This window comes from Zingiber officinale, chromosome 4B, assembly GCF_018446385.1.
Source record: "Zingiber officinale cultivar Zhangliang chromosome 4B, Zo_v1.1, whole genome shotgun sequence".
Taxonomy (NCBI): Eukaryota; Viridiplantae; Streptophyta; class Magnoliopsida; order Zingiberales; family Zingiberaceae; genus Zingiber; species Zingiber officinale.
In genome coordinates, this window is record NC_055993.1 from 13,297,026 (window position 1) to 13,441,204 (window position 144,179).

A 144,179-nucleotide genomic window follows, 5' to 3' on the forward strand; every position below is an offset into this window, starting at 1 on the left:
CCCAGCTCTGCCGCTCCTGACCCATGAGTACTTGCTGGCCCTCGACCGTAAGCCTGTAGATCGGGCTGTCTCTACATAGCTCTGCCGCTCCTGACCTATACCCTTGTCTTTCGACTACTTTGCCTCCTTGATCAACCAGTCCGCCTGGCCTCTGACTACCCCACATGCTTGCCTTTGACCGCCCCGTCAGCTTGACCATTGACTGCCGCGTCACCTTGACTATTGACCGCCACGTCCTCTTGACTTTTGACCGCTACATGGCCTTGACCCTTCTCACCCTTTCCCATTGGGCCCCTCCATTGTCAACCGTATCACAAGCCTCCCTCATAAGTCTAGTCGAAGGAGGACGATAGTCTGACTGACTAGACCTCAGCACATCTTTGTGACTTCAGCATATCTCTGTGTTTCTACCTCAGCATATCTCTGTGACCTCAGCATATCTCCGCGCGCTCTGCTTCCTGCCCCACGCGCCAACCTTTGTGTCGCGTCGCCTGGGATACCATGCCTCCTTTATTGCATCGCCAGTCGCTTGGGGCGCCGTTCCCACGCAATTGCTTCGACTTGGCCACCCGCCTTCTTTATAAAGAGCCTCACGGTCACTCCTTTACTCTATCCTTCTTCATTCCTGCTCTCCTACTTGCTTTCTTTTGCTAACCCACGTTCTGCCAGCTTCCTCCCCCCGAGATGCATTCTCCTTCCTCTGACGAAGTTGATCAACCGCCCTCCCAAATGCAGATAAATCAACTCACCTCGCTACTTGTCGCGAGAGAACGCGAACTGGAGCGCGTGTCCCAGGATCGGGATCGCCAGATGGCTACCCTGCATTCCATGGAAGCTCAGTATCGTCTGGCGAAGCACTGCGTGCATGCGGAGAAGGTGAGGAAAGAGGAATGTCAGGCTAGCCTGCAACATCAACGCAGCCTCCAAAAACGTTTGCAGCGAGAGCATGAGACGGAGTTATCCCTTCTCCGCACGTGCCTTAACGTCAAGCAAGACACGATCGCCCAGCAACAAGCAGTCATCGACTCCTTACATACGGAGCTGGCTCGGGCTTTGAACGCCCCTGAGTCTCCAGATAACTCTTCACGTGGCAGTGCTCATTCTCCATGACCAATCCCTTCCCCGAGTTAAAGCTGGTCTGGGTGATAATTGTCTCAGTGGCTCCTTTCCCGCAAGACGTTCCCGCTTGTAGCCTTAGCTGTATCACCTACTTATTGAATTGTGTCGCTGTATTTGTCTGTCTGTCCTTTTCCGGCATAGTCTTTCCTGCTCAATTTCCATCTAGCAAGCATTCTTAAAAACTGACCCATATGTAAGAGACAAGAGTTGCTTCATGATTCCTTTTCATGTATGAATTTTGGATAATAAAACCGACATAGTGCTTGAGACTTAAAACTGTAATGAACGTGCAAAACCTGATTTCGTAGTTAATATTGACGCTCTAGGAGTAGGGTAGATGGCCTCCCGCATCCCTTGCCCTGCGTATTTGCTGCATATTTGCAATTTTGCGTAAAATAAAGCCAGATGTAGCTGACCTGATTATTGAAAATGCTCCGCTCAATGTGAGGCATATTCCTCTGAAAGGTAGTCAGGTGTGGGCGCCGAGCTCACTTATGGTTTTCGCAGGGGAGTTGATTTTTGATCTCCGCGTGGGGGCCGACCTGAAAGGTCGTTGGGCGTGAGGACAGAGCTCACTTTTGATTCTCGCATGGGAGCCGACCTGAAAGGTCGTTGGGCGTGAGAACAGAGCTCACTTATAACTCGCACTGAGGCGAGAGTCTGGGACTACCGACCTAAAAGGTCGTTGGGCGTGAGCACAGGGCTCACTTATAATTCTCGCATGGGAGCCGACCTGAAAGGTCGTTGGGCGTGAGGACAGAGCTCACTTATAACTCGCACTGAGGCGAGAGTCTGGGACTACCGACCTAAAAGGCCGTTGGGCGTGAGCACAGGGCTCACTTATAATTCTCGCATGGGAGCCGACCTGAAAGGTCGTTGGGCGTGAGAGCAGAGCTCACTTATAACTCGCACTGAGGCGAGAGTCTAGGACTGTCGACCTAAAAGGTCGTTGGGTGTGAGCACGGACTCACTTATAATTCTCGCATGGGAGCCGACATGAAGGTCGTTGGGCGTGAGCAGAGCTCACTTATAACTCGCCCGAGGCGAGTCTGGGACTACCGACCTAAAAGGTCGTTGGGCGTGAGCACAGGGCTCACTTATAATTCTCGCATGGGAGCCGACCTGAAAGGTCGTTGGGCGTGAGAGCAGAGCTCACTTATAACTCGCACTGAGGCGAGAGTCTGGGACTACCGACCTAAAAGGCCGTTGGGCGTGAGCACAGGGCTCACTTATAATTCTCGCATGAGAGCCGACCTGAAAGGTCGTTGGGCGTGAGAACAAAGCTCACTTATAACTCGCACTGAGGCGAGAGTCTGGGACCACCGACCTAAAAGGCCGTTGGGCGTGAGCACAGGGCTCACTTATAATTCGCATGGGGCACCTGAAAGTCGTTGGGCGTGAGAGCGAGCTCACTTATAACTCGTGACCGAGGCGAGTCTGGGACTACCGACCTAAAGGCCGTTGGGCGTGAGCACGTGGCTCACTTATAACTCGCATGGGAGCCGACCTGAAGGTCATTGGGCGTGAGAGCGAGCTCACTTATAACTCGCGAGGCGAGTGGGACTACCGACCTAAAAGGTCGTTGGGCGTGAGCACAGGGCTCACTTATAATTCTCGCATGGGAGCCGACCTGAAAGGTCGTTGGGCGTGAGAACAGAGCTCACTTATAACTCGCACTGAGGCGAGAGTCTGGGACTACCGACCTAAAAGGCCGTTGGGCGTGAGCACAGGGCTCACTTATAATTCTCGCATGGGAGCCGACCTGAAAAGTCGTTGGGCGTGAGAGCAGAGCTCACTTATAACTCGCACTAAGGCGAGAGTATGGGACTACCGACCTAAAAGGCCGTTGGGCGTGAGTACAGGACTCACTTATAACTCGCATTGAGGTGAGAGTCTGGGATACTCCGGTCCGAGACCGGTGGCTATGGCGCTGGTCCGAGGCCAGTAATGATACTCCGGTCCGAGACCGGTGGCGATGGCGCTGGTCCGAGACCAGTAAGAACTCCACACTGCAATGGCATAGATGCATGGCTCTTCTTCGCCTTCATTTGTCTCACCCATGCCGACCTGATCGATTTGGTTGATCTGGTCGTTATTGTTGGCCTTGCGCGTCGCATTTCTTCCTGCAATGGCGCTGTGCACAATATAGAATTAAGAATAGAGGAGGGAGCGTAGAGACCTTACTCAACCCCTGGGCCACAGTGCCCTTGCAGCTTATGATGAACCCCCGGCTCCCACGATACGCCCGACTAGCTGCCCAGATCAGGGGCTGTCTACGCAGGGCTACTCGCCCGCTTGATACTCCTCTGATCTGACATCCACTTCTGCTGACCTACCTTGCCTCAGTCGCGACCCTTTTGAATTGCCCGGCTTCTGCAGCGTCATGAAACTTCTCGCCTAGCCACGAAGAATGCTTCTTTTTTTTTTTGAGGCCACGCCCCTTCATGATTACCTTGTCTTATCGATCCTTAATGCGCTTCTTCTCGCGATGACACCTGTCTAACGCCTTTACTGTGCACGCCCCCTGATGCCAGCCTCTGACCCCCCTTTTTGTACCTTCGGCGCTTATTTCCATCCGACGGCTTTGAGGTGCGTTACCCAAAAAGATACTCGGCTCGACCCTCGAGGTTTCCTAGGAATGAATGGGCTTTATAAACCCTAAAGGCAGTCCGCTTTCCTTACTTCGACGCTTCGTTATCCTCCTCTCGTTCCCGACCGTTTCTGGCAGTGCAACTACTCGTTCTCCTGCTTGTGCCCGACCTGTGACCCCTCTCGTCTTCCTTCCCCTCGCCTGCTTACTCCTCGTGATCATGGATGGTAAGGAACTTTCCTGGTATTCCTGTTACATCTCTGATTTAGACCATCACGACCTGTCTTCATTGCAATCCAATCTGAGGCTAGGCGCCGCATATGAGCTTCGTCTTCCCTCGCCAGATGAGCATCCTTCTTCTCCTCCCGAAGGGTTTATCACTGTTTTTAGGGACCAAATCTTAGGTGGTCTTCGCTTTTCTTTGCATCCTTTTTTCTCCGAGTTGAGTTAGTATTGCGATATTGGTATCTCTCAGTTTGCCCCCAATGTATTCCGAGCTGTCTGCGGAACCATCATCTTGTGCCGCATTTACCAAATCCCCTTGACCGCTAGACTATTCCATCACTTCTATTCCTTCCGGCGAGCCGAAGCAGGGGTATTCAACGTTCAGGCCAAGCCGGGCCATAAGTTTTTTGATGACCTACCTTCTTCCAATAAAGGCTGGAGGTCTCGCTTTTTCTTCCTCAAGCCCCCCGTCCCCTTAGCCGGGCCTTCCCAATGGCGTCCCCTCCTCGCTTCGGACTTCCCTTCGCATGTCCATGAACCTGCCTGCTCCGCGGCTGTGGACAAGCTGAAAGGTGTTGTTGTTCGCCTGTCTGTGTTGATTCTAGAAGGCATTCTGCACGCTTTTGGCCTTAGTCCTGTCTCCACCGAAATTAGAGCTCCTTTTGGTAAGTTGTTATCTTTTTGTATACCGCTCTTCGCTAACTGAGGTGCTTTTTCTTCTTATTCTTGTAGTGGCTGCCATCCTCCGTTCCTTCGCCAGTCAGGAGACGCCCTCGGTGGCCGTTCTGCAAGCTCTGAATGAGGAGCTAACACAGGGTCCACCTTCTGATCCCGCCGTCGCCGCCGGTCCGCAACTTTCGGAACCCCGGACTTCTGATGCGGAGGACGCCCCGATGCTTATTGAGCCACCTGCTCTCAACCCTGCAAACCCAGCCCTACCCCGCGTCTCTGATCAACCTATGGCTGAGCCATCGCCTGCAGGACAAGTGCCTTCTCTCCCTCCAACTATGAAGCAGCGCCTGACACGCAAGGGCAAAAGGACGGCCCCAGTCGCCGCAACTTCTCCTCCACCTCCTCGCCGTCAACGCGTAGTGAGCATCTCTTCCCCCACCAGGTCCTCGGACACGAGCTCGACCCAGGAGACAAGCGGGGCCCGAGAGAAGGCCTCTGATCCGGAGGTGGTAGACCCACCATCGGACCTGACCGCTCCGCTGCCAATTCAGAGTATATTACCTGCCCCGCCTTTGTCCTCTGGCGATCAACCCTTGGGCTCGCCAACTCGCTCAACTTCTCCTCCTCTCGTGCCTATGAGCTCAGCCGTGCCGACTCTTGAACTGTCATCTGCGGACCTAGCCTTTGAGGCTTCTTGGAGGCTTCCCTCAGAGACCGACCCGACTTACACATCCGCTGCCGACCTATCTCCTATTTTTGGTAGGGTCGATTTCTTTGGGGACTTGGCTACCTCCTGGCAATCAGCCAATCGGAAGTTCTGGGAGAGCAGTTCCCCTTTGGAGGAGTTCGATCAAGTTGCTCGCTCCTTGGTAGCGGTAAGCTCTTTCTCTTCTTCTTCCTGGTGTCCATGTGTTTCCGTAACCTTCTCTCCCTTCTTCCGGCTACTGGCAGACCTGCTCCGCTAGTCTGAGCGCCGTGCAACGAGCGGCCGAGCTTCAGCGAGAGAACGCGGCGCTCAAGGCACGTCTTCAGGAACTAGAGCACCCTGCAGCTCCCTCAGCTCCTCTTGAGCCTTCTCTTGGAAGCTTGGATGCTTATCTGCGTGCCGCCGGGGAGTCGGCGGCCTCTGCTCGGGCCATTTCCCATGCTGCCTTCACCAAACTTCAACAGTTGGAGGCAGCTTTGAAGACGAGTGAGTCTTCCATGGCTTCTGAAGCGGATCGTCATCAAGCGACAGTTTCTGAGCTGAAAGCCAAAGAGGCAGAGCTGCTCTCCCAATCAGAGGAGCTGACGCTGCTACGGCAAGGTCAGGAGCTCTTGCAAATGGGGTTGGCCGATGCCCAGGCCCTGGCTAGTGCTGCCGCTAGCCGGGAAGCGACCATGCGGGCTCAGTGGGAAGCTTGCCAAGCCACTCTCCAATCCTTGCAAGCGGAGTTGTCGAAGGCTCAGGAAGCGATGTCTCAAGGCCAGAGCGATTTGTCCGTGGCCCGCGCCGAAGCTGAGGAGAACCGGAACAGTTTGGAGGCGTACCGGGCTGACGAATCAGAGCGGCTAAAAGCGTACAGACTGGCCTACGTTCGCTCTTCCTTCTTCCTCCATAAGCTGGGACGCTGGATGGTCTTGTTGCTCTGTCATGGGGCCGCTGGTGGGGTCAGACAGGCCTTTGAGCAGGGTTTCCTACGCTCGACACCTCCTGCCACCTTCTTGGACACCGCTCGCCTGACCAGGGAATTGCCGCAGGACACCTTCCCTTCTTTCGAAGCGGATGAGGGACTTTTCCTTTTGGAGGCTCCTCCCCCTGCGGCCGATCCAGCTCCCGGGGATATCTCTGCCCAGGCCCCTCCTGTTATTGCACCTGCTGCATCCGCTGATCCTGCGTCTCCCGGCATAGTGCCAGCCGACCCCGGGCTCCTTCCGCTGGCCTCCGTTGATTCTGCGCCTTCTCCCCCGAATGTCGTATGATGAGCGATGTATTGTAATGTTCACCTTTTATGTGTTGATGCTGAACCTTCCGTGATTGTACTTATTCGCGTAGTCCCACTGAACTTTGAATGGTTGTTCTTAGCTTGCTTTTTCTTATTTTGCCTTTGCTACGACGCTCTACTCCCAATAATCGCTTTTATACCGAGCCTGGCGAGGGCCCGTTTTCACCTTTTGTTTTTAGCGCGTGTCCATGCAGCTCGCTGATCTGCTCCACCTTTCTTTCCGACGGCCGCTCCCGCCCACCTTTGTCCTTACGAGGCAATCACCTCATGAGGCGCCTCGTTCTTCGAGCCTTTGCCTTTCCCATGATGCCCTCTGGTTATATTCTCGATGCTCATCATAGAGCGCTCCTTGTCTATTTCCGCCCCTGTATCCACCATCCGTTGTCAATGTATGAGAATATTCTTCCTCCACCATACCTATAAGTATCTTCTTCCTCTCTCCCTTCTGTTATGCTTCGCCATCACCACGGAGCACTCAAACGCCGCCGCCGCCGACTGACTTTCTCCGAGATCACGCCGCGCTCCTTCCTTTTTTCCTAACCCCCTCTCTTCGTCTGTTCCATCTGCCTCCTGAGATAATCTCCCTTGCAATGACCTCTCCTTCTTGGGTTTCCCTGTTGGCGGAGCACTTCCCAGGCGCTTCAACTTTCGCTGAGTTGGATTGGGACGACCTACGGTACACTTACGAAATCCCTATTAGCTTTCACCCCATCATCCCTACGGGTGTGAACTTGTACTTCGATCCCCCGCCTGGTTTTTGTACTTTCTTTACTGAGCAATTTGTATCTGGTCTTCATCTACCCCCGCATCCTTTTCTGTCTGGAGTGTGCCGTTACTTTAAGATCCCCTTAGGTCAGCTAATTCCCAATTCCATAAAGATTTTGTGTGGCTTTGTAATACTCTGCGAAGTTTGTGAGGTTTCCTGGTCTGCTCCCCTCTTTCACTGCTTCTTTGCTCTTGCTCGGCACGCTGATGGTCTTTTTGACTTCCAAGCTCACAGTCATACCGCTTTCTTCTCTCCTCCCAGTGCTAACTGGAGGAAAAAAATTCTTTTTTCTCCAATTTCCTGAAGAAGTGGATTGGCCTCTGTGCTGGCAATCTGCGCTGCCTCTGACTCCGGCGCTGGACGAATTCCACATGGACCTCCCCTATGCTACGGCTGCCACTCGAATGGAGGATTGGCTCTTGAATCTGACCAGACTTCTATCTGAAGACCTACTTTCTTTTTTCAGGCTGAGCCACTCTACCTCTGACACACCGCGTTCCTTAGGTAAGTTCGTGTTGAGTCCCCTTTCCTTCGCTTTCGACCGTTTTCTTTGTGAGAATGACCTTTCATGTTGGTGCCTACAGCGGAGGTTCTGCATCGCGCCTCAGAGGTTCTGCCTCTGCCCCTCGATGATCTGGAAATACTGCGACGCGGTCGGGCAATCTTGGGGAGGAGGCTACTCCCTCATCTTGGATCCGCCTCATTCGGGGCAGCGACCCAGCCTACTCCCAGCCCTGCCTCACACGCCACTTCTCCTTCGCCTGCCGCCTCGAGCCGAGGTCGGGCTCGTGATCAAACTGCTCGCCCGGCCAGACGTGTCTTCCGAGGAGCCTTCCGGGCCTCCAGACGTGGTCGCGCAACTCTTCATCGCGCAGGTCTAAGCTCATCCGGCCGGGGCGCCACAGATAGGGGTGCGGCAGCCTCTTCACAGGGTCAGCCTTGCTCTGATGACTCTGACTCTGATAACCAGCCCCTGCTTCACAGGCGGCGCCGAAGACCAGGTCTGACTTTATTAACGCTTGATTCTGTTCCTTATACTACCATACTGCCCCTTGCTGCCGTCGTGACTGGCTCTGACATCACTTCCCTCTTCATTTTTGTTTTCTTTATCTGGCAACCTCTCCCAACCCCTATAGGGGGCGACCAGCTACGTTCCGCTCTGCTCCTACTACTGCAGAGGGAGACAACCCAGGCGATCATCAAAACCCCGCGCCCACTGAGCCTGTTCCCGAGTCACCTCTCGCTCCTCCTGGTGCTGACGCCGGCCCTTCTCAACCTTCCTTCTCCACCCGCCATCGTTACAGGACCACCATTCCCTCTGAAGCTGCTCTGGCTCGGCGGTTTGACGCCCCTACGAGCCTTCTAATGATGAAAGGCTGCCTCGGCAGTTTGTGGGCAGAGAGCATGGATCAAATGGGTAATGCGCCGCCGTTAGTCCAGATGGATAGGTTCTTGAAGTCCTGGGCCAAAGTACGTATTCCTCACCTTACCCTTGCTATTGCATTGCCTTAACTGAAGGTTATATCTTCCGCCCAGACTCACGCTGAATCTTTGGTGCTGAACCAATCCTTCCACACCCTCCATCATGAAAACAAAGAACTCCGGGAGAGAGTCTCCGAATTAGAGCTGCAACTGGACGACCCTGCCCAAGCCAACTATGCTTTGCGGGCGGCGATTCAAGCCCTAACCAATCAGACCGACCATCAGAAATGGTCCCTGATACAGGTGAAAGATGAGCTCCGAGCCATGAGGGAGGAGAGAACTGCATCTGAGGCGGGTTATCAGCAGCAACTAGCCCACCAAGCTCAAGAGATACAGTCCAAAGATACCCTTCTGCAGGAGAGGGGCGAGAAATTGGAGGTTCAGGCAGCTCAACTGGAGACTCAAGCAGCTGAACTGAGGGCTCTGAAAGCAGAACTATCCTAGTCCAGAGCGGCTTTGTCGGGAGTATCCACCGCCTTGGCCGTCTATCAAGAAGGAGAGGAGGACCGCTGCCTGCGAAGTCGAATGTCCTATCTGACCTCTTCCGAATTCTTATCCCAAGCTGGGGCACGCTTCTCTGCGACCATACCATACACGGCGGCTGGGGTTATCCGTCAGCTGCACGCGCAAGGCTTCTTGAGCTCCATCCCCCCCGCAGACTTCTTGGATCGCCATCAAATCATTCAAGGCTTTCCAGATGATATTTTTGCTCCTTTTAAATGATCTGTACCAACTGCTTAAACCGATGAAATTTTTACATGTACATACGTATCTTTGAATTTTGGCTTGACTACCACGCTATCTCTAGCCCCCTCGGCCGACCTGGCTTACAGCAACAGGGTTGGCATCCCTCACACTCGATAGGGTCGTAGGTAGTTAGCACTCCAAGGTCTGTCTAGCTTCCTTCCTTGAGCGTCTTGCAAATAATAGGTCCCCGACGCCAACTTCTTGACGACTTTGTAAGGTCCGTCCCATTGAGGCGCCAACTTTATCACTTCCCCCAAGGGTTTCACCTGCTTCCAGACCAGGTCACCTTCTCCGAAGAAACGAGGGATCACCCTTCTATTATAGCTCTGTCTCATCCTCTGTCTATAGGCTTCCAGCCTGGCAGCTGTTTGCTCACGAATTTCGCTGATGAAATCTAGTTCGGCCAGCCGTCGTTCCGTGTTTCCCTCGTCGTACATCATTCTCCTGACGGATGGTATCCCGACCTCCAGAGGTACCACTGCTTCATTGCCATATACCAAGTGGAAAGGTGTCAGACCTGTGCTCTCTCGGGGTGTCTTACGGTAAGCCCACAAAATGCTCGACAGCTCGTCCACCCAACTGTCCCCCGCATGATCCAGCTTGACTTTGAGCCCTCGCACTATTTCCCGATTGACCACCTCTGTTTGACCATTGCTCTGAGGATGAGCCACCGAAGTGAAGGCCTGAGTTATGCCGAACCCCTTGCACCAATTTTGTATTTTGCGTCCTTGAAATTGTCTGCCATTGTCCGACACCAATTTGTGAGGTAAGCCGAATCTGCAAAAGATATTCTTCCATAAGAATTGGATCACCGCATCTTCAGTGATTTTGGCCAGAGCTTCCGCTTCCACCCACTTGGAGAAGTAATCTACTGCTACCAGCAAAAAACGTCTTTGCCCCGTAGCCATCGGGAAAGGTCCTACGATATCCATACCCCACTGGTCAAAAGGGCAAGACACTATGGAAGTTCTCAGCAGCTCTGTAGGTAGGTGCGTCAGGTTCTGGTACCTTTGGCATGACAAACAAGTATTCATCAGCTTCTGTGCGTCCCTCTGCAAGGTAGGCCAGAAATACCCGGCTAATAGCACCTTCCGAGCCAGCGTTCTCCCACCTGCGTGGTTGCCATAGCATCCCAAATGTATCTCCCGCAAGGCCTGATCCGCTTCCTCCATATTCAAGCACTTGAGCAGAGGTCTGGAGAAAGACCTTTTGTATAGTTGATCCCCAATAATAACATAAGAATGAGCCTGTCTCCTGAGCATACGTGCCTCTTCTAGGTTGGCGGGTACAATTCCCTGTTGGAGGAAACTCATTACGGGCGCCCTCCAATCAATAACTCCTCCCAGGTTATTTTGCAGATCGATCTGAGCTATAAGGAAGGTCTGCGCTATAGGTCTATCAAGTACCCAAGTAGTCAGGGAGCTGACCATTTTAGCTAGTTCATCTGCCCTTTCATTTTCCAACCTGGGAATCTTGGTGACTGTGACTTCTTTAAAATCTTTCCTCATCTTCTCATAGGCTTCCTTGTAAACTTGCATCTTTTCGTTGTTTGCTTCAAAATGTCCAGTCACCTGCTGAGTTACTAACTGTGAATCCGAGTATATTACGACTCGGCTTGCCCCCACATGCCGTGCAGCTTGCAAACCTGCTAATAGGGCTTCATACTCTGCCTCATTGTTGGTAGCTCTGAAATTTAGCCGTACAGCTAACTGCATAATGTCTCCCTGCGGAGATATTAGAAGTGCACCTACACCACTTCCCCGTTGGGTAGCTGATCCGTCTACATAAATTTTCCAGACCTCCTCCGAGTCTGCTTGATAAACTTCTGTCAAGAAATCCGCCAGAGCCTGTGCTTTGATCGCGGTTCGGGGCTGATACTGTATATCATATTCCCCTAGCTCGGTCGCCCATTTGATAAGCCGACCCGCTACCTCCACCTTGGTGAGAGCTCGGCCCATTGTACTGTTTGTCAGGACAGTGATGGGATGCGCCAAAAAATACGGTCGGAGGCGCCGAGCCATTAGAACAAGTCCGTAAACCAACTTTTCCAGGGCCGTGTACCGAGACTCAGCCCCTTCAATAGATGACTGAAAAAATACACTGGCCGTTGTACACTGTCCTGTTCTTTAACCAGCACGGCCCCCACGGCCTCGGGGGTGGCTGACAAGTAGACCCAAAGGGGCTCTCCCACAACAGGCTTGAACAGCGATGGCAAGGACTCCAGGTATTGCTTTAGCTCCTCAAAGTCCTGTGTGCATTCTTCCATCCACTGAAACTTGGCTGCTTTCCTGAGCACTTTGAAGAAGGGTACCGCTCGATCTGTAGATCTGGAGATGAATCGGGACAGTGCTGTTATCCTGCCGACCAGCTTCTGTGTTTCCTTCAGATTCTGAGGGATCTGCATGTTCCGAAGTGCTTGAACCTTCTCAGGGTTGGCTTCTATCCCTCGTTCAGTCACCAGGTAGCCCAGGAACTTCCCTCCTTTGGCCCCGAACAGACATTTCAGGGGATTCAGCTTTACCCCGTATTGCCTCAGAGTCTCACAGGTTTCTTCTACATCTTTTATCAGACTGGACGCCAAGGGGGACTTGATCAGGATGTCATCAACATAGACCTCTACGTTCTGCCCGATCTGACTCCGAAAGACTTTGTCCATCATCCTTTGGTAGGTAGCCCCAGCGTTCCTGAGCCCAAACGGCATGACAGTATAGCAGAAAGTACCATCAGCTGTTATGAAACTAACCTTCTCCTGATCCTCCTTAGCCAGGGGTATCTGATGGTATCCCTGGTAAGCGTCCATCATGCATATCCTCTCACAGCCAGCTGTTGAATCCACCACCTGATCGATTCGCGGGAGAGGATAACAGTCTTTGGGGGTGGCCCTGTTGAGGTCGCGAAAGTCTATGCACACCCTCCATTTGTTGTTGGGCTTCTTCACCAATACAACGTTAGAAAGCCAGGACGGGAATTGCACCTCTCGAACATGTCCTGCCTTCCTGAGTTGATCCACTTCAGCCCGGATAATCTTATTCTGGTCGGCGGAGAAGTTTCTCTTCTTCTGCTTGACTGGCTTGGCCTCGGGTATAGTATGCAGCTTGTGCTCAGCTACTTCTTGTTTGACCCCGGGCAGCTCTTCCGGTGACCAAGCAAAAACGTCCCTATTGCGGATCAGACACTGTATCAGCTCCAACTTGAGTTCCGGTGGTAAGTCACTGACAATGCGAGTGATGCTCTCTACTCTATCCGCATGCAGCCAAATTTCTTCCCAAGGGATAGGCTCCTAGGCAATAGGCAGAGGCTCCTCTTGGATAGCGTGTACTCCCCCATCCTGCGTCCTCCGGCTCTTGCGCGCCTCCACACGGACCATGTCAATGTAGCAGCTACGGGATACCTTCTGCTCTCCCTTGACTTCCCCGACCTGCTCGCCGACCGAAAACTTGATCTTTTGGTGAAAAGTGGAAATGACAGCCCGGAACTCATGCAGAGCTGGCCTTCCCAGGATGACGTTGTAGGAGGAAGGCGCATCTACCACTATAAAGGTACTCCTCCGGGTGCGCACCAGTGGCTCAGTGCCCATGGAGATGGCCAGCTTCATCTGTTCCATGGGCTTGACTTCGTTGCCTGTGAACCCGTACAAAGAAGTGGTTACGGGTTGGAGCTCAGCGGCGTCAATCTGCATCTCCTCGAACGCAGCTCTGAATAAAATGTTGACCGAGCTCCCGGTATCCACAAAGACCCGAGCCACTAGGCTGTTAGCAATAACGGCCTTGATTGTGAGGGCGTCATCGTGGGGCAGTTCCAGACCCTCCAAATCTTGTGGCCCAAAGCTAATGACAGGGCCAGATGCCTGCTCGTGGCTGCATCCTTACGGGCTCGGCCTGAGTCCCCGTCAGTGGGCCCTCCTGAAATCATACCGATCTCTTGTACAGCAGCGTTGCCCCGGTTCTCCAGCTCTCCGACATCTCTTCGGTCTTCCCCGAGGCCAGCTGGGTTAGCTGGGCCGGCTAGGTCGGGCCGGGTCTGCCGAGCACGCCCAGCTGCAGCCCGTTCTTCTTCTATTCTCTGTATTTGGGGCGCCAACTCCGGAGGAGGCAAGCCCTGCTCCGCAGCTCACCTGGAGTCACGGGCGAATTGGAAGCAGTTACTGAGATCGTGCATCCTGGACCGATGATATGTGCAATATAGTGCTCCCCTTGGTCCAGGCCTGGGCGCGTGTATGACAGCGACTCACGGAGCTGGCCTAACTCCTTGAGCGGGCTGAGGGGCAGGCCTGGGTTGAACGTGCTGGAAGGGCTGAGCTGGCTGTGGTGCTCTCCTTTCAGGTCGGTTGCCAGGAGTCACCGTCTTTTCAGCCTTCCGCCTAGCGGCCTGAGCTTCCTCCACCTTGATGTAGCAAGAAGCTTTCTCCACCATATCATCAAAACTCCAGGCGGGGTTCTTGATGAGGTCCCTAAAGAACTCCCCTTCTCGCAATCCGTGGGAGAAGGCGCTCATCAATATTTCTGAGGTGGCGGAGGGGACGTCATTGGCCACCTGACTGAACCGGTTGATGTAGCTTCGCAAGGGCTCGGTCGAATCCTGCTTGAGAGCAAAAAGACAGTGGTCGGTTTTTTGATACTTACGGCTACTGGCGAAACGGCGTAGGAAGGCCGTTTTGAAATCCATGAAGCGATTGATGGACTCTGGGGACAACCCATCGAACCACTTCTGTGTCGAATCGGACAGGGTGTGTAGGAATACTCGGCATTTGACAGCATCGCTGTATTGATACAAGATAGCCGCGTTCTTGAACTTTCGCAGGTGCTCTTCCGGATCCTTGCTCCCATCGTATTCTCCAATGTTCGGGGCTCGGTAACCCCTATGCAATCTTTCCCTCAGGATCTGAGCCGAGAAAGGTACCTTGTCGTTCGGATCTTCAGGCAGATCTCTGGCAGAGGCTATAGCTTTTCCCTTTCCTGCATCCTGGGGTGGATGTAGAGAGCTCTCTGCCACCGACGCCTGTGGCTCCTCCTTCTTTGGACTATGCTCGCGAGGTCCAGGCTGATGATAGTTGCGGCGAGGCTCTCGGAATAAAGTACGAGGGAGTTCTTCCTGCTGCTTCCTCTTTGAGCCCCTGTCGGAGGCAGGAGCTGGTTCTTTAGACACTTCGGGTGCCAAGCGAGGTCGTTAAACCGTTCCTTGTCTTTCAGAGGCGGCTTGCTTCCTGACCTCCTTGAAGAGCTCGTACTCCTCTGCAGTCATGGTGACATTAATCCTCCTGCTGGAACTTCGGCCAGAGTCCTCCATCTTCACGCTTCGGATCAGGCTATTGTGTTTCCCACAGACGGCGCCAAATTTGATCCCGTCCGAAGGCTGAGTCGGATGGAGGCTGGTCGCGGTGGCCTGGTTGTTGGTGGAAAGTCGCAGGTGATCCGACTCCCACGGATGGCTGACGCTGCTGCAGGCTCCTGCGCACACTCAGACAATCTCCCCCTCCACGTTAGAGACCGAAACCCAGGGAAAAAGTCCCCGGATCAGGCCCTCCGACGCTTAAGTCAGGTCCTTTTTCCCCAGAAAGAACAGAGAGAAAAGAGAAAAAACCACTGAAAGTGAAAAGTTGTGGGAAAAGTGACGAGGGAGTGTGTGTGCGTACCTGCGTACGAGGGATCTCTCCCCTTTTTATGCGTCCTCCTCTCCTAGAACCTGCCACCCTGTCAGAAAATGTTAGACGCCGGGCTTTGTCGTGTAGTGCTGGACACCTGTCTCGCTGCTATTGATTGTGAAAGCATCTTCTTGTTTAGGAACCTCCGCCTTTACACATGGATTTTGTCTTATAGTGAGGGACACTTGTCAGGCCGCTATCGGTCATGAGAGCATCTTCTCCTTTAGAAACCTCCGCCTTTGCACATCTCACTGGTATGCGATGATTAACCTTGACGGACAATTGTGATCCTTCCATCCCTGCACAGCTTGGCTCACCCTATTTATCGCGGTCGGCATCTACCCCGCACCCCTCGACCAGATCTCGCCTCTAAGCGTTACTTGTTAGTCGGGCTGACCCTACGCAGCCCTGTCGCTTCTGACCTGTGACTTGTGGCTTGCCCTTCCGGATCTTCGAGTAGCAGACCGGCATACAGAGCCGTCTCCGCACAGCCCTGCTGCTTCCAGCCTTTGATTCGTGGCTTGCGCTTCCGGGCCTTCGAGTCGCAGGCCTGCAGACCGAGCCGTCTGTACCCAGCCCCATTGCTTCCGATCTATGATTGTTTCTTGCGCTTCCGAGCCTTCGAGTCGCAGGCCTGTAAATCGGGCTGTCTCTACCCAGCTCTGCCGCTCCTGCACCATGAGTACTTGCTGGCCCTCGACCGTAATCCCGTAGATCGGGCAGTCTCTACATAGCTCTGCCGCTCCCGACCTATACCCTTGTCTTTCGACTACTTTGCCTCCTTGATCAACCAGTCCGCCTGGCCTCTGACTACCCCACATGCTTGCCTTTGACCGCCCCGTCAGCTTGACCATTGACTGCCGCGTCACCTTGACTATTGACCGCCACGTCCTCTTGACTTTTGACCACTAAATGGCCTTGACCCTTCTCACCCTTTCCCATTGGGTCCCTCCATTGTCAACCGTATCACCCTACCTTGCATTTAAAATGGCTGACAAATGTTCGACGAGCATTTTTTTAAAAAAGATAAGGTTCTCAGTTACGTCGAGGAGAAGCCATCGGAGTGGATGGCCAGTGAAACAATAGGATGGCAGCAGGAATTGAGTCTAGTCATGTTGGAAATGGGGATAGTGGGGATGTGGGAACATGGCCACGTTCCCCACTACTCATAATGGAAAAGTCCATTATGCCCCTGGTTTATTTTCCTATATAAAGGGGGTGCGTCCAAGAGATCATTCGTGGGTTGGAGACGAGAGTAAGCGAGGAGAATATTCAAGGCGGTGGGATTTGGTTTGTGGAATTGCGGAGGGCTTTCTAATCCTGTGATCACTCTTCCGACAGCGAGTTTCACCATTGCCGATTGCGGATCTGCGGGAGATCGCTGTAAGTTTTTACCGCTTTTATTTTATTCGTCTATAATGCATTTAGAATATAGATCTACATTGGTATCAGAGCTGTATTAGTTCTAAATGCATGTACGATCTCCCGTTTGAAATCGATGCCCTCTTATTTACTGCCACTCCGATTAATTTTGTTGCCTGACGTCAAAACCATGGCAAGATCGTGTCCATGTCGCGATATGCTTCAATTGCCGACACAATAGGCCCCAAGGAACACTCAAAGAATTTGTCTCCGATATTGGTCGGTGACTGTATTCATGGCAGCCTCCTGCAGAAGGTTTACGTCATTTGTGGATGCTAAGGGAAATGATACATGGCCGGCGACAACATTTATGTTGGCCGGCGACATGCTTGAGGTGGCCTCTTGCAATTTCTGTATAGTGTTCGTCGCTATGAGGCTGGTTGCAGAGGGGAGGTGATGGGCCATGACCAGCATTCGTCAATGTGTGAGCGGCGTGCGTGGCTTGAGCGTCGTGTGCGACGTGGGCAGTGGCAAAAAAATCGGTGAAGAAAACGTGAAAATGCCGAAGCACAGTGCTTCGTGAGAAAAAGTTTCATTTAAGAAAAATCAAATAAAAAAAACGTGAATTGCTGCATGCAATTAAATAAAAAAAAACGAAACTTTTAGTTTCGTATGTTTTTTTTTTCATGCAAAAAATTTAAGCTTATGTGTTTAAATTTTTTTTTATATGCATGGTGAAATTAATTAAAATTAGGATTATTGGTCCATTTTTTAATTAATTATATGGGTTTAACCTGATTGATCCAATTAGATCAAATTTAGATTGAATCATTAGTTGGTTTAATCAAATAAATTTGATTTAAACCCGAATCAATTTAGGTTGATTAATTGGACTTGAACCAAATATGATCAAATGACCAGATTTGTTCTATTAGGTCAGATTTGATCAAAACAATTAGATTTGTTCTAATTGGTCGGACTTAAACCAATGGGCATTGGTTTGATCAAACGGACCTGAGTTTGATCAATAAGTCTGAAATTGGTAGAAATGGACTTAGAGAAAAAGTAACAGAACATAGGTACAAAAATCCCTGTCCAATTAGATTAGTTCTAATTATGGACAATGGACCAAGTTTAGGATCTGGATCCCTAATCAACCAATCCAATGGGTCTAACCAATTAGATTAGTTCTAATTGTCGACTTAAACTTCTGAAAATCGAGAAGATTTGTTTTTCTTGATTTATTATGTTGGTACTATGCCTGTATAAATTGAAATAAGCCGATTTTGTACTGGTTAGTCAGTTTTGTACTGACTTATTTATTTTCAATTTTTCAGATGGCTAGTCGTGATTTACTACAACATGAGCTTTGGGAGGAGATTAAGGAGCTTGATTTCGACCCTGTTCAAGGACTCAGATGGCTTATTGGTCGACTCGATCGGTTGTTCTGGAAACTCGAGCGAGAAGAATTTCCAGTCGAAGACACACACAGAAGATTTGCACTAATCTATTCACTGCCAGAAAACCTTAGGCAGATAGCATTCCAACTTTGGGATGATTATGATGGACACATCTCATATTCAAATATGTTCAGACAGTTGCTTCATCTCTATTGGGGTCCTGAAGACCCAGAGGAGGATCCAGATGAATCTGAAGAGGATTCAGAAGATCCTGAAGATCCTCCAGAGGAGGATCCAGAAGAATCTGAAGAGCATTCAGAAGATCCTGAAAATCCAGAGGAGGATCAAGATGAATCTGAAGAGGATCTGGGAGAGTGTGTGTGGGATCCAATTGAAAATCTTGAAGCTGTCCTGCCTGTGATTACCCCAAATAAATTTAGGCTGAGAGGGATTATTTTGGCCACTGCACTAGTGTCTATCCTAGTGGGAGTGGTAGTTGTCTATCTAGTTTATTAGAGTTCTGTTATTTTTATTATCGTTTTGTATGAACAATAGTTAGTCCATTTCATTCATGTCAGTTAGTTATATGTTAACAATATGCAGCATAATTTTATGTTAATGATGTGTTCATTTATTTATGTTGTTTGCTTAACATGATGCATGATTAGTTCATGATGTATTAAATGATTAGTTCATTTAATTTAAAAAACATGATATATTAAATGATTAGTTCATTTAATTAAAGAATTCATGATATGATAAATGATTAGTTTATTTGTTGGGATGTATGTAATATAATTAATTAATATTAATTTGATTGGCCATACGGATGATGAGTGAAAACATAGTTGTCACTTGATTTTGTAAACCAACTTAAAGTGATATTAAGTCAATCATAAATTGCATACATATGATATACACTGAATACTAAATAATGTGTTTATTTATGATAGATTATGGCAACCAAAAACATAATAGCTGAACTCAACAAAGGTGAAAAACTTAATGGGGATAACTATAAGATCTGGCACCTCAAGATACAATATGTACTTGAGGAACAAGAAGTTCTAGAGGCTGTAAATCAGGTTATGGAAGTACCTGTAAATGGTCCCACTACACAACACAGACGAGATCTTGATGCCTATAAGGCATGGAAGAAAAAGAACTCCACTGCAAAGGGTATATTGATTAGTTCAATGGTAGACGACCTAGCTTTTGAGAATGAGTCATATCTTACGGCTCATGCTGTCTAGGTAGCTCTTAAATAAAAATACAATGGAGTAAGTCTGAGCAAGCTTCGACAGCTGACAATCAAGTTTGACAGCTACAAAAAGCGTCCAAATGTATCAATGGTTCAACACCTCAGGTAGATGTCGAACATGATTCGGGAGCTTAAAACTGTTGGTCATGAGTTGACTGATGAACAACAGGTTCAAGCAGTTATACGTTCACTTCCAGATTCTTGGGAGACCATGAAGCAGACCTTAACTCATAGTGAGAGTATCAAGACTTTCACTGATGTCTCATGCCATGTAGAATTGGAGGCGGAGAGAGTTGAATCCACAAGGATTTCTGGACAAGCCTATGTGGCTGTTGGTTCTGCTGGATCATATGGATCCAAGAAAAGGAAATGGTTCAAGAAAGGGAAGGGAAAGAAAAGGGAAACTGCTAGTGTGGGACAGGGCCCAATCAAGAAGATAGTCAAGAAGACTGGAAAGAAACCTAAAAACAAGTTGACTTATTTTAACTGTGGCAAAAAGGGCCACTTTGCTCGGGAGTGCACTGAGCCGAAAAAGGTAAATCCAAGTGTGTCTCCTTTTCAAGAGCATTTTGTTGCTAATTCAGTGTTGTTAGCTGATTCTTATCCTTTGTGGATTATAGATTCGGGAGCAACCAACCATGTAGCTCGGGAACGAGTTACATTTGTTGAGTACTGTCAGGTACCAGCTGGCAACAAGTGGATCTATGTGGGAAACAATGCAAGAGTTGAAGTTAAAGGAGTCGGCACTTGCAAACTCAACCTCCGTGGTGGTAGAGTTTTGTTTCTACATGATGTCCTGTATGCTCCTGAAATTCGACGGAATCTTGTTTCCGTTACGTGTCTTCTTGATTTAGGGTATTGTATTAATTTTTACAATCGGTCTGTTGAACTTAAGATTGACTCAGTGTCAATCAGATATGATTTTTTAACAAATGGTTTTATGGTTCTTGATATAGAGCCAGTTGTCAATTATGCAATTGATGGTTGTTTTTCAAACATTACTTTAACTAGTGATGTAGATATAACTGATGAGGTTTGGCATGCTAGATTAGGACACATAGGACAAGAACGTATGAATCGGTTAGCTAGAGAGGGTCTATTGGGCACTCGGGCTAAGATTCAATTGTCTATATGTGAGCATTGTCTTGCTGGAAAAGCAACTAGGAAACCATTTGGTAAGGCTATTAGATCTGAATCAACATTGCAGTTAATTCATTCGGATATTTGTGGTCCAATGAATATGAAGGCTAGACATGGAGCTTCCTATTTCGTTACATTTATTGATGATTTCTCTAGGTTCGGTCATGTGTATTTGATTTCTCACAAATCTGAAGCATTAGATTGCTTCATTAGTTATATGAACGAAGTTGAGAATCAAACGGAACGTAAAGTTAAGGCTTTACACACTGACCGTGGAGGGGAGTATTTGTCTGATATGTTCAAGACAATATGTAACGATAGAGGGATTATTAGACAACTGACAATCCCTGGAACTCCACAGCAAAATGGGGTAGCTGAAAGAAGAAATATGACTCTTCTTGAAATGGTTAGGTCTATGATGGCGCAAGCTAATTTGCCAATCTCCTATTGGGGAGATGCAATATTAACTGCAACCTATATACTTAACAAAGTGCCTTCAAAGTTAGTTCCATCTACCCCATATGAATGTTGGACAGGTAGAAAACCAGATTTGAGTAATCTGAGACCCTGGGGGTCAGCTGCTTATGTTCATGATAGTTCTCACAAGTATGGAAAACTAGGGCCTAGAGGTAAGAAATGTATCTTTATAAGATATCATGAGACCTCCAAAGGTTATGTTTTCATAGGTGAGCAACTAGATGGAACCATCTCCGAAATAAACTCGAGAGATGTGACTTTTCTCGAAATAGAGTTCCCAATCAGAGGTGATGTTGATAAAAAATGTTCCTCTATTTGAGGAGGATGAGATATTATCAACGAGAGAGGTGTCAAAAGGGATACCTGAGTCTAGTCAACCGAGTGGGAGTGATATGCCGAGTCATGAGTTGACTTCTCAACAACCCAACTTACGGAGAAGTGTTCGTAAGATCAAACCTAAGAAGATGTTTGATATTAAGAATGAGGCATTGGTAACACTTCCAATTGACGATGACGAACCTCAATCCATTGAGGAAGCATTGGGATGTAGAGTTAGAGAAAAATGGAAAGCTGTAATGATTGAAGAGATGGAGTCCATGATTCAAAATCATGTTTGGGACTTAGTCGATCTTCCTCCGGGCCGAAGGGCTATTGGGAATAAGTGGATTCTCAAAATAAAGAGGAAAGCAGATGGATCGATTAACATATACAAAGCTCGTTTAGTTGCAAAAGGATATACCCAATTGGAGGGTATTGACTTTGAAGAGACATTTTCTCCCGTAGTAAAATTTATATCAATAAGAGTTATTTTGGCGTTTGTGGCACATTATGACTTAGAATTACATCAAATGGATGTAAAAACCGCTTTCCTTAACGGTGATCTTGACGAAGAAATCTATATGGTTCAACCAGAAGGTTTCATTGCTGAAGGCCAAGAGCAGAAAGTATATAGACTTAGAAAGTCTATATATGGGCTAAAGCAAGCGTCAAGACAATGGAACATAAGATTTAACGAAGTCATTTTATCTTATGGTTTTGAGATGATCAATGAGAATCATTATGTTTTCCTGAAAAGGGAAAAAGGAAAGTATGTCATTTTATCATTATATGTTGATGATATGCTGATAGCTGGAAATGACATAGGATATGTGAATGAAGTCAAGAAGTGGCTGTCATCACAGTTTGATACAACATATATGGGAGAAACTGAATACATCTTAGGAGTGAAGATCATCATAAGAGATCGTCCTAAAAGACTTTTGGGTCTGTCATAAGAGTCTTATATAAATAAGATGTTACATTATTTCAGCATGTCTAATTGCAACATAGAACATACACCTATTGTGAAAGGTACTGTGTTGAGCAAGAGTATGTGTCCTAAACCTCCAGAGGAAATAGCTGAGATGAATAAAAAACCATATGCCAGTGCTATTTGTAGTTTGATGTACACTATGTTGTGTACACGTCCCGATATCAGCTATGTTGTGGGCTTGGTCAGTCGCTTCCAATCAAACCCAGGACCGAGACACTGGAAGGCAGTAAAAAGGATATTCAGATATCTGAAGGCGATAATAGATTATTGTCTCTGTTTTCAAGGATCAGATATGAGTCTGAAAGGTTATTTAGATGCAGATTGGGCTGGAGACCTGGATGATAGAAAATCCAAATCAGGCTATGCATTCTTGCTGAATGGTGGCGCCATCTCCTGGAACAGCAAGAAACAAGCTTGTGTAGCTTTGTCGACTATGGAAGCTGAATATGTGGCATGTTCAGCAACTGTGCAAGAAGCAGTCTGGTTGAGAAGGTTTCTGAAGTATCTGAAAATTGCTGAGGATAGTGGGAGTCCAGTAACTGTCTACTGTGACAGTCAAGCTGCAATAGTTTTTTCCAAGGATCCCAAATATCACAGCAAAGACAAACATATAGAAATTAAATATAATTTTGTAAGAGATATTGTGGCTAAAAGAAAAGTCATCCTTGAGTATATCCCTACACGTGTTATGCTTGCAAATCCTTTTACTAAACCAATGACTAAAGAGTCATTTAAAGAACATGTAAAGTCTTTGAGACTTCGTAGAATGTAACACCATTGAAATAACAATCAGACTTTATGTTTTGATTGTGTTATTTGTCATAATTTATTCAGTGTATATGTTGTATTGGTTACATTCATATAAGATCTCGGTGAGCATGTTGGCAGGTGGAGATTGGTCCACTTACATGGACAATCATCTCTGTTTGTTAAGTACAAATAGGGGTAAGACCGTTACTTATGAAACAGCTTACGTAGTTAAAATTATGAAATTAGAGACAGATTCATAAGTTGAGGTCGCCTTGATAATTGTGTCAAGATGAGATCATTTATGTGTAAATAATGATCTAAGTAAATGAACCCACCATTTACTGAACCTGTTGAAGGCCAGATTAGAATTCATATGTTGAATTACGGATTAGATGTTAAGTATATCTAGATCAAAATCTGTACGATGTTAAATTTGAAGACAACATGCGCTCTTTTTAGTAAAGAGAATAACATCGTAGCATGTGATTCATACCACATGTGCTATTGCGACAATAAAGGTAGTAGGAGAATGAATCCCTGTTTCTCTACTATGTGAGACCTTTGAGATTATATGTTAATCTCAATTTTTTACCTTAGTGACTATTTAGCTGTTTACTTGAAGTTTTAATCAGTGTCTGCTACTTTAGCGTGTATCCTATGGCTATGGAAGATTCGGTCTATGGAGCATAACTAGGAAAGCGACTAGTTAAAATGAACTGATTCTAGCTAAAAAGGAAGATTAAATATATTTACATCTTTTGTTGTTATTCACTGGTCGACCCATTTCTGTTATGTACGGAAATGAATGTGAATATAGGATATGGAACATGCTCTTGACATAATGGTCATTATAAGGGATTAGAGATGTTCATATCGATGTAAATGAAAATTATTTAATCTGGGTAAATAGCAAGACATGGATATCTTCAATATAATGGTTGTGTGTCACTTGAAGATTGGATGGATCCTGGATAAAGGCTATGTGCCACCAGGAAAGAGGCTATGTGCCATAAAGAGTGTGTCTCTAATTTATTTGAGCAGCTAAGCAAAGTGCAACAATTTTATTAGCATTGTTTGCTCAAGGAGCGGCTAAGTCAAGGTGTAACAATCTTCTTAGCAACTATCGCTCAGTGCCCTTGCTGTCGCACGAACCATTTTCTCTAAGTATGGATTGGATGTTCTTATATGGTCTATGTGACCAAACTCTCTAATAGTCTATGTGACTTATTAAGTCTTTGTGACTTACCTGAATGAACTAGTCTTAGTGACTTACCTTGGACGAGTGGGAGATGTTGGAAATGGGGATAGTGGGGATGTGGGAATATGACCACGTTCCCCACTACTCATAATGGAAAAGTCCATTATGCCCCTGGTTTATTTCCCTATATAAAGGGGGTGCATCCAAGAGATCATTCATGGGTTGGAGACGAGAGTAAGCGAGGAGAATATTCAAGGCGGTGGGATTTGGTTTGTGGAATTGCGGAGGGCTTTCCGATCCTGTGATCGCTCTTCCGACAGCGAGTTTCGCCATTGCCGATTGCGGATCTGCGGGAGATCGCTGTAAGTTTTTACCGCTTTTATTTTATTCGTCTATCATGCATTTAGAATATAGATCTACAAGTCAGTCAGTCATGAGCTTCTTTTGACTAGACTTGAAGGGGAGACTTGTGATACATCCCATAGGTCACAAGCGCATAGTGGGTGGCTCCAGGGATAATATGGGGCTAATGATCAAGGTGATGTGACGGTCAAAAGTCAAGAGAATATAGCAGTCAAGACCAAGGAGTATGTATTCGAACTGGCCTAGAGCCGATCAAACTCCAGGGCCTAGCCCCTCATTTTTCATAGGCACAGCTCCCAGTCCATTCCCGGTCAGCCAGGGCTTTGCCCCTCACTTCCCCTAGGCATGACTCCCGGTCGGCCCCAGAGTCGGCTGGAATATCAGACTCAGTCCCTAACTTTTCATGGGCATGGCTCCCAGTTTACTCCCAGTCGGACCCACAAGGCTCAATCCCTCACTTCTCATGGGCATGGCTCCCAGTCTACTCCCATTCAACCCAAGCATCAGTCAGACCCTAAGGTTAGTCCCTCACTTCTCATGGGCACGATTCTCAGTCTACTCCCTGTCGGCCCCAAGCGTCGATCGAACCCCCAGGGCTTAGTCCCTCACTTCTCTTGAGAATGGCTCCCAGTCTACTACCGGTCGACCTCCGCATCGGTTGAACCATCGCCAGGGAACAACTCTGTTAGAGAATCGCAATCACCTGTCAAAGAATAACAACTATTTGTCAGGGAATATTTTGATACTCTGCCACATGCATGCCACGGAACCTTACTCTACCCAATAGAAGTCTATCATACATCCTCTATCATCTGACATACCCTGACACTAGATATTTTTTAATGTCTCATTATGACGGAAGTTATGAGAAGTAGTATAAAAAGAGCTTCTCTCTATTGCCCAAGTACACACGCACATACATGTCTACTACAGTTTTACTATTCATTTTCTTCCTACATTTTTTACGTTATCCTGCTTCTGACTTGATCATTTGAGTGCCTGCACCAGAGATCTTTTCTTTGGTTCTCGGCTTAACGATCCCGTGTGATTCTTCTGTGTTGTATGCGGGCCCACGAGTACTTCCTCCCTTGCTCTTCTCGTAGATCTAAATCTTGCAACACGTCTTTGAGTCCTAGAGCCTAGTCTTCTCTCCGTCAATGTTCTCACTCTCGTCACCAACCCCCTAACTTCTGAACTGGATCACTTGTCAGTATAGTTTCAAAAGAAATATTTTTTTAATTAAAATTAATAAATCTTATTTACACTTAACAATATTTCAAGAAATATAAAATAATTTAATAATTTTATCAATTGAAAAATGTTTATTATCAAAGTTTGAATAAAAAAAATTAATTAGTAACTTTTCAAAAAGTCAAAAAAATATTTTTTATTTAAAAATACATTTTTAAAAAAATTAATATTAATTTTTTTAAAAAAAATTTAAGGCAAATTTTTTTTTTCATTTGGAGTCTCAAAAATGATTGAGACTTCCTTGTTTCTGGAACTTTCATGATTTCCGAAGCCAAGATGCCTCTGTGACTTCTTAAAATTAAATATTATTTTTTAGGAGCATGTAGCAAAATGTACTACTTATATCCTCTATCTCTATGTATGATGAGATTGTTGATATCATTACCACACAATCAATATTGCAATGATTTCTTGTTAGCAACTAAACTCAATGTCCATCACCTATATATAGCGTCATTGTAGCAGTTGTGACAAGATTTACAATCTATTCCTATCAACAAGAATTTAACATACAATTCAATATATTAGGTATGCAATTATCATAATTCTCGTCACCCTAATTCTAAGATTGCATACCATACTTAATATTATCATAATTTATGACATTGTGTACAACAACTTGTACATATAAGCTGCTTATCTGGCTTCAGCAATAACAAGACAAGTTATTTCTCGCCCATTTATTTCTGTAATAATAACTTAAGCACACAAAAATATAAGATATCAAATAGTACATGATCTGCAGCAACTACTGTCATCAAATAGGGATAGGATGAACAAGTAGAGAGAATATATTTTCCTTCATCGTGGTATTAGGCTCTGTGAATGCGTCGACATGCTTGTATATCAATTCGGTAGATCGCGAAGAGTGGAGTGATAGTTCAATTACTTCCCTCGACAATCCAGTTGCATTAAGGAGCTCCTCGTTGATAGTCTTCCATGCATCTTCAACAAAGCCTAGGAGCTTCTCGCATGCAACATCTTTTGATGTTCCATATTCCTTCATATAGCAATCTACCGTTGAGGCAACATGTGCCCTCTTTTGTTCTCGCTTCATCCAAAAAAAAAAAAATCTATCAACCATTTATATATGAACTTGCATATGTTCTAGATTTCCTTTTGGGATTATGAATTATCTCTAAGTTATGGTTACGTTATTGTGTACCTCCTTTGAAGCTATGTCATTAGTGATACGAACAATTATTGCACAAGCTTCTACAATCTTAGGAAAGCTTGCGAACCATTCAAATGCATCCTTTGTGGCCACTGCCTCCTCCATGCCACTCAAAAATGCGCAATAAAACAAGATAAATCCCACACTTATGATTGAAACACGCATGTGCTCTTCTAACTTGGGCACATAATTGTCATCCCTCCATTTGCATTCCGTGATGTAATGTTGTGCTAGAATTTTCCACTGCACATATATATGGTATAATTAACAGATCATAATAAGACCTGTGTGAAAATAAATGCATCCGGGAAGCATAGTCGACATACTTGTTCCTTGAGGTACAATATTCGAAACTTCTCCGCCGGCGCAAGTTCATTTTCTAATTCTTGAAAAATGCTCAACATTTTGAGAAAGAAATCCCTCATGTACTCTGGTAGTCGATCTACTGCATCAGGGCTCCACCTGCATGAATTAAAAATTGGCTAATCTTAAAAAATTTAAACATGATTTCATTGTAGTAGTTACAGTTCACAATAGATGTCAATATGCCTTTGGATTGCATCTGTAAGTAGTAGACTCTCTTCTAGTGTGCTGTAGCTATCATAGATGTCGTCCAAGACAGTACTTAACATAAGTAGCTTAGTCGATATCAGTCGAGCACGAGAACAACTAGGTTCATGACGTATCACCATCGACCAAAAGTACCATTCCACCACTCGTTCTCGAATAAAATTTAGATGCATAATGTCTAAATTCAACTTCTTCCACCACCTGCATGTCAATAAGGTGCCCTATAAAATTGTCAAACTAAACGTACATGAAAATATTTGACTCTTGTAGGACAAGCTTACATGCATGCTTTCTTGATCTCCTTCTGGTGGAGACATTGCAGTATGTTGAAGTCCAATTTTGCAAGCTCAAGTATTGTTTCATTTCGAGTCGGTTCATCTTGGTAAACAGAGATATAGCATCTTGTGAAAAGTCGTTTCGTGTTTCGTTGAATAGGTGTCTTGAGAGTGAGAGACACTAGCTTTGCAAATGTAGGATTTAGATCTTTTAACAAAGATGTAAGGTTGTCCTTAGTAAAAGAAATGGCTTCGTCGAGTATAGTCTCTTTTTTAGTTCCAAGGTAAGCCGCATTATATAAGCTCAGGAGACCCTTAGCATCATCTTTTAGTTCTTCCATAAATTTTCCCTCATTATCCTTGTACTTTTTAAATACATCTGCAAATTAAACAATATGTATATATTATGCACTAAATATATAAATAATCATCTAGCTAGGTCTTTAAATATATAAGAATGTAACATTAATTAAATACCTGAAGAAATGTTGAATCCTTTTTGTCTAAGCAGTCGAAAATGAAGAGCAACCTCATAGAGCCCGTATTTGCTCATGTCAACATCCTTGAGATCGTCTAAAGCTCTGTCTATTTCCTCCGTGAAATGGTAATCAAGTCCAAGAAGTTGAATTGTATCAATTAGATTCATGGTTTGAAGGATGCCAGTCGACACGTTTTGGAACATGCTCCTTACTTCATTCTTGAGTTCTTCAGCTCTTTCATTCATCCATGCCTCAGACTACATCATGGATGTTTGGGGAAATTGATATATTAACTATATATATAGTGAATTATGTATATATTGATCAATTACTGCAATGCAATACTAATTAATATCCGAATGATCCATCATCCAAAGCATTGAAACGATACAAACAAGCTAAGTACTGATGTGTATAGATGGATACCTGTGATTTCTGATTTGTAATAAAGCAGTCACCCCAAAAGCTAGGATCGAAGCCTGCAACCTGACGATCAACAACCACGTCTTCAAAAACCTTGAGTGATGGAGTATCAACAAGCTCCATGACTTGTATATGATTTTGAAAAACCTGAAGAGCCATCTGCGGTTTGTTAGATTATATTTATAGTTGATTTCTAAACTTAAATTTTTATAATGTAGAATTTTTTAATGAGGGTAGTTGGAAGGGAGGGAAATTTTAAAGTTATAAAATAAATGCTCCTATTTTTAAATTTTTTTGAAGGGACACGAGCTTTACCGACTTTAATATATCTATTACATCTTTTTTTATCTGGATTATTATTCAGATTTTTCAGTTTAACGTATAGTTATTCTTACTGATTCAAAGATTATGTAGTGCATATACTATTCTACCAAAATTAAACCAAACTTTCTATTTAAGAGTTGTGGTAAAGAGACATAATGGAAGATACAATAAATCAAATAATATTATTGATTTTAAAAGAAAGAACGTGCCTTTGAATTTTCTCCAAAATTTACTAACGGCCAAAGTTTTCGTTGATAAGTAATCTAGTTTAAACCGACGTCTAGAAAATGAGGATTTTATATATTCTAAACGACACGTCCGAGATACATGCATTAGTCTTAAAAAAATGTGGCTGAGTTATCTGAGATAGAAATAAGGTAAATAAAAAATAATTATTTTTGAATAATTTTATTAATAAAATTAAAAGACTTATTTATATAAATTATTTAACTAATAATAAAAATATTAAATATGATATAATAATAATTGATCATGCCCGTAGGTCGATGAGATGAATGCTGGAGATGTACGCATTCTTGTTGATCGCTTGTGGACTTCTCTCCCGCCTGCAACACAAACAACGTCAGTGCCGAGTCAGGGAAGGGGTCCCGGCGATCATCCTCCAACGCTCAAGTCAGTTTCCGGCAAAACAAGAAACAAGAAGAAAGAACTGTAGGGTAACAGTAGAAATCGCGTGTCAAGCATACCTCCGCGGATACTTGGACCCCCTTTATATAGAGTCCTGGAAGCGCGCGTGCATGCTTCCCAAGACGAGCACGCATCTCAAAGCTTTCCCTGAAAAGATATGTCAGTAAAGTGTTCCTGACACAGTACCTTAATGGACCGAGCATATCTCTGAAGTAACAGTGGAAGCTTCCGTCGTACGATCTTCTGTCTGACGATACTGCCTGTCAGCGGCACTAGCTCTCAAAAGGATATCGAAAGATATCTTGCTGTGTCTATTTCTTGGCCGAGCGGAATAATCGCTCGGCTGGAATTCTGCTATCCCTGCGTTGTTTACTGTCACACCAAGAGAGCCGCTCGGCTGAAAGTCCACTGTCGCGCCGATCGGGATAGTCGCCCTACTGAAAGTCCATTGTCCAAGTGTCGTCCGTTGTTGGGCCGAGCGGGATAGCCACTCGGCCAAAAGCCCACTGTTCACATGCTCGATTGCTGAGCCGAGCGGGATATCCGCTCGACAGGTAGTTCACTGTCAGCATGCTCAGCTGGTATGCTAAACCGAGCGGAGGAGCCGCTCGGCTTGGCTTCTCCGCGTCCCTTGAGCGTCGATTTGATTACTCCCTGTGCCGAGTGTTATTGTGGTTAGCACTAACGATCTAACTCAAGTTTTGATGAATGACAAAATAGGTTAAGTTAGTTTTGTTGTTTTCTAAACACTCTAACCAAGTGTGCAGGAGAAGCCCAGACAGGTCGACATGCTGACCTGATGTCTAGCACGAAGCCTAGCTAGGTCAATGGGCCGACCGGATAGCTGGCACGAAGTCCAAACGGGTCGACAGGCTGATCGGACGTTTGGCACGAAGTCCAACTAGGTCGACGGGCTGACTGGATAGCTGGCCGAAGTCCAGACGGGTCGAAGGGCTAACCGGACGTCTGACAGGTAAGTGAAAGTAAGTCACTGGAGGGGAGTGACTGTGAGGATGCATTCCCGGGAAGAGAACTTAGACGTCTATCCGACTTAGAACCATTTCGGAACTCTAAGTCGAAATTTTGACTAGATTCCGATCTCGAGGAGACGAAATCTAATTAATATTTTATTTAATAATAAACTGTGCTAACACTCTATTTTACAGGATATATATTTCCCTCGGACTAACGTTTTCTTGCAGGTAGAAAACCGCTAGAAAATAGGGTCCGGGCGCCTGGAGGCAAAAATGTATCCTCAACGTCACCTCGCCACATGGAGCGCCCTGGTTGGCTTGACTACGTCATGGTCAGGGCGCCCTGAATGTTCCAGACGCCTCGAACCTCCTATATAAGGAGGGTCAAGGCTGAAGCTCCAACAAGAACTCACAATCTGATCTCTTGTGCTCCTGTGACGCTGCAAAGCTCCGACAACGCGTTGTTCCTCTAGTTTCTTTCTTTATCGGTATTGTTTTATTTTTTCATTAGCATTCTTGTACTTAATTTGTAATCAAACTTTTGAATTGCTAATGAATTATCCATCGAAAGCACCCTTGTGTGCGGGCCTTAGAGTAGGAGTCGACACAGGCTCCGAACCAAGTAAATCGAACTATGTTAGCGTTGTTCTTTCTTTTCGGTTATACATTTTCCGCTGCGTAATCTCTCGATAAAGTTTTAAATCGATATTCACCCCCCCCTCTATTGACTTTCACGATCCAACAAGTGGTATCAGAGCAAGTACCGCTCTGATTTGGTGCAACCACCAATCAGACAAGGGGGTGAAAATTTCTTTCATTTTTTTTCGGCTTTTCAATTTTTCGCATAATTCCAAACTGGTACTATTACCTTTCTGGAAATATTTTTTCATTGCAGTCAATTTAAATTGGTGCAACACCAATTTAGTTCTTTCTATTACTTCTATTTTTTCCCACACTACTAATCCAAGACCAAGTCTTGGGATCTTGCTTGTCTAGTTGCTTTCTTGTGTGCAGGATGTCTCAGATTGAAGGCTTCAGCACGGTACGCCCTCCCCTATTCAACGGGGACTATTTTTAGTACTGGAAGAAAAGAATGGAAGTCTACCTGAAGACGGACTTCGACCAATGGTTCAACGTCACAAAAGCCTACAGAGCACCAGTTGACAACTCCGGAAGTCCACTTGATCCGGAACAGTGGACTCCGGACATGAAGAAGAAAGCATCAACGGAGAACAAAGCAATCAACACGCTACAATGCGGACTGACAAGGGAAGAGCTGAACCGGGTCGGACCGCACCAGAATGCGAAAGAACTTTGGGACAAGTTGATCTACACTACAACAAAAATATTAAAAGACAACGGTTAAAAACCGTTGTCGTAGACCCTTTAAAACCGTTGTAATTGACAGTGTTGTTAAAAGTGGGGGGCTACGACAACGGTTTTAAACCGTTGTCTTTGAATGAAAAGACAACAGTTTTGCAACGGTTTTAAACCGTTGTCTTTAAATGAAAAGACAACGGTTTAAAACCGTTGTTATTTAGAGTATTTTTACTGCAGTTACAATCGATTTTGGGGCTACGACAATGGTTTTTAACCGTTGTCTTTGAGTGTGATAGATAACAATAACAATTTTAAACTGTTGTCTTTTGAATTATTATCTTTTAATACCAATATATCAGATTTCAATTTAAATATATAATAAAGAATCATAATCAAGAAAGAATATTCCCCACATCAATATTCCATTTGCAACTAATGAACAATAGCCAAAAGACTAGAAACTTGTGATGGTGGTTAATGTCATGTAGGATTGCACTTAATTATTGTCAACCCAAATCCCATCACAATCTTCAACTTGTAGGATTTCATTGGAATCCTCTTTCCAGCTTGCTGATTCTTTCATGCCAACTTTTTCCAATATTGTTGATCATTAGTTCCATAATAAATCTAGTCTTCCCCATACCAGCTCCATCAAAAAGTCTAATCTTTCTACCCCTTTGATAAGGCACTAGGAGATCAACAACCTATTGATATTAAAAGAAATGCACTATTATATGTATGAAAAAACTTGTTCTGAAAAAATAATAAACACACATATGTTTTTACAACAGTTACCTGAATAAGTACATCATACAAAAGGTATTAGTTGTGAGATGAGTTATTTGAATGTTTGCATGGCTGCACAAGTAGAAGTCAAATTCAGTAGGATGGCCTATCTTAGAATCGACAAAAGTCCTTGGAATTTCAAGGATGGAAAGCTCCATTGAGAAAACAAGGTTTAAAAAAATATACAAAATAGAATTATCTTGAAAATGATGCATCCATGCTATCAACTAAACTAACTAGGCAATATGTTTTCACTCTTATCAACAAATTAGTGGTCACCGTGATTATTAGCAAACAGTATAGTGTGATGACGTTTTTGGACCACCACAAAAGTCATTGGAGGTTGATAGTTTGGTTCTAGAGAGGCACAAGCATGAAATACAAATGGAATGTTGAGTACAAAAACACTGAAACAAGAATCGTAGTATAAATTCTTAGAAAATTTACTTTTCTGATCGCATCTAGTTCATATAGTAGAACTTGATAGAATTGACCCTCACTCACTCCATCCTTGAATGTACAACTTGCTATATTAATCTAAACAATCAAGTATTTTTTAAGTTTTCTAAAGATTCATACCTGTAGAATATAATCCGTTGAGTCTTTTATCTAGTAGCCTTTTTGAAGGAAATAAGTAGCTCCCTGGATATTGCATGGCAGATGTTCTACTTAGGCAGGTAAATTGGAAAAGAAAACCAACATTCTATTTAAAACTGATTTTAGATTGTATTTCATACTTTATCATGCCACCAATAAGAGTTCCTTGCTGAGAATCTTGCCAGACCTTAAACATATCTTGAATTAATTCTTGACGGGCCTAAGCACAGAACAATCCAGCATATTTTGTCACCTTAAGCCAGTCTTAAGACGCAACAACCTGACAAACCAAATATAATCAAGATAGTAAGGATACATCAAGGCAACTATACATCGATAAGTTGTTGTCCCACCCAAAACAAGTAGTATAATTGTTAAACTGCTGTTATATGGGTATCAAAGATATTTAAAAAGTCATCAATTTGCTAAATCTCATCAGAGTCAACCATACACAAGCATAAATTTAAAGTGAATTGAATCTAATGACATTTTTAATTTATTGGCTAAATACCAATTGACATCAAGCTTCATTATACCAGGACCCTTATCTTTTGGCAAGATTGTTATAGAAAATATACAATATATCTCTGAGGTCCAAAAAATGGTTGGCAAAGAAAAATATAACCTAACCCAACATGAACAGGAAAATTATATCAACCACAATACAAAAAAAATTAATTCACACTTCTGCATGAGTTGCATGTGACAGCTATGAAGACAGACCTGACTTTGGAGCAAAGAAACTTCTTCTTCGTCCATGATGGTTTTCCATTTTTCAACAAGTAGATTTCAACCTTGCATTGCAAAATTGTGGTAGAAAGATTCCAAAATAACCAAGAAGCATAGCAGAAAGAAGATATTACAAAGTTTTCAGAAAAGTCCAGATTACAAACCTCTTGATCACCCAAAAGATCATATATTGTTGGTTCAACAGACTTCCCAAGGTATATGATCTAAACAAAGGCAGTAAAAGTAATGCATCAAAATCTTTGATCAAACAACACTATATTATCATCTGGAAGCTTACTGAATCATGATCACATTCAAGAAAAATGTCATGGACATTTATGAAGTCCGTAGAGCTTGGTCCATTGTAGAAAGTTGCCTTCCGAGACACACTGGTAACTGCGACTGCTTCTTTGTCCACAAACCCGACATCAGGATGGCATGTGAGGCCTGCTATATGAATACATCGGGTAGGGATTATGTCGCAAAGGATGGAACTGCTTCAGCCCTGGAACGTTGGTTCGTTTGGCGGCAACCTGAAACAAAGCATTCATCTTGTTGTTAGAAAAACCAACGTTGCTGTTAATAAGAATTTAAAAGTGTGCTGGTAAGAAAAATACTTGAGATTAAATAGACAAACCTTGATTGGACGACCATGAAGCTCAGACTCATGCAACCAAAAGGCTTCTTGGACTGCCTCAACTTCCAAGAATTCGACATAAGCAAAACCCTTTGGCTGACCGTTTCTGTCAGTGAGAATGGTGACTCTGTTAACAGTACCACACGACTAAAAATGTTGTTGAACCTCTTCAGGGGTGCAAGCATAATCAACCTACAGTTTAATAGAAATATCAACATGAGTATCAATCTAGCAGTGGCTTTCCCCACTCAAGATGTTGCTACTAAATCACTGCTGTTAGAGGTTTCAGAAAATTCTATATGTATAAAACATAACAATCATTGAAAAATAGTTACAGTGTGACTGTTGATGCTAAGAATAAGAAACCAAAATTCTCTAATAGAAGACAACAACCCTATTCAATTCAGAACAAGTATCAAACAAAAAAGATAGCCTTAGCATAGACTATATATTACAAAATTCTAATAAGGTGCAAGTCGAGAATCCTCAGTAACTTGGGCATATGTATATATATATATATATATATATATATTTCAAATAATTCTTTGTTTTAAATAATCTGTTTTCCCTTTTTTTTCTTTGGTAATTTTTTCAAGTATGAGCTAACGGTAACTGGAGTTCAATGTTACTCTGTACAATCTTATAGGACATAACTTTTGTATGGATCTACTATAAAGAATAATTGAAGATGTCTGGTACAAGGACAATAATACCAAATTTTAATCATTGAACCACTTAAATTCAGCTAAACCATAACAATGTTACTACAAATTATCAAACTTCTAATGAGCACAAACACAGTTTTGAGAACTTGAACATTATAGTAGTCACTCTTTGCATGTACCACATTCAAGTAATACGACACCAAAAAAGAAAAAGAGGGAAGGTAAATCAAAGCATTAATATGCCAAATAATACCATAATCTAACATCCACAGCAGCATCATTACAGTTTGAAGTAGTGTATCTAAATAGAGGTCCCTAAGACAACATTTGTAGATATAGGAAAAATATTCAATAACCTGAAAAATAAACATTGTGAATTTAACTAATTTGATTAGTCCATAGAATTATGGATAAATAAGGCTCAAGGGTCCACTAAGAAACAATCCAAGATATAGAAGACAACAATATAAAATTATATGCAAATATCATGTGATGCCCACAGTAAACCAGTAGCAACAATTAGACAACAGAGAACTAGAAAAACTCACATTGTCAACAAATATCGAGTAGGAATCAGCCTCTTCTTTGCTTGATTGATTTGTTGCAGGTCCACTAGGCTCTATATAATGCAGAAGACAATTGGTCCAAGACTTTTCAGAAAAAAAAAAAGAAACAGAAATAAAATCTTAGACCTAGAAAGAAAAACTGGACTACATCATTTAGCCAACCAAAAAAACCAAAATGCAATATAAATACTTCCTTACTGCCATGCTATACTAGAAATATACAATGTTGAGATATATCAGGAAGAAAGTGAATCACGAGTACGAGCACTAGTATAAAGAGGTTTAACACATGGAACTTGAGTCCCACATCAGAGGCCCCAGCAGGGCAATGGTGTCCAAGTTGAGCACTTTGACAACCCCATCTTCTGCCATCAATGCATAGCGCTGGGATCGGACGCCTAGGCCCATGGGCTTGTCTGACAGATCCAACTCCACCCCGAGTGCCAAGGTGAACTCCCTGTTTCCGTCGGAGAGTAGCAAAACCTCGTCCCTAATGTTGAGATCCTTCTTCCAGGCATGCATCATGGAAGCGTCGTTGACCGAGATGTAGGCAATGGTGTCCACGCCTTTGGCATGCAGCTCCCCATCCTTTTCCACAAATCTAGGGAGGTGCTTTTGCGAGCACGTCGGCGTAAAGGCCTCGGGACGGTGAAGAAGATGGCTTTCTTGCTCTTGGTGAGATCAGAGATGGTGACGGTCTGGAGCTCCCCATCGGAGCCGAAGTAGGAGAGGTTGGCATCAGGAAGATTGTCTCCGATGGAGATGGTGGTTGTGACGGCAGGGGCAGAGGCGGAAGAGGTGAAGAGGCGGGGGAAGAGGGAGGACCTACGAGTGTGCAGTCAGAGGTGTAGAGTGGTAGTGGAAACGGAGCGGTGGAAGCGGACCGCAGAAGGGAGGAGGCGGGGCAAAGAAGGGGCGACGAGTTTAGGGCTTGGAGAGGAAAGGAGAAGGGGCTTGGATCGAGAAGGTAAAGGGATGGAATACGACGGCAAAAAATTTCGGGGAGAGGGAAAGGAAAAATGCCGCGGTAAAAAATGGCGAAGGGGGAAAAAGCGGCGAAAGAAGCGCACATAGACAACAGTTTTAAAAAACTGTTGTCATAGCCTTTAAAAACCGTTGTCGTAGCCCCAAAAAAACATAAATAGACAACGATTTTTAAAAACCGTTGTCATAGGCCAAGAAAATTACTAAAAGACAACGGTTTTTGTTAAAACCGTTGTTAAAAGGCAAAAAGACAACGATTTGGTATAAAACCGTTGTCGTTTGAGTGTTGTTAAATGAGGTTTTTCTTGTAGTGCTAGCTGCACGAAGGAACCAGCGATGCTAAGGTAACGAAACGAGATTTGTTATTAAATAGAATGTTTAATATAAAAATGCAGGAAGGAGAAACGGTGAGTCAACTGCATGCGAGGATCAAGGATGTCCTCAACGGACTCCAGCGATAGACCACCAGATGGAAAACCGAGATCTGATAAGGTACGCGTTAAACACATTTCAACGTAATAATTTGTGGGCATCTATCGTGGATGCCTACAAAATTTCTAAAAAACTATCTAAGTTAAAATTAGACGAACTATTTTATGAATTAGAACTACACGAACAGACTAACGCCGAAACCGAGAAAGGTATTGCCCTATTTGTAGGTTCCTCCAAGGAAAGAACAAAGAACAAATCTCAACCCGATGAAGATTCTAACCATGATTCTGAAGATGAGGAGCACCTGATGAACTTGGTAAGGAAAATGTTCACCAAGAGGAAGAAGAGCTTCAACAAGAAGGACCTGCAGAAGATTAACTCTACAACCAAACCAAGGAATGTGACGTGCTTCGGGTGCAACAAAGAGGGCCACTACAAGAACGAGTGCCCGAGATTGAAGAACGACAAACCGAAGATGACCAAAAAAGAAGGCCCTCAAAGCGACGTGGGACGACTCTTCCTCGGACGAATCGAAGGTCGAAGATCAGAAGCACCAGCGTCACCTCGCGCTGATGGCCTGCGAAGCAGAGTTGGAGGACGAATCAAAAGACGGGTCCAAACCCGAATCGAGCCACGAGTCCGTACTCATTTCCGAAGGTTCCGAAGAGGTATACCAAAATTTAAATCGAAAGCTCATTAAAATTATTTCTTGTTTAAATAGGAAATTAGTTAAATTAAAAGATGAAAACAAATTATTCCTTGAGGAAAACCAAAGCCTCAAGGAACAAATTACAAAAAATAATCCAACTCAAGATCTAACACTTGAGGAAGAGAATTTATCACTAAAAATAGAAATTAATAAATTAAAAGAAATGTTAGAAAAATTTATAACAAGATCTAAAAATTTAGATTTAATCTTAAATAATCAAAAAGTAATTTACAACAAAACCAGACTTGGCTATAAGTCAAGTTCAAATAAAACATTTAAATCATTAATAACCCAACATAAACTAACAAGTAAAGCTTGGATTCCGAAAGCGTGTTTAACTACGCAAGTAGGACTTAACCAATACTACATACCTAAAGAAAAAAATATACTATATAAAATCAGATAATTCAAATCAAAAACTTAAATACAAATCTAAATCAACAAATTCAAAATCTAAATATTTTAAGTCACACTAAGACCTAGAATATCATCAAGTAAACTATAATTATAAAAAGAACAGACATAAATCAAGAACTAAGAATTAAAGGCCAATAATTCATGGAGAGACTCCAGAATAGCTGGCACCTCCAAAGCTAACCATCCCGGTAGGGTAACCCAAACTAATCTACCCGGAAAGGTAATTAGGACTAATTAGAAAAGGTTCAAGTTTAACTTAACCCATGGTACTCGTGAAATTTTGGATGACAATACGTTAGGGAAGCTTAGTCTATGCATGTCTAGGAAGATATAACTTCGACTTGGTGCATTTGGCTAAGTGGAACTGACTGAAGCTACCCTTTATGGATCATAACCAATTAGACCAAGGTTTTGTACTAAGTCCAGTGGATGATTATTTGGAAAATCTCGAAGGCATGATTACTCTAACGATGTCCAAGTGACTCACCATAGCCTAGAATGTTATCCAGAGAATGCCTATTTGTTGGACCCAAAGCTAAACCTGAATCTAGCACAAAATTAAACCAACCCCTAAAATTGAATCTAATTCATCTCACAAAATTATAGGATTCCCTTATTGAAAATGTAGATCAGGTGAGATGAGTAAAGACTAAATTAAAATAAATTAAATGAAAATAAATCAAATTAAAATCAAATTAAATTAAAATAAACTAAATTAAAATTAAAATTAAAATAAATTAAATTAAATTAATTAAATTAAATTAATTGAAAATAATAATAATACTTTAAAAATATATATATTTTAAAAATTATTTTAAAAACTTTTAAAAAACCTTTAAAAACTTTAAAAATTATTTTAAAACACTTTTAAAAATCATTTAAAAACTTTAAAAATTATTTTAAACTTTTAAAAATTCTTTTAAAACTTTAAAAATTCTTAAAATAAAATAAAATTGGTGTTGCACCAATTTAGATTAATTGCAATGAGAAAATATTTCCAAAAAGGTAATAGTACCAGTTTGGAATTATGCGAAAAACTGAAAAGCCGAAAGAAAATAAATAAAAAAAATTTCACCCCCTTGTCTGATTGGTGATTGCACCAAATTAGAGCAGTACCTGCTCTGATACCACTTGTTGGATTGTGAAAGTCGATAGAGGGAGGGAGTGAATATCGATTTAAAACTTTATCGAGAGATTACTCAGCGGAAAATGTATAAGAGAAAAGAAAGAACAACGCTAACACAGTTCAATTTACTTAGTTCGAAGCCTGTGTCGACTTCTACTCCAAGGTCCGCACACAAGGGTGCTTTCGATGGGCAATTCACTAGCAATTCGAAAGTTTGATTACAAATTAAGTACAAGAATGCTAATGACAAAATAAAACAATACCGACAAAGAAAGAAACTCGAGGAACAGCGCGTTGTCAAAGCTTTGCAGCATCACAAGAGCACAAGAGATCAGATTGTGAGTTCTTGTTGGAGCTTCAGCCTTGACCCTCCTTATATAGGAGGTTTGGGGCGCCTGGAACCTTCAGGGCGCCCTGACCATGACGTAGCCGAGCCAACCAGGGTGCTCCACGTGGCGAGGTGACGCTGAGGATTAATTTTTGCCTCCGGGCGCTCGGGTACCTCCCGGGCGCCTGGACCCTATTTTCCAGCGGTTTCCTACCTGCAAGAAAATGTTAGTCCAAGACAAATATATATCCTGCAAAATAGAGTGTTAGCACAATTTATCATTAAATAAAATATTAATTAGATTTCGTCCCCTCGAGACTGGAATCTAGTCAAGATCTCGACTTTAGAGTTCCGAAATGGTTCTAAGTCGGATCGGCGCCTAAGTTCCCTTCTGGGGAACGTGCCCTCACAGTCACTCCCCTCCAGTGACTTACCTTCACTTACCTTCCAGAGGTCCGGTCAGCCCTTCGACCCGTCTGGACTTCGTGCCAGCTATCTGGTCAGCCCGTCGACCAAGCTGGACTTTGTGCCAAATGTCTGGTCAGCCTGTCGACCCGTTTGGACTTCGTGCTTGCTATCCGGTCGGCCCGTTGACCTAGCTGGACTTCGTGCTAGCTATTCGGTCGGCTCGTCGACCTAGCTGGGCTTCTCCTACACACTCGATCAGAGTATTAGACAACAACAAAACTAACTTAACCTATTTTGTCATTCATCAAAACTTGAGTTAGACCGTTAGTGCTAATCGCACCAACAGTACAAACCCACAACAGAAAACCATCGTAACGAAAAACATGGGCAGAGTACCAAAAACTCGATATAAAATACACGAGTGCAATAAGTATACATCACAAGTCTGTAGTTCACAAACAAGGAAACATAAGTCCAAAATAGAAAATCATCTCGACACAACGTGGGGACTATCAACTGAAACCTCCTGACGACCTTAATTTGAAATAGAAATAAGTCAACAGAGTGAGTTCAATGAACTCAGCGGGTATTGAGCAAACATGCATAATACGATATAGTTGTCAGTAATAATCATGTAGTACAGTCTTCTGAATAACAATAGGAAATACAAACTGACAATAGAATAAGTTGTACTTACCAGGACCTCCTATCTGGATGTAAGGGTCGTCAGACCAAATACCTAATGTCTCCTGTATGTATGTCAATCATATGCAATCACCAAAAATGAAGCATCCAAATGCAGCAATCACAAGCAATAAATGCAATCCATGCATATGATGCAAATGACATGGTCACCCCTGACGCCAGTCAGCCACCTCACACGCGATGGTGAGGCCGAGTGGATAGGGCTATGACAACTGTGCACTCTGCCATCACTACTCCTGAGTGACCAAATGGACAGAATGCTGTCGAAGTGCACCTATTCTCCTACACCAAACATAGTGGGGGAGCCAAAGTTCTCATCTCCCTGTGTCATAGTCAAGAGGAGGGATCCCTGCCCGCTACCAAGCTACAGTCACACTACCCATGAGCGGACTAATGGAGCCCTGACAGTGCTAGTCTACACACACCCTACCTGATATACCACTAATCCATGAGTGGTTGTGTGTGCAGATCATGTAACAGCCGATGTGCTCAACAACAATGAAGTCGACAATTGCTCAGCATGCAATCATGCAAAATGGTGCATGACACTAAAGCATGTTACTCCTAAAAATACCAGCCTCCTCATAATGTGTACCAAAAGGAAAATCGAGTCCATAACAATGATCTAGATATGCATGCCAAATAGTAAACCTAGGTACACATGCCAAGTAATAAACTAGGTACACATGCCAAGTAATAAACTAGGTACATATGCTAAGTATATCTAGTAGCTAGACATGTATCCGGTAATGCATTGTATGTCACTACATAGGTACACAATGCAAGAATCAAGAGGACATAAGCATAAATACATAACTGATAACATCATGAGCATACTACGGTATCAAGCAGTAAAATACCAAGTCATATATAAACATAATCATTACTACTAGATATAACCTACTACGCATATTAAAATGACAATATCAAAAAATAAGTCAAGGGTATCCGCCTTAAACGAAAATCGTATCAGAAAATCCCTTGTGGAGACACTCATCTCGAATCAAGGTCCTGTGACATATGATATATAGATTTAGCTAATTATATATGAATTAAATAGTTAAATCAAATCCCCAAACCTATTTAAGGAAACCCTAATTGAAATACGATCATTATCCAATCCAACTATTGATTTAATCAGAGTATGAGGACTATATGCTCAACCTATCTCTTAACCATAGATCAACTAATTCTAAACCATTACACACCCAACTCAATCCAACAATATCCAAAACAGAATATGAGATGAAATCTCTACTAATCTGACATTAAGCACATCTTACCCCTTAACCAGATCCAGATCGGATGAATGCTGGATGTAGCTGTGGAGGTGAGTCTGGCAGAGGATGAGGTGATGCCAACACTAGGGCATTGATTTGATAGTAATCAGAGAAGAAGAAGAGTGCCAGGGCAATGTGACATAAACCTCGATCAAGTGGCACTGGTGCAATCGGGCAACGACGTTGCGCAGAGATCCAACATAATTAACCAGCAGCATTGAGCAAAGATCCAACGCTGATGGCCATGGTTCAACCTCGACAAAGGGATCTATGAGACGGAGGCAACAAAACCTAAAGTTCTACTGACGATGACTCCTTGGGTGGTATTAGTTGCTATCCTGTTTGGATCCACAAGCGAGAGAGTCAACACAAGAGATCCAAAGATAAGAAGAGAATCATCAGCTTACACCGATGTGAGGTGTGGCTTGGTGTTATAGCACACGATAATCGGGAAAGCAGGATCGATTGAAGGTCGCGTCAAACGTTGTTGATCCAAACCCTCACAAGGAGTCTATGGTGATCTATGCTGGCAATAAGGGGAAAAAGGGCACACTGATGAAGAGGAGGGAATCAGGATGTCGGCGCTAGGGCAGAGGGAAGGCGGTTGGCGCTCTATGGATGGTGACCGATGTCGTGTTGTGGCGACCGGAGGTGACGCGTTGCACAGGAGGAGAATGTTGGAACCCCAAGGTTGTTTTGGTGTGATCAACAAGTTAAGTTAGGTCCTGTGTACTTTTAACCTTGTGTCTAAGTGTGCAAAAGCTTAGGATCACAGATAGTCGAGCGGAAGACGCAGCTAGCGAGAAGGACGGCAAGTGGTGTGTCCGAGGGATGAGGCTCTGTAGAAGAGTACACCGACGGACGAGAAGGAAGCGTACGATGGTTCCGAGGGATGAGAAATCGGAGCAGAAGACTGCTCGGGGAGCAAGAGAAGCAGCTAGCGAGAAGGTCGGCACGAGGTGAGACCAAGGGACGAAGACTGCGGATGAGTACGCTGGCAGACGAGAAGGAAGCATATGACAATTCTGAGGGACGAGAAGCCGGAGCGGAAGCCTGCTCGAGAAGACTAGAAGTTGGGTTCGGGTGAGCCCTATTCCGGATGGCCGAGATCACCCAAGCGAGCGAACGGAGCTGGAGCAGAAGACCCAGGCTGAAAAGTCAACGATGTTGACTTTCCCCTTCCGGGGCGCCCGGAACTGTCCGGGGCGCCCGGAACTGTCCGGGGCGCCTGGAACTATCCGGGGCGCTCGGACCAAAAATATATCCAGATCTCGGTCAAACCGAGATCTGTGCATTGGGGATAAAATTTTATTCTCCCAGGGCACCTGAAACCGTTCGGGGTGCCCCGACTAAGGCTATAAATACAGCCTTGGTCCAGAAGTTTTTATTCAACTCAAGTAATTCATTTCCAACACTTGTACGCTTCATTTCTAGATTAGCTTCTTTGTTTTTGCGCTTCACTGTTGTAAGAGACTTCTCCGCCTGAAGGAGTATTTAGTGCTACACTTTCCTTGGATTAACAACCTCCCTGGTTATAACCAAGTAAAAATACTCTTGCCTCTTCTTTCTATTTTGTTTAATTAATTTACTTTATGCAAGTGTTATTTTGTTGAAAGTTTGAGAAGAGTTTCGTTTTATTATTTTTCAGGCTATTCAACCCCCCTTCTAGCCGGCCCCAGCAGCCCAACAAGTGGTATCAGAGCCAAGGCGGTTCAGGAGGAGTAACCATCGAACGAAGCAACGAAATCATGGCCGGACCGAGTAGCTACCCGCCGAAGTTCGAAGGGGAATTCGCTAGCTGGAAAAAGCGAATGCAGGTACTTTTTAAAACTGATTTCGATTTATCATTAATTATGGAATTTGGTTTTACAGCACCAGAAGGCAAAGAAAAGTACCAATGGACGAAAAAGGAGCAGGCCGACTACATGTCAAATGACAAGGTAGAATTCCATCTACTGAGCGTTCTCTCACCACAAGAAGTCAATCGGATCGGCAACTACGACTCCGTGAAGGAACTTTGGGAGAAGTTCCTTGAGCTGCACGAAGGAACATCCGAAGCCAAGCTCGCAAACGAGATTTACTCCGCAACCAGCTCACCAGCCTGCGACTTGGGGAAGACGAGATAGTTGCGCATCTGCACTCAAGAATTAAGGAAATCATCACCGGGCTCTCAAATCTCGGAGAAAAGGTAAATAACCGAGATTCGCTAAGGTACGCCCTCAATTCATTTCCTAGAAATACAAAATGGGCATCACTAGTAAATGCCTTTTATATTTCGAAAGATTTAGAAAAAATTATATTAAAAGAACTTTTTTCTACATTTGAAATGCACGAATCAAGATGTGTAGGTGCGAAGGAGCCCAAGAACAACGTCGCCCTCAAAGCATCAAGAGACGAACCTGAGTCGGAATCTTCTCTCGATGACGAGGAAATTATAATGATGGTAAGACGATTCAAGAATCTTTGTAAGTCTAGAAAAACTAACCATCCGTAAGGTAGAAAGAAAAAGACCATCCGCTGTTACCACTGCGACGAAGAAGGGCACGTCAAGGACAACTGGCCCAAGCTAAAGAACAAGGACAAAGATAAAGGTAAGAAGGCTGTTCAAAAACGCAAGGCATTAAAAGCGACGTGGGACGATACGTCGTCCGAATCGGAAGTCGAAGCCTTCTCTGGACTTGCACTAATTGCAAGTCATCAAGACGACGACTGCGAGTCAAGCTCTTCTGAAATGAGCATCGATGAAGGGGGAGCTACGTCGGAAGATAGCAGTAGCTCAGGGGGAGGCACGGACAACGAAATCGACAAGGTAAGTCAGGTATGATCTCTTCCTCCCGATAAACTATTTAAGTTTATTAAATTGTTAACTAAGGATTGCTGTAAATTAGAAAAAGAAATTAAGAATTGAAAAATAATATTAGCTAAATCTTGGCCAATAGAAGAATTCGACAGAATTAAATTAGAAAATAAAAAATTAAAAGTAGAAAATGATAATTTAAAAGTACAAGTAAATAACTTGAAAAACCATGCATGCTCATCTAATACCAGTGTTAGAAAATTTAACAATTTAAATTGATATTTTAGATATCATAAGGGATAAATTAGGAACATTTCAAAAAGATATGTCCCTAAGAAATTTCTAGTTAATCCAGTAGGCTAGAACCTTTATTGGGTTCCAAAGTCATGTTTAAATTGAACTTTTAATCGAATTTAGCACTTTCAGTGAGAAAATTAAACAGTCAGTTTCTTTATGAGGCTTTATCTAAAGAAGTGGTTGTTGCTCCAATAACCAAGAAGGACTAGTGCCTCACCACAACATGAAAGTCAAAATATTGAAATAAAGTGTTTAATTAACTTTCTGATAAAGCATTAAGACTAAACTTTAATAATACTTTAAAAAGTTTTTCGAACATCTTTTTTTGGAAATCTTTCTAAAATATTTTTATACTTAGAAAAAATTTTGTACGTAAAATTTTCACTTAGAAAAATTCTCAAAAATTATTTTTGCCTAAGATAAAATTTATTCTGAAAATTAGAAATTATTACTTAAATTTCTTTTTACTCAGAAAATTTTTACCTAAAGTTTTTGCTTAAAATTCAAAAATTTAAGTTAGAAATTTTTAAAATATTTCTTTTGTAAATTTACTAACTTAGAATTTGTTTAACTTAGAAGTTTTTTTTTTAACTTAGAAACTTTTTGAAAATTATTGAATATTTTTAAGTAAAGTTAAAATAATTTTTCTGAGTTTCAAATTTTTTTTTACACTTAGAGTTTTCTTAGAACTCCAATTTTTTTATGTGATCAAAGGGGGAGAAGGAAAAGTATAAGTCTAGGGGGAGGTAGACCAAATTTAAATTTTCTATCTTTTTGCACTTTATTGCAAAATTAGTTAGTTTATTTTTATGTCTATTTACCCTAACTTAACTTGGGTTGCTCACATCAAAAAGGGGGAGATTGTTGGTAACCCCAAGGTTGTTTTGGTGTGATCAACAAGTTAAATTATGTCCTATGTGTTTTTAACCTTGTGTCTAAGTGTGCAGGAGCTTAGGACGAGCGGAAGACGCAGCTAGCGAGAAGGATGACATGCGGTGCGTCCGAGGGACGAGACGCTGCGGAAGAGTACACCGGCGGATGAGAAGGAAGCGTACGGTGGTTCCGAGTGACGAGAAGTTGGAGCGGAAGACTGCTCAAGGAGCAAGAGACGCAACTAGCAAGAAGGTTGACACGGGGTGCGACCGAGGGATGAAGATTGCGGATGAGTACGCTGGCGGATGAGAAGGAAGCACGCGACGATTCCGAGGGACGAGAAGCCGGAGCGGAAGCCTGCTCGAGAAGACCGGAAGTTGGGTTCGGGTGAGCCCTATTCCGAATGACCGAGATCACCCAAGCGAGCGAACGGGGCCGGAGTAGAAGACCCGGGTTGAAAAAGTCAACGATGTTGGCTTTCCCCATCTGGGGTGCCCGGAACTGTCCGGGGTGCTCGGAACAGTTCGGGCCACTCAGACCAAAAATATATCCAGATCTCGATCAAATCGAGATCTGTGTGTTGGGGAAAAAATTTTATCCCCCCAAGGCGCCTGGAACCCTTCGGGACGCCCCGACCAAGGTTATAAATACAGTCTTGGTCCAGAAGCTTTTAGTCAACTCAAGCAATTCATTTCCAACACTTGTACGCTTCATTTCTAGATTAGCTTCTTTGTTTTTGCGCTTCACTGCTGTAAGATGCTTCTCTGTTTGAAGGAGTATTTAGCGCTACACTTTCCTTGGATTAACAACCTCCCTAGTTATAACCAAATAAAAATCCTCTTGCCTCTTCTTTCTGTTCTGTTTAGTTAATTTACTTTATGCAAGTGTTATTTTGTTGAAAGTTCGAGAAGGGTTTCATTATATTATTTTTCAGGTTATTCAACCCCCCTTCTAGCCGACCCCAGCGGTCGAACAGAGAAGAAGGTCGGCGGGAGCGCACAGGGAGGTCGGATGGTTGTCGGTGTGAGGTGGAGAAGGATGGAAGACAACGACGCAAGGGGTAGGGATGAGTTTTGTACTCGTGGAAGAAGAGGAAGCGAAGCGTCGACAAGTTGGGGGAGACAATCAGGTTCAAGGAAGAGGAGGAGCTCCACGCCGTGAGAGGGAGAGGCAGTGTCGGGTGAGAGGGGAGGGAGATGGCGTGGGTGAAGATGGCTAGGGCACGAGCAAATGAGAGAAAATGAAATATTATAAACTTAGGTATCTCTAATTAAATTTTAGGTTAATTCCTTAATCAACTCCCACTTTTGGATATTCCAAACAAGTTTTTCCCAAGCCTATAAACTCATCTCCTTAAAATACGTCATCCGAGCTCCGAAAATTTTTCAAAAAATCCCTAAAAATTTCCTTATAGTTATCCATCATTTTCGGTATTTTACAATATCAATAGTAAATGATTGTAACGATACTGTCATCAAACATGAATAAGATGAAGAAGTAGAGAAAAGATATCAAATAGTACATTCCACTAGTTGTTTTGCAATATTTTACAGATGAAGTATTATATCATGTTTTCTAAAAAGTAACCTATCATATCTTAGTCCAACACTAAAATTGAATATAAAGCCAGAATGTTTGAGGTCATTTGGCTTTAAATTTTCTCTCTGAATAACATTTGGATACCATTAATATATTTAAAATTTTGTGTGACAATATTTGCATTACATATCTTGTTACAAATATGGTATCTGGAAATTAATTTTTATTTTTTTTAAAAAAAAACATGTGGTGAATTGACAACAACTTATTTTCTATATCTCCATGTATGATAAGATTTCAGATACCTTCACCACACCATTAATAAGACAATGATTTCTTATTAGCATCCAAACTCAACATATTCATCACCTCTATAATGTCATTAAGTATGTAAGAGGATGACATCTTTGTTACAATGGATAATGGATCACTTCCCAACGGTCTCATGATTTACCTCCATATAATCTGGGGACGGATTGTGAAAGAAACTTGAGATGAGTGTAATTATCTTAATTTTGCTACGAAAGCAAGGGATAATGATAGCAAAAGTAGTAGTAATGAGTCTCTTCGGAGACATCCAATAAATTTGGATACAGAAAAGTAGTAGTAATGATAAAATTTACATATCTATAAAAATTACAATTGTCAACAAGAGCTTAACATACAATTCATAATTCTTATTGTCACCATAATTCTTATTGTCACCATAATTCTAAGATTGCATGCCATAATTAATATCATCATAATTTATCACCTTGTATACAACTCGTAAGCAACTTGTATATATGGGCTTATTTGGCTTCAACAATAACAAGAACAAATTATTTCACTCTTTCTCCCCCTTTTATTTCTACGATAATAACTTAGGCACACAACAATATAAGATATCAAATAACGATACTGTCATCAAACAGGAATAGGATGAACAAGTAGAGAAAAGATGATTTCCTTCATCGAAGTGTCAGGTTCTGTGAATCCATCGCCATGCTTGTATATAACTTCTGTACTTCGCGTAAAGTGGAGTAATACTTCAGTTACTTCTCTAGACAATCCAGTTGCAATAAGGAGCTCCTCGTTCATACTCTTCCATGCATCTTCAACAAAGCCTAGGAGCTTCTCACATGCAACATCTTCTGATGTTCCATGTTCCTTCATATAGCAATCTACTGTTGAGGCAACATGTCTCCTCTTTTGTTCTCGCTTCAACCCAAAAAAAGAAAAAGGTGTCTATCAAACATATATAAATTTGCATATGTTCTAGGGTTCCTATTGGGATTATAAATTCCCATACAAAAAAAAAAAAAAACTTAAGTTATGGTTACTATATATATATATATATATATATATACCTCCTTTGAAGCTATGTCATTAGTGATACGGGCAATTGTTCCACAAGCTTCTGCGATCTTTGGTGAGCCTTCGAACCATTCAAATGCTTCCTTTGTGGCCACTGCCTCCTCCATGCCACTCAAAAGTACGCAGGAAAACAAGATAAATCCAACACTTATGATTGAAACACGCATGTGCTCTTCTAACTTGGGCACATACTCGTCATCCCTCCATTGGCACTCCTTGAAGTAAGTTTGAGCTTGAAATTTCCACTACACATAGTTAATTAACAGAGAATAACTAAGACATGGTTATCTATATATATGAAGTGGGAAAAAAATGTAGCCAGGAAGCATAGACATACATGTTCCTTGAGGTACAATATTCGAAACATCTCCTCCGGTGCAAGTTCATTTTCAAATTCCTGAAAAGTGCTCAACATTTTGAGAAAGAAATCCCTTAAGTATTCTGGTAGTTGATCTACTGCATTAGGGCTCCACCTGCATGAATAAAAAATTGGTTACTAATCTTAAAAAAAAAACGTGATTTAATTTTATTGTAGTTATAGATGTCAATCATGCCTTTGGATTGCGTCTGTCAGTAGTCGACTCTCTTCTAGTGTGCTGTAGCTATCATAGAAGTCATCCAAGATAGTAATGAACACAAGTAGCTTAGTCGCAAACACTCGAGCACGAGAACAACTGGGTTCATGACGTATCACCATCAACCAACAGAAAGATTCCACCACCCGGTCTCGAACAAAATTTAGATGCATAATGTCTAAATTCAAATTCTTCCACCACCTGCATGCATGTCAGTGTCATATATAAGTAGGGTGCCTTATATAAAATGGTTTAAATACTCACACGTACATCAAAATATGTGACTCATTTTATACCCAAAGACTTACGTGCATATTTTCTTGAGCTCCTCCTGGTGGAGACGTTGTAATATGTTGAAGTCCAACTTTGCAAGCTCAAGTATTGTTTCATTTAGTGTTGGTTCATCTTGGTAAATAGGGATGTAGCTTCTTGTGAAAATTCGTTTCATGCTGCAAAAGGTTGGAACCGCCAACCCAGCGGCCCCCTCACCTCGGCCCCACAAGTATGAGAGGGAGTAAATCACGGTGAATACGGGACCGGCTATGACATGGTGGTCTTAGGCATTTTAGCACGGACAGATATTGATGTTATCGCATATGCTGCCGCAGACCCTCGACCTCTCGACTCATGCTGCAAGAATCCATGTCATAACCGGTCGATCCCGCCCGTGGGGGCGTGAAAATTCGTTTCATGCTTCGTTGAATAGGTGTCTTGAGAGTGAGAGACACTAGCTTTGCAAATGTTGGATTTAGATCTTTTAACAAAGATGTAAGATTATCTTTAGTAAAAGAAATGGCTTCATGGAGTATAGTCTCTTTTTTAGTTCCAAGGTAAGCCGCATTATATAAGCTCAGGAGACCCTTAGCATCATCTTTTAGTTCTTCCGTAAATTTTCCCTCATCCTTGTACTTTTTAAATACATCTGCATTATATATTATGCACTAAATATATAAATAATCATGTAAAATACCAAAAAAAAAAAAAAAAAGGGGGCAAATAACCATAAGAAAATTTTACGGAATTTTTAAAAATTTTCTGAAAATTTTTCGGATCTCGTATAATGAATATAAGGAGATCAAATATTGGTCCACGGAAAAGCCTATTTAGACTACCCCATTTAAATGAGAAAAAAAATTTGATTTTCCTTTTCCTTTTTATTTTTATCTTCTTTTCTCCCCCGCCAAACCCATGCCCTAAACGCCAAGCCTCTTCTCCTCTCACGCCCTAACCGCTCCTCCCAAACCGGCGCCACCCTCCCTCACGTCACTTCCTCTTCTTCTCCACGAGTACAAAAGCTTCGAACCCGAGCCTTCCCCTTGCGTCGATTCTTTTTCCCCTTCTTTCCCTCTGCCCTAGCCGTCTCCATCATCGTCGTCTCCCTCTCGCCAGATACTAGCCACTGCCGCCCACTTCGGACGATCACCTGGGCGTCGTCACCACTTCGTGTGAGACTCACCAACAACGTAGTGGCCGTCGTAGGAAGTGGTGCGGTCGGCCTGAGCAAGGAGCCCGAGTCCTCTTCATTGTGTCTCCATTGCACTCTCCGATTGCAAGCCACCCGAGCAACCTTCTCTTTCGATTGTCGAGTTCCGTTCGACAGTTGCCCCCTCCGATCCGCTCATCTCCTCGCGCCAAGCAACATTGAGCCGTGCCCTAGATCTCGCCACTTCACCTCTGCAATGGGCGATCTTCAACCAAGGGTAGAGAGTCGTGCCTTAGCCGTCTTCCGCTCGCCACTGGCTACTACCACCACTGATCGGCCGACACCACCCAGAACCCCTTGGCACCTCTTGGCGCAGCTGACGCCTCGCCTCTCTTCACTGCGCTGATTCTGTCAGAGAGGGAAACTGCCGGTTGGGTAAATCCGTTTACTTTTGGGTTCAAGATTCGCAGAGGTTTGCGTTTTGATATCATTATGGGAATGGTATAACTATGAAGAATGCCTGACAGTGGTTCCTAGGTAGTGACGGCAACAAAACTGTGATAGCAGTAACTCCGGCCACAATTTCTAGCAGCTACCCTTCTCCAGCAGTCACTTGGCTGTGAATTTGAGGTAAGAGAATTAAGTTTAGGTTGATAATGCTAGTTGCAAATCCTAATTAGAAGGTGAAATAGTTAGAATTTGTTTAATTCAAGAATTTTAAATATAAAGGAAGGATAATATTATTAAATATGTTTGGAGATTTTTATTTAGCTATATAGCTAAATACATTATGTTTGATATCATAGGACTTTGATTCGAGACGGTGTCTCGACGAGGAATCTATTTTGGATACGATCCTTTTATTGGAGGTGGGTACCTTGACTTATCTATTTTGATATGTCATGTTGATATGCTTAGTAATATTTAACAAATAGTAATATTTATGTTCATTTTTACATCGGTATGTCATTATCTATTACCTGAGCATGCTGTATTTATTTCTTGTTGTTGAATTCATGTTCCTTTGATTATATATGACCTTAAGGTAATGACATACCATGTCTTATTATGTTCAGGACATTGATTTATTTTACCATACCCGACCTATGTACCTAGATCATATTATTTGATCTATATATCTTTGGTACACATTTTGGTAGAGATGGATAGGATCAGGATATTTCCATGCTTAGTGTCATACATCATTTCGCATGATTGCATGCTGTGCGATTGTTGGCTCCATTATTATTGAGCACATCGCCAGTTACATGGATCAGCACACACAACCACTCATGGGTTAGTGGTTTTTATCAGGCAGGGTGTGTTGCAGCAGGTTGCTCTATCAAGGGCTCCGTTGGTACACTCATGGGAAGTGTGACACAGCGTGGTAATAGGATAGGGATCCCTCCTCTGGATTGCCTCAGGGAGATGAGAGCATTGAGCTCCCCCACTTATGATTTGGGGTAAGGAGGACAGGTGTACTCCGACAGTATCCCGTCCACTCGACCACTCATCAGGAGTAGTGATGGCAGAGTGCACGGTTGTCACAACCCTACCCACTCGGTCTCACCATCGTGTGTGAGACGACTGACTGCAGTAGGGGTGACCAGGATATGTCATTGGCATCATACGCATTGATGCTTTTATTGCTTGTGTTTGCTGCACTTTATATGCTGCATATTCGGTGGATGCATATGTTTGACATGTATACAGGATTTATGATACTCTTGGTCTAACGACCTTGTTATCCCTTTACCTAGGTCTTGGTTAGTACAGATACTCCTGCTCACAGTTTTGCATTTTTCATATGATATATATCCAGGAGGCTGTACACATATTTATTATTAGTTGTTATTTTTTACTATGCATGTCGATAGTTACCCGCTGAGGAGTTGACTCACCCCGTTGATATTACTATTTTAGGTTGAGACTGTCCGGAGGATTTCCAGTTGCTAGTCCCCTGTAGATTGCAAGGATGTTTGTTTAGTCTTTTGATTTTTCTTATTATACTATCTAGACTATGTTTTAGACTTGTATCTTTTTGGCACTTGGATCTTGTATGGTCCTTTATTTGTCGATAGAGTTTTATTTGGATATGTTCTGCTACATGTCTACCTGGACAGCAGAAGAGGTGAGTTGATTTTATTTGCGTCATTGTGATTTGAGTTTTATGGGTGTAGTTGAGTAGGAATATGATTTGAGTTTTATGAGTATAATGGAGTAGGATATTTGGGATGATTTTCTTTATCGTTGTTTTAGTGGATTGTGATACTAAACTGCGTGGTATGTTATTATACATATGTTCTGGCCGTGTTGGCTGTGGTATCTGGATTGATGTAGTCAAGTTTCATATTGTCATCCGTACAGGGGACATGCTACCGAAATTTCTTCTGGCAGGGATTCCCCCGGGCGTGACAATTTATTTGGTATCAGAGCCAAGTTTCTGATGCTTGGTATTCGGATTTTGGTTTTGCCTGTTAATCTGATACCAATTTATTTGGTATCAGAGCGGGTTACGATACCTACTTTTCATGTTCTGGATTTGAGAGTTAGCTCAAGTTTGCTAGTTAACTTGGATATTTATTTTTCGGATTTGTACGGGTTTCCGTCGATTTTCTCGTACGGGATTCCGAGGTTATATGTGGGGACTGGACAGCGGAGGAACATCTCCTAACGGCAAATAGGTAAAAAGGTAATTTTATAATTTTTGTTACTTTTGGTAATATCTGAGTTATAACTTAACAGATATGAGGAGATCTACATGGGCAGTATCTGCGAGACGTGGTGTTGGACGACCACGTAAGAGGACTTTGGAATCTCTGGCAATGGACTCGCCAGAGATCCCTACTGGGCTTGAGCCTGTCGATTAGGGGCAGACTCAAGATACTACGGGTGTGCCCGACTCTCAGACTCCGGTGGCTTCGTTAGAGGTACCCACCCATACCGTACACACTGTACCACCCGTCGCAAACCCGATACCTCCACCAACAGAGGCTGCGGCGTACCCGGCACCACTGCCACCTGGACCTACCGTGTACCCGGCACCAGCGGCACCCGCGCCCCTAGTGCCTATAGTGTACCTAGCACCCTCACTAGCGGTACCGATTGCGCCATTTCCGGTACCACCACCTACCGTACCTCCAGCTGTGGCCACTCATATAGATCCTGCAGTACCACCAGTGGTATATGCCCCAGCTTATGCAGCAGCACCGAGAGTACCTCCCCAAGTATATCCAGCGGTACCACCTGTAGCACTAGCTCCAGTGATTTTGCCAGTTCTGGTGACGATCCCTACCTACCTCACTAATATTATCGTGGCACGAGTCCGGATTCTAACATTAGTAGAGTCGATGAAGAGTTGATTCACATTATTCCGTGGAGAGACTGATTCGAGTGTGACCCAGTCCTAGATTGAAACTATGGAGCGGACCTTCTTCTACATGGCTTGCTCCGAGTGGGAGAAAGCGGAGCAAGCTGCTTTCCATCTATGGGATGAGGCCGACACCTGGTGGGATATGCAACGCTCCATTATAAACGAGCAGAATATTACCTGGGCGAGTTTCAGAGAGGCTTTTGAGAGCCGGTATTGTCCACGAGAATATCAGATGACTCGCCGGTAGGATTTTCTAAGTCTGCGGCAAAACAATCGCTCGGTGACAGAGTACAATGCGGAGTTTAATCGGTTGGCCAGGTTTTGTCCAGAATTAGGTGTTGAGGATAGGTCCCGTATGCTTCAGTTTATCTAGGGACTAGATGAGCATCTGCAAGTAAAGCTTGCTAGTTTTGAAAATTCTTCCTATTTAGAGACATTGGAGAGAGCCCTGATGATAGAGTCAGCTTACCAGAGAGCATACCCAGACAAGAAAAAGAAAAAGACGGATTGTACATCTGGACAGATCCAGCAGCCACAGGCTACACAGCAGTAGGGTGGTCGCAATCGGACAGGTCAAGGAACTTCTGTGGCATTTGGTCAGCCTCAGAAATCGAGGCGGTTTTCATTAGGACGTTTCGGGCCTCCTCAGCAGACTCAGAAACAACCCGCCGGTGACATTCATTGCGCTCGGTGTGGGTCCAGAGAGCACACCACATCAACCTGCACCTTAGGACAGTCAGTTTGCTATTATTGCAAACTGCCTGGGCAGATGAGCCGAGATTGTTCGCTGAAGGCTCAGCATATTGCTTCCGGAGTTTCTGGTCATGGAGTTTAGCTCAGTCAGCTAGGGACTCAGCGAGGAGGGCATAGAGCTTAAACTTCGCATCGTCAGCAGAGGATAGCTCCCCCTGCAGCTGCTTCTTGTGGCATGCATGGACAGGAGCACCCAATGCCCTCATAGTACCACAGAGTTCTGTCGTGGGATCTCTATATTAGTTGCAGCCTCAACCCCTAGTCCAGTATTGGCAGCTCCAGCCTCTGGTTCAGTACCAGACGCAGTCACAACCACTACTACAGTATCAGTCGTAGTCCTCTCTTCCACCTCTGACCTCGTATCCAACACCGCCTCAGTGGCCAACTCTTGCCCAGATGCAACCGTCGCTGGCAGCGCTACCACCTCCACCTCCGCCAGAGATTGGACGGATTCATGCAGTCACCATAGAGGATGCGCAATGGGCCGACGGATCCATTTTTCGTGGTACAATTTTCATTTATGCCTTATCTGCTGATATGCTGATAGATACTGGTAGTTTGCATTCTTTTATATCCAGTACCTTTATGAGGGAGATTGGTAGATTACCCACTATTAGACCGTAGCAACTGTCCATCTCTCTACCATCCGGTGATACTTTGGACGTCACCCAGGAGGTCAGAGGTTGTCCGTTAGACTTTGGCGACAAGATACTTACGGTAGATCTTTTAGTACTAGAAATGGTCGAGTTTGATATTATTCTTGGCATGGATTGGCTGTCAGCATATTATGGCATTGTTGATTGTCAGACGAGGGTGGTCACATTCCAGCCTCCGAACCAACCCTCATGGGATTTCACTAGCATTAGAGACAACGACATATCGACTATTTCGCCGATTCAGGCTTAGAAGCTGACGTCACATGGTTGTCAGGGTTTTCTGTTATCTTTGATTAATACTGAAGATGGAAGTAGTTCTCAACTCTCCGATGTTCCAGTAGTCCGAGAGTATCCGGATGTATTTCTAGAGGAGCTACCAGGTTTGCCTCCCAGAAGGCAAGTGGAGTTTGCTATTGAGTTGATTCTGGGAACCACGCCGATATCGAAAGCTCCTTACCGTATGACACCAAAAGAGTTCAACGAACTGAAGGTTCAACTCCTGGAACTTTCAGACCGGGGATTTATACGCCCTAGTGCTTCTCCGTGGGGTTCTTCGGTATTATTTGTCAAGAAAAAAGATGGTACTCTGAGATTGTGCATAGATTATAGACAGCTGAATGCAGTGACCATCAGAAATAAGTACCTCTTACCTCGGATCAAGGATTTATTTGATCAGCTCGGAGGTACATCAGTGTATTCTAAGATTTATCTGCAGTCCGAATATCATCAGTTGAGAGTCAAAGAATCTGATATTCAGAAGACAGCATTCCATACCAGATACGACCATTATGAGTTTTTAGTAATGTCATTTGGGCTTACCAATGCTCCAGCAGTATTTATGGATTTGATGAACCGCGTCTTCCCGGAGTATCTTGATCAGTTTGTTATCATTTTCATCGATGACATATTGGTTTACTCGTGTTCCGAGGAGGAACATGCGCAGCATCTTCACACAGTCTTGGAGATTCTTCGACGACATCAACTATATGCGAAGTTCAGCAAGTGTGCCTTCTGGCTATCTTCAGTCAGTTTTCTGGGTCACGTGGTCTCTAGCCGAGGTATTTCAGTAGACTCTCAGAAGATAGAGGCCGTCACCAGCTGGGAGCAGCCGAAATCAGTACAGGAGATTCGGAGTTTCTTGGGGCTGACAGAATATTACAGACGTTTTGTTGAGGGTTTCTCCCACATAGCTATGCCACTGACACGCCTGACCAGGAAAGGCATGAAGTTCACGTGGTTCGAGGCCTATGGACCAGCTTCCAGGAGCTAAAGCGGAGATTAGTGTCGGCTCCAGTTTTGGTTTTGCTCGCTGGAGAGGATGAATTCGTACTTTACACTGATGTATCTCTTCAGGGTTTGGGCGTTGTTCTGATATAGCATGGCAGAGTAGTCTCCTATGCTTCTCGTCAGTTGAAGGAGCATGAGAAGAACTACCCAGTATGTGATCTGGATCTAGCCACCATCATCTTTGCTTTCAAGATTTGGCGGCATTACCTTTGAGATTCTCACGGATCATAAGAGTCTCAAATATATTTTTATCCAGAAGGAACTTAATCCCTAACAGAGGAGATAGATAGGGTTCCTGAAGGATTACGATTGTACCATTAGCTATCATCCGGGGGAAGCTAATGTGGTTGCCGATGCACTCAGTAGGAAGTCCAGAGGGACTTTGGCTTGCCACCGAGCTTCAGTCACGGACTTGATTCAGGGGTTCTCTGAGTTGGGCCTTGAGGAGCAGGGACAGACATAGCGAGGTGTTTTGGTTACTATGGCTGCTCAGTCGTCGATCAGGATGAGGATCCGAGAGGCCCAGGCCAGTGATCATCATTTTCAGTTCATTGGCAGCCAGATAGCTTTCGGGCAGCAGACAGGGTTCACCCGAGATGATGCGGGTATTATATATTTTCGAGGTCGATTATGCGTACCTCCATCTCACCTGGTCTGTAACGCCCGAAAATTCTCAAAACTATATTAGAAATATCCTAGTATTATAAACCCCTCACCTGCAGTATAAGTAGCTTTTTGTACGATTCTATGTTTTTAAATTAGTTATATGCAGACTTTTCGACACATAGGGTGTATTTAACCCTTCTCGCAGGTTTAGGGATTTAGTTGAGCACCTCTAGATGGGCCAGACACGTTTCCTCCTTTCAGTTGGAGATTCCAGACGTTGTCGGGTGCCTAGAGGTGGTCTCCCTAATAGAGAGGAGAGTTGGAGCACACTAAGTGTTCGATAAAATGCTTAGCTCAGTAAAATGCTACAGTAGACATTTCTAATAGCTCAGTAAATGCAATAGAAGCATTTAAATAGTTTAGTTAGTCTTGCTACAGCTTATATGGGGCTACGGTCTAATGGGTGGGCACCCACAGTCGCCTCTAGGTTCAGATAACCTAGTAAAAGTAAGATAAATTAATTAGCTATGATTCAGTATTTTATTTTCAGTAGGGGCACTGTACATGATTAGATATCCATTGGGTTGGGCTCCCATAGTCGGTCCCTAGGTTTAGATAACCTAGTAAACTCTACTAAATGCGGGACTTGCAAACCCGGGTCTAGCTAGGGATGCGCGCACAGCAAGTACAGTTGCCGAGCCCAAACAGCAGTATGATTACTATTTTCACTTATTATGATAATAGCTTTCAAACTCGTAATCTAGTTATGTGAATATAGTGTTAGCTCAGTTTTAGTTTCAGTTTTAGTTTAGTTCTTCTAGTTGATACCATGAAATAGCTCCATGCTTAGATTTTATTATGCATGCCATGTTTCAGTATTTATGCCATGTAACTTCAGTATGCCATGCTTTAACAAATTCAGTGCATGTTTTTAAATAGCATTTGTTTTAAAAGCATATTGCATCGAATGCATGTTTTAGTGAGGTAGATGGTTTCTTACTAAGCGAAAGCTTATAGATACTTTCTTTTCCTTATACTGCAGATAAAGGTAAAGGAAAGATGGACTAGCGGAGACTGGAGGACAATGCTACGAGGATGTGTGTGGGCAGGAACTTGGAAAGAAGATCTTAGGGAACTCTAGCAAGCTTTGTTTAAACATTAGTACTTTTTAGTGTTTTAGCAATTTGCACTTTAGTATGTTGATAGCTATGAATTAGTTAACCATGCACTCTATTATGCTTAGAACATTGTTCTTTATGATGTTAGAATGTTAGTTGTGGTTGTTAGAGTGTTTCCCAGCCATCTTAGAACATGTAATGTGATTGAGGCACGAAATAGTGCTGAAATCAGGGGTTCTGGTTCGAAATCAGAAACCCGGATCGATCTGATCGATCGAGTTGGGTGTGCCCTTTGGATCGGTCGGTGACCGATCCGATCGTAACAGAGTTAGCGTCTGTTATGGATCGGTCAGCCGACCGATCCGTTGCAGTATCAAGCTCCTGGATCGGTCAGATCGCTGAGGTATCACTGAATCGGTCTATCGACCGATCAGGGTACTCTGGATCGGTCGGTAGACCGATCCACCCTACAGAAGCGATCAAGCTTGTGGATCGGTCGACCGACCGATCCAGGTTTTCTCCGTCTTCGTTTGCATCAATTGGATCGATCCGATTAATCGATTCATGGATCGATTGAAATGTCTGATTACAGCTAGCAGGACATCCGAGAGGCATAGATTATCTTCCCTAGCATGTGTACAACTCCTAGGTACACCTAGAATATTAAGTTCAGATTTTACAGTAATCAGTTTAGTAAAATTTTAATCAATCCAGATTCCCGCAATAGTAATTTAGCACAGCATAATGTAGCGATCGGCCTTACAGCCTAGTCAGTAGAAGGCGGGTCGTTACACGGTCAGAGAAGAGTTACTTCAGGAGGCTCATCGCTCCCGATTTACTATCCACCAAGGCGGGACCCACATGTATCGGGATTTGAGGCGTTCCTATTGGTGGAACGGCATGAAGAAAGATATCGCGGAATTCGTAGCTAGATGTCTTGTTTGTCAACAAGTGAAGGTTGAGCACTAGAGACCTACCAGATTACTTCAGCGGATTCCTATTCCTGACTGGAAATGGGAACACATTACCATGGATTTTGTGGTGGGTTTGCCTAGGACACGACGAGGCCATGACACAATTTGGGAAATCGTTGATCGATTAACCAAATCGGCGCACTTCTTAGCGATCTGGATGATTGATTCCCTGGATCGATTGACAGATTTGTATTGCCGAGAGATCATGAAATTACATGAAGTTCCTTTGAGTATTATTTCGGATAGGGACCCTCGATTCACGTCTCAATTCTGGCAGAGTCTGCAGCAGACCTTGGGCACTCAACTTCATTTCAGTACAGCTTTCCATCCGCAGACTTATGAACAGTCAGAGCGGACCATTCTGACTCTAGAGGACTTGCTAAGGTCTTGTGTATTGGATTTCGGAGGCAGTTGGGAGGACCATTTGCCATTGGTAGAGTTCACCTACAACAACAGCTTTCATTCAGCTATCCAGATGGCACCGTTTGAAGCGTTGTATGGTAGGCCTTGTCAGACACCCACTCTCTGGGAGGAGGTTGGGGAGGTCCAACTCCTAGGGTCTCATAGCGCTCAGCATGAGGCAAAGTTGGTCCGTACTATCACACGGAGGATGTTAGAGGCGCATGATCGTCACAAGAGTTATGTTGATCGGAGACGGAGACCCCTGGAGTTCTCTGCTGACCATATATTTCTACGAGTCACACCCACGAAAGGGGTGAAGAGATTTGGCCTTCGAGGTAAGCTAGCTCCGCGATACATGGACCTTTCTAGATCTTGGAGAGGATTGGAGCGGTAGCTTACCGGCTGGCACTACCACCGTCCTTGGCAGGTGTTCACGGTGTATTCCATGTGTCTATGCTGAGGAGATATATATGTGACCCAGCACATGTGTTGACAGATATCTCAGTTCTCATTCAGCCTGACGTTACTTATGAGGAGGTTCCAGTATGGATCCTGGACCAGAAAGAGCGTCAGTTGCGGAACAAGACTATCCGGCTGGTTAAAGTCGGATGGCAGCATCATTCGGACGAGGAGGCTACCTGGGAGCTCGAGGATACAATCTGAGCTCGATACCCCCACCTTTTTTACTTGAGGTATGTAAGTTATATTTCCGTTCAGCATTTATACTATCTATTTGTTGGAGCAATCCCAATGGTTCATGGGACCATGTGTTTTGGTGTTTGGGCAAAGGGTTTAAGTTAGGTTTACCCTTGTTATTTGATATGTGTACTTGAGTTGTGCAGGACTGCAGGTGACACATGTGACTCAGGTTGACAGCTTCGGGTCCGGTGAAGGATGGAGCATCCGAGGGACCATGGACAAGGCAGCAAGGACAATGGGCGAGGGAAGCGACTTCAAGGCATATGCGAAGGATGACATTGGAGACAAGCCGCGGGCTTGGATGCATCCGAGGGATGAGAGCCAAAGGAAGTAGGCTTGAAGGCAAGAGGTCAAGGCTGCAAAGAAGAGTCAAATGAGTCATGAGGGTACGAGTGCATGAGAGATTGTACTCGGAGTAAAATCTTAGTTTTAGGGTTTTACTGTAGCGGCACTGTAGCAGTTACTGTAGCAGTCGACTGGTGTATGGACCAGTCGACTGATGCACTGTAGCAGATAGCCGTTGAGAGAGCCGTTGGGCTGGCATCAGTCGACTGGTGCAAGGACCAGTCGACTGGTAACGGGCAAATCAGGTTCTGATTTGTTCCAAGCTCTATAAGAAGGAGCTTGGTATGGCCGGCCAAGGTGACGAAATTAGACTTGGTTAAAGCCTAATTAGTAGTCACCAAAGTGCTCAAAGGTTCCCTTGTGTCCAAGTGTTTTTGATGAGTGTTGTGGTGAGGTTTCTCCACCCACAAGGAGGTTAAGCTAGCCGGAGTTTGCCGGGGACTAATCCACCGACGGATTGAGGGATCGTCCACCTTACGGACACGCCGTGGAGTAGGAGCAAGTTATCTCTGAACCACGTAAACGAACGTGTTAGCGGTTTGCATTTCCATTCTTGTATTTGGTGTTTAGCTTTCTATTTGTGTTCGTTTGTATTCCACTGCACTAACATCGTAGGAAGCAAGGATTTGGGGGCGCCGTCCATTCAACCCCCCTTCTAGCCGGCCGCAAGATCCTCCAACAAATGGTATCAAAGCGAGGACGCTCTCCGTTGGACTAACCGCCGAGAAGAGCAAATACAAGAAGATGACCGGCTTGATTGAACCTCTAAAGTTTGAAGGAGGAAGCCTTGGGGACATCACCTATTGGATGATGAAGATGGAGATCTTTTTCGACACGGATTGGGACACCATGATGGTGGTAAATGAACCGTTCGAAGTCCCGAAGGATAAGAAAGGGAAGAAAATCCGACCGCGATATTGGACGGAAGAGCAAACCTCACGGTCAAAGGCAAATTCAAAGGTAATATCGATTTTAATTGATATTTTACCTAATAACTTGATGAGTCGTGTAGGTGACTATGAGAACACCCACGATTTGTGGAGCAAGATAAAGAATGTTCCATGGGAAGAACCTATGTCTACACAAGAGGAAGAAAAATCCGAAGAAACGGATGAAGAAGCTCAAGTAGAGAAGAACCAATCGGATGTGGAGACCAATTCAACCTCAAAAGAAGAAGAGGAAGTGAATTTGGTCACATTTGAGGAAAAGGATGAAGAAAGGTCATCCACAAGTGTGGATGAGGAAGATATAACATCTACATCCTCAAAGGTTGAAGAAGAATCCAAGACAAGTGAAGAAGAAATTTTGGAAGAAGTCAACCTAGTGAGCACCTCCACCGAAGCAAAGTCAAAAGATCACATAGTATGCTTCGTTTGCAATGAGAAGGGACACTACAAGAGTAGGTGTCCATTGGGTAAGAAGAAGGTAACTCCTAAACCCAATCAAGTTATTTTGAATACTAACATGGGTTGTAGGAATAAAGAGGCCCAAAAGAAGGAGAAGAAATGGCACATAGTGTGCTTCACGTGTGGTGAGCGGGGTCATTACCACACCAAATGCCCAAAGAAGAAAGAAATCAAGAAGTTGGCGCATTTGAAGAAATGGGAGAAGAAGAGAAGCAAGAGTCAAGGGGGAGCTTCAAGGGTAAGGGAGGTATACTCTAACTTGAAGGTTAATTCAAATTTAAACTCCTCCATGCATGCTAGGAAAAATAATGTTAATCATTATATGCCCATGCAAAATTTTGGTTTCAAATATCATGATCGGAATATGGTAAATGTAGATCATAACCCTAGGAAAGTTAAATTCTCATTACCTAAGGATAAGAAGGTAATAGAGAACCAAGGCATTAATCCCAAGAAGGGGAGACACATGCCTAGAAAGGGTAGGTCTAGGAATGTCCAAGGTGGACATGTTGACTCTAGGGTTAGGAACCTAGAGAGGGAGAATCAAGCTTTGAAGTCAAAGCTTGATAATTTGGAAAAATTCCTTAAGATATTCACTATTGGATCTAAAGGATTAAATATGGTGTTGGGAACTCAAAGACCCGACAATGATAGATCGGGCTTGGGATACCAATCTAGTCCCTCCAAGGTCAAAAGGAGACCATGTGCTAGGGTGGCACATGATAAGGGCAAGGGAGAGTCATCCAAGGCCAATAAAAAGAAATATGCTAGGGTTGCATATGATTATGGCAAGGATGATGTGTCCAAGGTCAAGAAGATAAGGAGATCTTCTAAGGGACATCATTGTGGTTTGGTCACAATAGATGAGTCACCTAGGGAGGTGACTAAGGTAAAGAGCTCTAGGGGGAGCTCCAAGAGTCAATTTGGGACCCATGGTCAATGGATCTCAGGTGGGTTCTACTTGGGGGTCTAGAGGAGCCATGGAGTGTGCCAAATGGTTTAGAGACGGACTTGAGTCTCAAACCTAGGGACTTGACACACATGGATTATGTTTCATGCAAGAAATATGACATTTGGGGTTATATTGCATGATATTTGGTTTTGAATGTATAGATGTCATATAAACCAATGCTAGGGATGCATTGTGGGTTGGTATGGGCAAATACATCAAGAGGAAGTCAAAACTAGGACTTTAGGTCAAGGTTCAATTGAACCATTTAGCTAGTTTTGGATTTTATGTCAATCTTGGGATTGGTGATAGATACATTTTGTAATGTATTTTTCCCAAGTAGACAATGGTACAATAGACCTCTCCACAAAATTTGGAGATTTTTGGAGGTCTAGGGAATTTCTGGTGCATTTCTGAAGTGGGCCTAAAAAGGCTGATTTTTTTCAGAAATAGGGTACCAGTCGACTGGTACAGATACCAGTTGACTGGTAACAGTATTTTTGAGCACAGAATGTCTCTGTAAGCTCATTTTGTCGATACCAGTCGACTGGTGATGATACCAGTCGACTGGTAACAGTAGATTTCGATCACAGAATGCTTCTGTAAGGTTGTGTCGAAGGGGGCAGTCGACTGGCACTTGGGGCAGTCGACTGATACCAGCTTGAAAGTGCTTTTCAGCACTGTTCTTGACCGTGTCAACTTGTTTAGATGTATGGGATCCAAGGGGTATAAATACATGAGTTTAGGGTCAATTTAGATGACAAGTTTTCAACAATTGGGATATTGTTGGAGAACTTTTTGGATGTTAAGCAAAGGGGGAGAAGTAAGGTTTAATTAGGAAAACCTTAAGTTCCTTTGCGTAGGGGGAGCCTTGGGATAGGTTCTTAAAAAGCCCTGTGAAAAACCTAGCTCAATAGGGAGCATATGTGTAGGGGGAGCCTTGGGATAGGTTCTTAAAAAGCCCTGTGATAAAATCCTAGCTCAATGGGGAGCGTAGGTGTAGGGGGAGCCTTATGATAGGTTTCAATGCATGTTTGCATTTTGTTTCGGCGGTTGCCAAGTGTGTAGCCTTGGCAATGTAAGTCCATTCGGCGGTTGCCAAGTATGTAGCCTTGGCAATGTAAGTCCATTCGGCGATTGCCAAGTGTGTAGCCTTGGCAACGTAAGTCCATTCAGCAGAGTAAGTCCAAGTGTGCAGCCTTGGCATCGTAAGTCCATTGTATTAGCATGTTTATTTGCTATTTGTTTTCCCTAACTTAAACGTATTGCCAAACACCAAAAAGGGGGAGATTGTTGGAGCAATCTCAATGGTTCATGGGACCATGTGTTTTGGTGTTTGGGCAAATGGTTTAAGTTAGGTTTACCCTTGTTATTTGATATGTGTACTTGAGTTGTGCAGGACTGCAGGTGACACATGTGACTCAGGTTGACAGCTTCGGGTCCGGTGAAGGATGGAGCATCCGAGGGACCATGGACAAGGCAGCAAGGACAATGGCCGAGGGAAGCGACTTCGAGGCATACACGAAGGATGACATTGGAGACAAGCCGCGGGCTTGGATGCATCCGAGGGATGAGAGCCAAAGGAAGTAGGCTTGAAGGCAAGAGGTCAAGGCTGCAAAGAAGAGTCAAATGAGTCATGAGGGTACGAGTGCATGAGAGATTGTACTCGGAGTAAAATCTTAGTTTTAGGGTTTTACTGTAGCGGCACTGTAGCAGTTAATGCAGCGCACTGTAGCAGTTACTGCAGCGCACTGTAGCAGTTACTGTAGCGTACTGTAGCAGTCGACTGGTGTATGGACCAGTCGACTGATGCAATGTAGCAGATAGCCATTGAGAGAGCCGTTGGGCTGGCATCAGTCGACTGGTGCAAGGACCAGTCGACTGGTAACATGCAAATCAGGTTCTGATTTGTTCCAAGCTCTATAAGAAGGAGCTTAGTATGGCCGGCCAAGGTGACAAAATTAGACTTGGTTAAAGCCTAATTAGTAGTCACCAAAGTGCTCAAAGGTTCCCTTGTGTCCAAGTGTTTTTGGTGAGTGTTGTGGTGAGGTTTCTCCACCCACAAGGAGGTTGAGCTAGCCGGAGTTTGCCTGGGACTAATCCACCGACGGATTGAGGGATCGTCCACCTTACGGACACGCCGTGGAGTAGGAGCAAGTTATCTCCGAACCACGTAAACGAACGTGTTAGCGGTTTGCATTTCCATTCTTGTATTTGGTGTTTAGCTTTCTATTTGTGTTCGTTTGTATTCCGCTACGCTAACATCGTAGGAAGCAAGGATTTGAGGGCGCCGTCCATTCAACCCCCCTTCTAGCCGGCCGCAAGATCCTCCAACACTATTTACTTTTATTACTTGCTGATCATAGATAACAAGAATGTAAAATATCGAAAAAAGTACAAATAACCATAAGGGAATTTTCTGAATTTTTCGGAGATTGTATGACGAGTTTAAGAGGATCAAATATTGGGCCCCGGGAAAGCCTGTTTAGGCTACCCCATTGAAACGAGGAAAAGATTGGTTTTTCTTTTCCTTTTTATTTTCTTTTTATTTTCTCCCCCGTCGAACCCGTGCCCTAACCACCTCACGCAGAGCCTCTCTTCTTCTCATGCCCTAACCGCTCCTTCTCCCAAACCGACGCTGCCCTCCCTCGCGTCACTTCCTCTTCTTCTCCACGAGTACAAAAGCTTCGAACCAGAGCCTTCCCTTTGCGTTGATTCTTTTTCCCCTTCTTTCTCTTTGCCCTAGCCGTCTCCACCACCGCCGTCTCCCTCTCGCTAGATACTAGGCACTGCTACCGCCCGCTCCGGCCGATCACCTGGGCGTCGTCACCACTTCGTGTGAGACTCACCAACAACGCAGCGCCCGTCATAGGAAGTGGTGCGGTCGGCCTGAGCAAGGAGCCCGAGTCCTCTTCATCGTGTCTCCACTGCACTCTTCGGTTGCAAGACACCCGAGCAACCTTCTCCTTCGATTGTCAAGTTCCATTCGGTAGTTGCCCCCTCCGATCTGTTCATCTCCTTGTACCAAGCAACATTGAGTCATGCCCTAGATCTTGCCGTTGCACCTCTGCACGGGGCGATCTTCAACCAAGGGCAGAGAGTCGTGCCCTAGCCGTCTTCCGCTCGCCACTGGCTACTGCCACCGCTGATCGGCCGACACCGCCCAGAACCCCTCGACACCTCTTGGCGCAGCTGACGCTTCACCTCTCTTCACTGCGCCGATTTTGCCAGAGAGGGAAACTGCCAGTTGGGTAAGTCTGTTTACTTTTGGGTTCAAGATTCGCAGAGGTTCGCATTTTGATATCATTATGGGAATGGTCTAACTGTGAAGAATGCCTAGCAGTGGTTCCTGGGTAGTGACGACAACAAAACTATGATAGCAGTAACTCCGGCCACAATTTCCAGTAGCTACCCTTCTCCAGCAGTCACTTGGCTGTGAGTTTGAGGTAAAAGAATTAAGTTTAGGTTGATAATGCTAGTTGCAAATCCTAATTGGAAGGTGAAATAGTTAGAATTTGTTTAATTCAAAGATTTTAAATATAAAGGAAGGATAAGATTATTAAATAGGTTTGGAGATTTTTTATTTAGCTATATAGCTAAATACATTATGTTTGATATCACAGGACTTTGATTCGAGACGGTGTTTCGACGAGGGATCTATTTTGGATACGATCCTCTTATTGGAGGTGGGTACCTTGACTTATCTATTTTGATATGTCATGTTGATATGTTTAGTAATATTTAACAAATAGTAATATTTATGTTCATTTTTGCATTGGTATGTCATTATCTATTACCTGAGCATGCTGTATTTATTTTCTGCTGTTGCATTCATGTTCCTTTGATTATATATGACCTTAAGGTAATGACATACCATGTCTTATTATATTCAGGACATTGATTTATTTTACCATACCTGACCTATGTACCTAGATCATATTATTTGATCCATATATCTTTGGTACACATTTTGGTAGAGATGGATAGGATCAAGATATTTCCATGCTTAGTGTCATGCATCAGCTCGCATGATTGCATGCTGTGCGATTGTTGGCTCCATTATTATTGAGCATATCATCAGTTACATGGATCTACACACACAACCACTCATGAGTTAGTAGTTTTTATCAGGCAGGGTGTGTTGCAGTAGATTGCTCTGTCAAGGGCTCCGTTGGTCCACTCATTGGTAGTGTGACGCAGCGTGATAGCAGGACAGGGATCCCTCCTCTGGATTGGCTCAAGGAGATGAGAACATTGAACTCCCCCACTTATGATTTGGGGTAAGGAGAATAAGTGTACTTCGACAGCATCCCGTCCACTCGGACACTCATCAGGAGTAGTGATGGCAGAGTGCACGGTTGTGACAGCTCTACCCACTCGGTCTCATCATTGTGTGTGAGACGGCTAACTGACAGTAGGGGTGACCAGGACATGTCATTGACATCATATGCATTGATGCATTTATTGCTTGTATTTGATGCACTTTATATGTTGCATATTTGGTGGATGCATATGTTTGACATGCATACAGGATTTATGATATTCTCAGTCTGACGACCTTGTTATCCCTTTACCCAAGTCTTGGTTAGTACAGATACTCTTGCTCACAATTTTGCATTTTTCATATGATATATATTCAGGAGACTGTACGCATATTTATTATTAGTTGTTATTTCTTACAATGCATGTCAATAGTTATCCGTTGAGGAGTTGACTCACCCTGTTGATATTACTATTTCAGGTTGAGGCTGTCCGGAGGATTTCAGTCGCTAGTCCCCCTGTAGATCGCAAGGATGTTTATTTAGTCTTTTGATTTTTCTTATTATACTATCTAGACTATGTTTTAGACTTGTATCTTTTTGGCACTTGGATCTTGTATGGTTCTTTATTTGTCGATGGGGTTTTATTTGGATATGTTCTGCTACATGCTTGTCTGGATAGTAGAAAAGGTGAGTTGATTTTATTTGCGTCATTGTGATTTGAGTTGTATGGGTGTAGTTGAGTAGGAATATGATTTGAGTTTTATGAGTGTAGTAGAGTAGGATATTTGGGATGATTTTCCTTATCGTTGTTTTAGTGGATTGTGATACTAAACTGCGTGGTATATTATTATACATATGTTCCGACCGTGTTGGCCGAGGTATCTGTATTGATGTAGTCAAGTGTTATATTGTCACTCGTACAGGAGAGATGTTATCGAAATTTTTTCTGATAGAGACTCTCGGGGCGTATATGATAAATCATCTAGCTAGGTCTCTAAATATATAAGAATAGAACATTGAATATATACCTGAAGAAATGTTGAATCCTTTTTGTCTAAGCAGTCGAAAATGAAGAGCAACCTCATAGAGCCCGTATTTGCTCATGTCAACATCCTTGAGATGGTCTAAAGCTTTGGCTATTTCCTCCATGAAATGGTAATCAAGTCCAAGAAGTTGAATTGTATCAATTAGATTCATGGTTTGTAGGATGCCAGTCACGTTTTGGAACATACTCCTTACTTCATTCTTGAGCTCTTCAGCTCTTTCATTCATCCATGCCTCAGACTACATCATGGATGCACGGGAAAATTGATATATTAACTTATATATAGTGAATTATGTATATATTGATCGATTACTGCAATGCAATACTAATTAATATTTGAAGGATGCATCATCCAAAGCATTGAAACGATACGAACAAGCTAAGTACTGATGTGTATAGATAGATACCTGTGATTTCTGATTTGTAATAAAGTAGTCACCCCAAAAGCTAGGATCGAAGCCTGCAACCTGACGATCAACAACCACGTCTTCGAAAGCCTTGAGTGATGGAGTATCAACAAGCTCCATGATTTGTATATGATTTTGAAAAGCATGAAGAGACATCTGCTTGTTGTCTGATTTTATAGATGATTTCTAGTCTTAAATTTAAAATTGAATTTCTCAAAGGGAGTAGTTGGATGAAAAGGAAATTTAAATAGTATGTCTGACAATTGAAACAAAGGGCAGTTATTCTTTATTTTAAATTATAAAATAAATGCCTTTTATTTTGATTTTAAAATTATAAAATATATCCAATATATATTTTATCTGGATTTCTTTATTCCGATTTTCCAGTTTAACATTTAAGTTATAATTTATACTTATTCATACTGATTAAAAGATTATTTTAGTAGATTTACTATTGTATGAAAAATTAAAATTATTGTTTATATCAAATTGGTAAAATAAATAATTCTAAATATATATATTTATTTATTTATTTATAAGTTTTGCAAAAAGGAGAGATATTGATCATGATGCGATGCAATAAATAAAATAGTACAATTATTGATTTTAAAAGAAAGAATGTCTCCGTTGAATAGAACGATAATGCATTCTAGAGGTGTATTTGGAATAACTTGGAAAAAATAGAGGCTCAAAACTATATTAGAAATATTCTATAATTATTTTGGAATTTTTAGAAATTTTTTCGGAATTTTTAGAGTAACGGAAGTAGCAAAAATAAATAGAAAACGAAAACGGCCTAAGCGGGGATTGAACCCGAGACCTACGGCTTTGGGATAATGCTAGTAACCAATTGAACCCAGCAGGGCCGTGCTAAAAGGAAAGGGAATCAATTTTATTTAAGTTTAAGTTGGGCCGAAATATCCACTTAATACAAATAGGGAATTAATTGGTGAGGAGTTAATTTTTAACGTGATCTCTCCTCTTCCCAACCTAATTCCGCCGACCCTTCTCTCTTTTCTCCCTCTCTCGGCGCCAACCACAAGGAAAGCTAGGGCTCCGCCCAAGGGCACTTTCCGGCGACGACTTCGACACGAGGATGCTCCCCTCCGCGAGAGGAACGTGTAGACGCGAGAAGATCGTTGAAAGGATCGTCTCCACCGGAATTCTAGCGAATAGAATTGTAAGAAATTAGCGTACGAGGTAAGAAACCCCTCACCTGCAGTATAAGTAGCTTTTCGTACGATTGAATGCTTTTAATTTAGCCATATGTAGATTTTTCGACGCATAGGGTGTATTTAACCCTCCTCGCGGATTTAGGGATCTAGTTGAGCACCTCTAGATGGGCCAGACACATTTTCTCCTTTCAGTTGGAGATTCTAGACGATGTCGGGTGCCTAGAGGTGATCTCCCTAATAGAGAGGAGAGTTGGAGCATACTAAGTGTTCAATAAAATGCTTAGCTCAGTAAAGTGCTACAGTAGGCATTTTTAATAGCTCAGTAAATGCAATAGAAGCATTTAAAATAGCTTAGTTAGTCTTGCTACAGCATATATGGGACTACGGTCCAATGGGTGGGCACCCATAGTCGCCTCTAGGTTCAGATAACCTGGTAAAAGCAAGATAAATTAGTTAGTTATGATCCAGTATTTTACTTTCAGTAGGGGCACTGTACAGGATTAGATATCCATTGGGTTGGGCTTCCATAGTCGGTCCCTAGGTTTAGATAACCTAGTAAACCTTACTAAATTCGGGACTTGCAACCCCGGGTCTAGTTAAGGATGCGCGCATAACATGTACAGTTGCCGGGCCCATTAGCAATATGATTATGTATTTTGATCTATTATGGTAATAGCTTTCCAAACTCACAATCAGTTATATGATTATGTTTTGAAATTAGTTTTAGTTCAGATTTAGTTAACTCAGTTATGATTCAGTTTAATTCTTCTTGTTGATACTTCAGTTATTGCCATGAGTAGCTCTTGGTTTTTATGTCTTGTATGATAGTATGCCATGCCTAGCACTCTCCATCATGTTTTCATTTAGCATATTTCAAAGCATGAATTTATCGTATGCATGTTTTTGTGAGTATATGGTTTCTTACTAAGTGAAAGCTTATAGATACTTTCATTTCCTTATACTGCAGATAAAGGTAAAAGAAAGATGGATTAGCGGAGGCTGGAGGGCAATGCTACGAAGATGTGTGTGGGCAGGAACTTGGAATAGAGATCTTAGGGAACCTTAACAAGCTTTGTTTCAAACATTAGAACTTTTCAGTATTTTTATCATTTGCACTTCAGTATGTTAGTTGTCATGAATTAGGTAACTATGCACTCTATTATGCTTAGAACACCTCCTTTATGATATTAGGATGTTATTTGTTATTGGTAGAGTGTTTACTAGTCATTTTAGAACTGGTAATGTGGTTGAGGCACGAAACAGTGCTGAAATCAGACATTTGGCACGAAATCAGTAACTCGAATCGATCAGCTGATCGATTCGAGGGTTCCCAATCGATCAGCTGATCGATTGGGCAATCTGTTCCGCGAACAGTAGGCCTCTGGATCGATCAGCCGATCGATCCAGCCATTTCCGTCACGAACAGAGAGCTCTGGGATCGATCACTGGATCGATTGACCAGCCTGGATCGATCAGCCGATCGATTCAAATTATTGCCCCGAGCACAGTAGCGTACTGGATCGATCGCTGGATCGATCCAACATATGTCCCGCATACAGTAGTCTGCTGAATCGATCACCGGATCGATCCGACTATTCCAATCGATCGGTGGATCGATTGGGAGGTCTGATAACAGCGGAAAAATATTTAAGTTCAGTTCCTTGACCATGGGGAAGGTAAAACATGTTATGAATAGTTAGTTTACACCCCTTAGCATGTATAGAACCAAGAAATGTTAGTAGTTTAGCAAAATTTCAGTTACTACAGCTTCCGCACCTAGATCTAATGGTGGTCAGGGAATAGTTTAGCACAGCATAATGTGACGATCGGCCTTACAGCTTAGTTAGTAGAAGGCGGGTCGTTACAGAGTGGTATCCGAGTAGTGTTCCATACTTCCTACACACACATCAGCATTGAACCTGCAGCTTCCAAGTAAGAAACGTCTCTCACTTTATTATGTTCTTTCTTTCATGTTTATAGATACTGTAGCATGTTGATTGATGATAGTACCTAACATGTTAGTGATTGTAGTTACATAAACATGATTGTATTAGTTATGTATGTCCTCTATGTCTTTAGAAATGGCACGAGGACGTCCAGCTAGAAGGGCACCAGCCACTGAGCCCCAGCATGAGGCAGGCAGTTCAGTGCCTCCCCCAGACCTTACAGCACTAGTGGCTCAGTTACAGCAGCAGCTAGCAGAACAACAACAGGAAATAGCCACCTTAAAGACTAGTCAGCAGAACACTCCCACTGTCACCCTGGAGCCAAACTTGGCAACACCAGTAGTCTTAGAGGTTCCACCAGTCCAGCCTACAGCACCAGTAGCCCTAGCAGCAGTAGAGGCAAAGAGAGAAGCCTATTTGATCCAGTGGCAGAGAGTCAAGCCAGAGAACTTCTCAGGCACCAGTGAACCATGGGATGCACAAGCCTGGTTCAAAACACTGGAGAGTACGATGGAGCTTCTAGACTGGCCAGAACACGAGAAGGTGAAGTGCGCCTCCTTCTGTCTGACAGGAGATGCATGCATGTGGTGAGAGAGAATCAGAGCGAAGCGCCCAGTAAATCAGATGACATGGGCAGACTTCGAGAAAGAATTCTTTGAGGAGTTCTTTCACACGCGGGTCACAAACCGCCATTATGACGAGTTCACTGAGTTTCGCCAGGGCAACCTCTCAGTGGAGGAAGCCGTGAAGAAATTCAACAGATTGGCTCGTCTATGCCCTGAGTTAGTCAGCAAAGAAAGGGAACGAATCCGGTTGATGCTCAAGATGCTGAGGCCGGAAATAGCAATGAACGTGGCTGGTGGCGTTCATAGGCCACAAACCACAGAAGAGTTAGTGAGCAGTGCTCTAATCACTGAGCATTACCAGAATAGCATCAAGCAGCAGAAGCAGGTCCTCTCAGAAGCTAAAGGTCAAGGAGGCTCAATCACTCAAAAACAGTAAGGTCACAGTTCTCATGGCTCTAATTGGAAAGGGAACTCCAGCAACAAGCGCAAACCAGGGAGTTACCCAAAAGGAGGGCCAGCCAGTAAGCAGCCCAGTTATCCAAAGTGTGCTACTTGTGGGAAATTCCATCCTGGAGTTTGTCGTAAGGGCACACGGGGATGCTTTGAATGCGGACAGGAAGGGCATATGGCCAAGCAGTGTCCAAACAAGATCAGTCTTCCTCAGCTACACCGATTCAGTATAGAGGCCAGCCAGCTCAGTTACATCAGATGCAGGCCGCTTTAGATGGTCCACATATCAGCCAGGGCAGATTAGAAGCTCCTTCAGCTATGACCAATGCGAGGATTTACTCACTCACCAGAGAGGACGTAGCAAATGCCTCGACAGTTGTTACAGGTCAGATTAGTATTTTTCAGCAAATAGCAACTGTCTTATTCGATACTGGGGCAACCCATTCTTATATAGCCTGGGCATTCGCAAATAAGTTAGCAATACCTCCAGAAGTACTCAGTAGTTAGTTTCTGACGACATTACCTTCGGGAGAAATTATGGCATCTACGCATTGGCTCAGAGCAATATCAGTTACTATAGCAGACAGAGAGCTCGATCTGATAGTGCTAGATATGACTGACTACGATGTCATCTTTGGAATGGACTTCCTGGTCAGATACGGTGCCTCCATAGAGTGCTGTAAATAGAAAGTCATATTCCAACCTGAAGCAGAAGTGTAGTTTGAGTACATTGGAGAATCCAAGAGAAAGGCCAAGAGGTTTCTCTCAGCTATGAAGGCATAGAGATTAATAGATTCAGGATGTACGGGATTTTTAGCACATGTAGTCAGTACCAGTCAGGACAAGGACCAACAGCTAGCAGAGGTCCGAGTCATATGTGACTACCCAACAGTCTTCCCTGAAGAGTTACCAGGTCTAGCACCAGACAGGGAGATCGAATTTGAGATAGAACTCATCCCCGGTACAAATCCTATCTCCAAAGCACCTTACCGCATGGCTCCAGCAGAACTAAAAGAACTTCATGAGCAACTACAGGAGCTGCTTGACAATGGCTTCATCCGTCCTAGTCACTCACCATGGGGAGCGCCTGTATTGTTCGTGAAGAAGAAGGACGGAAGCATGCGTCTGTGCATAGATTACAGAGCACTGAACCAAGTCACCATCAAGAACAGGTATTCTCTTCCCAGAATTAATGACCTGTTCGATCAGCTAAAGGGAGCAGCAGTGTTCTCTAAGATAAACCTCCGATCAGGTTATCATCAGGTGAAAGTTAAAGAAGGGAATATACCCAAGACAGCATTCAGGACTAGATACGGACACTACGAGTTCGTAGTCATGCCCTTTGGTGTGACAAATGCTCCAGCTACTTTCATGGATCTTATGAACAGGGTATTCAAGGAATATTTAGATAAGTTCGTTATCGTGTTCATCGATGACATTCTTATCTATTCCAGAACTCAGGAAGAACATGCAAAGCACTTGAAAATAGTATTGCAGACCCTTCAGCAGAATCAGCTGTACGCCAAGTTCACAAAATGTGAATTTTGGCTAGATCAGGTGTCCTTCCTAGGTCACATCATCTCAAAGGATGGTATCATGGTAGACCCCGGTAAGATAGAAGCTGTGAGCAACTGGAAAAGACCCAAGAACGCCAGCGAGATCAGAAGTTTCCTGGGATTAGCGGGTTACTACAGGAAATTCGTAGAGGACTTCTCCAGGATAGCCTCCCCACTGACAGCTCTTACCAGAAAGAACAGAAAATTTCAGTAGACAGAGGACTGCGAGAACAGTTTCAGCGAGCTGAAAAGGAGATTGACCAGTGCACCTATTCTGACTCTGCCAGAGAACGTAGATAGCTTTGACATATATAGTGATGCCTCGAAGTTGGGACTAGGAGCAGTGCTGATGCAAGATGGCAAGGTGATCGCCTACGCCTCCAGACAACTCAAGGATTATGAGAAGAACTATCCTACTCATGACCTTGAGCTTGCAGCAGTAGTGTTCGCTCTCAAAATTTGGAGACATTACTTGTATGGAGCTCAGTGCAGAGTGTATACAGATCATCAAAGTCTGAAGTACTTCTTCACTCAGAAGGATCTGAATATGCGACAGCGCAGATGGCTAGAGCTGGTCAAAGACTACGATATAGACATCCTCTACCACCCAGGAAAAGCAAATAGGGTAGCAGACGCACTCAGTAGGAAGTCCAGTGCTGCCCTATTATCTCTAGCAGCCATGTCACCGCCCCTACAGAAGGAGATCTCAGATTTCGGTCTCGAACTCATAGTCGGACAGCTCTCTACTATGACACTAGCATCCACCCTACTTGATGATATCCAGACAGCTCAGGAGCAGGATCCTGAAATTCAGAGAATTAAGCAAGGGATAGCAGAATCAGGAGGTGGAGAGTTCAGAGCGTCCAATAGCGGGGTAGTGTACTTTGGCGACAGACTCTGTGTTCCAGATCAGGAGGAACTACGGAGGCAAATTCTAGATGAGGCTCACAGGACTCCTTATGCGATGCATCCTGGTTCCACCAAAATGTACCAAGACTTGAAGAAGTGATTTTGGTGGCCTGGGATGAAGAGGGACATCGCTAGATATGTCAGCACCTGTCTGACTTGTCAGAGGGTCAAGGCAGAATATCAGAGACCAGGAGGAGTTCTGCAGCCTATTCAGATTCCAGAATGGAAGTGGGAAGACATTTCTATGGATTTTATAGTGGGACTACCCAGAACCACGAATAGTTTCGACACCATCTGGGTAATAGTCAACAGGTTGACTAAATCAGCCCACTTCCTAGCTATCAGAATATCCTATTCCATGGAGCAGCTAGCTCAGTTGTATCTCAAGGAGATCGTCAGGCTGCATGGAGTCCCACGAACCATTATTTCAGACAGAGACAGTAGGTTCACCTCACACTTCTGGGAGTGTGTACAAACAGCTTTGGGCACGAAGTTAAAATTTAGCACAGCTTTCCATCCTCAGACAGATGGTCAGACGGAGCGGGTAAATCAGGTACTCGAAGATATGCTCCGAGCATGTGCCCTAGACTTCAAGGGAAGTTGGTGCAAATATCTGAGCTTAGCAGAATTTGCATACAACAACAACTATCAGGCCACTATCGGCATGGCACCTTACGAGGCTCTCTATGGGCGAAGGTGTAGATCTCCAATCTGCTGGTATGAGAGTGGTGAACAGAAAGAACTAGAACTTCAGACAGATCTAGTGGCAGATACCACAGCAGCTATACAGCAGATCCGCCAGAGGATAGAGACAGCTCAGAGCCGCCAGAAAAGCTATGCTGATACACGGCGCAGACCTTTAGAGTTTTCAGTTGGGGATTCAGTGTTCCTCAGAGTAGCTCCCATGAAGGGAGTAATGTGTTTTGGGAAGAAGGGCAAGCTAAGTCCTAGATATGTGGGACCATACCTCATCAGCAGAAGAGTGGGCAAGGTAGCATATGAGCTAGAGCTACCCCAGGAAATGTCAGCTGTCCACAACATATTTGATGTCTCTATGCTGAAGAAGCATACCCCAGATGCCACCCAGGTGATTGAGCCCCAGTCGGTACAGATCCGCGAAGACCTCAGCTATGACTGTCGGCCTATTCAGATAATAGACCGAGCAGTTAAGAAATTGCGGAACAAGGAAGTACCATTAGTCAAGGTTATTTGGCACAGTCGCACAGCAGAAGAGTCAACTTGGGAGACAGAAGCCAGCATGAGACAGAAGTACCCAGAATTATTCTAAGTTCGAGGACGAACTTTTTATAAGGTATGGGGGATTGTAACGCCCGAAAATTCTCAAAACTATATTAGAAATATTCTATAATTATTCTGAAATTTTTAGATATTTTTCCAGAATTTATAGAGTAGCGGAAGTAGCAAAAATAAATAGAAAACGAAAACGGCCTAAGCGGGGATTGAACCCGAGACCTATGGCTTAGGGATAATGCTAGTAACCAGTTGAACCCAGCAGGGCCGTGCTGAAAGGAAAGGGAATCAATTTTATTTAAGTTTAAGTTGGGCCGAAATATCTACTTAATACAAATAGGGAATTAATTGGTGAGAAGTTAATTTTTAACGTGATCTCTCCTCTTCCCAACCTAATTCCGCCGACCCTTCTCTCTTTTCTCCCTCTCTCGGCGCCAACCACAAGGAAGGCTAGGGCTCCGCCCAAGGGCACTTTCCGGCGATGACTTCGACACGAGGACGCTCCCCTCCGCGAGAGGAACGTGTAGACACGAGAAGATCGTCGAAAGGATCGTCTCCACCGGAATTCTAGCGAATAGAATTGTAAGAAATTAGCGTACGAGGTAAGAAACCCCTCACCTGCAGTATAAGTAGCTTTTCGTACGATTGAATGCTTTTAATTTAGCCATATGTAGATTTTTCGACGCATAGGGTGTATTTAACCCTCCTCGCGGATTTAGGGATCTAGTTGAGCACCTCTAGATGGGCCAGACACGTTTTCTCCTTTCAGTTGGAGATTCTAGATGATGTCGGGTGCCTAGAGGTGATCTCCCTAATAGAGAGGAGAGTTGGAGCACACTAAGTGTTTGATAAAATGCTTAGCTCAGTAAAGTGCTACAGTAGACATTTTTAATAGCTCAGTAAATGCAATAGAAACATTTAAAATAGCTTAGTTAGTCTTGCTACAGCATATATGGGACTACGGTCCAATGGGCGGGCACCCATAGTCTCTAGGTTCAGATAACCTAGTAAAAGTAAGATAAATTAGTTAGCTATGATCCAGTATTTTACTTTCAGTAGGGGCACTGTACAGGATTAGATATCCATTGGGTTGGGCTCCCATAGTCGGTCCCTAGGGTTAGATAACTTAGTAAACCTTACTAAATTCGGGACTTGCAACCCCGGGTCTAGTTAAGGATGCGCGCATAGCATGTACAGTTGTCGGGCCCATTAGCAATATGATTATGTATTTTGATCTATTATGGTAATAGCTTTCCAAACTCACAATCAGTTATATGATTATGTTTTGAAATCAGTTTTAGTTCAGCTTTAGTTAACTCAGTTATGATTCAGTTTAGTTCTTCTTGTTGATACTTCAGTTATTGCCATGAGTAGCTCTTGGTTTTTATGTCTTGTATGATAGTATGCTATGCCTAGCACTCTCCATCATGTTTTCATTCAGCATCTTTCAAAGCATGAATTTATCGTATGCATGTTTTTGTGAGTAGATGGTTTCTTACTAAGTGAAAGCTTATAGATACTTTCTTTTCCTTATACTGCAGATAAAGGTAAAGGAAAGATGGATTAGCGGAGGCTGGAGGGCAATGCTACGAAGATGTGTGTGGGCAGGAACTTGGAATAGAGATCTTAGGGAACCTTAACAAGCTTTGTTTCAAACATTAGAACTTTTCAGTGTTTTTATCATTTGCACTTTAGTATGTTAGTTGTCATGAATTAGGTAACTATGTACTCTATTATGCTTAGAACACCTCCTTTATGATGTTTGGATGTTATTTGTTATTGGTAGAGTGTTTCCTAGTCATTTTAGAACTGGTAATGTGGTTGAGGCACGAAACAGTGCTGAAATCAGACATTTGGCACGAAATCAGTAACTCGAATCGATCAGCTGATCGATTCGAGGGTTCCCAATCGATCAGCTGATCAATTGGGCAATCTGTTCCGCGAACAGTAGGCCTCTGGATCGATCAGCCTATCGATCCAGCCATTTCCGTCGCGAACAGAGAGCTCTGGGATCGATCACTGGATCGATTGACCAGCCTGGATCGATCAGCCGATCGATCCAAATTTGATCGATCGCTGGATCGATCCAACCTATGTCCCGCATACAGTAGTCGGCTGAATCGATCACCGGATCGATCCGACTATTCCAATCGATCGGTGGATCGATTGGGAGGTCTAATAACAGCGGGAAAATGTTTAAGTTCAGTTCCTTGACCATGGGGAAGGTAAAACATGTTATGAATAGTTAGTTTACACCCCTTAGCATGTATAGAACCAAGAAATGTTAGTAGTTTAGCAAAATTTCAGTTAGTACAGCTTCCGCAGCTAGATCTAATGGTGGTCAGGGAATAGTTTAGCACAGCATAATGTGACGATCGGCCTTACAGCTTAGTTAGTAGAAGGCGGGTCGTTACAAGGCGTGCTTGGAAACAGCATTCGCATCTATTAATTATAAGAAAAGATGATTTTATCAACTCCAAACTCTATTTTCTTATACCCAGCAAGTTAGATTCTAATTTTCAAAGGAGAGCATTATGATTACTGAAATTTTCAAATGAAAACCATCTTTTTTCACAAGATATATAGAACATGATTGAAGATGGATACAAAGAGAGACTTGGTACTTCTTCTCGGACTGAAGAAAAAGAGAAGGAATACAAAGAGAATGTGAAGAAAAATGTTTCAACATCGAGGATTATCCAACAAGGGATAAGTAAAATTATTTATCCAAGGATTTTTGACATAAGAAGACCAAAGAAATTTAGGAACTCTAAAAGTAGAGTTTCAAGGGTTAAAAATATTGGAAATATAATAAAAATCTCACATTGAAAATAATAAAAGAGATTATGAATTTAAAAGATAGAAAATATATCGATTGGATGATGTGTATAGATAGATACATGTGATTTTTGATTTGTAATAAAATAGTAACCCCAAAAACTGGGATCGAAGCCTGCGATCAACAACCACGTCTTCTTCCAAAACCTTGACTGATGGAGTATTAACAAGTTCTGACTTGAATATGATTTTGAAAAGCCTGAAGAGCCATCTGCATGTTGGTCTGATTTTATAGAGGAATTCTAGTCTTAATTCCCAATGAAAATTGAATTTTTATAAAGGGAGTAGTCGGAAGCTAAGGAAGGAAACCAGGGGCGTTATTATTTATTTTATAACTATAAAATAAATGCTCTTATTTTGTTTTTTATGAAGATATGCGCTATCTCTAACTATGTTAATACATGTATTATTTTTTGAAGCTGACGGAAAAATCTATCATTGTACTAAAAATTAAAAGAATTTATCTATTATTTATTTATGGAAGCAAAAATGGAACCGTCACCTTGTTGACTCTTTCATAAAAAATAAAATAAAATGTGAAAGCCGCCTTCGTTGTGGCATTTAATATTTTATATATAATTAATATTATGAATCTAAAGATTATTATGAAAAAAAATTAATATAGTATCGTTACTCAATTAAATTAAATTTAGATAGATAAATTATAAAGATATTTTATTTTAACATAGGAGTGTTTTATATGAGGTAAATCTAATGTATTTTATTTCCGTTAAAAATTGACCCAAAACATTAGAGTAACCATCAATTACCTATAAATTATGAGTTAGTACATTTATATCATAAATGGATCATTTTGAGCTTCGGACTATAAATGGTAAGAACATCAATATCGTAAGACTTTTTATGCACTTAGCGTTGAAAAATATAAGGAATTCAAAAAAATTTATCTTCCATATTTGAACGAATGAGACACAATGAGTTTAAATTATTTGTGGCGTTGAGATGTCCTTAGCACTATCTACATTTCCAATTTAATTTAGTTGATTTAGTGGCAATCGGTCACTTCAATGATTAAAAAGGGTCGGATATCTTAATTATCATAAAATAAAATAAATAAATAATTGGGAAGGAAAATGAAGAAGAAAGTTCTTTTAGCATAGTGTAAACTTTCATTAATTAGCGTTGAAAAATCACCTCACGCTGATAGATGTGAAAGTCTCCTCGAAGGATAAAGATGGCACGATGTCTTCTTTAATATTTTATATACAGCAAAAAAAACACAATATGAATACGTTTCTCCTGCACATGACATCCATCCCCTTTATATATATATATATATATATATATATATATATATATATATATATATATATATATATATATATATATATATATAACCGCACCACTATTAAATATCAAACGATAATTTATCAAAAGATATATTTTAATTTTTAAATTTACTAAAAACAAATGTACATTACTTTAATATTTATTAAAATGCGTACCTTTTTATAATGACCTTTCTATTCTATCATTTTAACAAATTTAATTGATTTTTTTCTTTTATTTGTCATTTCTCTCTCTTCTCTTTCCTCTCATTCATACAACGTATCTTCTATTTCCTGTCCTCTGTTTTATCTTCTTTTTTTTTTTAACTTTTTTTTCAATTTTTTTTCAACCCTGTTATAGGAGATCAGACTCATGTTGAGTCTGTAGGCCTGATATGGGGAGATATCAGACCCAACAACAGAAAAAAAAAAAGAAAAAAAAGAAAGAGAGATTTAGGTTTTTCAAATTCAACTATTAGGAATGCCAAAAATAATAATGGAGAGTATATTTGAACTCCTTGCAACATCAGAAATCCACAGGAACTGAAATGGGTGCAATCGGAGTTCTCTAGGTTATCAGTAAGTTTTGACCAAAACCCACTGATCGACCTAAAGACTTTAGATTGCAGTCATTTAAGGTCCTGTGGATTTCTAAAATTGAAAGGAGTCCAAATATGCTCTCCATTTTTATTTTTGGCATTCCTATTTGTGGACCAGAGATTTTGATATCTCTTCATATCAGACCCAACAATAGAAAAAAAAGATAAAAGGAAAAAAAAGAAAGAAAGAGAGATTTAGTTTTTTCAAAACCTCTGGTCCATCACTAGGAATACCAAAAATAACAATAGAGAGTATATTTGGACTCCTTGCAATTTTAGAAATCCACAGGACTTGAAATGACTGCAATCTGAGGTATCTAGGTCGATCAGTGAGTTTTGGTCAAAACCCACTAATAGACCTAGAGAGCTCTGATTGCATCCATTTCAGTTCGTATGGATTTCTGATGTTATAAGAAGTTCAAATATACTATCCATTGTTTATTTTAACTTCTAAAATATGTTAAAAATATAATAAGAAAGAATCAGTAAAACAATCCTCATACGTTGGGCCTTATATGAATCATATCAGACCCACACATGAGGATTTTTGCCAATTCATCATTATTACAATTTTACACCTCCGTAGAAGTCGAAATAAATAATGGATTAGTTTCTGTTGATTTCTGGGATTGCAAAGAATTCAAATATATCATCTGATTATTTCAACTTCTCCAAATGTATTAAAAGGTTATCAAAAAAGCAACTAAACTCTAAACGTTGTGGAACTGATATGATTTAAATATCAAGCCTATGTTATACATGCACACATGGAAAAAAAAAGAGGAAAGAGAAGAGCGGAGAGGGAAAATTAGATTTGCGTGCATAGGAGAGAGTAAATAGAAGAGAGAGTAAGAAACTACGGTAAAGAAAAAAGTTAGATTTGTCATAAGGATAAAATAGAAAATGCACTTAAAAAGATATGTTCTTTGGTAAATACTAAATTAGCATATGTTGATACGGTGCATGATAGTGGGGTCGGACAGCGGACGTTGTCGGAAGTCAAGCCCTCAGGGCGGTCAGAAGTCAAGCCCACGAGGCAGTCAAAAGTCAAGCTCACGTGACGGTCAGAAGTCAAGCCTACGTGGTGGTCAAAAGTTCGGCCTACGTGGAGGTCAAAAGTTCTGCCTACGTGGGGTTCAAGGGCCAGGTTATAGGATGGTCCTGGTCGGGCACAAGTGGCATGCTGGTATTACGCCTACATGTCAAGTAGGAACTCGGAAGGTAAGACATACAGGTCAGGATATGTGGACGAAGGATTACAAGCCAGGACTTATAGACTTGCAGAACAAAATACACGAATCAAAGCGTACAGGTCGGGATATGCAAACCAAGGATTACAGGTCAGGACTTATAGACTTGCGGCATAGGATACACAGATCAAAGCGTACAGGTCAGGATATTCAAACCAAGGATTACAGGTCAGGACTTATAGACTTAGGGCACAGGATACACGGACCAAAGCGTACAGGTCGGGATATGCAAACCAAGGATTACAGGTCAGGACTTATAGACTTGCGACACAGAATACACGGATCAAAGCGTACAGGTCGGGATATGCAAACCAAGGATTATAGGTCAGGACTTATAGACTTGCGACACAGGATACACGGGTCAAAGCATAGAGGTCGGGATATGCAAACCAAGGATTACAGGTCAGGACTTATAGATTTGCGGAATAGGACACACGGACCAAGGCATACAGGTCGGGGCACATAAACCAAGGCTCTCAGAGCAGGATATACGGACCAAAGACATACAGGTCACGATATATGGACTAAGGCTTACAGGTCGGGATCTACATGACAAGATATATAGAACAGGATACACGTACCAAAGACATACAGGTCAAGATATGTGGACGAAGGCTTACAGGTCAGGATAAGATATAGAACAGGGCCATGCATACGGGACGAGACTTGAGGAACGATAAGCGAAGGCCTTGAAGGGCAGGGCGGTAGGCGCAGGTCTGGATCTACCGGGATAGACCGAATGGTAAATGTAGGGCGGGACGTACAAATCTGGATTTGCGGGACAAAAAACAAGCCAAGGAATGCGTCAGGAAAGGCAAGTTTGTGCATACAGGTCAAGATTTGCAGGTATGAGGACCCAGTCAAGGGTTAACAGACTGGGGCGAGCCTACACTATACGACAAGCAAGCCAGGGAATCGTAACAACCCGTCAGAGAATAATCACTACATGTCAGGGAATATACTAACGGTCTAGGGCTCATTGCCCACCGATTCCTCCTTAAACCTATAGGAAGATGCCATGTGTCATTCACCGCCAGACAAATCCTGACACTCGACATTCCCTGACACCTATCAGACTCCAGAAGTACCCACAGCCATATAAAAAGGGAGGCTTTGTCTCTACGCAGGTACGCTCACTCGTCTTTTCATTCTCGTCTTTTACTTTTCGTCCTTTCACTATGCTTCTAGGGAAAAAGTACTTGACTTGAGCGTCGGATGGCCTAACCCGGGGACTTTTTCCCTGGTTCTTGGTCTTTAACGTAGAGGCGGCTTGTCTGAGTGTGTGCAGAGCCCTCGCGTCGTCGTCCCCGTCATCACCCCCCGTCATCCGCTCATGAGAACCATTCCGGTAGGTTCTAGCTCAACCAGGCGCTTCTATGACTTTCCGTCAACACCAAGGACAGCGCAGCCAGCCTCTGTCTGACTCAGCTTTATGACGGGATCAAATTTGCCGTCGTCTGTGGGAACACAGCTACCTACTCTAGAATGTGAAGATGGAGGATTCTGGCAGAATCAATGTAACCATGATAGTGAGAGAGTATGAACTCTTCAAAGAAGCCAAAAGGTGGGCAGCCTCTGAAAAGCAACAAACTACCACTTCCAGACCGCGAAAGTTACCTGAGATTTCTAAAGAACCAGCCCACGCCTCGGATCGAGGTTCTAAAAGCAAACAACCCATGGAATTTCCTCTTGCCTTTTATAGAGAGCTCGTCCAGGGTTATTACCAGCCAGATCCTGGTTGCTACAACCACAACGAGCAACCACAAGTTTCTGTGGAAGAAAGTTCTCTGCCCAAGGATTTGAAAAGGGGAAAGACTACCATCCCCCGAGAAGAATGTCGTGTAGAGTTGGAGGAGAAAGTGCCATTCTCTTCCAAAATATTGGAGGAAAGGCTACCCAAAGGGTACTGACCCCCAGCTATCGGAGAATATGATGGCAGCAAAGATCCTGAAGACCACCTCTGTTAGTTCAGGAATGCGGCTCTGTTACACCAGTACAGCAATGCCGTTAAATGTCGGGTATTCATGAATACCTTATTGGGCTCTGCCTAGAAATGGTTCGATGGATTGTCGTATGGGTCATTCACCTGCTTTCTAGATTTCAAGACCGCATTCCTGCGCCACTTCATCAGCAGCAGGAAATATCAAAAAACTGACCATTGTCTGTTTGCTCTGAAGCAAGGGCCCTCTGAGCCGTTAAGAAGCTATATCAAACGCTTCAACCAAGTGGCCCAGGATATCCCCGCAGCCACATCGGAAATACTCATGAGCACCTTCTCTCATGGTCTGACAGAAGGAGAATTCTTTAAGGATCTCATCAGAAATCCCGTAAAGAATTTCGATGAGATGCTGGAGAAGGCGGCCAGCTACATCAATGTGGAAGAAGCGCAGGTGGCTCGAAGGAAGGCAGACCAACCGCCTTCTTCTGCCAACAAGCCAGAAAGAAGAGTACCCCAACCGCCTGCTCAACCTCTCCCGCGTGCTCGGGATGCCCGACCTACTTTCCACCCTGGTTAGGATGTTCGGCCGATCCCGCTCATAGCTGCAGTTCATGCCCCCTCCTCCTCGACCTGGGCCTTGGGGGTTGCGCTATTGTACTTATCATCGGTCGCACACACATGCCACCAGCGATTATTTTCAATTCGCTCGTGACTCTTGTCGTGCTGCTGAGCTGGGCCTACCACCCCCCGAGCTGGCTCCTCAGGTCCAAATAATGATGGAGGAGCAACACAATGCAGCGGGACAGGTTAGCTGACCCCAGGCAGATCAGGGGGGTCAAGCATGCAACAACAAGGACACGCCGGGGAGCAAGGAGAAGCTCGCGAAGCTGAGAATCAAGGCAATGCGACCATCCGGGATATTGGCATGATCTCTGGAGGACCTACCAACGGAGATTCAGGCAGGGCACGCACGTCCCATGAACGCCGGTTGGAGATCCATGCTGTTGGATGCAGCCAGGAGCAGGCTGCTAGCCCTGTCATCAGCTTTAGGCCACAGGACTTGGAAGGACTTGAGCTGCCTCATGATGACACCCTTATCATTAAAGCCATCATAGCCAATAGTCGCGTGGCCAGGGTCTTCGTTGACACCGAGAGCTCTGTCAACGTGTTGTTCAAGACTGCTTTTAAAGAAATACAGATCGATGCCAGCGAGCTCTAGCCGGTGGCTACTTCTTTGTATGACTTTACTAGTAATGAGGTAAAGCCCATGGGCCAGATCAAGTTGGCCATATCTTTGGGGAGCGAGCCATTAGTAAGAACCAGGAGGAGCACCTTCCTTGTAGTAGATTCACCCACTTCCTACAACGTTATTTTGGGTCGATCAGCTCTACATGAGTTCCGAGCTGCTGTCTCTACTTTCCACCAGAAAATCAAATTCCCCGTGGGAGAGCAGGTCGGGGAAGTTAGAGGAGAGCAATGGGTTTCTCGGCGATGCTATATTGACATAGTCAAAGTAGAAGCTCGCAAGGCACAGAGGACTCAAGACGGGGCTATGCACGCCATTCAAGAAGAACCCCTACCTACAGCTGAAGAACACATTCCCTAGGAGGAAGTTCAGCTATATCCTGAACACCCAAAAAGTCTTATTCGTGTAGCCGGTGATTTACCTCCTGAGCTCAAAGAAGAATTGATCCAGTGCTTGACCCGCAACAGAGATGTCTTTGCCTAGTCCACTGAAGAATTACTAGGGGTCAAGCCTGAAGTAGCGGAGCACAAGATACATCTCCTGCCTGACGCCCGACCGGTCAAGCAGAAGAAGAGAAACTTCTCAACCGATCAAAATAAAATTATCCGAGCTGAAGTGGACCAGCTCAGGAAAGCAGGCCACGTTAGGGAAGTACAATTCTCATCCTGGCTCTCTAACGTGGTCTTGGTGGCGAAACCTAATAATAAGTGAAGGGTTTGTATAGACTTCTGGGATCTCAATCAGGCCAGCCCTAAAGATTGTTATCCTTTGCCCAGAATTGATCAGCTGGTAGACTCAACCACCGGCTGCGAAAGATTTGCATGCTGGATGCTTATCTGGGGTACCATAAGATTCCCCTAGCCCTGGAGGACCAGGAGAAGGTCAATTTTATTACAGCAGATGGTACTTTCTATTACACTATCATGCCCTTCGGACTCAGGACCGCTGGTGCAACATACCAACGGATGATAGATAAAATCTTCCGGAAGCAGGCTGGGCACAATGTGGAAGTCTATGTGGACGACATACTCATCAAATCCCCTTTATCTGAAAATTTGATAACTGATGTGAAAGAGACTTGCGGCACCCTCTGACAGTATGGGTAAAAATTAAATCCCCTAAAATGTTTGTTTGGAGCCACAGGCGGGAAGTTCTTGGGATACCTGGTAGCTGAGTGGGGAATTGACGCCAATCCTGAGAAGGTCCAAGCACTCCTGGACATGAAGGCTCCCCAGAACTTGAAGGAGGCTCAAAAGTTGGTAGGCAGGATAACAACCCTGTCTAGATTTATCTCCCGATCAGCAGACAAAGCGACGCCCTTCTTCAAAGTGCTCAGAAAAGCCTCCAAATTCCAGTGGGATGAAGAATGTACGTGAGCTTTTGAGGAGTTAAAAAAGTATCTGGAGACCCTTCCTTCCTTGTTCAAGCCTGTTACAGGAGAACCACTCTGGATCTACCTGTCAGCCACCCCTAAGGCCGTGGGGGCGGTGTTAGTGAAAGAGCAGGACAATGTATAATGGTCGGTGTACTTTTTTAGTCATCTATTGAAGGGGATTGAGTCTAGATACACAACTCTGGAAAAGTTAGTCTATGGATTGGTGGTCATGGCTCGACGCCTAAGGCCTTATTTTCTGGTACATCCCATCACAGTCCTGACCAATAGAACCATGGGTAAAGCCCTCACCAATGTAAAGGTTGCTGGTCGACTTATCAAGTGGGTGATAGAACTGGGAGAGTATAATATATCTTATCAACCTCGCACGGCTATTAAAGCGCAGGCCATGGCTGATTTTCTGACCGAGATTCGTCAAACTGATTCGGAAGAAACTTGGAAGGTATATGTGGATGGATCAGCCACACAGCAGGGAAGTGGTGTCGGAGTTCTTTTGATATCTCCTCAAGAAGACATCTTGCCGCTAGCCGTGCGATTAAATTTCAGAGCCACTAATAACGAGGCAGAGTATGAGATTTATTGGCAGGGCTGCAGGCAGCCCAACATGTGGGAGCTGCTCGAGTAGTCATATACTCGGATTCTCAATTAGTAACCCAACAGGTAGCAGGTAACTTTGGGATCAATAGTGATAAGCTGCAGGTATATCGAGAGGCTTATGAGAAAATGAAAGAAGAATTCAAGGAGGTCACGGTGAGCAAGATTCCCATAACAGAAAATGGCCGAGTTGACGAGTTAGCCAAAATGGCCAGTTCTCTAACCACATGGGTTTTTGACAAGTCAATAGCGCAGACCTTCCTCATAGTTCAGATAGATCTTCAGAATAACATGGACGCGCCTATTGATTGGAGAGCACCAATGATCAATTATCTTCAGCGAGGTATCCTGCCAACCGACCCTGAGGAAGCATGGCTGGTCAGGAAAAATGCTCATGCTTACACCATGATAGGAGATCAGTTATACAAGCGAGCATTTTCCAGGCCTTTGCTCAAGTGTTTAAACATGAAGAGGCAGGGTATGCCTTACAAGAAATACATCGAGGGTGTTGTGGCTGTCACGCTGGAGGCAGAACATTAGCTTGCCGGGTGCTGCTGGCTGGCTATTTCTGGCCTACCTTACAGAAGGATGCTCAGCAATTGGTGACTACTTGCTTATCCTGCCAGAAACATCAGACTCTGACACATATGCCCACCTCAATGCTAAAGACGTCCATCGTTTCTTGCCCCTTTAATCAGTGGGGTATGGATATTGTAGGACCATTCCCTATGACACTCGGTCAAAAGCGATTTCTACTTGTAGCGGTGGACTACTTTTCCAAATGGGTAGAAGCCGAAGCCCTGGCCAGAATTACAGAAGAAGCGATTATTAAGTTTTTGTGGAAAAACATTTTGTGCAGATTCGACATATCTCATAAGCTGGTATCGGATAACGGAAGATAATTTCAAGGCCGGAAGATCCAGGCCTAGTGTCAAGGGTTCGGCATTACTCAGGCCTTTACATCCGTAGCATACCCACAAAGTAATGGGCAAACAGAAGTTATCAACTGAGAGATTGTGCAGGGATTGAAAGTTAAGCTAGATCACGTTGGAGGAGATTGGGTAGAAGAATTTCAAAGTATTCTCTGGACCTACCGTACAACGCCTCGGGAGAGCACAGGCCTCACCCCCTTTCATCTAGTCTACGACAATGAAGCGGTGGTGCCTATAGAGATCGGGGTGCCTTCCACTAGAAAGATGTTGTACGATGAAGAGAATGTCGAACGGAGACTTGCAGAGCTGGATCTCATTAGTGAAATCTGTGAACGGATGGCGGCCAGGCTAGAAGCCTATCGACAAAGGATGAAGCGGAGTTATGATAGGAGGGTGGTTCCTCGTTTCTTCGGAGAAGGGGACCTGGTCTGGAAGTGAGTGAAACATGTGGGGGACGTGGCCAAGTTGGCACCCCAATGGGATGGGTCCTATAAAATTATTAAAAAGTTGGCGTCAGGTGCTTACTACTTACAGGAAGACCGGGGTAGGAATCTAGACCGGCCCTGGAGTGCTAACTATTTGCGGCCTTACCGCACATAACCTTATCTTTTGTAAAACCCGACCCTGATAAGTGTAAGTCTGAGGGAGGTAGGATGGATCAGGTTGAGAATACTTACTCAACCGGTCAGTAAGAATGTCCACCTGGTCAGGATTATAATCTCCTTACTCTTTGAAAATCATCAAACTCATTGCGGACTCATACTCAAAGAGCGGATGAAAAGAAGTGAGATAGAACATTTACAAAGTGAGAACATTAACAAAGTAAGATAGAACATCAAGCATGGAGTAGTTCGGTTTACACAATGTACAAATACAAATTACTGAAAAGCAGAAAATGTTAGTGAGAGCCCTAGAGCCGATCATGTGATGATTGTTGTATGGACTCGATGTATCATATTCCTATATTTATAAAGGCACTTCTTATGTTTATTATACTTACTTGTATTGGTGCAAATTTAACTAAGTATAATAGCGTCCTTGAGTGGAAGGTTCTTATCTATATCAATCGATTGGTTGAATTGATAGTGAGATGATATAGAGAACACTACTCTTAATCATTCCTAGTCAAGTATTAACATTCAGGGACAATGTTAATGTGTTGAGACTAGCATGTAGGTCAATTCGATGACTTGATCTCACAAGTCATGAATATTAGATATCAAGTTGACACATGGGTATGCATTGGAGAATGTATATTGAATGACCCGCTATGAGAAAGTATCATGGATCGTTATATGAGTGTCATATACTTTCTCATGTGACTATTAGTATGACTATCAGTCCTTGGACCTGAAGTCACCATGGTTCCCAACATAAGGAGTTGCATACTTTGGCTTCGTCAAACATCACCCGTAAATGGGTGGACTATAAAGGCGACTACTGGGTATGTAATAAATTATGCGGAGGGATGTGAGTAATGTAGATGGGATATATCCTTCCTATATGATGGGAGTGACATCATGATTCTTGATAGAGTGAGACCACTAAGTGCATGGCCATGGCCAAATGAGTCAATATGAGATATTGAGCTCATTTGATTAGAGTGAGTCTACTTGGAGTTCAAGACATAGATTGATTAGAGGATGACACGGTCTATGCCTCAATTGATCAATCTAGATGTCTAGGATAGAAGGACATTGCCACATATTGTGAGAGTCACAATTAGTAGTCACAATGGTGATGTTGGATCTCAACATTCTTGTAACTTGGGTAGTAAGGATGTGTTGCTAGATACCGCTCATTGCTTATGTTTCTAAATGAGTTTAGGAGCATTGCTAACGTTACAAGAACCTATAGGGTCACACACAAAGGGCAATTAGATGGAGATTATGTTCATATGATGGACCAAGAGGATTAGGTTCATGTGATGAACCAAGTTGGATTAAGAGTAATCCAAATTAGACTAATTGAGTTGGACTCAATTTGATTCATATGTCGAATGAGTCTAATTTAGATTATGATTCATTGAGTCAATTTAAACCAATGAATAGAGATTCATTAAATTAAATTGATTTGAATCAAATGTTAGATTTGATCAACCATGGGAGATAAGAGGTCAAGTTTGACTTGACTTGAGAGGGAAGATGAAGGGTCAAGTTTGACTTGACCAAATGCCACCTCATTGTGACTTGGCATGGGCCGACCAATGATGATGTTCCACATCATCAAGGCTACATCAATGTGTGTCACCTCATGAGGGAGGTCAAGAGCCATGACTCTTGGTATTACATGGAGGTTTAAAACCTCTCATGAGTGGCCAGCCACATTAAGTGAATTCAAGGGGTGTGTGAAGCAATTGTGTGCTCATTGATTCTCCCTTCTTCTTCTTCCTCTCTTCTCTATTCTCCCTCTCCTCTATTACCGAGACCTCTCAAGGGTGCTAGCACACTCTAAGTGGTTCTCTCCATCTTTTGTCCGTGTGGATGCATGTAGAGGAGTGTATACTTGACACTCTACGAGATCCGACAACCATTTGGACGAGCGGGATAAGCGAAGAGCATCGCTACAAGGGTAAACTTCTTTTTCATGTAGATCTAAGGTAGATCTAGTGTAGACAAACATGTACATGAATTTTTATTATTTATCTTTGCACGGATCTGTGGCTAGCTTCGGGGTTTTCGCAACGCAAAAAGTGGTTTTTGCGGCTCGAATTGCTAACAGTGGTATCAGAGCCACGTGCGAAGCATGTACATGTTTTGTATTTGTTATTATGAAAAAGTTTCAGATTTGTAAGTTTCTATAATTTTTCAACTTTTATAGATTTTGTGAGTATTTTTCTTGTAGAGGCGAAGCAACAAGTGCTTGGACACTTGTAGGCTTCGAATACCGAGAAAAACCTTCCAAAACGGCAAGGTCTCGCCCAAAAAAAATTATTTTATTTTGGGACAATGACTTAAGGCGCTATTAGATCAGTTTGGGACACTCGCAATATTTATTTCACGAAAAGGGGCGCTTCCCCTAACCCCGCAAGGGGCATTGTCTCGCGATCGCGCCCGAAAATCGCTAAACGGGACCGCCGGGGAGTTGTGACTCATAAAATTGATAAAACAGTAGTAAAATTATAAAAATTTATGTAAAATATATAATTTAGAATTATGTATGATATTGTGATGATCATGGCCCAAAAAACCCCAATGTGATTGGTTAAAATTGTGTTGTAATTTATAATATGTCCTGCGCGCCATTTTTTTATTGTGCGTATTGTATATGATATGTGACCTGCGCATCGTGCCTCTCTTATTATGTTCCTGTTGTAAATAGATTTTAGACTTGAATGTAACTCAAGTTTCATATTTGTAATGTACAAAATGAAGCGGTGGAAGGTCCACTCAAGAAGGAGTTACGAAGAGGGTGCTGTCAACACTTGGCGGTCAAAAGGAGGCGCTTGAAGAAGCCGTTGACCCTAGGTTGACCGTCCGATCTCCTCATTGGCTTGAGAAGATCGTAGTAGGACCATGACCTCATCACAAATTCATTAATCAGTATATATGATTGCTTGTGTGTATGTGATGCATGCTAATGTAGGGTAATTAGTGCCTTAATGTGTATATGATACACATTCATGATTAGATTCGATCTTAATCAAGTCAACTTGAAATGGCTACCAAGTTTTGATACCCATCACTACCTCGATCATTTGTTGTTGTTGAATCTGCCAAAGCATAACAACGCATATTATCTTGGTAGGGTGCGGAGGTACAATCTTGGTCCCGCCTATCAAAGCTTGGGTAAAGACAAACTCAATTAGATTGAGTATAACTAGTTAACTCAATTAAATCGGGTAAAACTATAGGCATTTTCCAATGGTTGGATAAACAAGAGTTGCATAGAGATGTAATTGATAATTAGTTATCTACCGATCATACTAAGTCTTGGGCTATTTAGCCAAAGCTAACTCAAGGCGTAGTATGATATAGATCTTGTCCCATGAGAATTATAGCTAATTGGTATGAATCTAGTAGTGTGGTTTGACCACATCCATGACTTGATTCTACAAAAGTCCTATAATTCAGTGGGAGCATCATTTAGTTAAAGGCCTAATTAAATGATCAGTGGAATATGATATTTATTCTCTGCTTTATTTTTATTGTAGATTGTCATGTCGACAAACACGAACACTTTCTCCCTTCGTTCTGTCCTTGACAAGGACAAGCTCAATGAAGCTAATTTCCTAAACTGGTACAGGAATCTGAGAATCATTCTCACACAAGAAAGAAAACTGTACGTCCTGGAGTAGCCCATTCTGGAGGCACCTCCTGCCACTGCCACGCGAGCTGACTGAGATGCTTATAAGATGCATCAAGATGATGCATTAGATGTGTCATACCTCATGCTCTCAACCATGAACTCTGAGCTTCAGAAGCAACACGAGTTGATGACTGCTTCTGATATAGTTGAACATCTTCGTCAACTATATCAAGGATAAGCAAGGCACGAGAGATTCGAGATCTCTAAGGTACTATTTCAGTGCAAGATGCAAGATGGGACTCCTGTAGGTCCATATGTACTCAAGATAATTGGGTACATAGAGAACCTACAGAGATTGGAATTCCCACTTGGCCAAGAACTGGCCATTGACTTAATCTTGCAATCCTTGCGAGAAAGTTACAGTCAATTTGTCATGAATTACAACATGAACGAAATTGATAAGCTACTGCCTGAGCTGCTAAGCATGTTGCGAACTACTGAGCTCAACCGTAAGAAGGTAAAGCCCAACTCCATTTTGATGGTGCATAAGCATAAAGGCAAGGGCAAGCCTAAAAGTAAGGGAAAGTCCCAAGCCAAGGGCAAAGGCAAGGTAATGAAACCTAAAGGAGGGGTTGCCAAGGATGCTACCTGCTTTGCGGTCAGACCGGACACTGGAAAAGGAACTGCAAAGTATACCTGGAAGATCTTAAGAAGAAGAGAAACGAGATTTCTACTTCAGGTATATATGTTATAGAAGTCAATCTCTTTATTTCTTCATCATGGGTATTAGATACCGGATGTGCTTCTCACATTTGTACTAATGTACAGGCGCTGAGAAATAGTAGGGCATTGACGAAGGGCGAGGTGAACCTATGAGTATGCAATGGAGCACGGGTTGCTGTTGTTGCTATAAGAACATACTTTCTATCTCTTCCCTCTGGGCTTGTATTAGAATTAGATGAATGCTGTTATGTACCTACTCTCACAAAGAACATCATTTTAGTTTCTTGTTTAGACAAGAAAGGCTTTTTGTTTATAATAAAGAACAAATGTTGTTCTGTTTATTTAAATGATATGTTCTATTGTAGTGCACCTCTGATGAACGGACTCTACATTCTAGACTTAGAGAACCCCATCTATAACATAAGTTCCAAAAGGTTCAAGTCAAATGAAATGAACTAAACCTATCTCTGCCATTGTCGCTTAGGTCATATAAATGAGAATCACTTATCCCAACTCCATAAAGTTGATTTTCTGGACTCATTTGATTTTGAATCATATGAGACATGCGAGTCATGCCTACTGGGCAAGATGACCAAGACTCCCTTTAGTGGACACAGCAAAAGAGCAACTGACTTGTTAGGACTTATACATAGTGATGTATGTGGCCCTTTCAATGTCACTGCCAGAGGTGGTTATAGGTACTTCATTACATTTACTGATGACTTCAGTAGATATGGTTATATGTATCTGATCACACATAAGTTAGAATCCTTTGAAAAGTTCAAAGAATTCAAGAATGAAGTACAAAACCAGCTGGGCAAGAGTATTAAAATACTTCAATCATATCGAGGTGGTGAATACCTTAGCCATGAGTTTCATGACTATCTAGCTGAGTGTGGGATTCTATCCTAACTCACTCCTCTTGGAACACCACAGTGGAATGATGTATCCGAAAGGAGGAATCGTACCCTATTAGATATGGTACGATCTATGATGAGTCAAACAGATCTTCCTATATCTTTTTGGGGATATGCTCTAGACATAGCAGCCTTCACACTTAATCGTGTTCCATCTAAAGTTGTGATAAAGACACCATATAGGATATGGACTAGGAGAGATGCTCAGATATCTTTTATGAGGATTTGGGGTTGTGAGGCTTACATTCGATGTCAAGTCTCGGACAAACTGGGACCCAAATCCGATAAGTGCTATTTTATAGGATATCCCAAGGAAACGAAGGGATATTACTTCTACATTCCCAGTCACCATAAAGTGTTTGTGGCTAAGACTGGGGTATTTCTAGAAAATGACTTTGTTTCTAGAAAAACTAGTGGGAGTACATTCTATCTTGAAGTAGTTCAAGATATGGACCATAGCACTGAAGCCTTGATGGAAGCTGAACTGGAACCGCAAAATGTTGTGGATGATGAGATTGTTGCACAAGGAGTTGAGCAACAACAACCAGTTCAAGTAGACCTACTTTTTCGCAGGTTTGACAGGATACGTCATCAGTCTGAAAGATACTCTTTTCTCTTGTCTGACCATGACGACGTTATGCTCATTGAGAATGAACCTACCTCCTATCAGGAAGCTGTGATGAGACCAGATTCTGAGAAATGGCTAGAGGCCATGAGATCCGAGATGGAATCTATGTACACCAACCAAGTATGGACTTTGGTTGATCCACCTAAAGGCGTCAAACCCATTGGGTGTAAGTGGGTCTTTAAGAGAAAGACTGATATGAATGGACTTATTACCTATAAGGGTCATTTGGTAGCTAAAGGTTTTAAGCAAATTCATGTTATTGACTATGAAGAAACTTTTTCTCTAATAGCGATGTTTAAGTCCATTCGGATCATGCTTGCTATTGCAACATACCACGATTATGAGATCTGGCAGATGGATGTCAAAACCACGTTTCTGAATGTAAACTTGCTCGAGGATGTGTACATGACACAACATGAGGGTTTTGTAGATCCACTGCATACTGGCAGAGTATACAACCTGCATAAGTCCAGTTATGGACTAAAGCAAGCTTCTCGAAGCTAGAATCTTCGATTCGATAATGCGATCAAACAGTTTGGTTTCATCAAGAATGAAGATGAACCATGTGTCTACAAGAAGGTTGATGGGAACACAGTTGTCTTCCTTGTATTGTATGTGGATGGCATACTACTCATTGGAAATGACATCTCTTTGCTACAGTCTGTAAAGACTTGGCTGGGGAATTGTTTCTCAATGAAGGACTTAGTTGAAGCTGCCTGTACTCTAGACATAAAGATCTATAGAGATAGATCTAAGAGATTGCTTGGCCTAAGTCAAAGTACATATATTGACACGGTATTACTACGGTTTTCCATGCAGAATTCCAAGAAAGGATCTCTGCCGATGTCACATGGTGTGAGTCTTTCAAAGACTCAAAGTCCCTCTTCTAGAGAGGAGAGAGACCGCATGGATAAGATCCCTTATGTTTCAGCCATAGGATCTATCATGTACGTCATGCTATGTACTCATCCTGATGTATCGTATGCTTTGAGCATGATGAGCAGATACCAATCAGATCCAGGTGAACATCACTAGATAGCGGTCAAGAATATTCTTAAGTGCTTGAGAAGGACTAAAGAATATTTCTTGATATATGGAGGTGATGGCGAGCTAGCTGTAAAGAGTTACAGTGATGCCAGCTTCCAAACTGATATGGGTTAGGTTTCATGGATCCCCGATGAGGAAGGGAAAGGGGATAGGCGAGTTGAGAAGATAGGCCAATATCGAGCGGGATATACCTCCAAAGAGGTAGGCTAATATCGGCCGAGATATACCTCAAATGAGGTAGGCCAATATCGGCCGAGACATACCTCAAAGGAGGTAGGCCAATATCGATCGAGATACACCTCTAAGGAGGTAGGCCAATATTGGTCGAGCTAATACCTTAAGAAAGATAGGCTAATATTAGTCGAGTTAATACCTTAAGAAAGATAGACCAATGTTGGTCGGGATAATACCTCAAGAAAGATAGGCCAATATTGGTCGGGATAAAGATAGGCCAATATTGGTCGAGATAATAACTCAAGAAAGATAGGCCAATATTGGTCAGGAAAAAGATAGGTCAATATTGGTCGGGGTAAAGATAAGCCAATATTGGTTGGGATAAAGATAGGCCAATATTGGTCAGGATAAAGATAGGCCAATATTGGTCGGGATAATACCTCAAGAAAGATAGGCCAATATTGGTCGGGATAAAGATAGGCCAATATTAGTCGGGATAAAGATATGCCAATATTGGTCGGGATAAAGATAAGTCAATATTGAAAGATAGGCCAATATTGGTCGGGATAATACCTTAAGCAAGGTAGGCCAATATTGGTCGGGATAATACCTCAAGAAAGATAGGCCAATATTGGTCGGGATAAAGATAGGCCAATATTGGTCGGGATAAAGATAGGCCAATTGGTCGGGATAATACCTTAAGAAAGATAGGCCAATATTGGTCGGGAGATAATACCTCAAGAAAGATAGGTCAATATTGGTCGGGAAAAAGATAGGCCAATATTGGTCGGGATAAAGATAGGTAAATATTGGTCGGGATAATACCTTAAGAAAGATTGGCCAATATTGGTCGGGATAATACCTCAAGAAAGATAGGCCAATTTTGGTCGAGATAAAGATAGGCCAATATTGGTCGGGATAAAGATGGGTCAATATTGGTCGGGATAATACCTTAAGAAAGATATGCCAATATCGGTCGGGTTTACACGTTTAAGATAGATAAACCAGGATTGTTTGAGTTAGCACATCTAGACATAGACTAGTATTAGTTGAGTGTATATGATCGCCCGGGTATGAAAAGATGCAGGACTTTACAGAATTTATAGTATATTACTGGGCGATTAGGATCTATATTGAACAATAGCAATAACCAGCCCGGACATAACTTAGGTTCAATCCTGTTCAATACAAATCATAACATAATATCGGGCTATCTGTAACATAATAAGAACAAAGTAGAAAAGTATGGACGATAAATATATCTCTATATAGCTTATAAGACAGGGCGAGAACAAATATCTTAAGAATATTCATAAATAGCTTAATGAAGATATCTGTAATATGTGATTGTATAACAGGTTTGCTAATTTGGTGGGAAGAATATTTCTAGACTTTTCTACAGGCACTAGGCGACAAAAAAGGTACATCTGAGGTACAAAGAAGATTCCTTAAAAGCTATTTTGTGCAAGTACATGGCTTACATCATCTCATAACAAACTCTAACAAACCGGGGTCCACTTCATGACTACGGAGGTTATATGAAGTGGTATAAAAGGGGGAATCCTCTCCGTTGGCAAGGTAAGTTGACATCATTGCGCACATTCATAACCCTAATTTCTCAACTACTGTTCATCTTCTTCCTCCTTCTTCCACACCAAGAGAGAACACTGACTTGCGCGTCGGAGGGCCTAGCCAGGGATTCCCACCCCGGTCTTAGGTCACTGACGGTAGTGTTGGTTGGTCTCTTGTGCGCAGGAAGTCTTGGAAGCTTCGGATCTGGGTTTTTTCTCTTCAGATTTGGATTTCTTCTTCGTCATCGGGTCTTCGTGTGAGGAGGACTTTCGGTGACTCTATTTTTCCCCATCCGCTTTGGGTTTCTCGGATCGGTATTTTGCGGACATTATTCTTCATCGGCGCGGTGGGTTTCCTTCTTCCGAATCTCTGTCCTGCCCAGCTTCTCAAACAGGATCAAATTTGGCGTCGTCTGTGGGAACTTCACCTTAATCTAAGACTACAAGATCGAAGAGGCTGGAAAATCAAATTTACTCACTATTAGCCGTGAAGATCTAGATTTTCTTATTAATTCTCATGTACTAAAAGCTTTGCAACAACAACAACAACAACTTCAATCTCATATTGGAGCTACTCTGCCAGTAGCTCATAATCCAGCAATTTCGACTACTGAGCACCAGAAAGGAAAGGAGCCAGAAGAAGAAGAACATGTATATTTCCCTCCGGCCACAACTTCCCCAACTAGGCGTCCTTGAGCTTTCCTTCGCACTCCTTTGGAACAAGGAGGACGAGAGCCTATATTTCAAGAATCCTCTAGCGAAGCACCAGACACAGAAAAGCGCTAAGTCAAGATGATAACTAGCGATAGCTCGCCGGAAAGAATCATTTCTCCATTCTCTCAAAGTGTACTGGATGATCCGCTTCCTAAGCGGTATCAAAATCTTCAGATCGGCGAGTACACTAGGACTACAGATCCTGAAGATCATTTGTTAAAATTTGAGAATGAAGCGCTACTACAGTAATTTTCTGATGGAGTAAAGTGTCGGATGTTCCTTACGACACTCGGAGGAGCAGCTCAACGCTGGTTTAAAAGATTGCCGGAGAATTCTATCCGAAGGTTCAATGATTTCAAGAAGGTTTTCTTGCATCATTTTCCAGCAACAAGAGGTATCATAAAACTCCTTGGAGCTTATTTTCAATTAAACAGGGATCTAAAGAGTCCATTAGAGCCTATATTAAGAGATTCAATCAGGTAGCCATCGATGTGCCCAATGCTACCACTGAGATATTGGTAAGTGCTTTTTCTTAAGGCTTTAATGATAATAATTTCTTTAAATATCTGGTGAGAAATCCTCCTGCCAATTTTGACTTATTATTTGAATGTGCTACTGAGTTTATTAATGTCGAAGAAGCTCAGGCTACACGCCGAAAAGAAGATACCACTTCTTCTCCTACTCCTATTAAGGAGAAAACTCCTGCTCCTGTTCCTCCACCAAGAGGACCTAGAGTAATTCACCCACCCCATCATCATCCAGAATATCGGTCACAAGCAATACAACACGTGGAGATGTAGCAAGAAGCACCAAGAAGATGGTGTACTTATCACAAGACCAGCAACCATCATACAGAAGACTATTTTGTTTTGAAAAATAAGAAAGCAAATAGGGATCGTTATCAAAGGCGAAACTATTATTAATAGCAATATCCCAGGCAGCAAAGTCCGCTCAAGTATCTGTCAATTGGGGGCTTTAAGTAGGAACCGACCAGGCTTCCTTAAGGATTCTCAAAGACGTTAACAACATCACAAGGTTGGTGCAAGCATTTTAGTTTCCCTCAAATAATAGTCGATCGGGAAATCTCTTGAAGTAACCCGGACGGGTCTTCTTGAGAGGAACCGGAGACTTTAAACTATCATGAACATAGTCGATCGGGAAATCTCATGAAGTAACTCGGACGGGTCTTCATGGGAGGAACCAGAGACTTTAAACTATCATAAAAGCATAGTCGATCGGGAAATCTCATGAAGTAACTCGGACGGGTCTTCATGGGAGGAACCGGAGACTTTAAACTATCACAAAGCATAGTCGATCGGGAAATCTCATGAAGTAACTCGGACGGGTCTTCATGGGAGGAACCGGAGACTTTAAACTATCACAAAGCATAGTCGATCGGGAAATCTCATGAAGTAACTCGGACGGGTCTTCATGGGAGGAACCGGAGACTTTAAACTATCATAAAAGTATAGTCGATCGGGAAATCTCATGAAGTAACTTGGACAGGTCTTCATGGGAGGAACCAGAGACTTTAAACTATCATAAAAGCATAGTCGATCGGGAAATCTCATAAAGTAACTCGGACGGGTCTTCATGGGAGGAACCGGAGACTTTAAACTATCATAAAAGCATAGTCGATCGGGAAATCTCATGAAGTAACTTCGACGGGTCTTCATGGGAGGAACCGGAGACTTTAAACTATCATAAAAGCATAGTCGATCGGGAAATCTCATGAAGTAACTCGGACGGGTCTTCATGGGAGGAACCGGAGACTTTAAACTATCATAAAAGCATAGTCGATCGGGAAATCTCATGAAGTAACTCGGACGGGTCTTCATGAGAGGAACCGGAGACTTTAAACTATCATAAAAGCATAGTCGATCGAGAAATCTCACGAAATAACTTCGACGGGTCTTCATGGGAGGAACCAGAGGCTTTAAACTATTATGAGTAAAATCATGCGAGATTGATACAGCACAATAATTTGTGGACCCGAATCACTCGGGATCACACGTCCGACCGAAATTCAAAGGCATCTGGATTTCTTTGTCACTCAGAATTATACTCCTGACCAGGATTCAAAATTCAGTGGGAATTCTTTCAAAATTATACTCCCAGTCAGAATTCATAGTCTTATGAGATTCTTATGATTTCCTTATATATTACTGCTTAGGATCAAACACTTGATCAGAAGTTACAATCATATGGAGTTCTTTATATATAATCATTCAAAATTATACTCCCGGTCAGAATTCATAGTCTTATGAGATTCTTATGATTTCCTTATATATTACTGCTCAGGATCACGTACCCGATCAAAAGTTACAATCATATGGAGTTCTTTATATATAATGATTCAAAATTATACTCCCGGTCAGAATTCATAGTCTTATGAGATTCTTATGATTTCCTTATATATTACTACTCAGGATCAAGCACTTGATCAGAAGTTGCAATCATATGGAATTCTTTATACATATAATCATTCAAAATTATACTCCTGGTTAGAATTCATAGTCTTATGAGATTCTTATGATTTCCTTATATATTACTGCTCAGGATCAAACACTTGATCAGATGTTACAATCATATGGAGTTCTTTTTATATAATCATTCAAAATTATACTCCCGGTCAGAATTCATAGTCTTATGAGATTCGTATGATTTACTTATATATTACTGCTCAGGATCACGTACCCGATCAGAAGTTACAATCATATGGAGTTCTTTATCTAAAATCGATCGAGGTTATACTCCCCACCAGAGTGCATAAATCCTAGGGAATTTTTCACATAAAGTTGCTCGGGATTATACACCCTTTTGGAATACGGATGGAATCTTATATTTATATATATATATATATATAGTCATGCCTGATTGAAGTTCAAGGAGTTTATGGAAAGTCTTATTGTTCAAAATCATATGATCAATTAAGATACCACAAATGGAGGAGTTTATCAAAACAGTACCTAACTTTGAGAAATAAGAAAGAATTCTTAAACAAGATAGTACTTATTCTCACGAACATCTCAAAGGAAGCAGTAGCTAGATAACAAAGGTCAGTAAAGCAGGTAAGTACAAATTTTTACAAAAATGCAAGTATTTAATTACAAGTCTTTTATGAATACATAATCATGTTTACTCAAAATTGCTTGTCAAGTTTTCGGGCAATTCCTCATTAAGTCGGCGATGGTTTATGAATAGAGAGGAGGGTTCTCAAGATAGATAACCACCTTCCTGTTGGAACCCTAAGGTTGTTTTGGTGTGATCAACAAGTTAAGTTAGGTCCTGCGTTGTTTCTAACCTTGTGTCTAAGTGTGCAGGAGCTTAGGAACACAGGTAGTCGAGCGGAAGACGCAGCTAGCGAGAAGGACGGCAGTCCGAGGGACGAGGTGCTGCGTAAGAGTACACCGACGGACGAGAAGGAAGCGCGCAGTGGTTCCGAGGGACGAAAGCCGGAGCGGAAGATTGCTCGGGGAGTAAGAGACGCAGCTAGCGAGAAGGTCGACGACCGAGGGATGAAGACCGCGGATGAGTACGCTGGCGGACGAGAAGGAAACACGATGCAATTTCGAGGGACGAGAAGCCGGAGGGAAGCCCGCTTGAGAAGACCGAAAGTTGGGTTCGGGTGAGCCCTTTTCCGGATGGCAGAGATCACCCAAGTAAGCGGATCCAGAGCGGAAGACCCGGACCGAGGCAGGACTAAAACGGAGCAGAGGTCCCGGACACAAAAGTCAACCAGAGTTGACTTTTTACTCCGGGGCTCCCGGAGCAGCCCGGGGCGCCCGGAACAGTCCGGGGCGCCCGGAATGTGAAGTTTGACCAGAACGCGTCTTTCGCGTTCTGGACATTGGGGGATAAAGTTTTATCCCCCCCAGGGCGCCCGGAACCCTTCCAGGCGCCCCGACCAAGACTATAAATATAGCCTTGGTCTAGAAACTGTTAATCAATTAAGAACTCAAGCATTTCTGTAAAACACTTGTACGTTCTCTGTAGTTAGCTTCTGTTTTCTGATCTTCAACGTTGTAAGAGGCTTCTCCGCCTGAAGGAGATTGATAGTGCGACCATCTTTCTTGGATTAACAACCACCCCGGTTGTAACCAAGTCAAATCTGGTGCCTCTTCTTTTTCTTGCTTTTTCTTGTTTAAGTTAATTTTATGCAAGTGTTAGTTTAAGAGTTTGAGAAGGGTTATTTTGTTTTTTTTTATTGTACAGGGCTATTCTACCCCCCTTTCTAGCCGGCCCAACGGTCCTACAAGTGGTATCAGAGCCGAGTACGCTTCAGGAGGACTAACCGCCAATCGAAGCAAAGATAATGGCCGGACCAAGCATCCACCCGCCGAAATATGGAGGAGATTTCGCTACATGGAAGAATCTGATGCAGGTATTTTTTACCACAGACTTTGAATTAACTTTAACAATGGAATCCGGTTTTGTAGCTCCAGAAGGTAAGGAAAAATGTCAATGGACAAAAAAGGAGCAGGCTGAATTCGTGGCGAACGGCAAAGCAGAATACCATCTGCTAAGCATTCTTCCACCTCAAGAAGTCAACAGAATCGGACAATACCACTCGGCAAAGGAACTTTGGGAAAAGTTCCTCGAGCTGCACGAAGGGACTTCCGAAGCCAAGCTCGCCAGAAGAGATCTGCTTCGGAATCAGCTCACCAGCCTGCAACTTGGGGAAGATGAGACACTCGCGCACTTGCACTCGAGAATCAAAGAGATCATCACCGGACTATCGAATCTCGGAGAAATGGTAAGTAACCGAGATTCGCTAAGGTACGCACTAAATTCATTTCCTAGAAATTCAAAATGGGCATCACTAGTAAATACCTTTTATATTTCTAAAGATTTAGAAAAGATCTCGTTAGAAGAATTTTTTTCTACTTTTGAAGTGCATGAGTCAAGATGTGCAGGAATGAAGGAGCCCAAGAATAACGTCACCCTTAAAGCTTTGAGAGACGAACCAGAGTCGGAATCCTCTCTCGATGACGAGGAAATGGTAATGATGGTAAGAAGATTCAAGAAGCTTTGTAAATCCAGATCTACTAACCATCCACAGGGGAAGAAGAAAAGGACGATCTACTGCTACCACTGCGACGAAGAAGGGCACGTCAAGGACAATTGCCCCAAGCTGAAGAACAAGAACAAGGAAAAGGGTAAGAAGCCTATCCAAAAGAGAAAAGCCCTAAAGGCGACGTGGGATGATATGTCGTCGGAGTCGGAAGTCGAGGCATTCTCCGGACTTGCTTTAATGGCAAGTCATCAAGATGACGACTGCGAGTCAAGCTCTTCCGAAATGAGCATTGAGAGCATCGATGAAGGGGGAGCTTCGTCAGAGGAAAGCAGTAGTTCAGGGGGAGACACGGAAAACGAACTCGACAAGGTAAGTCAGGTACGCTCACTTCCTCCCGATAAACTTTATAAATTTTGTTGGATATTGGGGCCTTAAATGGACCAAAACGATTTAGAGAAAGGAAGCCATCAATTGTTGAAAGTCGTAATTGACTTCAAAATTGAAATCTACGATTCGCGTAGATAGATTTAGACTATTAATTTGCTCAAAACCGATTAAGGGTGAATGAGAAATTAATGTTTAAAGTCAACCCAAAATAACATTTGTTATTCATTAATAAAGTGCATAGGAGAATAGTCCCACATCGGAAATTCTCGATGTGTATTCTCTACTTATTAATGAAGATGTGTTAATGGAGTTAACACAAAAAATAAAAGGACAGGTGACCTCTTAGCCCAGGGCGAGCAGGTGCTCGCACCTGTGAGCCCGCCACCCGCCACGTGCGCACGTGCGCAATGGGCGCTTTGTAGGCGCACTTTGCACTAGTGCCTATGCGGCATCCTCGTGGGCAAAGGGAGATGACTGGACAGTTGACTTAGGGAATGGATGGCTACCGTTGATCAACGTTGATCAAATAGATATGATGGATCGCTTGTGATGCGATCTAGAGCGTTGGATCGCAAAGAGTAACGATCTGACGGCCTGGGATGAGGCTTGATCTGAAGCATCGAATCAATGGATCCAGATCCGATGGCTGAGATTGAAGTGGGCTTGGTGAAGGGTTACAACCCTTCAGAATAGATGATCTAGATCGATCCAGCCCAAGGAACACATCCACTCACCCAAAGGACACTCACGTTCAGTATAAATAGAACCCTCCAGATGATGGAATACTCACTCAATCTTCTCTTCTCTTCCTCAAGCATTCATCTCATCTTGTGCATTCAAGAGTCCAAGAAGTCTACTAAAAGGTTCGCTGGTCTCGGAAGTCGGAGTGCTACGATTCTGAGACGTTCGTCGTCGTTGTATCTTGGGAACGAATTGCAACAATCCGTTAAGCACCGTAGCGGAGCAATATCGTTTACGGAGATAGTGTCGAACACTAGCCTCGACGATCAGTTTGCATACTCCAGAAGCTACCCGGAGACAACAAATTTGTTAAGTTATTAACTAAAGACTGCTGTAAATTAGAAAAAGAAATAAAAAATTTAAAAATAATCTTAGCTAAATCCTGCCCTCTAGAAGAATTAGATAAATCAAAATTGGAAAATGAAAAATTGAAACTTGAAAATAATGATTTGAAAATTCAAGTAGATAATTTGAAAAACCATGCATGTTCATCTAATTCTAGAAAATTTAAAAATTTAAATTGGTATTATAGATATCATCCGGGACAAATTAAGAATATCTCTAGAAAATATGTCCCTAAGAAATTTTTAATCAATCCAGTAGGCTGGAACCTTTATTGGGTTCCTAAATCTTGCTTAGTCTAAGTTTTAAAATTAAAATTAGCGCTTTTCAGTGAGAAAATTAAACAATGAATTTCTCTATGAGGTTTTGTCTAAGGAAGTGGTTGTTGCTCCAATAACCAAGAAGGTCTAGTGCCTCGCCACGACCTGGAAGCCAAAATATTGAAATAAATGTTTAATTAACTTTCTGTCAAAGCATTAAAATTAGAATTAATTAATGCTTTCAAAGTTAAAAAAAAAATATTTTTTTCAAAATATTTTTATACTTAGAAAAATGCTTTTTACCAAAGTCAAATTTTCACTTAGAAAAACTCTCAAAGTTTTCACTTAGAAAAATTTTCTGCTTAAGTTACTTAGAAAAATTCTCATTTTTTGTTAATTTAGAAAAATTTTCATAAGACAATTTTGTTTAAGTTAAAAGACCATTTTGAAATTGAAAATTTCTGCTTAAAGTCTTTAAGAAAATTTTTTCTCTAAGTCTTTAACCCTTAGTTCTTTTTAAATCCCATTTTTTGTGATCAAAGGGGGAGAAGAATTAGTATAAGTCTAGGGGGAGGTAGAAATTGAAAATTGAAAATTTTTGAAATTTAATTTTGTTGCACATTATTGCAATAACTTGTTTTAATTTTATGTCTAGTTTTGACCCTAGCTTAACTTGGGTTGATCACACCAAAAAGGGGGAGATTGTTGGAACCCCAAGGTTGTTTTGGTGTGATCAACAAGTTAAGTTAGGTCCTGCGTTGTTTCTAACCTTGTGTCTAAGTGTGCAGGAGCTTAGGAACACAGGTAGTCGAGCGGAAGATGCAGCTAGCGTGAAGGACGGCAGTCCGAGGGACGAGGTGCTGGGGAAGAGTACACCGGCGTACGAGAAGGAAGCGCGCGGTGGTTCCGAGGGACGAAAGCCGGAGCGGAAGATTGCTCGGGGAGCAAGAGACGCAGCTAGCGAGAAGGTCGACGACCGAGGGACGAAGACTACGGATGAGTACGCTGGCGGACGAGAAGGAAACACGCGGCAATTCCGAGGGACGAGAAGCCGGAGGGAAGCTCGCTTGAGAAGACCGGAAGTTGGGTTCGGGTGAGCCCTTTTCCGGATGGCAGAGATCACCTAAGTAAGCGGATCTGGAGCAGAAGACCCGGACCGAGGCGGGACTAAAACGGAGCAGAGGTCCCGGACGCAAAAGTCAACCAGAGTTGACTTTTTGCTCCGGGGCGCCCGGAACGTGAAGTTTGACCAGAACGCGTCTTTCGTGTTCTGGACGTTGGGGGATAAAGTTTTATCCCCCCCAGGGCGCCCGTAACCCTTCCAGGCACCCCGACTAAGACTATAAATATAGCCTTGGTCCAGAAGCTGTTAATCAATTAAGAACTCAAGCATTTCTGTAAAACACTTGTACGTTCTCTGTAGTTAGCTTCTGTTTTCTGATCTTCAACGTTGTAAGAGGCTTCTCCGCCTGAAGGAGATTGATAGTGCGACCATCTTTCTTGGATTAACAACCACCCTGGTTGTAACCAAGTCAAATCCGGTGCCTCTTCCTTTTCTTGTTTTTTCTTGTTTAAGTTATTTTTATGCAAGTGTTAGTTTAAGAGTTCGAGAAGGGTTGTTTTTTTTTTTTTATTGTACAGGGCTATTCAACCCCCCCTTCTAGCCAGCCCAACGGTCCTACACTTCCCTTAATTGTTGAATAACCCCTGTCACGGAATGATTTAAAGTCCCAATTATACGGTGGACATATTCATCATTAAACTTCGAAGACCTCAGATAGGCTAAACGCTTGTCCTCCCATCGGTCTTCCTCATGCTCCTTATAACTCTGAAATTCGGCTTGTAGTTTAGTATTTTCATCTTTGAAAATGTCTCTTTCCAATTTAAGTTGTTCTAGTTCTTTTTGGAGTGAGGATATCTCTGCATCCTGAGCCTTTCTTTGTTCTTGCTCTTGTAGAAGAGCAAATTCTTTTGATGATAAATCTTGAACCTACTCCGAAAAAAAAAATATTGTGAAGCCTCTCTACTTTCTCTAAGACAATATTTTTATGAGAAACATCTGAAATAGCTTTGTCCTTCAAAGTAGTTTCCACCTAGAGGCTGGAGTTTAACCGATCCACTTGTAACTCCAAGGTTTTCCTCTCAAGCTCTTTGTTTTCTAATAATTGGTGTCGATGTTGCAGTTCTTTCTTCAGAGCTTCCAATTGTTGATTCTGTAAGGCTATTTTTTCTCGTAATTGGGGGAGATCATTGTGAGAAGGAGGAAGAATAGCTTTCAAAGCTTCTATTTGGGCCCTAATTTACTATTATCCCTTTCCATATCAATGAGCAGCTGGTCTAAATGAAGACTTGAGGCAAGGAACTAAACAAAATAATAATGCGGTTAGAGGAAGTGATAAGAAGTTAATAACATATAATTAAAAACACTTACAACAATAGCTTGACGACTGTGACTCCTCGTCGTGCGACAAATTGAATCATGTAAGGGTTGGTGATGCCTCGTCGTGCACCTCCAACATTTTCTTACCGTCGAAAAGCAAATCATAATCAAGGAAGTTCTGGAAAAAGTGCGCAGTTTACCAAGTGTAATAAAGAAAGATGGAAGAATAATAAGAAAAAAAATAAAAACTCATGTCTAGTCAGTCGGTTGACACCTCCTTCGACTAGACTTGGAGGGAAGGCTAGTGATATGGGTTAGGTTTCATGGATCCTCGATGAGGAAGGGAAAGGGGATAGCTGAGTTGAGAAGATAGGCCAATATCGAGCGGGACATACCTCCAGAGAGGTAGGCTAATATCGGCCGAGATATACCTCAAATGAGGTAGGCCAATATCGGCCGAGACATACCTCAAAGGAGGTATGCCAATATCGATCGAGATACACCTCTAAGGAGGTAGGCCAATATTGGTCGAGCTAATACCTTAAGAAAGATAGGCTAATATTAATCGAGCTAATACCTTAAGAAAGATAGACCAATGTTGGTCGGGATAATACCTCAAGAAAGATAAGCCAATATTGGTCGAGATAATATCTCAAGAAAGATAGGCCAATATTGGTCGGGATAAAGATAGGCCAATATTGGTCGGGATAAAGATAGGTCAATATTGGTCGGGATAATACCTCAAGAAAGATAAGCCAATATTGGTTAGGATAAAGATAGGCTAATATTGGTCGGGGTAAAGATAGGCCAATATTGGTCGGGATAAAGATAGGCCAATATTGGTCGGGATAAAGATAGGCCAATATTGGTCGGGATAATACCTCAAGAAAGATAGGTCAATATTGGTCGGGATAAAGATAGGCCAATATTGGTCGGGATAAAGATAAGCCAATATTGAAAGATAGGCCAATATTAGTCGGGATAATACCTTAAGTAAGGTAGGACAATATTAGTCGGGATAATACCTTAAGCAAGGTAGGCCAATATTGGTCGGGATAATATCTTAAGAAAGATAGACCAATATTGGTCGGGATAATACCTCAAGAAAGATAGGCCAATATTGGTTGGGATAAAGATAGGCTAATATTGGTCGGGATAAAGATAGGCCAATTGGTCAGGATAATACCTTAAGAAAGATAGGCCAATATTGGTCGGGATAATACCTCAAGAAAGATAGGCCAATATTGGTCGGGATAAAGATAGGCCAATATTGGTCGGGATAAAGATAGACAAATATTGATCGGGATAATACCTTAAGAAAGATAGGCCAATATTGGTCGGGATAATACCTCAAGAAAGATAGGCCAATGTTGGTCGAGATAAAGATAAGCCAATATTGGTCGGGATAAAGATAGGTCAATATTGGTCGGGATAATACCTTAAGAAAGATAGGCCAATATCGGTCGGGTTTACATGTTTAAGATAGATAAACCAGGATTGTTTAAGTTAGCACATTTAGACATAGACTAGTATTAGTTGAGTGTATATGATCGCCCGGGTATGAAAAGATGCAGGACTTTACAGAATTTATAGTATATTACTGGGCGATTAGGATCTATATTGAACAATAGCAATAACTAGCCCGGACATAACTTAGGTTCAATCCTGTTCAATACAAATCATAACATAATATCGGGCTATCTGTAACATAATAAGAACAAAGTAGAAAAGTATGGACGATAAATATATCTCTATATAGCTTATAAGACAGGGCGAGAACAAATATCACTACAACAAAATCGCTCATAGACATCGGTTTTCCACCGGTGTCTATTTGATTTTCGACCGATGTCTATGAAGCCGATGTTAAAAGTCTACCATTTTAGACATCGGGTTAAAATCGGTGTAGTATCACTTAACGACACCGGTTTTCGAATTGGTTATTAACCGGTGTAGTATCACTTAACGACACCGTTTCATACACGGTGTAAAACCGATGTAATATTGTATGTTAATAACACCAGTTTTGGCAGCGGTAAATGACCGATGTAATATTACTTTATAACACCGGTTTTACATCGATGGAAAACCGATGTAATATGTATTTTTTCTAACAACACAGATTTGATTTTAAAACCGACAATAACAAAAAAAATACACAAATATTCACAAATTGTACAAATATTCTTCATTCAATAATATCCATAAAATACACAAATATTCACAAATTATATAAATAATCTTCTTACAACAATATCCATAAAATACCCCAAACATTCTTTTTACATCAAAAGCTAGCTAATAGATATCAAAATCAAAGTATAACATTCTGTTAACACATTAAGGTACAACTGTCTCAAATGTAATCTAGCATGCATTCAGTCCACTCGAACCGCACTTCATCAATTTCAACTCTGGAGTACTTGAGATTTGTAAACTGTAAAAACACATAAATTCACCATATGTCAAATAACTAAAATAAATGTGTGCATGTATCAAATAAAATAGAATACTGAGTTTTTAAAGGCTGCTGTGGAAGATAACGAATATAACAGTGAAGGAAGCATAGAAGAACAAAGAAAATGTTCATAGTTAACATGCAAATGAAGAGATATACTATTTATTGTACTACCTCTGATGCCATCTTCCAAATCTCATAAGCAAGAATGCAACTGTGCCCTTTGTATACACATGGCTAATAGACAAAATACAATAAGGAGCAAAAGCTATAAAATTCACCATCACCACACAATCAATGAAGCAGGCAAACACAAGGTGGGTTGATATGCAGTGAAAGTGTTAATTAAGTGGAACTGCAGCAAATCATGACTCAAGTCTGAGCACTATTTTAACAATACATTGCAAGGATATCTGAAGGATGTGAACACTGTATTAGAATTGTACAAGGCATCACAAATCAAAATATTTCCCTACGAGCAAGGTTTAGACAAATTAGCCTCCTGGTCAAGAATGTTTTTGAAAGAAGCATTAACCACCAACCAAAATCATGAACAGTACCAGATGCGTTTACAAGAGGTAAATGGATATTACTTGCAAAGAAAAATCATGTCTGAACATTCATAAATTTGGAGTTTTGTTCAGGTGGATTATGCTCTAAATTTTCCGATTTGGTCCAATCTGGAACGTTTAGAGCATAAAAATACCATTGAGAACTTCACTCTTGGCAACTTGCAAGTTCTCAAAACTTCATACGAGTAAGATTCCAATATAATGTGTGGCAACAATGATATCTTCAACTTTCTGCATATTATGCTCCTGATTTTTTTGAACCTGTAAATAGGCGTTATAGCATAAAGGATAGGGATCTAGTGGAATTGGCATTGGTTTCCTTTGAAACTTCTCAGCGTATATATCAGGAAGAACTCCAAATACTTGACAAGTATTTCCACTGTTCTATTACCTACATGACTAGATAGTTTAATCCTCCTCTTTTTCTTTTTCAGTGATCATATTTCTTGAATTTGACAGTTGGGTGAAAGATAACAAACTAGATCAACTGGAACATAAAGAACATATCCCAAATTCAAGAACATAAAGATCCTAACATATCACACTTACAAAAAAAACTTTCTCTAATAAAGAAACATGATAGCATCTAATAAAGTAGGGTCATACTTGATGGTAGATGTACAAAAAAAAATTGGTTCTCAAAATTCAGAAAATACACTTAAACAATAAAAAAAAATTTAGTTTAGAGTCACAAAATGAACCTAATCTCTAATTCCTTTCTTCTTAGGCAATCATTTAGTCTCCAACTAGTATATGGTTTGTAACAAAAGCATAGCATTCGATTTGTATAAAAAAAATCATTGTAACAAAAGCATAGCATCCGGTTTGTATCAAAAAATCATAGCAAGCACCAGGGGAACTAAATCAAAATTATCAAAATCACCAGGGGTAAATATTGTATTATTACCATTGCTGGAAGTGAATCCTTGTGGTTAACTCCAAAATTTTCAATTAAATCTTTCATATATCGCATGATATAGAAACCACATTGCTCCGCATCCGGTTGTTGAGGAGCCTATGTTAGAAAAGAAATATTGGAATAACTCCTTCAAGGATAGTGAAACAGTTGCTAATCAAAAGGACATACCTTGACAGCTACCCATGTTGGTTGTTTTTTCCCTTTCCTTCCAGCCTCTGCATTATACATTTTCAAGGCCCTACATGCATATAACCCATGGGAATTGTATTGCCACATCAAAATACTTACATGTTTCAACAAAGGTAAGAAAAGAAGCCAAAAAACTTACATGTTGACAACATATTTCCAATCTTGATCACGAATGCGGTGACTAAGAGGATCCAACAAAAATAATCTCCTTCTCAACATTGATGATAGTCAAAATCCAGTGAAAACTACACAAAGAAATATAATTAGTGTATATATGCATCTTGCAAGTTCTCAAAATATGCAAGTGAGAGTGATATATAATGTTATTCTTACTCACCCAACGTTGCATGGCACAACAACCAATTGACCAGATGAGGTACCAATTAGCCTACTGCTCAAGTAACAAGCCCTTTTATTCAACTGTTCTTGGATGAAATCTCTATTCTGATTTCTTGATGGTACATATTCCACAGGAACTGGATCCACCAATCTGAAATCTTGCAGCAACATCTTTTCCTGCATCTTTCTATATAGATGCCTACAAAGAGTGGATCTGAGCTCAAGAATGGCACAGGTTTTGGTACTAACATCCATGTGATTAGATAATCTTGCTATCAAGTAGACATGGCAATAATTCATATTTATGATTTAAAATGCTTCATGCCTTTCGGGAACTGACATAAGTTTTGGTACTAACATATGCTTTCTGAAACTATTGAGTTCACAAATCTGTAAATTAGAGATATAATTTCCTAGGAAGTTGTACAAAATGTGAAACATAGGGAGGCAGCATTTGGTGAAGCTGTGTAATGAGATATAGTAGACAAGCCATGATTCATCAAAATGTCAAACATAAAGACGACTAGGATTACAAGAGAGGAGACTAGTGAGACAAGACAGAAAATATCCCAAAAAAATGATGAAATATAAATTAATGAAACACATAAATAAAGTCCAATTCAATTGAAAGCTTACCACATATACACAACTATGCAAGTGTCTGTGATTGGCTTCAATTCACAAAAGGGAAATATGTCATCGCAATTAACATGGACTGTGCGTTCCATGCCAAATACATCAGGAACTAATTCCAAAATCACATTCTCTGTTTCATCAAGACGTTGAAAATAACTATATAAGATGTGTAAGGGTCTTGGCACATTGGACGATTGTAACTTAGACTTCTCTTGTCTGTTGTCAACTTGTTTCTTCCTGGTCTTCTACATATGTAGATGCAACCATATATATATTAGATATGTGACATACTTTAAATGTACACAAAATTTACACAACACTTTATCACATTTACCTCATCCCGCATGCTGATTAAGTGCACAGGCCAAGCCACATGGCCACCTACAGCATCCCCAATACTCTGACATGCAGACGGGATTGCAACAGGCAGTGGTGCTGATTGATCAATTGCTTTATCAATGGCAATCCTCATGCAATTCACAGGTAATGGAACATCATCAATAAAGTTGCCAGGTCCATTAACAGAGACAATTGTCCCATATGCAACAGTCTTGTCGTTAGGCTGCAATAACAACATCACTGCTTTTCCCTATAAGACAAACAATTTATGAATCTTCAACATCACTGCCAGATTCATTAGATACTAACGATGGGATAATAATATCAACGTGAAATATAAATTTAACCTGTAAAGCCGAATCCTTCTCAATAACTTTCACATCATCATCATCATGTTCTTCTAGGCCTTCATTTGAGAGGCGCGTATGACGTTCAACTTCAGGTTTTATATCGATCAGGCATTGTGGTTTAACTGAGCAGCTACCCTTCTCCTCACTGTCAAATTCTTGACCAGAAAGTTTCAACACCATTGCTTCCAATTTTTCTAGTCTGTCACCTTGATAAGAAAGCATAGCTTTTGCCTCCTTAAACTCTTTCTGTTGGCTTTCATAGGCAGCCTTATCAATTTGCACCTTCCCTCTAGCAAGCTTGAAGAAGGATGATGGAGTGACATTTGCTCCTATGCCTCTCACACGTCCACCATGTTCGTTAGAATTCAAGGCCTTCGTGAGAATATCCTCAAATGGTTTGGTAAAGGGCATCTTACCATCCTTCTTTTGGACAATATAATCATCCTGTCATGCATCCAAATACAATAACTTTAAATATATACATATATCATATATGTACAAAATAAGCAATTTATGTATACTTTTGCTTACAATCTTATTCACTGTTTGCTTCAACTCATCGCCAACATATTCCCCAGCTTTGTTGAGCCGCCCTTTCTTCCAGAGGATGGCTCTATTTATCTCTTCGTCATCACATAAAACACTGGACTGATACCAAAAACCACATGAAGTCAACGTACTCAACAACCATAAGTAGGAATTTATTAATGTTAACTAAATACTTACTATTTCTTCAGACAAACCCGCATATCCTTTTCGAGAAAGACGATGAGGGTATAAGTTTTCCTTGCTTCTCTGACTTTGTAGTTCACTTTTCCTCTACATAGTGATAGATGAATTATAACCACATATATCAACTAGAATTTAAAAAGACCACCTTAAACAACTTACTATAAAGTCTTCAGACATCCGATTAATCACAAAACTACTCCAATCTTCACGTGAAATGCAATGTCCTTGAGGTACCTTATTCAGAAGCTTCGGATTATTTCTATTTGGATGGATGAATTTCCTGGTGAGGTGAGTTTTATACTGATGCCACTTGGTGTTTGCAGAGATCAAACACCCATTCCTCCATTTTGGGTCCAGTTTGTATGTCAACTACACAAACAAATATCTTAAGTATATAAATAACAGAACAGAAAAAAATGCATCATATAAGAAAGTTTCATGTTACTTACCTTGACAAATTCCCATATCATGTTCTTAACTTCAATCGGCACTTGCTTCCAAGAGTTGTAATTAATATTAACTTTTTCTCGAGCAAGCACACCAATAAAACTTTGCAATTCAGAAGCCTTTTCGCCAACTGGCTGTCCATACTCATTAAATTTGACACTTTGTTTGACTCCGTGAATCCTTTGAACAACAAGCTTATTCATTTGTGTACGACCTCTTTTTGATCTTGTTGTTTGGGTCGTCCCGGCTGATCCTATGTCCTGGCTATCCTCAGCACCCTCTTTTTCATCCTGTTCTTTGTCTTTTGCATTTGTGTGTGAATACTTATCATCTTCACGTGCTAAATGGGCCTTTTTTCTAGTGTTCATTGTGTCGAAAACCTAATCATAATAGTGAGAATTTGAAATAGAGCAAAGCATATCATTCAAAATCACAACAAAGTAAACATTCGTATATTTTAAAAAAAAAACTACTACCAAACAATGAACCAAAGTTACCAAAATAAAGTAAATAGTCACATATATAAACCATACATAAATTTACCAAACTAAAAATTCTCATTGTCAACCCAAATCCCATCACAATCTCCACGAATACAGGATGGTTCATTGTCATCAGTTTCGTCAATATCCATTGATGGCATCCCTTTTGTGAAGCATTGGTAGTGGATTGAAGGATCTCCCAACTTATCATCAGTGATGTATTCAAAATACTCTCTATTTGTAGTTGAAAGTACAATAGACCATGTGGGATCTTGAGGGTCTTCTACATAAAATACTTGCTTTGCTTGAGTGCCCAAGATAAATGGGTCGGATTTGAATCCCATTCTCTTAAGATTTACCAAGGTGAAACCATTATCATCTACTCTAATACCAGTGTTATTCTCTACCCAATCACACTTAAACATTGGAACTCGAAAATCATGGTAATTGAGCTCCCATATTTCTTGTATCACACCATAATACATCATGTCTGTTATAATTGGATTCTTTTCCTTTGAACTTGCAACTTGCATTGTTTGTACCAGCAAGCTTACACTCGAGTTTTGAACAACTGTAACATTATCACGTTCTTTCGTGTAATAAGTGACCCCATCGATCATATAACTAGAGTATTTTAGCACTTGCTTGCTAGGTCCATTTGCCAACAGCTTCACTCTTTTTGATAATTGATTGGAGGAAGATGATGTTGTATTTGTAACCTACAATTCATCATAAGGGGGTTTAATTATTAAAAGTCTTAAAGTTTTTGTGTTCAATAATAAACATGCTAATATTTATGGTACGTACATGTTCATGGAACCAAGAAATAAAACTTTTGTGGTGTTTATCTTGTAACCACTTTGCACCTTTAATAGGAAATTTTTGCTTCAAGTGTGTCATATGTTCCTTAATCAAAAAATTTTGAAGAGATTAATCATATATTTTTTTAAACAATTTCAGGAGATTATTACTGAATTAGAGGGCTTACACAATGTAAGGATCAACCTCAGCTTCATTTTCCAATACATACCGATGTGCTTGTTCCCACTCATCGTGACAACATAAGTGCACCTTGGCACCTGACAAGGACTTAGTGAGTATTGTTTCACGATGCTTTGATGGAATCCCTATTGTGTTCATATTAGATAAAAATTCTGAGCAAAACTCTACAGCTTCTTCAGCAATATAACATTCAGCCATGCATCCTTCTGGTCGATTTCTATTCCGCACATAACCTTTCAATGTTTTCATATATCTTTCAAATGGAAACATCCATCTATACCAAACTGGTCCACACAACTTGACCTCACGCACGAGATGAACTGTTAAGTGAACCATTATATCAAAAAATGAAGGTGGAAAATACTTTTCAAACAGACACAACGTCGTCACAATTTCTATTTGTACTTTATCCAACTTTGAGGCATCTATTACTTTGTTACATAACACATTGAATAAGAAACAAAACCTTGTGATAGCATTTCTGACATGCTTGGGTAGAATACCACGGATGGCAATTGGAAGCAAATGTTGCATTAAGGTGTGGCAGCCATGTGATTTAAGACCAACCAGTTTTAGGTCCTTCATTGAGACAAAGTTTTTGATGTTGGAGGAGTAACCCGTGGGAACCTTAATTCCGAACAATGAATTACAAAGTCTTCTTTTCTCATCCTTGCTTAATGTATAACATGCTGGGGGCAAAAATGTCCTTTTCTCCCCTTTTTGTGGTGCTAATTCTCCCCTAATTTTCATATCCACTAGGTCGTTTCTTGCTGCAATTCCATCTTTTGTCTTTCCTGGCATATCAAGTAATGTACCAATCAAACTTTCGCAAACGTTTTTCTCTATGTGCATCACATCAAGAACATGTCGAACATGCAGATCTTTCCAATACTCAAGTTCAAAGAATATTGATTTTTTTTTCCAGCAGGACTTACCATCATTTTCCTTTGATTTAAAATTTGCTCTAATTTTTCCCCATCGGCATGTAATTCCTTCTACTTTTTTTAAAACTTCATCACCGCTTAGTGGTTTTGGGGCCATAGTAAAGTCTTGCGTCCCATCAAATGCCTTCTTCTGCCTTCGATAAGGATGATCTCTACGAAGAAACTGTCTATGACCTGTAAATGACATTTTTTTACTATGCTTCAACCTTTTTGCACAAGTTTCCTCACCACAGATAGGGCATGCTTGATATCCTTTTACAGTGCATCCTGCCAGGTTTCCATATGCCGGAAAATCATTAATTGTCCACAATAGGACAGCTCTAAGCAAGAATCTTTCTTCTCGGTGTGCATCATATGCTTCAACACCAACTTCCCATAATTCTTTTAAATCATCAATCAAAGGCGCCAAGTACACATCAATGTCATTTCCCGGCTGTTTAGGACCAGAAATCAACAACGTGAGCATCATATATTTTCTCTTCATACACAACCATGGAGGAAGGTTATAGGTGATCATTATAACTGGCCAACAACTATATGTAGAACTCATCAAACTATGAGGATTGATCCCATCAGCTGCTATGGCCAACCTTAGATTTCTTGTCTCATAAGCAAAATTTGGCCAATTATGATCCACAAGTCTCCAACAAGGTGCATCAATTTGGATGTCGCATATAGGCATCACATACTCTTTTATTAGCATGCCAAATTAACTCCTTAGATATTTCCTTGCTCCGAAACATTCTTTGAAATCTAGGAATAGGAGGAAAGTACCATAAAATTTTTGCAGGGACTCCTTCAATTATCCTAGAATTCTTGGCCAACTTCCACCTTGACACCCCACAAGTAGGACAATCGGTAAAATCCTCATACTCCTTCCAGTATAAGACACAATCATTAGGGCAAGCATGTATTTTCTTATAAGTCATCCCCATTGCACATAAGCTTTTCTTTGCATCATATAAAGATAAAGGCAATTCATTGTCAACGGGAAGCATTTCTCCGAACAATACAAGTAGTTCAGTAAAACTATTATCACTCCAGCTGTATTTCGCTTTCAAGTTATATAATTGCACAATTGCAGATAACTTTGTAAATTTAGTACACCCAACATAAAGGGGTTTCTCAGCATCCTCAAGTAGTTTTATAAATTGATCTGGATTCTCTGAACTTTCATATGCAGCGTGTACCATATCTATAGGTTTATCAGCAAAATAGTTTTCACTTTCTCCAGCTGCATCATTCTCTTTCTTTAAATCTCCTAATACAGATTCTTCCCCATGCCATATCCATTTTTTGTATGTTAAGTCTATACCATTACAGTACACATGTGCCCTTATGCTGTTAATATTAGTGTTCCATAGATTGCCACATTTCGTACAAGGACAAGGTATACTAGTAGGATTAGTAGCATGTTGCAGCACAAATTGCAAGAAAGATTCTAGTCCAAGTTCAAACTCATGTGATAATCTATCCTTTGCCATCCATGCCTTGTCCATTTTGTTGTACTAATGAATCTAGAATCAATCAAAAATATCAAGACAATTACAACACTGAGCCAAAATTCTTAATCCATCATTATACAAATAAATTAACTATGTGGGTCCTCCAAGAAACCAACTACGCTTACCAAGGAAAGGATACGAATAAATTTCATAAACCAGAAACCAACTACTTCATCATTATACCAATAAATTTTATACCAGAAACCAACTACTTCATCATTATACCAATAAATTTCTAAACCAGAAACCATGACATTTCAGTGAAAACAATTAGCCTAGACATAAAAGAAACTTGATAGTTCAAGGATTACATAAATCCTACTTAGCAACAGGAACTAACAACTCCTCAATCTATCAAACAAAAATGATCAAATCAACTCAAGGTAGTGTTTGAGGAAATTCATCAACCACATTGCATGCATCAATCAATTAATACTTGCAAACAAGAGATCAAGAAGAAGAAACTGTCGAAGATGAGGAAGAAATTCAGTAGCGATGATGTATAAAGGAAAAATTACCGGAATGTGAAGAAGGGCTCGAGCGGTGGCAGTGAATGCTGGACCGGAGATGGATGAAGCAAAAACTACTGGAATGCGAAGAAGGCCTCGTCTTCTCAACCAAATGGAGGAGTTGGAGGAGATGCAGTGTGGTTGGACGGAGAAGCAAGTTCGTCGTGTCTTGATCCTGATCGGGAGAGGATCTAGGAAGGGGGGAAGAGGGAGATGAGGTTGAGAGAGATGGTTGAACGACCAGCGGCTAGGAGGAAAGTCGTGGTGGTGTCGTGGTGGTGTCGCGTGGTGGTCGGATGGTCGGAGGTTTAGGTTATCGCGAGAGAGATGTCGCGCGGAGGAAGGGCGGGATAAAGATTTAGGTTTGGAGGGAATTCACAGTGTGAAGATTTTGGCATGTGGGGAAAAATTAAAATATTTAAGAAGGGGTTTATTAACATCGGATTTTAAAAACTGATGTTAAAATCGGTGTCTATTAACCAAAAAAAGGGTGCTCATAGACATCGCCTAAAAAACCGATGTCTATGAGCTAAAATCTGCGCTCATAGACACCGGTTTTTAGAAAAACCGGTGTAAAATACTCAAAGACTTCGGTTTTAGCCTAAAACCGTTGTTGTTCCACTGATGTCTATGAGCGATTTTGTTGTAGTGTATCTTAAGAATATTCATAAATAGCTTAATGAAGATATCTGTAATATGTGATTGTATAACAGGTTTGCTAATTTGGCTGGAAGAATGTTTCTAGACTTTTCTACAGGCACTAGGCGACAAAAAAGGTACATCTGGGATACAAAGAAGATTCCTTAAAAGCTATTTTGTGCAAGTACATGACTTACATCATCTCATAACAAACTCTAACAAACCGGGGTCCACTTCATGACTACGGAGGTTATATGAAGTGGTATAAAAGGAGGAATCCTCTCCATTGGCAAGGTAAGTTGACATCATTGCGCACATTTATAACCCTAATTTCTCAACTACTGTTCATCTTCTTCCTCCTTCTTCCACACCAAGAGAGATCACTGACTTGCGCGTCGGAGGGCCTAGCCAGGGATTCCCACCCCGGTCTTAGGTCACTAACGGTAGTGTTGGTTGGTCTCTTGTGCGCAGGAAGCCTTGGAAACTCTGAATCTGGGTGTTCTTCGATCGGATCTCTTCATCACCATTGGTATCTTGCATCAAGAGGACACTCTTGTGGCTTCATCTTCTTGGATCCGCTTTGGGTTTCTTGGATTGGCGTTCCATAGGTATTATTCTTCATCGGCAGTAGGTTTTTTCTCCCGGCTCTCCGTTTTGTCCAGCTTCTCAGACAGGATCAAACAATTTGGTTTCATCAAGAATGAAGATGAACCATGTGTCTACAAGAAGGTTGATGGGAACACAGTTGTCTTCCTTGTATTGTATGTGGATGGCATACTACTCATTAGAAATGACATCTCTTTGCTACAGTCTGTAAAGACTTGACTGGGGAATTATTTCTTAATGAAGGACTTAGGTGAAGCCGCCTGTATTCTAGGCATAAAGATCTATAGAGATAGATCTAAGAGATTGCTTGGCCTAAGTCAAAGTACATATATTGACACGATATTACTACGGTTTTCCATGCAGAATTCCAAAAAAGGATCTCTGTCGATGTCACATGGTGTGAGTCTTTCGAAGACTCAAAGTCTCTCTTCTAGAGAGGAGAGAGACCGCATGGATACGATCCCTTATGCTTCAGCCATAGGATCTATCATGTACACCATGCTATGTACTCATCCTAATGTATCGTATGCTTTGAGCATGATGAGCAGATACCAATCAGATCCAGGTGAATGTCACTTGATTGCGGTCAAGAATATTCTTAAGTACTTGAGAAAGACTAAAGAATATTTCTTGATATATGGAGGTGATGGTGATCTAGCTGTAAAGGGTTACAGTGATGCCAACTTCCAAACTGACCAGGATGACTATAGATCGCAGTTTGGGTTCGTGTTTTGCTTGAATGGTGGTACTGTGAGCTGGAAGAGTTCGAAGCAGGACACAGCTACTAATTCTACAATAGAGGCCGAGTATATTGCTACATCAGAAGCAACAAAGGAGGCAGTTTGGATCCGCAAGTTCATTAATGAGCTTGAGGTGGTTCCTAGCATAGCCGATCCTATAGAGCTCTATTGTGACAACAATGGAGCAATTGCGTAGGATAAGGAACCTCGCTCACACCAACGGACCAAACACATACTATGGCGTTTCCATCTCATTCGAGAGATCATCGATAGAGGAGATATGAAAATTTGCAAAGTACCTACAGAGGCTAACATAGATGATCCCTTGACTAAGGCTTTGGTAGAGAGAAAGCATGATGGTCACACTAGGCCATTGGGCCTTAGAGCTTACACTGATTGACACTAGTGCTAGTGGGAGATTGTTAGTGAGAGCCCTAGAGTCGATCATGTGATGATTATTATATGGACTCGATGTATCATATTCCTATATTTATAAAGGCACTTCTTATGGTTATTATACTTACTTGTATTGGTGCCAAATAACTAAGTATAATAGCATCCTTGAGTAGAAGGTTCTTATCTATATCAATCGATTAGTTGAATTGATAGTAAAATGATATAGAGAACACTACTCTTAATCATTCCTAGTCAAGTATTAACATTCAGGGACAATGTTAATGCGCTGAGACTAGCATGTAGGTCAACTCGATGACTTGATCTCACAAGTCATGGATATTAGATATCAAGTTGACACATGGTATGCATTGGAGAATGTATACTGAATGACCCGCTATGAGAAAGTATCATGGATCATTATATGAGTGTCATATACTTTCTCATGTGACTATTAGTATGACTATCAGTCCTTGGACTTGAAGTCACCATGGTTCCCTACATAAGAGTTACATACTTTGGCTTCGTTAAACGCCACCCATAAATGGGTGGACTATAAAGGTGACTACTGGGTTTGTAACAAATTATGCGAAGGGATGTGAGTGATGTAGATGAGATCTATCCCTCCTATATGACGGGAGTGACATCATGATTTTTGATAGAGTGAGACCACTAAGTGCATGACCATGCCCAAATGAGTCAATATGAGATATTGAGCTCATTTGATTAGAGTGAGTCTACTTGGAGTTCAAGACATAGATTGATTAGAGGATGACACGGTCTATGCCTCAATTGATCAATCTAGATGCCTAGGATAGAAGGACATTGCCACATATTGTGAGAGTCACAATGGTGATGTTGGATCTCAACATTCTTGTAACTTGGGTAGTAATGATGTGTTGCTAGATACCGCTTATTGCTTATGTTTCTAAATGGATTTAGGAGCATTGCCAACCTTACAAGAACTTATAGGGTCACACACAAAGGGCAATTAGATGGAGATTATGTTCATATGATAAACCAAGAGGATTAGGTTCATGTGATGAACCAAGTTGGATTAAGAGTAATCCAAATTAGACTAATTGAGTTGGACTCAATTTGATTCATGTGTCGAATGAGTCTAATTTAGATTATGATTCATTGAGTCAATTTAAACCAATGAATAGTGATTCATTAAATTAAATTGATTTGAATCAAATGTTAAATTTGATCAACCATAGGAGATAAGAGGTCAAGTTTGACTTGACTTGAGAGGGAAGATGAAGGGTCAAGTTTGACTTGACCTGAGAGGGAAGATGAAGGGTCAAGTTTGACTTGACCAAATGCCACCTCATTGTGACTTGGCATGGGTCAACCAATGATGATGTTCCACATCATCAAGGCTACATCAATGTGTGCCACCTCATGAGGGAGACCAAGAGCCATGACTCTTGGTATTACATGGAGGTTTAAAACCTCTCAAGAGTGGTCGGCCACATTAAGTGACTTCAAGGGGTGTGTGAAGCAATTGTGTGCTCATTGATTCTCCCTTCTTCTTCTTCCTCTCTTCTGTATTCTCCCTCTCCTCCATTACCGAGACCTCTCAAGGGTGCTAGCACACTCTAAGTGGTTCTCTCCATCTTTTGTCCATGTGGATACGTGTAGAGCTGTGTACACTTGACACTCTATGAGATCCGACAATCATTTGGACGAGCGGGATAAGCGAAGGGCATCGCTACAAGGGTAAACTTCTTTTTCATGTAGATTTAAGGTAGATCTAGTGTAGATAAACATGTACATGAATTTTTATTATTTATCTTCGTACGGATCCGTGGCTAGCTTCGAGGTTTCCGCAACGCAAAAAGAGGTTTTTGTGGCTCGAATTTTTAACAGAAAAGACTTCGTCAGGTATTTCATTCAAAATACGATGATGATCTAAGAAATCTTTGGGAGGAGCAGCGGTAAGATACCCTTGCTCATATAATTGCCGAAGAGCCCCTGCTGCGCCATAAGCTATGGAGATCACGAAGCAGTCTCCGACCTGGACACCAAACTCCCGAGAACAAAGGTAGGCTTCCCGACTCAGCCTTCAGCGTTCATTTTCTCCCTCCCTATATATTTCTAGAGCTGAGGTAACTCTAGCCAGGACAGAATGGGCTTATGACAGTTTAGTTTTCATGGTGAGAAGTTCTGTGGCTTGCGATTCCAAAGTCCTGTTCTGCTCTTGTAGGAGGACTTCTTTAGATCTTAGCTCCTAGGTCAGCTAGTCTACAATCTGTTCATGGAGACTCTCGGCCTGACTTTTCTCCTCATGAAGGCCTTGGAGCTCTTGATCAGCCACCCGCAGAGATTGGTGATGTTGAGCGTTGGCCCTCTTCAAGGCCCCTATTTCAGCCCTCTGTGCGTGGCTGACCGCTGCAGTATCATTTAGTTGCAATTCCAGCTCAACTACCCTATCTGATAACACCTTGTTATGGTGGCAATAGAGATGAAGCGTTTGATTTATCACCATAGATTCAGCATGAGTCTGAGCCCAAAAAGTAAAGTGTTTGAGAAGAGCGGAAGGAGTTTTGTTGCATGAATGGGTGAAGCTCACCTGGACATATAACTCAGAGAACCTATCCATCCGAGTAGGTATAGACAGACTCTTCATCTGCTGAATGATTTCCTCCCAACAGGTAGCTAGTTGACCCCTTAGTATAAGGTGGCTAGTGGGAGCATCCTGTTGGTGCCTTAGCCCTTGCTCAGAAGGTTTGGTGGAACAATACTGGTGATAAGAGGGGCCCTGTGGCTCTGAAGCTGCTGCCGCCGCTTCGGGAGGATTAAGAGGGGTCGAGTGAGATGGCCTCGGTTGTGATTCATCGAGCAGGGGATAAGCTGATGGACCCGCCGTATCGCCTGGTACTCTTGGAGGGGCATTAACAGGTAAAGAGGAAGAAGCAGGTCGATAGGAAGTTCTGGGAGGCACATCGGGAGTAGAAGACACTGGGGGCACCAGAGGAAAGGCTGTGAGGTTCCCCCTCTCAAAAGTTGGAGCTTGCCCCCGTGAATGTGTGGAAGGGGGATCCGCGGTGGTCGCAGGAGGACTGTTGGCAGGTATAGAGGTATCCTGGACGTGCAAGGCTAGAGGTGGAATGGAAGACATGATGACTGGTTCTGCGGACGAATCGTCAGCACTTAGGTCGGGTCCAATATACCTTTGGTGAAATCTGAGAACCAAGGGCTGGTCGTTCGAGTCCGAATCTTCAGGGGAAGGTCGGGATCGCCGAGCCGAAGGAGATACAATAGTTCTACTGGTAGGATCGACAGCGAGACGCGCCTGCTGGGATGCCGAAGGAGCCGCTCGAAAAGAAGGGCTGCCAGGGGGAATGCCCATTGACCCTGAAGGAGGTCGGGGGGTCAGTCGGACAGAAGGTTCAGGAATTGTTTGGGGGACGGACGGGGGAGTTGGTTGAGGAGTTGATCGAGGAATAGCAGCAGTGGGCTCTCCCAACCGGGAAGGGGTAGACTGTGGGAGGGGTCTCCTTTCCAATATGATTCTGCCTCTACGCATTATTTCCTGGTCGCTAAAGGAGAGAGGTTGGACGTCTGAGGCGTGGAGCAGGGTGTTGGCTACAAGGGGAAAGCAAAGTTGTAGTAACCACATCAAAAAACAAAGCGAAGTAATTCAAGGGCAGGCAAGACTCACCCAAGGAGCGGGGCAACTCGGAAGAAGAGATGCGGCTCAGCCTGAAGAAAGACAGCACCTCCTCGGATAGTAGTCTTATTAAGTCCAGCCTCCAGCATCTCAGCTGAGCCAGAGCCTCTGTGAAGAGGGGATCAGTGCTGAAGTCCCCCACGTAGGGTGCCACAGGGAGGATTCGCTGCCAGTGAGTAGGCCACTCCACAGCGGAAGGAAACTTAAGGAAAAAGTATTTATCCTTCCAAGTAGGTTCGGATGAGGGAATAGGACAAAATAAGGTGGTCCGGGTACGGGCCTGGAAGTGAAACAAGCCCTCACCGTGTTGGCGAGGAGTGAAGAATTAATGGAATAGGCGGGTAGACCAGGAGAGTTCGCAAACTTCACACAGGACCACAAACCCACATAGGATTCTTATGGAATTGGGGGTTAATTGGCCCAGTGAGATTTGAAAATATCGACTTACATCCGAGAATAAAGGGTGAATGGGAAAGTGTAGCCCAACGACAAACTGCTCCTTGTAAAAGGTGATGTATCCCGCTAGAGGAGAGGAAGCCTGGTAGATAATGTTAGGAATTATGATGTGAAAGTCATCTGAGATTTCGTAAGTGAAACGAAGATCATCTAGATTCACGCCGGCGAAAGTAGAAACACGGGAGAGGGGGGGGGGGTAAACGATGTTAGGAAAAGTCATAGGAAGGAGTCAGGTGTGAAGCAGAGGACAAGAAGGTGGAGCAGGAGGCAAGAGGAAGTGAGAGGCCAGAACAACACGGAGCAAACGGAAAGCGAGAGCAAAAGGAAGAAGCAGGCGAAAAAGTTCCATGGGGTAGAGGAGGAGGCCTATTTATAGCCGACATTTATAAGGGTATTAAGGTCAAACCATCATCCAACGACTCACAATAAAAGTGGTTTAAGATATCCAAGCAAAGGAGCTCGTCGGATCATCATAGAAAACAGAGCCACTGTAGGTGGCTCAATGTACGAGAGTCATCATGGGGTTGCCTCGGGAAAGCGCGTTACTGTAGTACGAAGCGTTTGAGATCTTCACACGTTTTCTCTCTCCCTTTCCTTCGCCCTGATTTTCCAAAGATTAGGGGGCGAACCCCGTTAGGGAGCCAGCTCGGGACATTAAGCAACCAAAAGCCCAAGTCAGGGGCACCAGTCAGAATGCCATCATGGGAAAAACAGATCTGGGGTCCAGGAACAAGTAAAATAGAGAATTCTCAAGATAGAGATGATTGCCGAGGAATTTCCTAAGTTTAAGCAATTTTAGATAAAAATAGACCGATGGATTTCCTAAGTTTAAACAACTTCAAACAAAAGAAGATCTGGAATATCTACACATTACAAGTTTTACATCATGGATGCGGGTCTGTAGGAGGTATAGCGCTTGGGAGAGGTACAGAAACAGTCAAGAGGTCGTCATCTGCAATGAAAGACGGGAAGGCTTCATCAGGAAGTTCTTGCATCAAGCGATCCCTATCCAGGAAGTCATATGAGGGTGCAGAACGAAGAAGGCCTTGTCTAAACAGTTGGCGCATGGTGTTGGCCATTTTACATGTCACGTGGCACATTAAATTAATAAAAATTAGGAACTCAACTAATACTAAATGAAACACGTGTAATAAGGAGTCCCAAGTCATATTTTTCCAAGGTTAACTAGTGAATGTGTTGATTTAAATTGAATTCCTACATCGACAAGTTCCGTATGGCATTTCCACTTGACTCACATAACAAATTAGCTTCATCTAATAAAATCACTGATAGAATCAGAGAAGGATTATTCTCTTCTAAATAGGATCCAATTCTTCTCATCAGATTAGTTTCTATTTAATTCGGATTCCAACATTCACAATTCAGCAATAATAGATCTAATCACCAATAAAACTTGTAGAAGCCAAAATAGCATTCCATTCACATTTATAATGAACATCAACAATTGAACTAAAATGCTTAAACCAAAGAATGTTGAATAGGAGTAACAATTAAAACTTAAATCAAGCATTCAAAACCTTCAACAACAGATTCCAGTGATAACAGATCCAATGCAGACATCAAAGTCAAGCTAACTAAATACTCTCAACTAAACTAACTAATGCTAATCAGAATTTCTACTTCAAATCAGAAACGAATTTGCATACAAATTGAGAAGTTTAACAAGATTCAGATTACAATTACTCTACAATATCAGAATTACAAGTTAGAAATCAGAACTGGGTTTTGCAGCAAAGGAATTCAAAGAAGGAACTGCAGTAAACTTAAACAAGAAGAAATGATAAGGAAAATTAATCAGATCTGATGATCTGAGCTAGTTTGAGCACAATTCAGAGACAAAAAAAAAACTTAAACCCTAGCATTCCACAATCCAAATCTAAGTTCAAACCTCAACACTCTGCCGTGAAGCAGATATGTCTTTGGAAACCTCCCCTCCAACATCTAACAAACAATAACAAGCTTCCAACTATCACCAGGGAATGATCACAGCTCCAAGAAACCTCCCTTAAAGCTCACAATCATCTGATAATCCCATTGGCCGAAGAAAACAGAGCTCAATTCTGTAAATTTGCAAATCGGATCGAATGGCCACATCGTCCAAGTTTTTCTGTGGAATGGAGATCGGAAAGATGAACAGAGACTCTCAAAAACCTCCCTTCAAGCTCTGGTGGATGCGGAATTCGCTGATCGGATACCTCCCCTCAACAGGAATGCAGCGATGAACAGAACCAAGGCACGGCGAGAAACCTCCCTTCAGCACTCTCTGATCACCGTAAGATGGACGCCAGCAGCTCAGATATCGCCGTCGGTGAAGAAGGTAAGCTCTCGGATCTGATTTGAGGAATGGGAGCTGCAGCCGCGAAGAAGAAGATGAACACACTATAACACAAATCGCGAACCGAGCTCAAAGATCATTGTAGCTTCTCGCGGCCTTTTAAATCTCCTCAGATCTGATCGGACAGCTGGGATGCTTCAGAGCTAAAGCAACGGTGAAAGATGACCTAAAATCCGATCCAAGTGTACTGATCTTCATCTACGGTCCATAGGTTGGATGGGCCGGATCTTCATTGGATGGTGTAGATTTGCTCCAATCTTGAATGAACAGCTAAGATCATTCTGGAGCTTGATCGCCTCGTTAAAACTATGATCCAAGCGCAAATCTGGTTCCAATTTATCCCATCCGAGATCCTTCGATGCCTCCAAAATAACAATCAAATATTAGCATCAAATTAACCCATAATAAAATAATTTGCAATTAAGTCAAAATTCGATACAATGAATAAAATGTGATGTAAATATGGGTTCTATATATGAAAACTACATCAAACCATGATTGTATGAATGAGAATAGTGTAGTAAAATCATGGTTATCAAATTCCCCCACACTTACTCTTGAACGTCCCATGAAAGTCAAGAAAAACTAAAAATCCTACTTAAATGACACCTCCTAAACAAATTCCTAAACATGATTAGAAAATAAAGAAAGTAAACCATCTAAGATTATCACATTCCATAATCTCAAGCATTCATGGACTTCAAACTTTACTCTTGGTTAACAACATAATAATTTCCATCTATCATGAGTAAATTGAAATTGATTTCACACTAAAAACCTCACAAGATAGAGTCTTTGTGGCCCTCATCCTATTTCACATGTAATCACAAAAATAGAGGGCACTCATGCTACTTGTGCTTCTTGCACTACCATAAGCTTGCTTATCTTCTACTCTCCACCATGATCATGGATACAAATCATAATATAAAGGTTAATCATGAAGAAATAAGAGATATGAATTAAATGCACATCAACACATTAGTTGCAAGAAAAGATAAGAAAAGAAAAGAATTAGCTCAAAGAAAAGATAAGAAAGAAATATTTAGTCCTAGTGGAAGACATGGATACAAAGAATGCTATATAAATGAATACTTGGCCATACTTCCTTCTTTCTCTTCTTACTTAACTTTCTTTCAATTACATCACCTCTGATTACTCACTTTAATTTCCGTATTTAGCTTTCTCAAAACAACCCATTATATGCTTTGACACTCATTGATACTTACTAAATCCGGCTCAAGTAGTTTCATAAACATATGGAAATAGTTGCAGTACCAATTGTCACTATAATTAGCCAAGCTTCACAATTAAAATTCATTACTTAGGGAGCTAACTCAAAAATAAACCTTGCACACTTCACCCTTCCCCCACACTTAAATCTTTGCTCGTCTCGAGCAATGAAACTCAACAAGCTCAACCAACTCAGCAATTTAGCAATTTCCTGCAACTTCACAAAATTTGGTACATTGCTAGACAATTTCACAGAATCTGCAAATGAATCTGCAAATTCCTACATTTACTGTCAACACTTGCTTCATCCTGATTATGTGTCAACTGTACATAATTTAGCTGCCAAATATCCCAATTCCTTTCCATCTAACTTATCATGATCCTTCTCAAAGCATACTTCGCAGAATTCTAGATTTTTGTAATTTTTGCATGTTACAAAGCATTTTCCAAATGGCACAAAAATACCCATTGAGCAGGAAGTAATTAAACATTTCTGCACACAAATTCTGCTTCTTAATTTGCATTTAATACTCTTCTAATTGAAAACTGCCAAAGATTTTCAGAAAATCAAAAATAAGAATCAGAGTTCAATTTATCAGTTATGGCAAATTTCAGATTCAGTTCCTTAAAATCAGAAACATCTACACTTCATGTTCCCATCACTGTGTTACTGATCCCACTATTCTGAATTGTTATGATGCCATCAATAATCAAAATTCAGATTCAGCTACACTTCCAGCATTTTAACAAATTGGGCAGATTAAGTTCCCTGTTTTCAGCTCCTAATCTTAAGTGAAAGGAAGTGCAAATACCAGGACATACACCAATTAGGTATACCTCCAGTCTGATTCAAGATAATATCAAACTGCCAGGTAGAAGTATTTCGACTGCATTGACTCTAAAATAGAAGGTATCAGACATATACGCCACTAAAGGCAGCGTATCAGAAATAGCAACCACAACATTCTGAACTTGTTACATCACTAACACAGATGGTCAACTTAGGTAACCTAGTAATGGTTAACCAAAACTCACATCTGGGTCTCAGCAAACATGTACAAGTATAGAAGATATCAGACAAATTCACTAACTACTTCCAGATTCAGCATTACAATTCCAAGTTCGAATTGCATTTCTCAAATCTGTTGTGTTAGACCCCGTGGTAGTTTTGATGTAATCAACCAAGTTGGTTAGGTCCTGCTTTGTGTTTGATCCCTGTGTCTGAGTGTGCAGGAGCTTAGGAGCGCAGGAAGTCGAGCGGAAGACACAACTAGCGAGAAGGACGACACGAGAAGGGAGCCGACGGGCTCGGTGCATCCGAAAGATGACAGAGCTGCGGAAGAGTACTCCGGTGGGCGTGAAGAGCGTGCACAGCGTTCGAGGGACGTTAAGCCGGGACGGAAGGCTGCTCGAGGAAAAGGCCGGGAATTGGGTTCGGGTGAGCCCTATTCCGGTTGGCCGCATTCACCCAAAAGAACGGAGCATAGGAAGCCAACGCAAAAGAGCTGGAAAAGAAGCTGTGCTGGATAAACACCTCAAGGCGCCTTCAAGCTGCCTTGAAGGCACCTTCAGCTTGAAGGCACCTTAAAGGATGATGAAGGCACCTTCAGCTTGAAGGCGCCTTCAAGGATGATGAAGGCGCATTAAGCCAGGTCAGAATGACCGTTCGAGCACTGGATAGAATTATATCACTCATTGAGCTAGAGGCACCTTGGACCTTGTTGGGGCGCCTTGGACCCTCGGGATAGAATTTCCAGAGGCCATTTAAAGGCCCCTGGAGCTAGAAATTAATGACAACTCAAGCAATCAATCGTGTAGCCATTCGTAGCAATAGTTCTAAGCTTCTAAAGTGTAAAAGGCTTCTCCACCTTCGGTAAAGGAGATTCTTTTTAGTGCGCTTTCCATTGCCCTGGATTAACAACCTCCTTGGTTGTAACCAGGTTAAATTTCGGTTTCTTTTCTGTTTACTTCTTTAATTACTTTACTATTTTATTTACTATTGCACTAATTGAGTTGAAATCCGAGGAGGGTATAGTTTATTTTTTATTTCAGCAATTCACCCCCCTCTTGTCGGCCTCCGCTTCACCTACAAGTGGTATCAGAGCCTGATCGCCTCAGAAGGACTAACCGCCAACTGAAGCACTACGATCAGGACAATGGCCGGAGCGAACATCCATCCCCCAAAGTTCGACGGAGACTTCGCCACATGGAAGCGCAAAATGGAGGTATTTTTTAAAACTGAATTTGACATTCTTTTAATAATGAAATATGGCTATGCAGTCCCGAAAGACAAGGAGGAAAACACTTGGACGAAAAAGGAGCAAGCAGATTTCGTCGCCAATGGAAAGGCTGAGTTCCACCTACTCAGCGTTCTGCCGCCTCAGGAGGTAAATCGGATCGGAAGCTACAACTCCGCGAAAGATCTCTGGGAAAAATTCCTGGACCTTCACGAAGGTACCTCCGAAGCGAAGCTAGCGAGGCGCGACATCCTCCGGAACTAGTTGACGAACCTCCGGATGAACCAAGGCGAGAAGGTAGTGCAGCTCCAAGCAAGGATCAAAGAACTGATCACGCAATTAACCAATCTTGGAGAAGAGGTAACGAACCGGGACTCTATCCCGTACGCGCTCAACGCCTACCCCAGAACTCCAGAGTGGGCCTCCTTAGTAGATGCGTACTACATCTCTAAGGACCTCAAGGTAAGTACTTTAGAACAATTATTTTCCACTTTTGAACTTCACGAATCTCGAGTTTCAGAGCCCAATGGAGTAGAGAAGACCAGTCAGAACATTGCCTTAAAGGAAAAAATGAACAGTTTTGACTCCGAAGCCTCGGTCGACGAATCAGAAGTGACACTACTGGTAAGACGCTTCAATAAATTTTTTATTACTAATAAGTTTAGATCGCAGAGGCATCAACGAAAGAAAAGGACGATTTGTTGCTACAACTGCAACGAAGAAGGGCACATCAAGGAGGACTGCCCAAAATTGAGGAGCAAACAAAAGGATAAGGAAAGGAGCAAGAAACCAGCTCGACCCAAACATAACCTAAAGGCCACATGGGATGATTCGTCGTCCTCCGAATCAGAAGTCAAGGAATTCTCGGGAATAGCACTGATGGCCAACCATCAGCTAGAAGAAACGTCTAGCTCAGAGATAAGCATCGATGAAGGGGGAGGAACATCAGAAGAGGAAAGCTGCAGTGAAGGGGGAACCTCACCGAGTCAGGTAAGTCAGGTACGAAATCTAACCCTGACTCAGTCTTTTCGATTTATTAAATCACTTTCTAAAGACTTATTCGAATTAGAAAAAGAAAATAATGAATTGAAAATGAAATTAGCAAAAGCATGTCCACTTGAGATGTACGATAGTATAAAATCAGAAAATGATAAATTAAAATTAGAAATTGAAAAATTGAAATCTGATGCATGCTTAAATAAATTTCCTAAATTAAAATTAAGAACTTATGGAAAATTAAATTGGTACATTAGAAAACACCAGGGTCAACTTAGAAAAGTGCCCAAAAATCATGTACCCCCTAAGTTTTTGACCAACCCTGTAGGAAGGAACCTTTATTGGGTTCCAAAATCTCTGCTAGTTTAAATTTCTCTTTTAGTTAAAAGCTTACAGTGAGAAAATTAAACATTAAAATTCTTGATGGAAGTTTTGTCTAAGGAAGTGGTTGTTGCTCCAATAACCAAGAAGGTGTAGTGCCTCGCCACGACCTGGAAGCTAAAATATTGAAAGAAACTGTTTAATTAACTTTCTGAAAAAGCATTAAAAACAAGAATTAAATAATGCTTTGAAAGTTTATCAAACAATTTTTTTTTAACTTAGAAATTTTTCTTGAAAATTCTAACTTAGAAATTTTTTTTTGTTAGAAATTTTTTCCTAGAGAAATTCTAAATAACTTCATTTGAGTTAGATTTTTTTTAATTAATTGACTTAGAAATTTTTTTGGAAAATTCAGTTTAACTTAGACATTTTTTAAAAAATTCTAAAAATTCATTTTTGCTTAGAAAATTTTTCTGAAAACTCAATTTAACTTAGAAATTTTTTTCTAAAAATTCATTTTTGCTCAAAATTTTTTCTACCTTAATAATTTGCTTAATATTCTCTTATTGGTACCCCATTTTTGCTGTGATCAAAGGGGGAGAGAAAGGTACAAGTTTAATGGTACCCCATTCTAAAAATTTTTTTCTCTAAACTGTGTTGCAATTTTATTTATTGTAAATTTATGCTTAAATATGTTAGTTTAGTAATTTCCTTTAAAATTACTATTTATGTCAATTTTAACCCTAACTTGAACTTGGGTTGATGCACATCAAAAAGGAGGAGATTGTTAGACCCCGTGATAGTTTTGATGTGATCAACCAAGTAGGTTAGGTCCTGCTTTGTGTTTGATCCCTGTGTCTGAGTGTGCAGGAGCGTAGGAAGTCGAGCAGAAGATGCAGCTAGCGAGAAGGACGACACGAGAAGGGAGCCGACGTGCTCGATGCGTCCGAAGGACGAGAGAGCTGCGAAAGAGTACTCCGGTGGGCTGAAGAGCGCGCGCGGCGTTCGAGGGACGTTAAGCCGGGACGGAAGGCTGCTCGAGGAGAAGGCCGGAAATTGGGTTCGGGTGAGCCCTATTCCGGTTGGCCGCAATCACCCAAAAGAACGGAGTATAGGAAGCCAACGTAAAAGAGCTGGAAAAGAAGTTGTGCTGGATAAACACCTCAAGGCGCCTTCAAGCTGCCTTGAAGGCGCCTTCAGCTTGAAGGCGCCTTCAAGGCTGATGAAGGCGCCTTAAGCCAGGTCAGAATGACCGTTCGAGCACCGGATAGAATTCTATCCACTCATCGAGCTAGAGGCGCCTTGGACCTTATTGGAGGCGCCTTGGACCCTCGGGATAGAATTTCCAAAGGCTATTTAAATGCCCCTGGAGCTTGGAATTAATGACAACTCAAGCAATCAATTGTGTAGTCATTCCTAGCAATATTTCTAAGCTTCCAAAGTGTAAAAGGCTTCTCCACCTTCAGTAAAGGAGATTCTTTTTAGTGCGATTTCCATTGCCCTGGATTAACAACCTCCTTGGTTGTAGCCAGGTTAAAGTTTGGTTTCTTTTCTGTTTACTGCTTTAATTACTTTACTGCTTTATTTACTATTGCACTAATTGAGTTGAAATCCGAGGAGGGTATAGTTTATTTTTGATTTCAGCAATTCACCCCCCTCTTGTCGGCCTCCACCTCACCTACAGCATTGAGACTTCTTCACTGCAATGCAATGAAAATCCTCAGTCTTGTTATAATTCCCATTCCATCAAACACTCTCTTTTTCATTCTTTTATACTTCCTGTACATCCATTATTTGACAACATACAACAGTTTCAAGCAGATTCATGTCCAGCAATTTCAGAGTCTCAGAAATCACAAATCAGTGCCATCCAAATTGTAGAAGACGTGGAAATAAATGAACTCAATTCTTACTATGAGTGCCACATTTTTTCTTCTGTTTTGAATCTCCAGTTGCTGACTTTGTCTTCATTTCTTACAATATAACAACAGTTTCTAGTAGCTACAATACTCACCATCACGAGCAGATTTCTTGCTTCCAGTTTTTGCATCTCTGTCAACTTTTTTCACAATTGGATTCTTCAACTGTAGTTAGAACTCATTCCTTGTTGAATTAGAAGTACATTTTAGTTGTGATTTAGATCCTACAGAAAGATGGCAGCAGAATGAAACCAATATGTTTTCAATGGCTGGCTTCCATATTCTTCATCACTGTTTAATATCAATTAGCTCTTATTCTTACTTGAATTTTGAATTCTGACTTTAATGATCAGGTTCCAGTATCTATCAAAGCTCACTGCTTCTTGATTTCAGCTTTTTCCATTCTTATAACCTATCCAAATCAACTTGAACTTTTGTTGTTGCTTTGTGCCATTCGTTTCAAAAATTCATTCCAGGATTCTGAACTTTGCTTCTGATTTCATTTCTAATTGATTCAGAAATCCAACAAGTATGACCTTCAAAACAACATCTTCCACTTCATTAAGCACTAAATGCTATGTACCTCAATTGAAGTACTTTCCAGTCAAGAACCTTCATTTCTGAATATCTTCTTTATTTCTGAATCTTCTAGCTTATACACTCCACTTTGTTAACCGAAATTTCCAGCCCAAACAGTCACAGTTTCATAGATACAACCCTATAGAATTTGCAATCCCTGTCCAACAGCATTGTCCAATTCCGGATCAGCAACCATCCTTGGTTCTATCTCTGTATTTAACAATCCATTACTGATTAAACACTTCACTGATTCCCATTTTCAGCCATTTGATACTATCAAAATTATGTTCAACAGGATTGTGAAGAAATGGAAAAGACATGATGACAAATTGGTTCACACTTGATACATATTTACATCAAAATTCTGTTTTGATCCTTGCATTGCTGTTTTCCAGCTTCTACAGCACTTCTGCTTTCCTGTTTCAGACATGGCACAACTCATGTGCAACAGCTCCAACAAAATGTTCAGATTCCAGCAGTTAAACACTTTCTTCAACATATGTCTTCGAATAGCTTGAGTGTATCACCTTAGTAACAATTTCCTGAATTCAAGATTATTTAAGCTTGCTCTAAACATGAATAAACTCAAGGAATAATTCTATTTGGCATTGCAACATTAAGAGTTGGGATTTAAAAACAAAATTATTAGGTGACTCAAGGTATCCTTCACAAAATCTTCCCTTTAGCAATTGCTCTTCCCAATCTTTAACCACTCCAACTTCTTTATGCATCCATTTACTCCAAAACCTCTAATGTTAACCTCCATTGCAATCAAACTTAACCTTGACTATCAAATATTCCGGCCATAAGAAAATTTATCAAAAATGTACTCTTCACAAATCATCCAAAAACTCTTCCCCCACACTTCAACTTAATCCACCTTGCCAAAATATCTATCATATAACAAACCATGTATCCACATCCAAAAGATTTACAAATGAGAAGACATAAATTGATATGATGATTATCAAGAAGAATAGCAAGAATTTGTGTGAAAGAAATAAACAAATAGATTTACTTTCATAAACATGATTTAATCCATTAGATTGTGGTTTTGAAAGAATCAAAGCAAGTTCTAGAGTGCAATAACACAAGAGCATCACTCATTTAAGGCTCATCCTCACTAGGTATGAAAAAGTATCAATCCAATTTATAAATTAAGTGTCCATTATTAAATAGAAACCTTGAGAAAATTAAAAGTCCATTATTGACATTAAGCTCCAAAATAGATTCTCCAATCTAGCTCACATTCCCTAATTCTAACATGTTATAGAAAAATTGCTAGGGGTGCCATTTTCTTGTTCACTAAAAATCAAATGCAAAAAGAAAACTATAAATTGTAAACATAGCTAAATGTCATAAGAAAATCAACATTTGTATTCAAAGAATTTATTAAAGAAAAGACTAAACATAAAAGCATGAATTAAAATGAAAAGAAAATGAAATTGGAACCAACTCCCCTTTAATTCCGGTGGTCGAAGAAGATTTAGCAACAAAATCCACACCGATAGAAGTGTAATTGTGGTTCCACTAAAATTCTTTTTATTCTTCATTTTTCCTTTCAAAGCTTTTTCTGGAGGACGGAGGCGGTTCAGTTCAAGCATCCACTCTGGGAGCTTGTATTCTCCTACCACATCATTGAAATACATTCCCTTCCACTCACATAAGGGATAAAAAGAAAATAGGAGAACATTAGTGTGGGTAGAAAATATATCAATCAATGAATCACATCTAACAAAATCAATGAATGGTACCTTAATTAAATTTTCTGATGTATCACAAAAATTACTCACCTTGTCTTGTTTAAAAATACCTGGAGTTGTGATTGTTACCTCCCCCTCATCAAGTAATGGTTCAAGCTCTTGTTCTGGTGAATGTACATCTTCATGTAGTGATCCTTGGATGCTTGGCTCCATAGCACAAGTCTCTACACTTACATCTTCAATTCTTGATGATTCTTGAGATAATGCTTCCAGTAAGCAATCCCCTACACTTAAATCATCTTCAAAAACATGTTCAGAACCTGAATCACTATCAACATCTTCAACAACAAAATCATTAGGATCAGAAATTTGCATAATTACATCATTATCACAAAAAATACTAGAAAAATCATGTAAAGTAATGGAAGTAGGGTCAGGCCTGACATAATCACTACTTTCCATCTCTCCACTAGAGTTTTGTGCTTGTAGCTGATTGATGGATGATGCAATTTGATCTAACTGAATCTGTATGTTCTGTATCCTTAAAAATTGTTGCTCTTGATGCTCACTCATTTGTGGCATGATCTCCTTGAGTTTCCATGTTGATTCATCCATCTGAGGATCATTTTGTTGATAAGGATATGGCATAAAAGATGTTGAAACTTCTTGAAACCCATATGAACTCTGGTAGGTTGGATATGGCTCCACAAATTGTCCTTGTGTACTTTCATACCTGAAACATGAATTATCCACCCAATTAGAATTAAAACCATTTGAAAATGACTCATACCTATTTTGTTGATCCATGATTGGGTAAATTTAATACTCAGGCTGAAAATGATAACTCTCCATTCCACCTCCAAACTTCTGAAAATACGGATCCATGCTAAAAAAATCTCCTGTTCTTCACTACAACACTAAAAATCAAGATTAGAAGACTCAAGAGCATAAAGTTTCAAAAACATGATAATATGAACATAAAAGCACTTAAAAATTCAGAATTAAATCAACATGAAAATGCAAAAAGAAAAGCAATCAAATCAATCAAAATACTAACAAAGTAAACCAATCGATGCATCAATCTAAAATAAACACACACTACTAGTTAGTTGCTCCCCGGCAACGGCGCCAAAATTTGGTGTTGGCCATTTTGCATGTCACGTGGCACATCAAATTAATAAAAATTAAGAACTCAACTAATACTAAATGAAACACGTGTAGTAAGGAGTCCCAAGTCGTATTTTTCCAAGGTTAACTAGTGAATGTGTTGATTTAAATTGAATTCCTACATCGACAAGTTCCGTATGGCATTTCCACTTGACTCACATAACAAATTGGCTTCATCTAATAAAATCACTTATAGAATCAGAGAAGGATTATTCTCTTCTAAATAGGATCTAATTCTTCTCATCAGATTAGTTTCTATTTAATTCGGATTCCAACATTTGAAATTCAGCAATAATAGATCTAATCACCAATAAAACTTGTAGAAGCCAAAATAACATTTCATTCACATTTATAATTGTCACGCCCCAGGTAGTCCCTGTCCGGAGAAATTTCGGCAACATCTCCCCTGTACGGCGGACAATATGAATCTCAGTATACATATATCTCTATACCTCGACCACACACGGCCGGAATAATACAATACAATTAAGAAAACAAACCACGCAGTTTATATCAACATTCCACACAGATATAATATATGATCAATCCACGCAGTTTAATAAGGAAAGACGATATAGAACCTCGAAGATATATGTAAACAGCCTACTCCACTACAACAAAGAAAACAAATCCACGAAGTAATAAAAATACAACCGCAGCGGAAAACAAAAGTAACAAACCCGAATGTTCAATGTAAAGTCCACAATACAAACCCACAATACAAGTATATAAGATGCAAAAGCAAAATATAATCCGACAAAGAAAATCCTCGCGATAATGGGGCTAGCGACTGGAATATCTCCCGACGGCCTCAACCTGAAAAAAATAGTAACAACGGGGTGAGTTCAAAGAACTCAGCAGGTAATCCAATAGATATGTACAACAACATATAACTACTAGCAACATCCTATGGTAAAGTACACTAAACCATAGAGCCTACAGTACAGTCTCCTAACAGTACAACCTACGGTACGGTCTCCTAACAGTATAACAGATATGCATAGCTGAAATAAACTGTAATAACCAGCAAAAGGCATAAAGTACAGTCTATAGCAAGAATGATAAGAAAATGCATAACTGAAATAAATTGTGCTCACCTGCGAGGCTTGGGCAACTGACTGTCAACATACAGAGATAAAAGTAGTCAGAGCAAAAGCATGTATCCTGTATGCATGTCAATCATATGCAATCACCAAAATGCATCAATCATAACGAATGCAATCCGTGCATATGATGCAATATGACATGGTCACCCCTGTCAACCAGTCAGCCATCTCACACACAATGGTGAGACCGAGTGGGTAGGGCTGTGACACCGTGCACTCTGCCGTCACTACCCCTGATGAGTGACCGAGTGGACGGGATGCTGTCGGAGTACACCTATCCTCCTACCTCAAACATAGTGAGGGAGCGCAATGCTCTCAACTCCCGGTACGCGATGACGGGGAGGGATCCCGGCTGCAACCCCGCTGTATCGTGCTACCCATGAGCACCCCAGCGGTGCACCACCGAGCAACCTGCCATACACACCCTGAGTGCTGTGCCACTACCCATGTAGTGAAACACGTTGTGTGCAGGCCTATGTAGCCGGCCGACGAGCTCAACAATAATGGAGTCGTCAATCGCCCAGCATGCAATCATGCAGGATGGTGCATGATGCTACAGTATGTCATACCTAAACATAGCCTCCTCCATATATGTGTGAGCCCAAAAGGTAAAACGCATATATATAACCATGATATAAACAGCATAAATCCAAAGACATCACATATAACAATGATGTAAGTATCATGAATCCAAGAGCATGTATCACACATGTAAAGCAACTAATCCAGTAGAGTAGAGCACTATAGATATGCATCTCTATGAACATATATACACATGGCAAGAGATAAAATATCCAATCCTGAAATAAAGCAACTAGCAAATGAAGCATGTGATAGGTATCAACTAGCTAAGACCAAGAGAAAGAATAATCTACTATCTACCACTAGTAAGTATATATAAGCTAAACATATCATAAGACATTATCAAAAGATAAGTCAAAGGGTACCCGCCTCAAATAGAAGGTACAATCCAAATCCGAAGTCGAGACGTCCGTCTCGAATCAGAGTCCTGTGTCAAACAAACAGTTTTATTTAGCTAAATCAAATGAATAGCTAAATAAAATCCCTAAAACTAAATTAGGGCAAAACCCTAATCAACATAACCTCAATCTATCTAATTAATCTAATGGTTAATTAGGATTAGTTACCTAATCCCTAATCACCAATAGATTAGAAATCTAAACTTAGATTAAATCTAATAGTTGACTAGGGTTAAGTGTCTTAACCCTAATTATTCCATTAGATTAATCTAAGCAATTACATCCAATCACAATCAACATAACCCTAATTCAAATCTACACAATTTAACAACTAATTACAACATGTATCAACTAACGATATACTAACATATCATCTCCAATTTATTCCTACACATAAATGGCTAATCAATCACTGATCAATTACCTCAATCTCCAACCTTTGCTCTTGATCCGCAGCCAAAGAAGTTCTGCTGGAACCAAAACAAAACAAACCTCCCTGGAATTAATCAGATCAAAAAGAGATTAGATCTCAACACAAACCTATCACCAACTAAGTCCAAGAAACAATCTACTCATCTTACCTCCTCCTCTTCAATCCCGTACCCTAATCATTAGCAAGGCAGAGGAGATCCAAGATCTAATCCAGGGAAAACCTAGCACGAGTCTGATCTGATTCCTTCCCTAATCCAAGTAACACCTCCCTGATACCAACCTCTCCAAACCCGAGACCTAATTCCACCGTCAAGAAGATTAGGATCGGTAAATAGAGAAGAAAACCAAAACTCTAAAATCCACAGCTAGGGTTAATAGCTTACCTTCGAAACCCTAGGGCATCTTCAAGCCGGCGATCGAATCGGGGAAGAGAGGGTCGGCATAAACGAGAAGAAAGATCGGGGAAGGGTTGAGCAGAGGAAATCAAGATAATTCGTGCCTCCTTGATTGATTTCCGGCAATCTCCGCAGATAGATCTACACCGGCGATCGTCGGCGTCGACTCGTCCACGCTCGGCGTCGGTTCGTCCCCGTGAGAGTCTTCAGAGAGATTAGAGCGAGAAGGAGAAGGCTTCGGCTAGATCTGAGCTAAAGGATCGATGCCGGTAGAAGGAAGACCGCCGGAGCTGAAGCCTTGCTCCCTTCGGCGCCGATCGCCCGCGAGAGAGAACAGAGAAGAGAGGGGAGATCGGGATCGCGTCGGGGCAGAGAGGGGAGGAAGAACTCGGTTAAAGGATTAAGTCGGGTTCGGGAAAAAGAAATAAGAAAGGAAATTTATAATTAACACTTTTCCTCACTTAAGCAGGTATCCCAAACAGGCTTTAATCCGAACCCGAAATTGATCCCCTCAAAATCCGTCATACGAGCTCCGAAAAACTCCTAGAAAATTTCTGAAAATTCCGAAAAAATTCTATAAGGAAAATTTCCAAATAACCCTATTAATTGAATTTTCCTAGATCTCACATCCTCCCCTACTAATAAAAATTTGGTCCCCAAATTTCGCTATAACCAACAGCAAACACTGAAATATAACCATGCAGTATAAATGCTGAAGAAACTCTAACCCACATACCTCAAGTAAAAAGATGGGGGTATCGAGCTCGGATCGTATCCTCCAGCTCCCACGTAGCCTCCTCGTCAGAACGATGCTGCCATCCGACTTTAACAAGTCTGACCGTCTTGCTCTGCAGCTAACGCTCTCTATGGTCCAGAATCCGCACCGGAACCTCCTCGTAAGTAACATCAGGCTGAATAGGAACAGATATATCTGACAGAACATGTGCTGGATCGGATACGTATCTCCTCAGCATAGATACGTGGAATACATCGTGAATGCCAGCTAGAGATGGTGGTAGCGCCAGACGATAAGCTACTGCTCCAATCCTCTCTAAGATCTGGAATGGCCCAATATATCGAGTAGCTAGCTTACCTCGGAGACCAAATCTCTTCACCCCTTTCGTGGGTGAAACTCTAAAAAATACGTGATCACCAATGGAGAACTCCAGGGGTCTCCGTCTCTGATCAGCATAACTCTTCTGACGGTCCTGAGCCTCTGACATCCTCCGTCTGATAGTGCGAACTAACTCTGCATCCTGATGAGCTCTCTGGGGTCCTATCAGCTGGGCCTCCCCAACCTCCTCCCAAGGGATGGGTGTCCGACACGGTCTACCATACAACGCCTCAAATGGTGCCATCTGGATAGCCGAATGATAGCTGTTGTTGTAGGCGAACTCCACTAATGGCAGGTGGTCCTCCCAACTGCCTCCGAAATCCATAACGCAAGACATCAGTATGTCCTCCAATGCTTGAATAGTCCGCTCTGACTGTCCATCTGTCTACGGATGGAATGCCGTACTGAAACAGAGCTGTGTGCCCAAGGCCTGCTGCAGACTCTGCCAAAACTGGAACGTAAACCGTGGGTCTCTATCAGATATAATGCTCAAAGGAACACCAGGTAATCTAATAATCTCACGACAGTATAACTCTGCTAATCGATCCAGAGAATCAGTCTTCCGGATCGCTAAAAAGTGTGCGGATTTGGTTAATCGATCAACGATTACCCAAATCGCATCATGGCCTCGACGAGTCCTAGGCAAACCAACCACGAAATCCATAGTAATGTGCTCCCACTTCCACTCGGGAATAGAGATCCTCTGAAGTAATCCAGCAGGTCTCTGGTGCTCAGCCTTCACCTGCTGACAGACAAGACATCTGGCTACAAACTTCGCGATGTCTTTCTTCATACCGTTCCACCAATAGGAACGCCTCAAATCACGATACATACGGGTCCCACCTGGGTGGATAGCAAATCTAGAACGATGAGCCTCCTGAAGTAACTCCTCCATGACCGGGTGAGACTGAGGCACACACAATCTGCCTCGGAAATAAACAATACCCTCGTCATCTCGTGTAAACTCGGTCTGCTGTCCGGAAGCTATCTGGCTGCTAATGAACTGTAAGTGCTGATCTCCGGCCTGGGCCTCTCGAATCCTCATCCTGATCGACGACTGAGCAACCATTGTAACAAGAATACCCTGCTCCTCAAGGCCCAACTCGGAGAATCCCTGAATCAAGTCTGTGACTAACACTCGGTGACAAGCTAAAGTCCCTCTGGACTTTCTGCTATGTGCATCAGCAACC

At 42.1% G+C, this 144,179-nt stretch overlaps 3 protein-coding genes across 10 annotated transcripts; 1 reads left to right on the plus strand and 2 right to left on the minus strand.

Annotated features, from left to right (window-relative positions):
* Window positions 1-26,298: 26,298 nt before the first annotated feature.
* LOC121974758 ((S)-beta-bisabolene synthase-like) lies at window positions 26,299-36,345 on the minus strand. 8 transcript variants are annotated; one of them, XM_042525973.1, is made up of 15 exons: window positions 36,216-36,345; window positions 35,891-35,961; window positions 34,678-34,869; window positions 34,339-34,573; window positions 34,205-34,264; window positions 34,035-34,105; window positions 33,452-33,591; window positions 33,294-33,356; window positions 28,666-28,821; window positions 28,238-28,496; window positions 27,767-28,139; window positions 27,465-27,686; window positions 27,242-27,377; window positions 26,907-27,158; window positions 26,299-26,792 (listed from the first exon to the last, which is right to left on the minus strand). In XM_042525973.1, the coding sequence occupies exons 9-15, from the start codon at window positions 28,819-28,821 to the stop codon at window positions 26,499-26,501; spliced, it is 1,692 nt and encodes a 563-aa protein (XP_042381907.1). In that variant the 5' UTR covers window positions 33,294-33,356; window positions 33,452-33,591; window positions 34,035-34,105; window positions 34,205-34,264; window positions 34,339-34,573; window positions 34,678-34,869; window positions 35,891-35,961; window positions 36,216-36,345; the 3' UTR covers window positions 26,299-26,498. The 8 variants fall into 8 exon arrangements, with proteins under 8 accessions (XP_042381907.1, XP_042381910.1, XP_042381909.1 ...); XM_042525976.1 differs by lacking the exon at window positions 36,216-36,345 and adding an exon at window positions 32,724-32,786 and having other exon boundaries at window positions 28,698-28,809; window positions 35,891-36,193; XM_042525975.1 differs by lacking the exon at window positions 36,216-36,345 and adding an exon at window positions 32,724-32,786 and having other exon boundaries at window positions 28,698-28,821; window positions 35,891-36,193.
* A 12,364-nt stretch (window positions 36,346-48,709) lies between these two features.
* Window positions 48,710-69,571, minus strand: LOC121974762 ((S)-beta-bisabolene synthase-like). Its single transcript, XM_042525982.1, has 8 exons — window positions 69,440-69,571; window positions 69,016-69,271; window positions 50,432-50,656; window positions 50,043-50,187; window positions 49,714-49,935; window positions 49,497-49,632; window positions 49,153-49,404; window positions 48,710-49,003 (listed from the first exon to the last, which is right to left on the minus strand). Exons 1-8 carry the CDS (start codon window positions 69,557-69,559, stop codon window positions 48,710-48,712), a joined length of 1,650 nt encoding a protein of 549 aa, XP_042381916.1. The 5' UTR covers window positions 69,560-69,571.
* A 15,629-nt stretch (window positions 69,572-85,200) lies between these two features.
* Window positions 85,201-85,784, plus strand: LOC121978121. Its single transcript, XM_042530500.1, has 2 exons — window positions 85,201-85,261; window positions 85,366-85,784. Exons 1-2 carry the CDS (start codon window positions 85,201-85,203, stop codon window positions 85,782-85,784), a joined length of 480 nt encoding a protein of 159 aa, XP_042386434.1.
* The last annotated feature ends 58,395 nt before the right edge of the window (window positions 85,785-144,179 follow it).

What these genes read in the sequence shown, in the direction of transcription:
- LOC121974762 (XM_042525982.1), bottom strand. Translation starts at nt 69,559, where the DNA reads ATGGAGCTTGTTGATACTCCATCACTCAAGGCTTTCGAAGACGTGGTT. An exon ending in GAGCTCAAGAAAATATGCAC is followed by an intron (nt 49,936 to 50,042) that starts GTAAGTCTTTGG and finishes ACATGCATGCAG; the next exon opens with GTGGTGGAAGAATTTGAATT. An exon ending in TATTGTACCTCAAGGAACAT is followed by an intron (nt 49,405 to 49,496) that starts GTATGTCTATGC and finishes AACTATGTGTAG; the next exon opens with TGGAAATTTCAAGCTCAAAC.
- LOC121974758 (XM_042525973.1), bottom strand. Translation starts at nt 28,821, where the DNA reads ATGGCTCTTCAGGTTTTTCAAAATCATATACAAGTCATGGAGCTTGTT. An exon ending in AGGATTCAACATTTCTTCAG is followed by an intron (nt 28,140 to 28,237) that starts GTATTTAATTAA and finishes TTTAATTTGCAG; the next exon opens with ATGTATTTAAAAAGTACAAG. An exon ending in TATTGTACCTCAAGGAACAA is followed by an intron (nt 27,159 to 27,241) that starts GTATGTCGACTA and finishes ATATATGTGCAG; the next exon opens with TGGAAAATTCTAGCACAACA.
- LOC121978121 (XM_042530500.1), top strand. Translation starts at nt 85,201, where the DNA reads ATGGCAGCAAAGATCCTGAAGACCACCTCTGTTAGTTCAGGAATGCGG. An exon ending in AATGCGGCTCTGTTACACCA is followed by an intron (nt 85,262 to 85,365) that starts GTACAGCAATGC and finishes CCTGCTTTCTAG; the next exon opens with ATTTCAAGACCGCATTCCTG.